Here is a 109,718-nt window from a genome sequence, read left to right on the forward strand (position 1 = left end):
GACTACATGGGCATCAATATCTATTTAGCTTTGTAGTCCATTATTAATGGAAAGACAGAACAGTGCAGTTAAAGACAGCCCCAGATTGCACCTTAGATGTTTATATTAAACATGTCGGCTGGTTGTCAATAAGTAACATGGATATTAACCTTTAGATCTGAGCACAACATGTGTACAGGCAATTGTTTGGTGAATGACTGAAAAGCTACAACCTTGAGATCAAAGATTTAAATAAGACTAATATAAGCATTTTTTGATTCCTTCATCCAGAGCTCTCTTTTGTCAAAGAGAATTAAAACAAAATCCAGAGACATTCCCTGAAGCTCTACAACACTGGGGAAAAAAGCTACATTTAAAAAATATATATTTTGCAAGTTTTAATGAAAATTTTAATTGAACACATGGAATTCAGTAAATCCAATTAAACAAGATAAAGCTACACTATATAACATTTTGTTTGTTTAGTTAAAATTAACAAAATTTTAATAATGAGTCAATATATCATCTACCGACTAGCGAAAGTGAGCACCAAAGGGCACAAGATATTGAACACTATAGGTGCGTAAAAGACAAGGATGGTCGATGACTACAGGACAAGGTGTGAGATCTTGTAACGCTGACAACACTATTTCAAGGAGATATCCAACATCGAATTCCCAAATTCGGCGGTTCCTGAAGGCATCCCAAATGTCAGCTCAATCCCTCGTATTACAACTGAAGAAGTTGCCAAAGCCATTGATAGCATGAAGGACCAGGCTTTAACGATCTGCTAGTGGATTTTTGGAAGTTGAAGGAGCTGCGTGTCACCACGATTGAATGGCTAGCAACTTTCTTCAATGTCAACGTCGACTTTGGCCATGTACCAACCAACTGGACCACAATAATTACAGTCCCTATTTTCAAGAATAAAGGCAACCCAGCGGAATGTTTAAATTACCACCCTATCCGCCTCCTATTACACACAATGAGCACCAGTGATGCGAGGAAAAGCACCGGAAGAAAAAGAAGCCACTGCATATGGCCTTTCTTGATCTTGAAAAGGCTTTTGACCGAGTGCTGCAACTGGGTTCAACTGCTCTATGAAAACACCAGCAGTCATGGAAGATGCGCAGCTGGCATTTCTGCTAGCTTTCCTGTGAAGATTGGTGTACACCAAAGCTCAGCATTGTGGCCGCTACTCTTTATCCTGGCCTTGGTCACCATCATTTGAGACCTGCAACAGGTTGTCCCATGGGCCCTGCTCTATGCAAAGGACATTAACCTGGCTGCCACCCAACCGTGAAGAACTGGAACACCAAGTCCAGGCATGGAATGACCACCTCAGCCAATATGACTTACGCCTCAACATCAAGAAAAGAGAATATTTGGAAACCAATCCTTCTGATGGCAACATCCTGGTTAGTGGCGAAGCCCTGATGAAGACAACCAGCTTTAAGTACCTAGGATTGCGCCTGCAAAGTGACTGTGGTATCAATAATGAAGTGCGTGGGAGGGTGAACTGGATGCGCTGGAAAAAAGTCACTGGAGTTCTATGCGATAAACACATAACAATCCGTCTCAAGTCCAGTACGTACAGTAGTACGTACAATGGTACGTACAGTTGAGCTGTATTGAGCCGAATGCTGGTCAGTTACCAAAAGCACTTGACACTCTCTCCACGTTAAGGAGATGTTACTGGTTACTGGATTACTGGTGTGTCTCTCCTTAACCACTGCTGTAATGATACAATCCGGCGGCAAATGGGTGTTCAGAAAAGCAGAAAAAAATGCAGAAAAGCTTCAATGGTATTAGCACGTTCTACGGGCTGCACCAGGCACTGTCGCTGACACCGCCTACCACTTCATGGTGGACGGGAAATGACCACGTTGACGGACAAAGCAAAGATGGCAGGATACAATCGAAGCACATAAGGATCACCAAATTATACACAAACGGGGCACTTGACCGTGCAAAATAGTATACCAAGATCCGAGAGCAGACTCCACACTTGTGGAAAACACGCTAGAGGAAGAAGAATATATCATCAATCCCATGGTAAGGCTATTATAAGTGTTTATATTTTAAAACTGACAGGATGGTTTTCATGGGAAATTGCGTACATACGTCACTCGCCCGTGAGAGTCTTGTCATATCTGTAAATAGAGAAAAGGTGCTCCATCTACTTTAGCACATGTATGTTGTGGGAGTGGCCTAGGTTACTTGTAACAACGGGTGAGAAAGGTTGACATGGAGCACGCTTAATCTCGAACCTCTGGGGAAGCTGAAAAGAGGAGAGTCTACTGGAGAAAAAGAGAACACCACAGAGCTCGTAATAAAACGAGAATCAACATTGGCTTTGCTTTTAAAAGATGTCAAGAACTGAGAGATTTCAAACGTTGAAAAAGTGCAGAGATGCCTTTTTTTTTCATCAGGTGAGTAAGGTATTTTATTGAACAGATAAATTGCCTCAAACAGAGTTTATTGTAAAGCATTATCATCTTTATTATCATTATCATTATCATCAAGTGTCATCTCATCATGGTTGTTGTGGCGCTGTGCTGGAATTTATTTTCAAGGTAGTACCGTGTCAATTAATGGGTAGAGCTACAGTAACGTCTTCAGCTACTCAGCTTCAGATCCTTTCCATCTAAACTGCTTATATCTCTTAAGCCTAGTAGGCTAGTGAATGTTTTATGAGCAGTATGATAAACAAATTCATCTGCAGTCACGCAGAGCCTAAGCACAACCAAAACAATGTTCTTCCACAAAACACATGCAGTTTATTTTGGCAAAAGGGCCAAAAGTTACATAGTGTACCTTTAGGTAAAATTAACTAAATAAATAGGAACATACTTTTTGTTTTTACTTAAGGTGTTTACACAAAATACATATGTCTTAATTTTTGATATACTTTTTTTTTTACTGCACTGACATTTGCACAGCTACTGTATGCTCATTGAACGATGCAATGAACAAATCCTACAACCTAACCACAAGATACTCTATAGCACATTAGCAACCACAAAAACATCAACAACAAAAACTCTTTTAAAATGCCCATCATATCTGAACAATAAACACTATCAGGTTTGGCTTTTACTGAAAAGAAAAATTACTCTCAAACTTCAGCCCTGTGAAATACGCCGCACAGAGAGAGCACCTTTAGAGACTTAAGAGAGGTCTCTGTGCTTATCTGAGATGAAACTGGGACTGCAGGGAGATGTTTCTGCCAATCCCAGAACCAAACCAATGAAGACATGCTCCAAAGCAGCTTCGCGTTAAACATAAATGAGGAGGAGAGAGGAAAAGGTGCTAAATTAAAAATGATACTCCCCTGATGGGCACAAAGTGGTATTTTTAGAACAGAATGCATATTAAAAAGTTAATGCCGATGGCCTTCAGCAGACCTGTGTGTTTATTCAGTGAGACAGGGAGAGCACCTGCACAAACCACACACACACACACACATATACCTAAACCACATGCTGAACTACATGTTGAAATATACAAGCACATTCACACAGACAATAATTCATGCACACACTAGTATGTCAGTTTAAACACACGCTCTTACCCATGCACGTGATCTTTAATTAAAAATTTCTTAGCACCATCTTGTCTATAAATACTGCCTATCCACCTACAGCTGATTCAGGTAAAACAGTGATTCAGCATTTATATGTAATCAAATGAATCCTAACAACAAATCAACTATTGGATTTTGAATTAGATTACAAAATGATCATTTTAAGAGGTGTAACCAGTCCATCCTGATATACGATATATTATAAGATTAACCAGCCACCCGGTCTGATAAAATCTGATAATAGGATTTATTATTAATATAGCTATTTGCCTAAAGGGCCCTTTGAAAGAACAAAAATAAAATATTCAAGCTCAAATAGAACAAAAATAACTGATGCTTTTTAATCATAATAACCTCAGGGTAATCAACACCTAAAGAATAATATATTCAATTTCACAAAACCTTGAGGAAAGTCATGTAAATATATATTGCCTCAAAAAGAACAATGCAATTTGGCTAGTCAATGAGTCAATGTGATGTTTTTCAGCCTAAATTTACTTTAAAATGCCATCTACATTATTTTCTGTGCATTATGGTGCTCTGTGGGTAGTAAAAAGAGCACAGTATATTAAAGCTATTCTCAGTAGAAAATAATTCGAAAATATAAAGATGAACAGACATTACAGATGAAGGCTAATATTAAGATCATTTACACCTCCTGAGTAGGACGCAGGTGGGTGCACGTGGAAATCAGTGCCTGTGTCACAGTGACATACAGCAGTGTGTTGCAGATGAGGAGTTTGTAGGAAGAGCAGATTGTGGTGATGTAATTAGCAGTAAGTACCTGAATGGTAATGCAGCAGCAAAACCTGGCTGTGATCCCCAGTGGTTTTTGGCAAGAACTCAACGGTAACTTGCATGCTTTGACCAACATGAAGAGTACCTACAGATGGTTCTACAGAAAATGGGCTATAGGAAACATAGACGCAATCATAAAAAGAACGTGTCAGTCATAAATCAAAACATGAAATCATCTACACACCACAATGTCACTCCTCTTTTACCTGCGTGTGCTGAGCTGGAATTTAGCGTCACAATTTCCTATGTTCCGCACAAGCAGTGTTCTCTGGGACAAGCACTTGACTGGACAAACTTGGAAATGCAGACTATCTGGGAAGTCCAAGATGGCACGGGGCCCAATTGCGCGGATGGGTACTTCAAACTTCTCACGTTCAGTCACACAGAGGAGTCTGTGAATGTAATCCTACAATTACAGGCATATGAGAGTCAGTGGTAACATATAGAGGAAGATAAAGCCTTGAAGAAGACAAGGCTTAAAAAAAACCTAAATATAATATGGTACTATACATCTGGTACATATAGTTTCTTTAATCAATCCTAATTTAAATAAACCCCCAGGATTTAGGAATTATTGCATTGAGGAGTTAATCCATAATAATTACATGCAAAAAGACCCTTGGATCTGAACCTGACAGAAAATACAAGCAAGAGAGGAAATAATATTGTCTTTCTCTGACTGGGCCACCATAGCTCAATTTGAACTGACTTTATTTGAATGACAGTATTAAGAAATCTGTGTTAATGTTTTGCCAAACCAAAATAGATTAGCAGGTCACATTAGAGACTGCAAAAGAGCCACTAATGGACCGATGAGTGGCTGTGGTGGAAACACTAAGCCTCCAGTGCCCTGTACTTACCAAAACACTCTCTCAGATTTCTCAAAGATATGTTAAACATTAAAATAAAACTTGACATTGAAGTTTAGTTGTTTACTTTACTTTAAAGTTTACTTTACTCCTGGATGCTGCACATTGGTGGTGGTTGAGGAGATTCCCCCTTTGAGTACCTAGAAAAGCGCTATATAAATGTAACAAATTATTACTTCCCACGTTGTGTTGGAGAGACACAATTAAAGACCTCTGGGATCCTTCAAAATAACTGTGTGGCAGTTTTTGCATGTTTCCTAACATTTCTTTGATCCGTTCATTGATTTACAAGCAAATATGCCCATTAGTACACTACGAATGGCAATATGTGAAAGTCAGTTGCAGATGTTGCGAATAAATTTTACCTTGTTCTCTTGTGGAGTAAATAAAATGGTGAATGTAGATGCCATGCCTGGAGCCACTTTCTTACTAGCATCTAATGGGCTGACCACTTTAAAATAAAGTGAGTCTTCTTCCATCACCTTTACCAGTCGAGGAACCTGCAATAGTCAGCAGCATGTCCATGTCAAGCCAATGCTCATTACACATGAAAATGAACAAGATAATCTCTATTTGTCTTAAAGGAATAGTGCAAGATGTTGAATGGTGTAAATTAGAATGGCACGAACTACAAACTACCAAGTGTTAACAAAATAGCATACTGTGATTTATCATATTATTTATTTATGTTAAGATATATTAATACATTTAGTGTGTGGTTATACAGTGAGGAAAATAAGTATTTGAACACCCTGCTATTTTGCAAGTTCTCCCACTTAGAAATCATGGAGGGGTCTGAAATTGTCATCGTAGGTGCATGTCCACTGTGAGAGACATAATCTAAAAAAAAAATCCAGTAATCACAATGTATGATTTTTTAACTATTTATTTGTATGATACAACTGCAAATAAGTATTTGAACACCTGAGAAAATCAATGTTAATATTTGGTACAGTAGCCTTTGTTTGCAATTACAGAGGTCAAACGTTTCCTGTAGTTTTTCACCAGGTTTGCACACACTGCAGGAGGGATTTTGGCCCACTCCTCCACACAGATCTTCTCTAGATCAGTCAGGTTTCTGGGCTGTCGCTGAGAAACACGGAGTTTGAGCTCCCTCCAAAGATTCTCTATTGGGTTTAGGTCTGGAGACTGGCTAGGCCACGCCAGAACCTTGATATGCTTCTTACAGAGCCACTCCTTGGTTATCCTGGCTGTGTGCTTCGGGTCATTGTCATGTTGGAAGACCCAGCCTCGACCCATCTTCAATGCTCTAACTGAGGGAAGGAGGTTGTTCCCCAAAATCTCGCAATACATGGCCCCGGTCATCCTCTCCTTAATGCAGTGCAGTCGCCCTGTCCCATGTGCAGAAAAACACCCCCAAAGCATGATGCTACCACCCCCATGTTTCACAGTAGGGATGGTGTTCTTGGGATGGTACTCATCATTCTTCTTCCTCCAAACACGTTTAGTGGAATTATGACCAAAAAGTTCTATTTTGGTCTCATCTGACCACATGACTTTCTCCCATGACTCCTCTGGATCATCCAAATGGTCATTGGCAAACTTAAGACGGGCCTTGACATGTGCTGGTTTAAGCAGGGGAACCTTCCGTGCCATGCATGATTTCAAACCATGACGTCTTAGTGTATTACCAACAGTAACCTTGGAAACGGTGGTCCCAGCTCTTTTCAGGTCATTGACCAGCTCCTCCCATGTAGTTCTGGGCTGATTTCTCACCTTTCTTAGGATCATTGAGACCCCACGAGGTGAGATCTTGCATGGAGCCCCAGTCCGAGGGAGATTGACAGTCATGTTTAGCTTCTTCCATTTTCTAATGATTGCTCCAACAGTGGACCTTTTTTCACCAAGCTGCTTGGCAATTTCCCCGTAGCCCTTTCCAGCCTTGTGGAGGTGTACAATTTTGTCTCTAGTGTCTTTGGACAGCTCTTTGGTCTTGGCCATGTTAGTAGTTGGATTCTTACTGATTGTATGGGGTGGACAGGTGTCTTTATGCAGCTAACGACCTTTGCATCTAATTTAGGATAATAAATGGAGTGGAGGTGGACATTTTAAAGGCAGACTAACAGGTCTTTGAGGGTCAGAATTCTAGCTGATAGACAGGTGTTCAAATACTTATTTGCAGCTGTATCATACAAATAAATAGTTAAAAAATCATATATTGTGATTTCTGGATTTTTTTTTTTTAGATTATGTCTCTCACAGTGGACATGCACCTACGATGACAATTTCAGACCCCTCCATGATTTCCAAGTGGGAGAACTTGCAAAATAGCAGGGTGTTCAAATACTTATTTTCCTCACTGTATAAGACACTGTATGATCAATTCAGATGCATGAAAGTCACCTTGTCACTGTTCCGCAGCTCTAAGGGCACCTTGTACGTCTTAAATGGTGAGTAGTTTTGGAACACAATCTCAGAGGGGTACGGCTGAAACATGGCCTGGTCCAAATCTAATGAGGAAAACTATAAAAAGCAAATCAAGTCAAAATCAAACTCTTAGAAGATATCTGATTCAATGTAAAATGTAGGAAATGGCTTCCTTATTTCAACTTTAATGTCAAATAAGCTCATTTAAAACAGGGGTGTGTTAAGGGAGAAAAACAATATTCTTTATATATCTTGTATTCGTTATTGAGAAGATGTTCATGTATAATTACATCTGTCACATCTAGTTTATCTCACATTCTATTGTGTCACAATGCAGCAATTCCCACACACACATATCTTAACTGGTATATATATATGGGTGAAAGTATAAATTATTTTGAATAAATTACCAATATGTATGAATAATAAAACAACAATCAACTAAACATTTACACTTGCAACTATTACATTTGCAGAAACCACATACATTCTGCTCAAAATGAGCCAAAATAATAAGCCTAATAATGAGGGATAGTAAAGATCCATTTCCAAAAGCGCAAAAGTAAAATAATGATGAAAATTAGGAACATGATTAAATACAAAAAAGAATGTTAAAAAATATTTGTTAAATTCATAATCGTACATTATTTTCATAATGTGTTTAACGTGTAAAGTCATAATTCTTTTATGATATAATACTGCTTTTGTTTGATTTTTGCAATAGGCTAGTTACTATATAATAGTGATTTTTGCTGAATTGTATTAAAAACAGTTATTTATTTAATTATTTATTATAATAATATTATATCATATTTATAATAATAATAATAATAATTTTTAGAAACATTCATTGTCCCTGTTTTTAAATTCATCGATAATAACAAGTGAGAATTCAACGGCATTTTTGACCACCGAACTAGGAAACGTCCTTAGGTTTCCATTTCAGAAATCTGGTCACCTTACTTTACCATATAAAGGTACTGTAAACAATTGCCATATACCTTATTCACAGCTGCGCCATCTTTGATTTTTAACAGGAATGAATGTGAGGCTGTGAGGGATAGACATGCATCTCTTCAGTGGGTTGTACTGTTATTGAATATGTTTTTTAATTGTTCTGCTGATGAAACAATGCTAAAATATTTTTCCAAGAAATTTTAGTAGATAAAAAAACTATGAAATAACTAAGAAAATATGAGCTGTGGAAAATTACGAGTGATCTAGGAGCTTTTTACAGCGGATGCCATTGAAAACACGATAAGTCTATCCCTCACAGCCTCGCTTTCATACATGTCATGGCGCTGCTCTGAATAAGGTCTATTGCTATCATATACAAATATACAAATCAATATAAAAGCCTCTAGTATCTCCCCAGAGAGAAACTATTATAATGATGTCCTTAATCAACTTTGAAAATGTTGCTACTTAGATACTTGGAAGCAGTGATGTAGAAGAGCAAACTAATTAATTAAGTGCTGGAGCTGAGCATGCTAAAAAGATGGTATTTTACCTTGTGATGTGTGGCCTCACTCATGTCTAAGAGTTCCAGGATGCGGGGCGGATGCACCTCGTAAGTGTTTGATAATCGCTCCTCTGTAGTCTGGCACATTTCTCGAGCATATACTGATGGAATCAGCTGGAAAGACATTTGCAGACTGTTATGAGTGCATTTACACACAGTATGTATGTGTGTGTGTGTGTGTGTGTGTGTTTTTCCTATAAAAAAAAAATATATATATATATATATATACACACACAGTATATGTGTGTGTGTGTGTGTGTGTGTGTGTGTGTGTGTGTGTGTGTGTGTGTGTGTGTGTGTGTGTGTGTGTGTTTATTTATATAGTAATTTCTTTATATATTTTCCTATATTCTGCAGCAATTGTCCATATAGTATAAATTATTCTTTGTAAAGCTGCTTTGTGAGTAGAGTGTGTGTTTGTTTGTGTTTTATATTGCAATACATTGACAATCAGACATCAGACATTCTTTATTCACACATACACTGATAGGGTCTAAGTGACAAACAAAGATAAAAGAGAGACATTACAGTAAATAAAATTACAATCCCCCACAATCCCATTACAATCCCAAAAAGTGATTACACATACATGGTACAGCAGATATACACTCACTGGGTACTTTATTAGGTACATCTGTTCGACTGCTCGTTAACGCAAATATTTACTTAGCCAATCACGTCAGCAACTCAATGCATTTAGGCATGTAGATAGACATGGTCAAGATAATCTGCTTAAGTTCAAACTGGGCATCAGAATGGGGAAGAAAGGTGATTTAAATGACCTCGAGTCTGGCACAGTTGTTGGTTCCAGACGGGCTGGAATGAATGAGTATTTCAGAAACTGCAGATCTACTAGGATTTTCACGCACAACCATCTCTAGGGTTTACAGAGAATGGGCCGAAAAAGAGAAAATATCCAGTGAGCGGCAGTTCTGTGGGCAAAAATGTCTGATTGATGCCAGAGATCAGAAGAGAATGACTGGTTCGAGCTGATAGAAAGGCAACAGACAACCGAGGTCTGCAGAAGAGCGTCTCTAAACTCAACAACATGTCGAACCTTGAAACAGATGCGCTACAGGCTAGCAGCAGAAGAACACATCGGGTGCCAATCCTGTCAGCTAAGAACAGGAAACTGAGGCTACAATTCGCACGAGCTCACCAAAATTGGACCGTAGAACATTGGAAAAACGTAGCCTGGTCTGATGAGTATTGACTTCTGCTGCGAAATTCAGATGGTAGGGTCAGAATTTGGTGTAAACAACATGAAAGCATAAATCCATCCTGCCTTGTATCAACGGTTCAGGCTGCTTGTGGTGTAATGATGTGGAGGATATTTTCTTGGCACACATTGGGACCCTTAGTTCCAATTGAGCATCGTTTAAACGCCACAGCCTACCTGAGTATTGTTGCTGACCATGTCAATCCCTTTATGAACACAGTGTATCATCTTCTGATGGCTACTTGTCACAAAGCTCAGATCATCTCAAACTATTTTCTTGAACATGACATTGAGTTTACTATACTCAAATGGCCTCAACAGTGGCCAGATCTCAATCCAAAAGAGCAATAGAGCTTTGGGACGTGGTGGAACGGGAGATTCGCATTATGGATGTGCAGCCGACAAATCTGCAGGATTTGTCAATATGAATGTCAATATGGACTAAAATCTCAATACTAGCAAGGTGGACCTAATAAAGTGGCCAGTGACAATGAACAGGTTTTACATATTCTTCCATTTTTGTGTTTGTCAACCATCTGTCAATCAAAAAGGAGCATCAAAATGCACTTACTCATCCTACACTACATCAAAAATGTTGAGTAGGATGTGTTTCACTTTTAATAACTAGTTTTGTTATTAAAACATACAGCCTTTTAGGTGTCCTAGTAAAAGTACCGCAAGTCTAGTATGTTAATCTAAGTTTTGTGAGTAGTTTAAAAGCAGTAATAGGTACTAATAGTGCTCCGTTTGGAGGCAGAGATTTAATGCATGATAAGGGTGACCTGATGCTTTACAATCAACGTGAAAAAACACAAAGTAGTAAGATATATTAAAGTGCTCACCTTTGCGGAATTCGTCTCCCGTTTTACCAGCTTGGGATTTCGGGGAGCCACTACTTTTGTTTTGAATCCCACTGGCATCTTCTCGCGTGAACTGCGGAGGTTTGACTGAGATGCTTGGACATTCGAGCCTGGCATTGTGAAACAAACGTAACTTACTCGCGCTTTATGTAGAAAGTTGAAATCAAATGTTAATGACAGACATATCTGGTTTCTTTCTTGATTGTCGATGACAAGCGAAACATACGAGTTTAACCGAGAAGCAGATGGCTAACAGTTAACGTTAGACGCCATTCGCACGCTAGGTCGATTATTTGGTAAAGTTGTGTTTATCGTTTAAAACACGTCCAGGATGTTTTAAAAAATATATTTGTAAAATAACAACATGGCTACATTACAAAATAAATAATAAAAAAATTATAAAGAAATTATTTAAAATCCCAGGTAATTTCTTGTGAAGGCTCTTCCGCCAGCGTACACTTCTCCACTTTGAGCTTGGTGGTTACCATGGCACCAGGGTACTGAACGTTCTCAGTAAACAGTTCTCTGATTGGTGCGCATGTGTAAAGAAGCCCTGGGATTCGCTGTGAGCTTTGGGCCCGAGCAGTAGCTGAAGATATCTGTACCATAGCAACTTCAAAACCACAAACAAAGTGTACCTTTCCCTTGTGCTCGTAATTACTTTGATTAAAATCTGAAAGAACTGCAAAGTGTAGACTGTATGAGACACCATAATGGAATGTCATGGAACAATGGCAGAGAAAATATAGGCCTACTTGAACAACATTTTATTTTACACTTTACATTCATATTGAGGTGCTCAGCAGTAGATACACCACATCAAGAATGAAAACTGCCTAAAATCATGTAATATTAAACTATTTTTAAACTATAAATGATCCAATAACTATTTTTAAAATAGTCTGTGTCTCACTTGTCTGCCTTATTAGGAATACATTCATCAAAAAGTTTACCATTTTAAAGCCTTTATAGAAGTGAAAAAATTATATATTTTATTTTATGTGATTTTTCTGCATATTGTCTGCCATCTTGAATTTTGGCACTAAAAATGAAGAAAAAAATTGGAAACAGGTTGTTTTGTATTCAGTGGGGTCATAGCAAGTAAAAAAACACCAGTTGCCCAGGCTGGAAAAATAATTTCCCTCTTCCTGCAAAAGCTGAAAAGTTTCATTTTGTTTATCGTTTCCTAGTAACAAGGGCTGGCTATCTTTCCCATCTTTCCCATTGGCTTCATGTAATCCATTCTCCCCAATAATTTTCCATGTCATCTGATTGTTAACAGAATTATTGTGGTGAGCGCAGAACATTATTTTAATTAAAATGATTATTAGGTTATATGAAGGAAACTTTTAATCAGTCAATGCGTTTTTCTGGGTATGCCAATAAATAGCATAATGGTGGTTACACCCATCATTGGTTGATAATCATGATAATTCATGTTACCCATGGTCATATTTATTACCCAAGTCAATCAATTAATTAGAAAATGTATGTATATAATGATATACCTAACATATATCCATTTGAAATGTTTAAAAAGACGATTATTTGCAATATTTGGTGATATATCCGCCATCTTGGATTTTGGGCCTGTGCAGCCCGGGAAAAAATCGGAAACAGGTAGTTTTGCAAACTATAGGGTCTGAAGAAGTCAAAAAACATAATTTGCAAAAATCTATATGAAATGTTCCAAACACTTTATTTTGCTACATATGGCCCTGCACTACAACTTCTCTTCTCTGATGACGTGTTTACTGGTGTAAATCCTCATTCAGAGCAGCGTTATGACAGGTATGAAAGCGAGGCTGTGAGGGATAGACTTATCGTGTTTTCAGTGGCATCCTCTGTAAAAACTGTAAAAGCTCCTAGATCACTCATGATTTTCTACAGTTTCTCTGAAAGATATTTCTGCAGTGTTTCGTCAGCAGAACAATCCAAAAGCACATTAAATAACAGTTCAACCTGCTTGAAGAGATTTTAATTCCCGTTAAAAATAAAAGATGCTGTGAATAAGATCTATCTAGCAAACCACAAGCATCCAATAAATTCACAATAATCAAAAAAAAAAAAAAATCTTGTTCGAATATCACTTGAATTTCAGTCACAATAGACTGCAAGAGTTTTTCAGTGGTGCTGGTTCCAGATTATTTTTATTTTATTTTTTTGCCATAGGGATTTAAGAAAAAGTCTTTGTTAAAGAGTTATAAGCCATGAACCAAGCCAATCAGCTACAAGGTGAATCAACATATGCATATATATGTATATATACAAACATTGCAGAATTTTGAGAGTGTAGGGAGATAGACTTGATTACATCATGTGATTCATGGGAGAGGGCTATTTTAAAGAGCTATTTTAAAGCATTAATCTTTTTTTACTCTGATTGGTGTAATTTTCTGTACAGCATCATGGGTAATGTAGTTTTTCACCAGGAATTCCACTATTAAACAATTCTTTTAAAAATAAGCTGAAATAATGCAGGCTGACAGCTTCAGCAGAAGAATACCATCGATTAACAACCTCGTAACTCACAGGTCAGTCTTTAAATATTTATAAGTTTTCATTCAAAATCAATTCACTCATTTTCATTCCTACCAAATCAAATACAGGACCTAATTTTACTTTCATATCTTCACTAAAAACAAGTAAAAAATGTCATGCATCTAACTAAGACTATTTTTACTCACTCACCCATTATCCATTCATTTTTGCCTTTGTCCACCCATTGCCAGAGTTCAAGTGTTGAACAAGTGTTGATCATATGATCAATAGCATAATGCATGACTGAACAAGCAAATAAATGAATACATTTCTTCTTTTTTTCATGAATGTTATAATTTAAATATTCTTTATTTTATATTTATTTTAATTTTGACTGAAGCTATGCTTTATAATCCACATACACTCTTATTTAAAACAAATCCAAAAAGGGTTTTAAAGCATCACATATTCTGAATTGGATGGGCAACAATTCAAGAATTAACCACTGAAACACCCAAATTGGTCATAGCTAATTTGACCGATCAATGTCCCTAGAAACCAATACGCTTATCTGAAGAACGTATAATAAAACATCAAGAGCTTCTTCTAATCTCCAAAGAACCATAACCAAGTCAAAACCATTACATTTGTTTAACCTATAAGTGGCTTCAAAGAACCAGTGAAGAACTTGGAATGTTCAAGGTTCTTACATCATTGCTAATAAGAACCTTTATTTTTATGTGCTGATGAGGCTGTGGCAAACTCGTTTTTACATGCATAATCTCTGAGCGTGACAAATTGCACTTTAACCGTTTCCCTGCACACTTGAGTTAAACAGAGAAGCACGTTATTTCCCCTGCTGTGATGCACCACTAGGCTACACGGCTGTGCTGGTCCTGGCAGGATGACAGTTCTCAAGGCTCTTTAACTGCGGGTCAGTGAGCGGCCCATTCTGACAGAAAATTGGATTAGTACAACTAAACCCTGTTTAAGAAACGACTTTTAAGAGCGACTCCTCCTTCGTCACGCCACCCTTCCCACGAGAACGTCGGGTGTTTGACCTCTCGCTCAGGTTGTTCTGTATTATTGTTGCTCGTGCCATATCCGCTCAGTAACTCGACCAGCCGTTGCGGACATGTCAACATCCAGCGAATGCAGGTAAGGGGAAAAACGAATGAACGCCAGACCTGCCAAATTAATCTCCTACATCATATCAGAATGCTTAAATGAAATCTTAGTGAGAAGAAAAATATGTTATTACATTCGTGAGAAGTCGCCATGACAACTGTCGCTTTAAATTTCTATACCATCAAACAAGGCTTATATCATAGATCAATCTGAAGTAAATGGTAGATCATTTTAAATAAACCTGTATGATGCTACATTCAGGCAGTCTCTGTCCTGACTGTTTGGATGGCGATAGTTTATTTAGCCTAGATCATATTTCTTCCACTATGCGCCCTCCAATGTAAAAAAATAATAACGTTAACTGTTAATAATTTGTTGTCGATTTGATGCTTGAATGAAATTAAACATTTCTAATAACATAAGCTATCTATAAAATCAGCTACTTGTGATTATGGGTTACGTAACCAGAATCCTCCTATTCAGCTTTGGTGGATGCGTTCAGAATAATACGCAGGCTCTTAAAGAGACAGGCTGCGCTATTAAATCTGAGAAAAAAAACAGCTATGAAAACAGTCCCAAATGAGGACATGGCTGTTCAGTTGGCAGGCCTTTTCAAAAAAAAAAAAAAAAGGAAAAAAAAGACTGAGCTGTGATTGTAAAATAAGAGGTCTATTGTGCATTCTCACAGAGCGTTGAGTCATGTAGCCTGTGTTTGAAACTCAGCTCTCTGAATGGAAAGTGCTGATCCCGCAACGCCCTGCAGTACCACGGACAGCGCATGCTTACAGCCCGGCCATTCAGCTCTTCCTGGTTCCTACTCAAAATGATTCTTGTTACCTCGTGCCCTACAGCTAGGAAAGGCTTTCTGATCATAAATGTGGGCAGTCCAACTATGCAAGCAATTTAGTAAGGATGGGCCTTCTGTTTGTCTTTTTTCAGTTTTAAAAGACTATAAAATAATTCAGATATAGAAAGTATAGTTAAATAATGACAGACACTTCTTGAGAACCAGAAAGCATTCAGCGGTTGCTTCCTTTAGTAACTTGCATTGTCATAATGAGCATAAAGACAGCAAGTGAATATTTAACCGCCTACTGAAAAGCGTAAGTAGTATTCTTGAACATTAACAGATGCTCTTTAATTTGCTACAATTAAAAATACCATGGCCTGCCTGCTTTGGTAGTTAAGTATCCAGCAAAAAAAAAAACATGATGAGCATAGATAGACCATAGAATATATTTGATTTGCATAGTTACAACTCAGAAATGGATTTTCTCTCAACTGACCGTCCATTAGCTTTGTATGGTAAGAAACATGACGATTTACTACAGTGATTGTTCAGCTAAATGACTGTCAAAGAGAAGAGATAATTCAACATACTTCAACACAATAGCATAACAAATGACAAGGATAAATAATACAATATAAAAAAACAAAACTTTTTTTAGTATATTGGTACTTTTCTTTATCTATTCTGAATGCTGCTGTCAGCTGATTTGTCCTCACTCTCAAAGCAACTTGACTGGGTCATTGCACTTCTTACACCTTCATATTTCATAACCAAGTTATGTTGCGTAGGAACGTAGGTAGGTAAGTCAGACGTTATCCAACAGTACTTTGACACGTGTGATTTTAATGCATGCCAGCCCCACCAAAAAATATGAAGCAAAAAAAACAATGTTTTGTTTCTATCTAGCTACAGCTATGAGGAGTACAAAGAAACAGCAGACTGGCTGCTTGCTAAGACAGACATCAGGCCCAAAGTGGCAATTATCTGTGGTTCAGGACTCGGTGGATTGGCTGACCTGCTGGACAACAAGAAAGTGTTTCCTTACGACAAAATCCCGCGCTTTCCCCAAAGCACAGGTAGGAGACAGATTGCTAAATTCACATAAACCTTTGGTGTATCATTCATAACCCATTCAGAGAGTATTGTTTCATATTCTATTAATTGTCTACACAAAATTTTTAAAAATATATAAAAGACAGTGCTGACGTTTATCGCTCACTGTCATTATTTGATTATTATTTGCATTAACAAACATTAAAAATACACACCCTCATGTCTCTTCAGTGCAAGGACATAAAGGTCAGCTGGTGTTCGGAGAGCTGAATGGGAAGCAGTGTGTTTGCATGCAAGGCCGTTTCCATTTCTACGAGGGCTATAACATTGCCACGGTAAGTTTCATTTTTAAAATCTTAAAAGTATGAGCATTAAACAAAACCAGCACATGCAAAAACACATTGTTAGTTGATAATTAAAAGAATCATCTCATAAGTCAAGAATCATCTCAGTTTTTCTTTTCCTTTAGCAATAATATACCACAACACTAACACAGAGGTTATTCTGTACTTAACCATTGACTTCTCAGTGCTGCTATCAGCAATTTAAGTATAACAGAGAATAGTTAACATTTGACAACTGACCCAATCGGCTCCTATAAACTTTTACAACACACAACATTCCAACATCTGTGATCAAGTAAAAAAAAAAAATCAAACAGTGCTTACTCTTTATTGCAGGAGCCAAGTGAAATACTGTACGGCATTATGATTTATGATTCTTCGGTATGTTTTTTATTAAAAAAGTGATTAAATAGTTATAGTTAAATAGTAAAAAAGCAGTCATATGTTTGTTTCTTATTTCTTAATTCAATGCACATGAGGGAATCAATTCAAATGTAGTTTCAAATCACAATTGTCTAGTGAAAATGGACAATTTAGACAAAGCTGGGGGACAGGTAAACTACTATATAGTTTTGATAACTGCATATTAACCACATATATCAATTCAGATTTCAGTCTTTAATTTCCTGTTTCATAAAGATGAGAACAGTTTGTCAAAGCAGCTCTAAATCTCAGGGTTTTCTCCTTCTGTTTTAGGTCACATATCCAGTAAGAGTGTTTTTCCTTCTCGGGATTGAGACTCTGATTGTGACCAATGCTGCTGGAGGGCTCAATTCTAAATTTAAAGTGGGTGACATCATGCTTATCAGAGACCATATCAATATGCCTGGATTTGCTGGCCAAAATCCCCTGTGTGGACGCAATGAGGAAAGGTGAATTGCTATTTAGTAAATTGAGATACGTTTTATTCAAACAAACAAGCAAAGAGATTTGAGATCCTTTTTTATAATTATGTTTAAAGACGGCTAATTCTACCTAACACCAATATCTTTTTTTATTTTTGTCTTTGTTTTTAACAGTTCAGCTTTGGTTTTGCTATTGGCTTTGCAATATAATCTTAACTTGCATTTCTCTAAGGATTTATGCAACCAGTCTAATGATCACTGACATTTGTGTTACGTCCCTGTAGATTTGGAGTGCGCTTTCCCTGCATGTCTGATGCTTATGATAGAGAATTGGCACAGTTGGCCAGGAAAACTGCCCAAGAACTGGACTGTGCCTCTTTCCTTCAGGAGGGTGTTTACTGCATGTTGGCTGGACCGTCCTATGAGACAATTGCAGAATGCAGGGCTTTACAGCTGTTTGGGGCGGATGCTGTGGGTACGTACTGTACTTATCACGGGCAAGACGTATTATCGCTTGAAGATGAAAACCATAACAATATATCATAATTTCAAGCAAGGACACCCTTTGAGGGACAGAGCAGGAACCTATTATTATATTGTTTTTCACAAAAATTGCTTATTTATGAAGCCCCGAACATGACAGGCCGATAAAACATTCCCATGATTTCTTAATTCGTTCTCTCAAATGAGTTTTCTCAATTTAAATAAGTAAATTGTGGCCACGTTGAACTAATTCATTCCCTCGTTTTGATTTAACTAAGGGAACAAATTTGTACAACAGGGCCATGATTTAGTAAATCGAGGGAATGAATTGTTCAATCGTGCACACGATTTACTTAAAACAAGAGAACGAATTAGTAAAGTATTACATCAGCACGTTTTACTAATTCGTTCCCTAGTTTTAAGTCGTCAGTCATTGGAATGAATTGTTAATTTGTGACCACGATAAACATATTTTTCCTCCATCTCATGTACGGGGCTCCATACTTATTAGTTATAAATTGTATAATTAATTATCATAATTTATTAATTATTATAAATTACTTCAAAAAGAATAATACTTGTATATATATATATATTGTAGTTTTTACTTTAAATATATATATTATTTTTCTTTATATTCCTCTTCTGCTGCAAATTATTGTTTGACCTTAAAGTAATTTTAAAATGAAATAAACTAGATGAAAATAGAAAGTTAAGGGTCACTAAGAATTGTTAAGTGTTAAATTGGTCAAAAGTGACAGCAAAGACATTTCTAATGTTATAAAAGATTTCTATTTTAAATAAATGCTGTTCTTTTGAACTTCCTATTCATTCTCTTTTTATTCCAAATATGTATCACGGTTTCCACAAAAATATTAAGCAGCACAACTTTTTTCAACATTGATATTAATAATAATAAATGTTGCTTGAGCACCAAATCAGTGTATTAGAATGATTTTTGAAGCATCATGTGGCACTGAAGACTGGAGTAATGATGCTGAAAATTCACAGTAATAAATTACAATTTAAAAATAGAAAATAATTATTTTAAATTATAATAATATTTCTACTACTTTTGCTGTATTTTCATCAAAAAAATGCAGCCTTGGTGAGTGTTGTGTTTCTCTGTAATTAGGTATGAGTACCGTTCCAGAGGTGTTGATCGCTCGGCACTGTGGGATGCGTGTGTTTGGACTCTCCCTAATTACCAACAAGGTAGTGACTGACTACGACAGCAAGGAAAGGGCTAATCATGAAGAGATCCTGGAAACCACCCGTATGCGAACCCAAGTCCTGCAGAAGATAGTCAGCAATTTAGTGACAAACATGTAGCATAACCAGCATCTACATTTACTGTAGTACAAAAATCTTGCGGCTGCTCTTGAAATACTTCCACCCAGACAGTTTGACAATGTAGAATGACATAGTGTCCTCCTTGATACTTCTCATGTATCTTATTCAGGATTCAGGTAAATTGATGAACTTTGCAGTGCCTCAAGACTCTCTAAATGGAAATTTAGGCTAGGTTAATTTTGTTTACTTTTGATATTGTCCTCAAATAACATCTGTATTAATATGACACGTATTACTGTGTGATGCATTCACATTTTTTCTGAAATGAAAGTTAAGAACAACTGAAATTAGCAGTGTTACATAACTATTAGCATTCCTGTCACTATGTCTTGAAAAAAGAGTTAAAGAACAAACATACATGAAAAGGGACCATTGCACTCTAATAAAGTGATACTGTCACGGTGACACAACCATCTGTCAGCCCATCATCACCAGATCAGCACGCTCCACCCACTCGTTCACTCTCCCCGGATTACTGATTCAACGTACATGGGTGGTTGACGTGAACTCAAATCCAAAGTGGAAAAAAAATTATTTCCGAAATGTATGTCAAATGTCTTATAATTATATTGCTTAATATGTGAATAACTCAAAACTGAATGTGTCCCTTTCTAATTCCTTATTTTGCATTTTATTAACTTTTTTGTGTGGTAGTCCCAAATATTGTCCACCGGTGTGACTGTGACAACATTTTTTATGTTAATATTTAATTCAGAGATTGTGTGACAGATAAGACAAATCCTTATCAATTCGTCCTAATTACATTCCCACATCAAAAGTAACCAATAAAAATTCACAATCATGTTATTATCCCACTATAAGATGTACACATGGACATGCACAATGTACACAGATGAACTTTACCCAAACGTCTGGATTATATTCATTATAATTAGTATAAAACCTAATGAAGCTTCATTCCATCCTTATATGTGCATAGTCATGATATCATTATCATACTATTCAACACCTTTTACATAAATTTGTGCATTTAAATGCCTTTTCCACTTATAATTCAGTTTGTCACACCACAGGACATTTCGTCACATCATTGGACAACAAAAAGTACCGGTATGCCCCTGTTTTGTACAAAGTCACATTTATTATTTCTTGTTCAAATAATTAAAAAAATTCATTAAAATAAAGTTACAACTTCAAGTTCAAATGTGTTTTATACAATACAGTCAGAAGAAAGAAGAAGAAACCAACATTCCCATAAAAAAGACCTGGGAGCCATCGTAACATTTAGCAACATAACATGAACATGTAATCAAAATTGACCTGGCTTATTTTTATTTTTATTTTTATTTTCCTTTCCTTTCTTTCCTTATTTTCTTGTTCAAATTTATTTTCAAATTCACTAAAATAAAAAGGTAAGTTTTAAGTTAAAAGTTATACCGGATAAAAAGTTAAAACTACTGTTCTCTGTATTTAATTCAGTCATATTTTTAGTACAACTCAAGTAAAATAATTTTTTGAATAGCCATAGGGCCACCTTGTCACATTTCATAACCATAAATGGAATTGACCTAAATGAAACAGCAAAACATCTTGTGGTTCTTAAAAATAATTTATAGTAAATTGATTCTTTTCTTTAGGAACTGTGCTGTACAACAGAGTACACCATGAAATACAAACAAATAAAAAAAAAACAGTAGTGTTTTAGAGTTTAAGGACTCATCCTACTTTCACACTTCATTGAACAGCAGCCAGTCATATTTGGTGAGCTGGCCGTGCAAGGGGCTGGTGGGGCTCTGGCTCAGAGATGTAAATGCAGGATTCAAATATATCTGGTTTGTGTGTGTGATTTCTGTCCGATTTTGGTTATTTTATAGGAACAAAGAATGTTTACATCCACTGGTGTGACAGCCATTTCCACCAGTGTGACGCTGATTTCATGTCACACTATAGGACAGTGCTGTCACACCAGTGGACATTTTCAAGATCAAGGCCAGTTTGTGGCCTAGCTATATGAGAGACAGTCTTCAATCCTGACTAACAGTGTTAAGGTTTACATTATTTTCAATAGTCAATCAATATAAATTGATGAAAATTTTCAGATCAATACTTAGATTATGTCACACCAAAGGACTGCATAATGGATCCCATTTCCAACAGTGCACGGAAATAGCAATATTATGAAAATATTTGAAACAGAACTCAACTTGTGGGCAGTCCATGTACTACAGTGAGGTCTACTGTACTTCCTGGATGAAGAAGGACCCCTCTCAGTAATAGGGTGCCCAAATTAATGCCCGTTTTATATCTACAGAATGGCGTCACACCAGGTGGACACCAGTTTTGCGGACAAAATGTAATGTGTCACAATTATTCTAAATGGGGACCTTATGACTTATAACCTTTAGTTTCATTAAGTTAACACCGCTATAACATCTATTCAAGTATTTTAATGTATTTAGACTTATTTTTCATTTAATTACAGTAGTTTTAAGATAAGCAACGCTACCCCGGACAGTCACGCCAGTGGACAAATGTCATGTTTAAAACTAAATATTTACATATTTGAATTATAATACTCATTAATTACAGATATATTAGTTCTGGAAGATTAAACTGTCTATAACAACAGATATTTTAATGAAATATTATACATTTTTATTTATATTTGTCACCATGAACACAAAAATGTAACGTCATGTCAACCACCCACATGCACCTCCTCATCAACCTGCACTATATACCTCACACAACCTGCACACCATTGTCTGGTCTTGTCTAACCATGTACAGACTCATCTCTTGCTGCAACTCCCGTCTGTCTTCTGTCTTCTGTCTTCTGTCTTCTGTCTTCTGTCTTCTGTCTTCTGTCTTCTCTCTTCTGTCTTCTGTGTTCTGATCCCGAGCCGTTGTGTGTGTTCAGTCTGTACCATCCTTCAACCACCAGCACCTGTGATCATCACATTTCCACCCAGCTAAGTCACAGTGCAACTGCTTTTGGACTAAATGAGAAGGGCAGTTACAGTACGATCAATTATTAAAATATCAATTCATATATTAAACGTTTTATCTTTTTAGTTTTATAAACTTGTGTGGATGTAGAAATTCACATGTAAAATAATGTTGAAAAATCTCTTTACAAAGTTTTGTGATACTTTATAGATTTAAAATTTTATAGTAATGTTATTTATTTTACTATGTACTTGATTTTGACTCAAATGTGACAATATTATAATTTATTAGGATTAACCCCTTGCGATGTATCATCTCGTTTTCGAGGGGGTCCTTACAATGTAACACAATTACAACTTAAAAAACATAACAAGATTACAATTAACAGTACATGTGATAACGTGTGCAGTCCACTTTAAAATAAGATAATAAAGATTGTTTGAACAACCGAAATGATGTATGGATCTAATGTCTGCAGGTAAATTATTCCAGTATATTGGTGCTTTAAACAAATGCTCTTTTGCCAATTGTTATTTTTATTTATTTTTTTGCACAAGGAACAAGAACATAAGTCTGGACAGAATGCCTACTTGGTGGTTTGAAGAAAATGGTACAAAGTATTGTTGTAGATAACTAGGATAATCAAAATAAATACATTTAAATATAAATTGAAGCCATTGAATCTGCTTTCTCACACACAAAGATGACCACTGGAGTGCATCATACATTGTACAGTGATGAGTGTAAAAAGAACATCCTAAAACAAATCTGCAAATTCCATTATATGCTGTATTAAGCGAGGCAAGATCAGCTTTTGATGCCGTCTGATAAACCACATCACAGTAATCAAAGGACAGAAATATTAATTGAGAAACAAGTTTCTTACGAACTCTATAAGAAAAGCAATTTCGAGATTGATGCAAAATACTCATTCCAACATTGACTTTGCGTAAAACATGATTAATGCATGGTTTAAAAGAAAGTTTTGAATCAAGCAATACACCAAGATATTTAATAGTATCAAATCTATGCAAAGGAGTACCGTCTTTACATGATACAATAGTTTTTGGAATTAAGTTTATGTCTAGAACTAAAGATCATAGTATATGACTTGGTTTTATGAAGCACTAATTTATTAGCAAAAAAGCCAATCTTGTAAAGTATTAAAATCCGATTGAAGAGATAACTGAATTTGTATAGAATCAGAATTAGATGTATATATGACAGTATCATCCACATAAAGTTGAACCTGACAGTTTTTGAGAAGTAATGGTAGATTATTTACATAAATAGAAAAAAGAAGTGGACCCAAAACTGAACCTTGAGGCACACCTCTTTGATGAATCAGAAGATCAGATTTATTCCCATTTAGGACAACACATTGTTTTCTGTTATGCAGATATGAATTAAACCACAAAACTGTATTTTTAGAAAAACCAATAGCATAAAGTTTATCTAAAAGCAAATAACGATCAACCAAATCAAAAGCTTTGGTAAAATCAAGAAAAATAGCACCTGTGAGCTTGCCATTATCTGAAGCTGAAAACACATCATTAGTAAACTTAAGTAATGCAGTAGTTGTAGAATGATTAGACCTAAAACCAGATTGAGATGATGATAGAATATTATTAATACATAAATAATTTGAAAGTTGTTTATAAATTAATTCTTCAAAAACTTTAGAGATAGAACATAATAGATATTGGTCTATAATTATTGAGATCAAGTACATCACCTCCCTTATGAAGTGGAGTAATGCGTGCACATTTCAAGGTCACAAAGATTAAAGAAATCAGCAAGTGGATACATAAGAATATGAGAAGATAATTACTTATTTTCAATTCCATATAATCCAGCACCACTAGTCACTTTTAATTCATCAATGGCATTCTGAATATCAATGGTGCAATCTTCTCAAATGAAAATGAACTATTACAAGATGCAGTCTCATTAAAAGTATCAGTATTCAAGTAAGAAGCAGATACTAAAGTAGACCAGACTGAAGAAAATGCTGATTAAATTTGTGCGCAATAGATAAGGAGTCATGTTGTATTGTATTATCAACTCTAATTTGATTAATTGAATGTTTATTTGATGTGCTACTAATAATGTTTTTAATTTTATTCCAGAATTGTTTAGGATTTTTATAATGAAATAAAGACATTCTTTATAATAATTAGACTTTGCATTTCGAGGTTTTGTCTTGCTCAAATTTCTCAAATGCCTATAGACTTCCTAATCAGCATTACTTCTTGTCTGACGAAATGTTGTCCATGCTTTGTCCTTTTGCCTAAAGAGACTAATAAGTTCCGAATTAATCCAAGGAAGATGATTGTCCTTAACCCTAACAGTTTTCCAAAGTGCATGCTTGTCCGCAACATTTATAAACTCAGTATAAAAAAAATACTGTCTTGTACTTTAGGAATTAAATGATATCTATTCCAATTAATAGAAATCAGATCATGAATAAATAAATCTAAATTCAATTTTTTATATTGTCTGATTTTAATTAATCTTGGTGGCAATTTAAGTATTTTAATTTTCCATACACAAAATATAATAGAATGATGACTAAAGCAATCAGACATAACCCTTAAAAATCTATTTGGGTGTGAAACAAGTATCCAATCAATAAGAGACTTTGTTCAGAAGTAATTGGCTCAGTAATTAAATGGGTAAGATTTAACTATTAAATAAATTGTTCTCTTTATCATATGACTTATCCAACCAATTCTTACTGAAGTCACCTAATAAGATTAATTCATTTCTACCAAAAACAGAATTAATGGTAGATATCAGGCAATTAAAAGACTCCACTGGTGAAGAGGGTGGTCTGTATATGCTCCCGATGATTATACATTTATTTAAATGGAAAACCACCTTAACAAAAATACATAAAAAATATAAAGGATCAACCGTAGGTATAATCAATTCTGATACAAGACCTATAGAAACATATATAATATAAAATATATAAATATTATATACAGTATATTATGTTTTATATTATATGTTTCTATTTATGTTTTATATTATATAAGTCATAATATAAAATTAATTATTATATAAATGCTGCGTGGTGGTGAATTTATTTCCATCCTTTCCAATTCTGAGTTCCTTTGCCATTACTTAAATAATCATTTTGATAATCAGAGACCAAAACTCCAGTCTTTTGCCACACCATACTAAATACAAATACAGATTTTATCTTGGTGATCAGTATGAATCATCATTTTCCTGCAATGCATCTGCACAGAGAGTGAGATAACAATTTGCATGTATACATCAGATTCTGCAAAACGCATACATTATAACTGAAGGAATAGGCATCCCTTTTAACACCCTCATGTCACTACATTATTGATCAATCTTGCCAACCCAACTCTGAAGTAGTGATGAAATAAAACATTAACAACATCAAGCTTGCAGCAAGTCTGTCACCGAGCAAAAACCTTAAAGCAAAATTGTGCATAATGTAAAGTGAGATATTCACAAGAGAGTATACAGTGTGGCCAGAGGATTCGCTATAGTGACTAGCTCTGTCATAACCATAATGGTTTGAAATCATTCGCGACCACTCAATTGAACGTGAAACGAACTATTTTAGATTGCAGGTGTGATAGCATCAGTTTGTATGTGAACCTCTGCACACATCAGATTTTTCATCTCTTTTCATCTGTCAGACGATGCCTCTGCCCTTGCCGATGATGACAGAACGCCAGATCAGTCTGTTATTCAGATGCTATAGCAGACTTTCACAAAATATTTATGGAAAGCCAGTTGTGCTGACTCTGCCCAGAAACATCACAGTCCCTGTGCGCCATTAGTGAAGGGTTAACTCTTATGCAATTAGTGACGGGCCATTTGCTGAAATATTCAGGGCTTGATGCCCATGATGTGCAGCAGTGACGGTACTTCCACTCACTGGAGGAAAAGAGGAAGTCAGAAAATGTAATGATCCGTTTTGATCTTGCGTGTTTTTTTGTTCTGCTCTCCCTGACATATTATCTCATTTGAAATTCCTGTTTTTCTCTGTAGATATTTTCCTCTGAAATGCAGCTTTGAGCTCAGCATTCTTCATTTCAATGTCTTCACAAATTTCAGATAGCACTACACTGTAAAACAGACTGTCGTAATTTTAAACAAAAAAAAACGTAGTAGGTTAAATGTGAGTTACCTTAATCTACGCTTTTAAAAGTTTTGCGGTCAGTAAGACTTTCTCTTAAGGACACGTAACTTCTAGTTGCATGGACTGTCAATGGAGGGACAAAAATCTCTCAGATTTTATTTAAAATATCTTCATTTGTGTTTCGAAGATGAACAAAAGTCTTACGGGTTTGGAACGAATTGTTTATGAATGAATATTGTCATTTTTGGGTAAATGTAAGGCCCGCTATATTGGTCCAATCTCGGTTCGCCAATACACGGGGAAGGTTATCACGTGTTCTGTCCTCACTCATGCAAAGTATTGGTTGGTTAAATTTGTAATACATTAATCATATGTATTTACTCGTTAATTCATCTGACTCCATAAATGAAAGGTTTTAATAACATCTGTGCCTCACTAAAAGACTATTCCTTTTAACCATTAAATGAACAATGTCAAAATCAGTTAGAATAATCACATGTAACAATTTCATATTTCAGATATCAGAGATCAATTCCACAATCAATTCAAATATCTAGAACATGGTTATACATTGGTTACACCAGTGGTTCTCAATTCCAGTCCTCGGGACCCGCTGCTCTGCACATTTTGTATGTCTCCCTTATTTAACCCACCTGAATCAGATCATCAGCTCATTAGGAGAGACTCCATGAACTGAACTGAGTGTGTCAGATAAGAGAGACATACAAAATGTGCAGAGCAAGGGGTCCTGAGGACTGGAATTGAGAACCACTGGGTAACACGGTACACCAAATAATCTTACCCAGCTTGTAGCCTACCTGAGATAGAGAGAGAGAGAGAGAGAGAGAAAGGGAAAGAGAGAGAGAGAGAGAGAGAGAGAGAGAGAGAGAGAGAGAGAGAGAGAGAGAGAGAGAGAGAGAGAGAGAGAGAGAGAAGACCACCTATTCCATTCACGTTCAGCAAAGAAGAGCCCAGAGAGAGCGCGAAAACCTTCTTTTATCCTGTTTGACCAGGTGACATGGGGGATGGGGGAGACCACCCTCAAATGGCTCTGAACCAGTTTTCTCTAAACTTCTCTAAACCTTATTACCTTTTATTTTATCTATCTGGATATGAGATATATCTGTACCACTCACTTTGAGATATTTCAAATGACACCAAAAACATAACAGTCAATGATAAACATTCACATTAAACCATGTTCTTGTATGAGTTCTTAGTAGTTCGTGAGAGGAAGTCAGGCCGTGTGGGGGAGGTCGAATGTTAATTAGCCATCAGGGCCCTTTTGCCTCATGCAGGCCTCAACCAGTATTTTCAGTCTTATAGAATTAACTCTCAAAATTTAGGCTATGTTCATTTTGTTTACTTTTCATATTGTCTGCACCTCATTGAATACTGTAGTACTAACATAATACTTTTATTTAAAGCGGCACTATGCGGTTTTGGCAATTTCTTCGCTGTTTTTGCTCGCGGGTTTCTCTATAGAGCTCCCCCTACAGCTTCGGAATAGATATTTGACAACACTGTCATAAAAACTTGTTGGCGACTTTCCTACCTCCCTTCTTATCCCTCTGGTCATGTGCATTTGTTTTCAAAGAAGCCGGCGAACACACGGAGCCATGTCCACTGAGGTGAGTATGATACACAGAAGGCTAGCACATTAACTATGTGTGCAGTGTCGTAAAGCAATTCGTTACATCGCGAGACCTGATATCACGCGAAACTTCCTGACGCCCGACGGTTTTTTTCCGCTCACAAGCGCTAGGGGGAAGCGAGACGGCCACCATTCAACTCGAAAAAAGTCATATAACCATTCCAATGACTCTGAAGCTGTTCAGTTAGGGTAAATTAAGCTAAAAAAACCTGCATAGTTCCTCTTTAAGAAGGACATTGCGTGGACTGTCAATGTGTCACGTTGTGGCTATAATGATGGAGTAAAAAACAAAAACAGTTTTTATTTAATCCACAAACTAAAACTAAGGCGGTCGCAGGAGAATAATGAACACAACAACGTTTAACTAAGATGAGAAGAGCATTCGACACGGTAAACCATAACATCCTGTTATCTAAATTGTCCGCTCACAATATTTCTGACGAGACATTACAATGGTTTAAATCATATTTAGAGAATAGGAAGCACTGCACAAGAATTAAGAGTACTATGTCTTCTTATTTGGATTGCTCAGTTGGGGTGCCACAAGGCTCCATTTTGGGCCCTCTCTTGTTCAGTGTTTATATAAATGATCTTCCAGCTATTTGTCCTGAAGTTCACGTACAAATGTACGCCGATGACGCTGTGATATACGTCTATGCAAAATCAAGTCACGAAGCAGCAACTGTGCTCCAGGGAGCGATGGAAAAAATTTCAGATTGGATGGTGCAATCATGCTTGACACTAAATTATTGCAAAACTCTCTGCACATTTTTTTCAAAAAGGAATACTTCTCACTCTGCGCCGGAAATTATTGTAAAAGGAACAAGGATTCACGAAGCAGAGTCTGTGAAGTATTTAGGCGTAGTGTTGGACAGGACACTGTCATTCAAAAAGCATGTTTCAAAATTGATAAAAACTGTCAAATTTAATTTATCGCAGTTTAGATATATTCGCCCGCAAATGAGCACAGATGCAGCCAAGCTTTACATGCATGCGATGATATTGTCACATTTTACATATTGCATTACAAGTTGGTCTCTATCAACCAACTCTTCGTTACAGCCGCTCCAAAGCTTGTACAAACAGGCACTCAAAATTTTAGATAAAAAACCTGTTTCATACCACTACTGTAATATTGTGAAGAAATATAAATTGTTAACTTTTGAAAACTTCATTTTGTTTTCGAATGTCAGTTTAGTGTATAAAATTTTTCATGATTTGGCACCACAGTCACTGAGAATGTTTGTGAAATCGTTTGAAGAGGTAGGACTTAGAACAACGCGAGCCTCCTCCAGAGGAGACTGTTATGTCAACTTTAGGTCCTCTACCTTTGGACAGAATTGCTTCTCTGTGAAAGCTGCAGGGATGTGGAACTCGTTGCCTTTAACTATGCGAGAGATTAGCACCTTGCATCAGTTTAAACTTAACCTGAAGAAGTGGTTGAAAGACGGTCAGATTTGTGATCATTAGCACAAAATTGGTTATTTATGGTATTGTTAAAAATGTAAGAAGGTAAATTTAAAAGGGAACTGTAAATAGTTGTAAATACTGCATGTATTGCAATTGCATGGTTGTTGAGATGATCCTTTTGTATGTGTTTTATCTGTATTTTGTATTGTGAATGGACTCATTCGTGGGAATGCGCACTGTCCACTGTATTAACCTGCTGTCACTTTGCCTCTGTCCAGGGACTACAGATGAAAATTAGCTTGTAGCTATTTCTGGTCTGTGCAACACATTTGTTGTGCAATGTCCCTGTCAAATAAACAAATAAATAAATAAATAAAATAAATAAATACCGGACACAGAATAGGGAAAATTTCATGGGGAGACAATGATCCTTACAAACAAATCTCTTATATCTTGGACATAACAAACCTTTAAACCAAAAGCCTGATATTTTACTCTCTGCCATCCAAACACATCCCTCCAACGCTACATTCGCTCCCAAGATTTTTCTTTTTCATTTCACTTTAATCAGCCTGCTGCGATCCCGTGCTTGATGGAGAGCTACACTTTACAGTATATCTCGCCATCTCTCTCAAATCATGTTTGCAGCAGGGGACACAGGAAGAGTGAGAGAACACTCAGGGGACACGTCACCATTAACCATCTATACACATCCTTGGAACAGTGAAATTCACTGAGGAAGAGGGACCATATTGGAAAGAGAGATCTCATTTATCCTTAAACAGGCTTCAGTTCAGCGAGAGACACAGCAGGGAAGTCATTCTGAACACTGTTCAAAGGTCAGTGCCTTTCTCACATCCACATTCATGACATCTCTCTTGGTAAAATGATAATCCCCTGTCTCATTAATATACAGCGGGGTTCAAAATTGTAATAGCACATTCAATTTCTGGGATTTAAGGTCACAATTAAATCTCAAAATATATAGAAATTGAAAAAGTAAAAAAAAAAAAAGAAAGAAAAGACTAAATTGATCATGTGATGGAAGTTGATTATCAACTAGCATTCATTTTACTTTTCTATTTAAATTTTCTTTAAATTTTTTATGCTGACAATATCACATTTACATTTAGTCATTTAGCAGACGCTTTTATCCAAAGCTACTTACAAATTAGGACTAAATTAAGCGAGTCATCATGAAGAGGCAAAAACAACAACAACGCAAGAAGTGCTCAGAATACGAAGTTCAGGCATTATTCAGAGTAGCATAAGCATGATAAGTGAGGTTTTAAAGGGAAAGGGTTTTTTTTTTATGAAGTTAAGTGCTCACGGAAGAGATGGGTTTTCAGCTGTTTTAATGGGTTTTCATCATTTATAATGAAAGTATGTTGGTATTTAAATGTAAAGCATGAAATCAAAATGGACAATTCTTATTTTTATGGAATATTGCAGTACTTATTATAAATGATTTATCCGTGCAAATCTTTTTTTTTTTTTTTTTCATGAGCCCTCATTATCTTCAATCAAAATTACTTCCCCTCCCTCTTGAAGCAACATCTCTTCTCTTCTCTGATGACATATTTACTGGTGTGAGGGCGGGACAACCTGTCACTCACATGACATCACTGCAATAGCAAACCACAACCATCCAATCAATTCCTGATCATTTTTTCTTGTTTGAAAAGCCGTATATATGTCACAGGGAAGAAAATACTGCCATTTCATGCCAACTTTAATGTATTAAATTAAAATTTTAATTTATTAAAAATGCAAAATAGAAGCCGTTTCCTTAGTGGTCTCAGACTTTTGAACCTTACTGTAGATGAAGGAAGTTGATCAATTACACTCTAAAGGTGCATCTGGGGGTATACAGGGGAAATAGACTTAGACATCTCTGCTGAATAAAGACTTTCCACACTCCTAAACTCAGCCGTCAGCAGCCAGATCACTGGAGAACAGCCAAGAACTGTGTGACAAGGCAAGCAGATGGTATTGACTGACTATCCCTCAATGATCATATTAATTCACTGTCACTTTCAGAGAATATTGATTGACATTTTTGCCTTGTAGATCATATTAGATCCCTAGCCCTTCCATAACCTCTATGAAAGGTTGTCTCATAAGAGGACAAAAGCCTCTGACTATAAAGGATTATATAAAAAAATATTGTGTACTCAAATTGTGTTACAATGAATATGTTATTCACAATGTTCTGCTGTCATACTAACCAACGTATTCAAATATGCATTCAAATTTCTGTTTAATTTCTCAGTAGTAAAAGAACAAAGTATTTTAATCTAAAAAATATTAAATTCACCCCTTTTTTAATGCATTTGTTAGACCCTTAAGCTTGGAGCTTGTCATACCCCCATATAACACCCATACAGCAAACAATATATTTTCTGAAAATTTGGTATTAATAATGGTATTTCTAAATGTACAGAAAATGGTCAAAGTATATTGATAAAGATGCATATTACTTATATTATGCCTATTCATTCAGTTATATGTGTTTTGCAAACATTTTCTCTCTCTCTCTCTCTCTCTCTCTCTCTCTCTCTCTATATATATATATATATATATATATATATATATATATATATATATTATGAGTTTCAGATATACATTTGAAATGTCTGCATACTCGTAGTAAAGACAGCCTTTACAAAAAGCTTTGTTACAAACATTCAGCAGGAATGTTAATGTTGCAGGATCAGGCTTCTTTAAAAGAAGCTTGCGATTTACGTGCTTCCTCTTGTCAATGACAAATGGAAACTGTTTATTCCTCAGGATCAGACTAAAACACTCTGCCTCATGGCAGGACTGTCTAGACGGAGCAAAGGTATAGATTGATAGCATCTTCAATCACTGCAAACCCCACAAACCCCCAAGATGTAAACAAGTTTGCAAGCAGTAATGAAATGGGTCTGCTTTTTCTGTTCTATATACATGTTTGTCTATAAAGGTTTCTTTCTTGTTTCTAAAACATTTGCACATTCAGTGAACTACAGTTAAAATGAATCTCCCCTCCACCTATAGCTACAGCTTAAGACATAAAGTCAGTACACAACAAGTCACATTTGTCTCTCCTCAAATGAAGATGAATGACAATCCAGTTTGAGACACTGCCCTTACTGGAGGTATAGAGTCTCATATTTCACTTCACATCAACAGCTAAGCATTCACAGGGGAGAAACGAAGCACAGCAACCTTGAAAGTGAGTGAAAGCTCTTCTGCTCTTGATAAGGCCAGTAGCTACAAAACACTGTATGAAACTCTGCTTAGAGTTATATTTTGGCAATTTGTCCATATGTCATGTAATAATTTATAAGATCAAAAGCATGCAGTTTTGATGGTTTATCTTTATATCTAAAGCCATGTTTAAAAAAAAAAAAATGCTTTATGACTTACTCTGGAAATCTAACATTAAGGGGGTAGTAGTTCACCAAAAATTGACATTTTTGTCATTACTTACTCTCAAGTTGTTCCAAACCTGTATGAGTTTCTTTCTTCTGTTGAACACAAAAGAAGATATTTGGAAGAATGTTGGTAACCAGAAATTTGTTGGCACCCATTGACTTCCATGATAAGAAAAAAAATATATATGGAAGTCAATGGGTGCTGTAAAATGTCTGGTGGTTACCAGCATGACAAAAATTTTGGGTGAACCCTCCATCCATTCATTCATCCATCCATCCATTCATTCATCCATCCATTCATTCATTCATTCATTCATTCATTCATTCATCCATCCATCCATCCACTTTAAAACTAAAGCTTTTTATTTGTTTTCCAAAACCTTTTAAACAAAGCTTTGATAAGCCAACATTTAAAGTTTGTCCTGACAAATTTAGCTTTTCTAGTCATTTTAAGTTTAATTCAACTTACATTCAAATTTGAATTACAATTCTGTATTCTGTTTGCTATTGCAATTCAAATTAAATTAAAATCCATGAATTCAATTGGAATTTAAAATACATTCTCCAATCAGTTCTAAATGCTGTCGAAACCAGTTTTTTTCCCTGAATTAACTTGAAATTCTGTTTATGCAAATAATCAAGATTAGTGTTCAGACGCTCTGACCGCTGAGAGGGTCCTCATAAGCCACCGGCTCTCTATGGGATGTGCAAAATGTAATTAAGTGTGTGGATTTAATTAATCTGGCCCAATGGAACCATTTCTATCAAACGATTGTAACTGGCATTAAAGATTCTGGAGTGTCGCATGGGCTGGCTGCTTACACATATTTGGCAATGAGGGGTGCAGTAATTACTGCTGAGTTCCCGGGATCCCATGTGGTAAGTGAGCATTACTTTCCCCAATGCTCCGATCCGTGTTCCTATGGTGCAGGCAGCAGTACGCATGCATGACTGCGGTGGGATAATTAGCCTTTGATGCTGCGGGCTCCGCAGGGACGTATGTCTTTTATCGCTCTGTGTGATTGTAAGCACCTCTAAGAGGACACACTTTCATAAACACTTCTGACTTACCCCCGGTTTCACAGACCCAGACTAAAATGCATGTTTGAGCTATTTTAACTGAAAGCAAATTAAAATCTTAAAATATGTCAGTGCCATTGTTTTGTCTCAAGATGCACATCACCAGTAATGTTTTTTTTTTCTAAGGCACGGTTATAAAAGCTTCTGAAATGTCCTAATTAATTGAACTAATCCTGGTTTATTCTAAACCCTGTCTGTGAAACCGGGCCTATGTGTTTAGTGTGCATTTTAATGACTACATAGCCTGCTGTACACGCTCCATACTGTATCAAATTATACTGTAAAGAAGCATATATTTAGAATAATTTAGTAAAACAGCATTGGAATGTTTTTAGTCACTCCACTCACTGACTAGAGTATGGGAGTTGGTGTTTTCTCTGACTTCAGGTTTGCTTGTTGAGGGGTTTCTCTCATAAGTGAGCAGGCAGCTGGAGGATTACAGAATGTTTGAGAGGGGATGGGGAAGTCTCTCTCATTCTGCTCCACTCCTATACGCAGCTGCAAACGGCTTTCAATGTGTGCGTTGCTTTTATGACGCACAAAGCTTGATTTCTGCTAGTGGAGAATAACTGTGTGGAAAAATAAATGACTCAAAATTGTATTATTTATGCTAAGAGAGACGCTATAAGGGGAGGAGACACTACAGACATGGTCACAATTTAGCCTGCATTAGTATAGAACAAAATGGGAAACTACATTGAAGCTCCAACAAAACTCAATTGAACAAAAAAAACAGTAATTGACATAAATATGTGATTAACTACAAACACACACACACACACACACACACATCCCATTACACATATGAAATATATATATATATATATATATATATATATATATATATATATATATATAGGTTATATATAATATAAAAAAAATATATATATAGATAAAAATATAGGCTATATATATATATATATATATATATATATATATCCTATATATATCCTATATATATCGTATAAGATATAGTCAGGCTTAATGAGTCATTCCCTAATTTATACAAATATCAGCCACATAGCCTATATAATCAATAAAAAAAGATTTTTCAAAAAAAATAAAAATTCAGCTGGGGAAGTTTACATAAATATCAGGCATAGGCTATACATTACGTAAGCAGAGCAGAACGTTTAATAGCCTACATTCAGTGATTCTGGTCCAAGAACGCATCTGTATAGCTGAGCATCTCCAGCACGTGCGTGAGTGCTGAGCCATGGAACAGTGATGCTGGATCCACTGCGCCACCCACATGAGCGCCAAAGAACTGCAAGCACTCAGCGCATTTAAAACCCCCTGCAAAGCACTGGGGGAGTTACAGTGCGAATTGGACTCTGAGTGAGTAAAAGTTCGCTCGGGATATTCTTGCGGACAGTAGGACAGATATACGAAAACATGGCAAACAAAGGACAGCAGCCTCCCTACCTTCACTTGGCAGAGCTGACCGCATCACAGTTCCTGGATATCTGGAAACATTTTGATGCAGACGGTGAGTACAGATGCGCCGTTTATTCCACGGATTATGATTCTAAAAAAAGAACTAATTATGTCATAAGTGAAATTTTATCATTAAAAAAGCAGAAAAAAAGTTTGACGCTAACGTGAAACCCTTGTAGACACTTTATAGGGTTCAATATCTCTGTGTGAATATTAAAGAATTTGGCAGTTTTTACGTGAAAAAAACAATTGATCAGAGAAAGAAACTTAATCAACAACATTCGAACATTTATGACCCAATGTAATTGTAATCAGTTGGCTAATGCATTGATTGTAGACTATGGCGTGAAACAAACTTAGAAAATAATAAAATGCCCAAAAAAGTAATTTCCGAAATTGTATAGAAACACGATATTGTTTCTATACACGATATATATATATACACACACACCCACACAATCCAGCATATTAGCCTATTTTATGAACTCCATCCTGTCACAGATACGTCATTTTTGTTGATGTTGCTTGATAATCATAAAACATTTTTAGTGCACTTCTTGGTAGGCTACAAATCGAGAGTAGACTTCTACCACTGCTATGATCTAATAAGCCGTGGACAAAATCAATGAAAACCTATAGGCCTACAACTTTAAAAAAAATAAAAATTGTTTATTAATTTATTAGTGCTACTAACCTATCGCGTTTCCAGTAGGCTATAAGGGGCTCCAAATAGTATTGTGTCCCATTAGTGAAATTATTTTTTTCTGTTTCACCGGAGCTGTATTTCAAAATGTAGTGATCTGCCCACCTCGACATCATTTTTGTGCATCATGCCTGCGCTGATTGGGTTTGAGAAAGTTCACTTTCTCCAACGCGGTGTATTCTCAAGTTTATTTGAACGCATCCTGGGCATCTGTCATTGCACATTGTTGGGATGATGATGGGCGTGTGTGTTCAAGGTCCTCATCACCCAGGACATCTTGTGAAGATCACTTACAGGAACCGCATTATTCTGGGAGAGTTTTCTTACATCCTGCAATATCGAAAGCTGAAAATATCTCATTGACTAATTATTTATGTATTAGGATCATAATCGTATTCGTGGAGCAGATGTTATCGTTATTGGCAACTTGGTTAGTGTTTCTTTCCTGTTCGTTTTGTATAGCCTAAATGAAATACAGAAAAGAAAAGAAAAAATAGATAGGGTAAATAACGTAGCCTACTATTAGCTATGTGAAGAACCTACTTATCTCTTATATGAAACATTACATGAAAGATTCCTCATATAAAGTAAAAACAACAACGTTTCAAGTGTTTAAGTGCTTCAAGAGAGTTGGTGTTCGTGCTTAGCATGATTCCATTAAAAAGAAGGTAGGTACACAATCTGTAAAGTTTATGAGGGATGGCTTATGATATGTTTATTTAAAATGTAAGCAATTATAAATGTAACTGCTACAAAATTGTTTTTAAGGAAGACATTTTTCATGAAGATTCTCAGTCATTCACATTATCATAGAATAACATCTAGATATTGAGGAGCATCTGGAATTATTTTCCATTAAAGATGCTTTACCACTCATTCAAGTTGGCTTGATGGAAATTCCTTCCATTTTAGAATCAGTAAAGTTCATAGCTGCAACACAATTGAACTGGTTCAGCAAGTGATATGTTTTGTTATGTCATAATCCAAAATGGCTACTCCAACACATCAGTTCTATATCCAAGATGGCTGGAAAATTATGGTAATAGCATAGGCAGAGCCAACAGGTATAGAATTCAAATATGGTAGGAATGAATAGCCAATATGTATGCTTGGGCCATATTGCATATAAGCATGATGGAATCAACAATCTGTACACATTGACATTCTCAAAGACCATTAGTTCAAGGTGTAAACAAAAATTCAATTCATTGTAAAGAGAATGAATGGTTGTCATATCTCTGAAAATGTCAGAGCAATCATATCAGCACCAGATGGCAACATAGCGGTCAATTCCAACATACTCAGCAGGATTAATGCATGTATAAACTATTAATTATTATGTATTGCACCCAACAATTTAGTAGATGAATTATTCTGCATAGATCTTTGTCTACAATCAATGTATGTAGTGTTCAGTCAGTGTTCATTCTCTCAACACAATAGACAGATCAATTGCTGACACACTAGTAAGATTGCCTGTCTTCAGCTCATAGTATTTTCACAGCCATGCAGTGATGGTACTTCACATTTATTATAAATAACAGAAAGAGATATTTCCCATGAGTCATGTGTCCAGCTGTCTAGAAATGCCACTATAATCCACAGGCAAATTCATCAAAATAGCAGTTCACACTAAGACATTTCAAACATGATAATAGGACAATACTTATGTACCCAATGCAGTTCTCACTTCACACAAGTTACAGTCACTTTGGTGATGTATTAGGCCATAGACACAAAATCCCATTTCAAACGCGTACACATACACATATTTCCTTTGCATGAAGGGCCAATTTCCTGGCATGGGAAATTACCCCCAGATGGTAATATTGCATTTATTTGTGGGGGTAATTTAAAATTTCAGCATATTCTCTGAAGCATCAAGAAGAATCTCCTTTTCGTCTTTTCAAATAAATGGCTTTAAAAGGCTCATACCGTAAGGCCCCCAATTAGAGGAAAAATGGGAAAGAGAGAGCCTTCAAAGCTTTAACTGGGAGACTAGCCATCAAAAGTTTTTAATTAAGAACTGTGTTACTTGGATTGGGTGCCAGCCAACAAACCAATCTAGAGTTAACCAGCTTCAAAGCAGCCATCTAGGCAATCTCATTACTTAGCATTTCCACTGAGAGACAGTAGTTATCTAGTCATATAATGACAAACATCATTATAGATGAAGGCATCTCAATAAGTACTGAACCAGACTTCCTTATATTGCAGGAAATGGCTACATTGAGGATAAGGAGCTTGAAAACTTCTTTAGTCAGCTGGAGAGTGCACGGAGAGGGGCTGGTGTGGTAAGTTACGGACAAGTGAAGAAGCATTAACATCTCATAAAGTCTTTCAAACTAAACTGCGGAATTCTCAAAGTAATGAGGGAACTTAGGGAAACCCAAACTAGCCCTTAACTGATATGTTTGGTCTTGGTGGAAAATATCTGCTGCTGTTATTGCTGCTGCTGCAGAGCAAGTATGGGACTTGCTATTGCCAAATCATACACTACACGCTGCTTTGAGCAAGGAGGACATGCTGCTGCTGTATAATATAGCATACGTGAGTTACCTGTAGCAGATCTATACAGGTGGAGCTGGGGAAGATGAGAGGGTTTCTGAAAGCGTGCTGCGACTGCTACAGCAAATGCTGACCAAGTGTTTGAAGGTTGAGCAGCGAGCTCATTGGCTACTGATACAGCAGGAACCAATCAGCTGTGCCCTACAGAGAATGATGTGATTGCAAGATTGAGAACTATCAGCCTACGCCATCTAGAATTTCATGACAGAACTTTTTTACATAAATGTCTCCATGTTTTTTGGGGGGCTGGTTTTCCCATACAAAATAAAGTAAATGGGGACCGATGTTGTTTTGGACCTAATTGACTTTCATTGTATGGACAAAAACATTCTTCAAAATGTGTTCCACAAAAGAAATTAAAGTCATACAGGTTTGGAACAACAGGGTGAACTATCACTTTAAGATATCAAAGCTACAGTGTGTCAGCGTCGCCTCCACTGGCTCAACCAATGGCATGATTAGAGGGCGGGGCTAAATGTTTCGAAGATTGGGCTGGTTTGAAACTTCAAAACATTAATGTTTTAACAGATAATGTTCATTATTTTTGCAATTCTATCTCTTTAGATGAGATAAACTAAAAACACTAAGACACTAGATGAGACACTAAGACCCATTTCCTTTAACCCTAAAACACGTCATTCAAAATATGGGGAAAACACCTTTCAATGCTGTTTGTACAGAAAAATCAATATGGAAAATTCCTTCATATTAACAGAGTACATAGGGCCCTATTTATACAGACTTTGCTTAGTGTGAACTGTGTGCAAATCAAATATATAAAGACCCCAGATGACTAGGCAGATGGCATCCAGGAAAGAGAGGACAGGAGATTTTATCTTTATCCCTGTATGCTCAACAATAAAACAGGGGGAGCCTCATAAAAGTTAGTAATTCTATTATCTGCCTTACAGGTGGCAAGGAAGATGGCAGAGAACAATGTACACCATTTCTAAAGTGCTAGCTTTGTCCTAACCTGAGAAGCACAAACTGATTAAAGCTTTTCCAATAAGCAAAGAATGAGAAGAAGATTCATCTTGTTGTGCTGTCTTCATACAGGACCCCTCAAATGCAGCCTTTAAAGAGAAGATGACAGAGTTCATGCAGAAATTCGACAAGAACAAAGACGGAAGAATTGAGATGTCAGAGGTAGAAGAACACATCACTTACATCACTGTGACTTTGCCATTGACAAGCTTGTAAATATCCGGTACCCTAAGAGACCGCGATTATCCCATCATCCTTTCTGAGAAGAGGAAACTCTAATTCCACTCATGACTTTAATCAAACCTGTAACTTATTGATAGAGCTGTCCAAAAAGAGCCGGTCTCAAATAGGAAAAAAATGTAGGTTCTCATTTATTTACAGTCCCTTGTTGTACGGGTGTCTAATCCAATCTATACTTTCCATTAGCTGGCTCAGATCTTGCCCACAGAAGAGAACTTCCTTCTCTGCTTTAGACAGTTTGTGGGATCCAGCGCTGAATTCATGGCAGTAAGTGATGATGCTACTTTTTCATTTTATAGATCCATGGTCATTTACATACATATACATATATATAGACAGTATAAAACACAAATTTCCTCCTGGGAACCATACAAATATTTTCCCTATACTTATTCATTACAATGCATTGCCAAATACTACATTTCGGATGGTTTGATCATCAGAAAGTGACTGCCTCAATGATGTATTATGTCAAGTTGAAGAGAGAATGAACTAAGGAGAAAGGGAAGCTTTTTAATCATCCAGTGTGGTAGGCAAGCCTTTTAAAGGGATAGAATGAGTAAGTACAAACTTCTATTTTCAGATGCATGTATTATTGATGCGCTGCTGTAATTCTCCGTAGACCTGTAGAGGGAGGCATCTATCTTTGATAAGAGTCTGTGATGGAAACAAGGCCAGCTGCTAGATTAAAAAATTCATTAAATGGCATTTCTTGCTCCTTGCTCTAACAATGCACAGCTGCTTCGAATAGAAATTACAGAGGGTATAATGAAAAAACTATTTTAATTAATGTACTGTAAGAATAATTTGCCTATTATTTCTCCACTTCTGCATTTACATGCACTCCTATCCCTCTGATTTGTCACATCTAAGATATATTGCACATATAATTATAAGCTGTACTGATGATGGTACAGTTACAGTATCTTTTTTGTATGTTTGTCTGTATACAGGCCTGGCGGAAATATGACACAGACCGCAGCGGTTTCATTGAGGCTAATGAACTTAAGGTAAGATTTCTATTACTTTTACTGCTGTGGCCTTCACAACAATCCTGAAAAGAGTTTCCACAGCCACTAATGTGACGAGGCAGATGGAAACTATGCAAATTGGATTTGGTGGCTGGCATCCGAAGAGAGTATACAAATCACTACATTTGTAAACAAAGCAAATGAAGCAATGATCACTGAGGACACGATGACCTCAAAAAAAAAAGTATAGCAGATGTCATGCTTAAGGGTGTTCACAAACCAGAACAGGAGGGGGTTTGTAAGATAATAAACTCTAAGAAGAAAAGGTTGTATATAGAACCGAATATAAAGGTAGACAGTATATATATATATAGAAGGGATCTGTCATTTGTTTCATATATAGAATCTTTTAGGGGTTCCCATCATAGGATCACGTCATGGATTTAGTTTTAATTAATTCATTTAGTTTTAAATCACTTTTAATTAATTAATTTTATGCTTGCAAACATAGATTATCAGTAGAAAATAATTAAATAACCCGCTGAACATTAAAGTATAATGCGATCATTTAAGACATTTCTCCTTATATAGAACATTTTTGGCATAAATTGTCAAGAACACAAGGTGTCTATATTGAACCTCATTGAACATTTTTGTAGTAGATGGGATAGCATATATATGTATATAATTATCTAAAATATAATTTCGTAAATCAGCTGACAAAAGAGGTTTTGAAATCCTAGCATTTTCTTTTAACAGGTTTTTAAACTCATAACAATTATTTAAATTTAAATTTAAATTTAATCTTTTTTCCAACAGGGCTTCCTCTCTGACCTGCTTAAAAAGGCAAACAGACACTATGACGACCAGAAATTGCAGGAATACACACAAACAATAGTAAGTTGTTGTCTTTGTGGTGCATTAGTCATTATCTTATCCTCCTAGTGTCTCCTAGTTACCCAATAACAAACATTAGACATAAAAGCGTTAAAGTTTTATTTTACCTTTAAATCCTGGAGCCATTTGCCACCATGCTTGAGTGACTAGTACATGCACTGACCCCACGGGTTGTGTCTGCACTCCAGCTGTGCTAACATATGCCCACATCTTAAGGCCAGAGACACACACCTGAATTAATCCAAGGCATGCCAGCTGGATAATTGAGAGCCTTAGTTGTCCTCTACCCACTTTGAAAAATAAAATAAGTTTAGAAATGTTGTGCAGCAATAGGACATACTGATTTTATAAAGAAATTTGACGCAAGTTCAGTTGCATAAACATAATCATTATGTTAAGACTGTGTCTTAAGAACAAGTACGAACAAGTTACGTTTAACTGACTAACTGAAACGTTTATGAACAATTTGATGACTAACTTATAAGACTAGTATTAGCAGTTTATGCAACCAGGATACTGTGTAAACATTTAAACTGCACCATTCTCTCCTTTTTAGCTCAAGATGTTCGATCTAAATGGCGATGGGAAACTGGGTCTGTCTGAAATGGCGAGGTGAGAGAAAAAAGAAAAGAAAATCACATTCATATTGTAATCACATCAACCTAATAATAATTTTTCTGTTTATGTCAAGGCTTCTGCCGGTTCAGGAGAATTTCTTGTTGAAGTTTCAGGTGAGAGCACATTCATACATGAAGTTTTTAGCTTGGTTTTAGTTTGAAATGTAATATGTTTAGCTACTGAACAATGTTTTTATTGCTGAACAGGGCGTCAAGCTGACTGCTGAGCAGTTCAACGCCATCTTTACATTCTATGATAAGGTGATGTATATGATATTGTGTAGATTTATATGCACTGCTGTAGTGTTGCTGGAAATCTGATCTCACCCTCCTTTGTGAGCTCCTTCTGAATGCAAAACAGTGTCCCCATTCACCTGTGCAGGAAAATGAGCAGAAGCACCTGCGCCTGTTTTTTTTTGTTTTTCTTCCAGCTTGGTGGTATCATCATTTGGAAAGGGATTTAAAATGCAAAATCAGAAGCACATTTACAACAGTTTAAGTGCCAACCACAAGTAATTACAGAAATCCCAATGAAAATTGCTGCAAGATGAAAATTGCTATTTAATGCTGTGCTACCACAAGTTCATCATTAGTCTTTCTCCAGTTAACTTACACAGACCAGACTTATGCCTTAGGAAGGCAAGATTATCTCATCATTGTTCTATGTAATCAATATCTTTGAGCAAATAGAGACCATTAGACAACAGCACCCGCTCACAGGCTTGCTATGAGGACCAACCTTCAGTTATACATGAAATGTAATCCACATGAACACAATGTGTATCAAATGTTAGCATTTAAGTGTAGAATTAGTCTCCTTCCCGCAGTCAAAATGCCTTTCTGTTGTTATGAAAAATATCGAGAGCGAGACATCACATGCCAGGCCATCTAAGCACTATTATGGCTTGCGGTCATAAAATAAGAATTGAAACAGACAGGCGTTTGGAAAAAATAGCATTTCTAACAGGGATTAAGTGACTCAAAAGCCATCATTAAGCCAATATGGCTCTGTTCAAATGAACAGACTCTTGGATTATTTCACCAAAAAATAAAAATTCTGTCATCATTTACTTACCCTGATGTCCCTCCAAATCCATATTACTTTCTTCTATTGGACACCAAAGCTGGCTCTTTTCCATGCTAAAACGATAAATGGTGACGGAAGCTTTCAAGCATCAAAAAGGACATATCATTAGTGGTCTATACATCTGTATTCCACTGCCATTCGATCTAAATCTAAGCCTTATTCACTAAGTTCATGAGAGTAGTGCTTGATTCATGAATGAATAGTTCTTTTGAGTCAGATCTTTTCAGTGAATGAGTTCATCTATTTCACACAACTGGTCTGAATGATTCGTCCACAAATTTGAACGATCCGACTCACACAGTGATTCGGTCGCCACAGTTCAATTTCAAAGCTATTTAATGTCTCCTGGAATTTTAAAGTCTAGAAAAGAAAAATCAGTACAAGAACATTCAAAAGGTTTTGTAAATTGTGAATTTCATGGGTGTTGCTTTCTTGCTTTCAAGGATGGAAATGGCTATATTGACGAGCAGGAGCTGGAGGCTCTCCTGAAGGACCTCTACGAGAAGAACCATAAGGTGAGATAAATAGTATAGCACTTCACAGTGACAAATAACAAAAGCAATCTTACAGTACTGTGCTTGTGTTTTAACCTCAGGAGGTGGACACCAAGAGCCTGACTGGTTATAAGCAAAGCATCATGGCACTGTCAGACGGGGGGAAACTTTACCGCACGGAGCTGGAGATCGTCCTTTGCCGGGAGCCCATGCTGTAAATCGAGGCTTCCTGACCTTCATCTCAGCTCTGTTCCAGCTGCCTGAATACTGTAACCGTGTGCATGTGCCGGGCACCCCCGTCCCCCTCCCATCCCCCTCTCGAAATGAGTTCTGAATGAGTGTGCACAGAAAAGCACAAAGTCTGTCCTCTCCCCATCTTTCCTTTCCCTTCCCACAACCCCGATCGCCACTGCTTTCCTTCGCCTACAAACTGCAGCTACTATGATGCCCTCTGCTCAATTTTTAAACTATATATTTAAAGAAGAATCTTTCTGAAAGAGTAGCAGATTGATGGTATAATATGATAAGATATTTATTTGGAGTGCTTGGCTTTCAATTCTTCTTCTGGTTTCTTCCCTTCCGTTTGGTTTCCTCTTCGGTTTGTTTTTGTCCTCATTTCATCTTGTTCCTGCCCAATTATGTTTGGGTTTGTGGTGTGTTTTTTTTTTTGGCTGATACTGTTTAAGGATGTAACTGAGAGCATTAATAAAAGTAATGTGATATAAATTTGATGTTTTGTCATTTATTTGTTTTTGCTAATCCGGATGCTTGAGAATTTCTTTCTTTTACAGAACAGAACATATTTAACTCTTTGAAATTGTCCTTTGTTACACGTAACATCTCATCCATACAGTCAGTTCTGTGACATGCTGGATGGAGACATCACATTTCTAGAAAACATCTTTCCCAATTGTGTCCAGATGCATTTAAACCACTTTAAATAATTTATCTGCTAGACTTTCCTCTTACATGGAGAGTTTGTAGAAATTCCTATCAATTAATCATCAGAACATGAATAATTCATCCAAATGCAGTTTGGGTTTTATAAATGGGGATTCTCTACACTGCTTGCATTGACTGATAACATTGCTCCAACGTACACTGATGATTTATTTAACTAAATCTTATCTTACAAAATCTAACCTATATTTTATTTAACATTCTATATATTCTAATAATTTAGAATATTTACTGTTTAAAGTAAAAAATAAATACTGATAATTAATTGAATATGTTAACTATTTTTCTTAAACATTTCTGCAGACTTTAAAAAAAAAGAAGCAATTAGTCTCTATTTAACAGTTTCACAATGCTGATTTTTTTTCTTAGCAAGTGTTCAAGTGATACCAGTGAGAATTTTGTTCAAAGCAAATGAACTGTAAAGGAAAATATTATGAGATGGTTCCTCAGCTCCAAAAATTTTGCTTTTAAATATATAAAAAGCTTTGCCCTTCCCATTTTTCCTAAGCATCCTAAGAAAGCATTCATACTCTGGTATTATGTCTATATTGTAATTGCTAGACTAATGAATTAATAAATGAAGATAATCCTGTTCTTTTATTGATGATGTTTAAATATAGCTACTGTGAATTTAATGGGGAATTGAGAGTGGATGGCTAAATTCACCTCTTCTCTATAGCCTTTCTACACTACAAAATGGGAAAGAGGCTATGTTCTTAAAAAAAAAAAAAAAAGTTGTTACCTAAAGGTAATCAATGCAATGCTAATTGAAATGTGGAGGCCTTAGATGCCTTTTAATTAGGCATCTAAATACTTTTTAAGACTTGATGAAGCTGATCTAGGTATAAGAAACATTCAAAACAGTGTTAAATGTGCAATAGTTCATACAATTTTAGATACTGCTGCAATCAACAACAGATCTCATTCTTCTGACATTAATGTGTTTAGCAGATGCTTTTCCTACCAATGTTATTTTCATTAAAGTGAACAAATCCCATTAACAGCAGTAACCAAGACATGCATCTGAGAAAACACCATACACAGGCTTGGAATCAACTTTCTAGGCTATGCTTCAAACATTAATAGCTCACAGCAACTACAAATACACTAAACTTCTAAGACGAAGATGTACCAGCCTCAGCTTATCTTGCCCGGATCTCTTGCAAGGCAGACAAGGATGTTACCACTAAAGCACCAATGCTTTCTCTCTCTGCCACTCAGCATATGCTAATATAATTATAAAGGCCTTTAATGTCCTTCAGGCTCATTGTGAGCCTCATAAGTCTCATAGAAAATTGAAAGCATAAAAGGGAAAAGGGGGATGGTTGCTAAGATCAAGAAAGGACAAGCAAAAATGAGCTTAAATGTATGATAAATGGTCATGATGCTAGGATGGAGGCTCACGGATTCATTCTTTACTCATGCACTTAATGCTGAAAATATGCCAAGCATGTTTGGCAGTCATTGTAACGTTAATTTGTGATGTCATACATGACAGTATTCACAGCATTTGAAAGTAAACTGCAGAACTCAACGTCTGTAAGCAGAGAGATGCAGTATAGAGACATCAGCCTTTATGTATACAGCCAATAGAGAGAGAGGTGAGCCTTTCACTGGTATTAGCACTTTAAATAGTGAGGGGTTCAACAGTTCTGCAACGTGTGGAGCAACAATGACTCCAAGTGGCCACTCATTATAATTGCACTAGTATGTCAATATGCATTGGCTACTGCTTCACTCTGATGCAAGTGTTGGACCTATGGTAAAAGAGTAGCAAAACTCGAGAGCACGTTGATGTGAATTTGAGAACTTCTACAATAAATATTCGTAATTGCAGTGACAGATTTGAGAAGTTGCAAGTGCCTAATTGAGGTTGTAGGCTACTGCGAATGTGAATGTAAGATTAAATGCAAATATAGGCTACATTTCAAGTTTGTGTCTGTCATAATATTTATGTGAATGGCATTTTACACATTTGTGACTACTTGTCTGCAGCTTCAAATTCAGAATACAGGTTTGTGACTATTGTCTGCGAGTGCAAATTTCAACATTCAACTTCAGATTTTTATTTTACATGTTTTCACATTGGAGCTGTGAGTGTAAATGTTCACTTACAAATACGAATATTTATTATATAAGTTTTCAAGTTCACATCTACGTGCTCTCGCGTTTTGCTAATCTTTTACCTTCATATGGACCTCTTAAGTCGCTTGTAATTTGTCTGGAAAGACTGAACCATTGTTTGGACATGGACATGGAATTTGATACAGTAGCCTAGCCTACGCAGGCACTATACACTGTAAAATGGTTTTTTTTTTTTTTTTTTTTTTTTAAATTGGAGTATGTTTATACAAGGAAATACTATTTCAGACATTTAACTTAAAAATGTATTCAATGCGACGTTACTTGTCATTTCTCTGTAATTATTTGTGAAATTTACTAGCAGTTTCTGAGGGAAAAGTGTTCCAAACTAAACCCTACAACATTTTTTTTTTTTTTTTCAGTGTACAGAAAAACAAGTAATAAAAACTCAGTGAGTGTTTTAGCGCACGTCATGGGATCACAACACTAAGAGATAAATGAAAGAGAAAATAAGTTGCTCGAGAATATAACTTTCTCTTGAAATTCAAATGAACTTTCTGAAATCAAATCAGCAATGGATAATAAAAAAGGCACAATCACTTGACTAGTTGAACATCATTTTTTTTATTAGCTCATTATTTTTTACATCTTGTGTTCACTCAATATCCTCGATTTTCTCTGTATCAGCTTCCTTTTCTGCTTTGTCCTCTTCAGATTCTTCCTTCTTTTCTGCTTGACTATTGGCTTGTGACTTTGTAAACTCTTCTTCTGCTTTCGAGATATTTGCCAAAACATTCTCTGAAAGCCACGAGTCATCGTAGAAATCAGATAGGCCTGATGAGGAAGCCGTTGGTGTGGATGTCGCCATCTTTTGTCGCTTTGCTGAACGTTCTTCCATTTATTTTGCAACAACCTCTTGTCGTTTTCTCATATATTCTTGCTCCTTCTCCAAATCTTGATCGATACCTTCATTGATTTCTTGCCGTAATTCAGTGGAATTAATTGTGCTCATGACTCTCATACCTTCCTTACGTATTTCTGTGGAACAATAGTTTTATAGGTGAAAAGGCAATATTTTTCTTATTTCCCTTCATATAAAGTTTTAATTAATTTTTGAAGCATAAAGGAAAGATTTTTGATCAATTATTGTTTTTCTAATATTATTGTAAATTTTAGAAGCTATCGATTGCAATTTCAATTTGTTTCAACTCGATAGCTATTATGGTTGCCGAGAAATTTGCAAAAAACTGTTTGTTTTTTCTGGAATTTCCAGGAAATCCAAAATCTTCTCCTGGATTTTTTTTTTGTGCCTTCCTTAACATAATGCCGAAAACCCGAAGTCTCTAGGTGGTCTGGTTGAGGAGTAGATAGAAGTGCAAGATTGGTGCGCACAGACAGAACAGAAATCATGAGCTAACAATCGCAATTTTGTCCGGTGGAAAATTGCGCTAAAAACCCAGTTAAACCAGTTACTCTTAGCTGGCTAGTCTTCGAGTCCCATTTACTGTACTACCGCTTGTCTCCAGCAGCAATGCAATGCAATGTCCTTGGAGGCGCTATAATCAACACATGCAGAGCACACAAGTTCAAGTAACGTTAACCCAGCCAGTGTGCGTTAGTCTTCCTCCAAGTCAACTGTGCTTCCAGCAATGGCCCTGTTGCAGTCCAGCAAGATTTTGACTAATGTCGGGGCTCAGGCCCCTGTTTTAGCAGTCTTACAGCTCCGTGCAAGGTAATTTGAGGCTTTATTTTTCTTGTGCAAACACTCTGTTGACAAGTTAGCTTGTGCTAGCGAGTTAGCGCCGCGGACTGACTAGAGCAGCACAACTGAAAGTTACTCTACTGTAACAAATGAGACTTTAACCTTGAATGCCTCATTCATTCATTCATTGTGCTTATAATTCAACATAGTTATTAATGCTTTTGATGTTTACCGAGTGTTGTTGTTTTTTTATCTTTCAACATGAAATTTTAATTTCATATATGACGACTGTCAATGTCAGAAGTTATATAGGCTAATATCACTAATAGGGCTTTGATAAGCGATCAGAGTTAATGAGATCAACACAGGCGAGATTTTAAGTTAAGTGTTCATAATGACATTACATTAGTGATATATCAGGTTCAGCCAGGCCTAGCTTGCTACTGTCTGACACAAGATTATATTTTCTGTCTATTTAATGGCATTATCATGATTGAGATGAAAAAACAGCCTCCCTATAAAAACTTATTTTCTGTTACTGCTGTTTCTGTTAAAGTATTAAGTTGCATTGCAATTTTAAATTTGTATTTTATTTTATACTAAATATTATTTATTTGATCTAACTTACTTGTGTTTTATATTCGCTCTAACTTTATTATTTATTTATTAATGTATCTGCTAGGAGGGCACTTAAAAATTGTAGGAACATAATTCATAAATTCATTAATTTACTTTTAATTAATTTTTTATCTGCATACATATTTATTTTTATATATCTTATTTTTGTTTACTTGCCTATTCATTTTTCTTTATAACTTTTTGTTATTTGTCTGTCAGCTTTGGGTTTACTTAATTATATGCTATAGAAATGATCTGTGACTTGAGTAGGAATAGAATAGAATAGAATAAAACCCCATATGTCCTGTAAAATTACATTATTGTCATTAATTATTGTTCTACCCTTAGAGTTCTGCTTGTTACTGAGGATAAAAAAGTAGCAGTATGTCTTAAATTCAAAAGCTGAGAGTACAGCAGCAGTGCACATAGTGTGGTTGGTTTTTATTGTAGTTCTAGTTGCTGATTGGTACAAATGACTGACATTCAAGAGCTGGGTTGAAAAGGGCAGTATGTGAGTGTGACACATGATTGGTTCTGATTCAGAGGGTGGGGTGTTGTTCACATCTCTTCATTGGATTACCACACTTTATGTGGGTGGGGTTTAGATTGGAATTATACTCCCATTTTACACTGGTAATTACAGAGATGGCCTACTGTTTGTCTTGGCAAGCTAGCAGAATCTTTATTTAGATTGACATGGCCATTCTGAACCTGTTTGCCAAGCATCCATCAGAACAAATACAGCCATGCAATGTGCTTAAACTTGGAGTTTAAATCTCTCTACTGTTAACGTTCAGACATGAAGTCTCAATAGTGGAGTTTAGCAGTCTAGCTCAAGCTGTTATTGAATTCCTTCCAGTTTAGCAAGAACTAAAACTCTGTAATGATAATCAGCTTATGATAAACTTATCCATCTTGGAGAATTTTTAATGAGACGTTTCGAAGAATGAGTAGATTTTGTATATGCAAAGAAGTTTTCGGGCCGGTGAAAAGAGAAGGTGGTCTGTATTTAATTATCAGGAATGTTTGAATTTCAGTCTTCTGCACTGCTCTAAATTCTTTGGGGTTCACAGCTATAACAGTGCTTGGCCTTACTTCCAAAAGTATTTAAAAATTAAACAATTTAACTATTAACATCAATTTTCCTATGACAACACACAGTCATAACAATTTGACTGGAACAGCGTACTTGCACTCAATAGTTAACCTAAAAGTATTCTTTTTTTTTTTTCACAGCTCATGGTGGACTGAGGTACAGATGGGACCCCCTGATCCCATCCTGGGTGTCACAGAGGCGTTCAAACGTGACACCAACCCCAAAAAGATGAACCTCGGAGTAGGAGCTTATAGAGACGATCAGGGCAAGCCGTTTGTCCTTAACTGTGTCCGAAAGGTTTGTCATAACGTAGCAATTGGCATACGATATGATTATGCAAGGATCTTGTTAGATTTCCCTGAATCACCCTGGCCTGTTTTATCTTCTAAAATGCTTTTTGTTATATAGCTGACATACTTTTAAAACAGCAATTGTCCATAATTCTGTCCACTTCCAATCAGCCAAATAAAGTTTTAATATTCTAATCCCTGCTCAAAACAAATGACAGAATTTGGTATTGTCAGGCTGAGGCCCAGATTGCTGCTAAGAAGTTGGATAAAGAGTACCTTGCTATTGGAGGGTTGGCAGACTTTTCAAAGGCCTGCGCTCAGCTGGCTCTTGGACCCGATAATGAGGTCTTAAAGAGCGGAAGAGTAAGTACTTTAAAGCAGTGCATTTTAAAAGGAAGTATTTTGCTTATTAAAGTATTAGATGTGATTATTAATTCCCAGTTCTTTTTGCACGCAGAGCATCACTGTCCAGACGATCTCAGGAACCGGATCTCTACGTATTGGTGCTAACTTTTTGGTATGTAGTTAAACATAGTGGTTTGTAAGGATTTCATAATATATTTGTTTCGTTTTATATGTGGCTGTCATAGAGCACAACAGAAGTGACCCATCCTAGTCCTTCGTATGTATATAAACTAGTGCTGTCAATCGATTAAAAACTTTAACTAGATTAATCACACATTTTTTCTGTGATTAATCGCAATTAATCGCAATAAAAAAAGAAATGTTTTTGTACGTTTTTAATATATTTTATAATGTAATAATTTCACAGTTAATCAAATTAACGTAGAAACAACATAAAGACAGTATATTTTAAATAATTTTTTAATGGCATCTTTTTATGAATGAAGGCCAGTATTACTGATATTAATACAGCTACTGATTTTTTTTTCTTTTTCACATTTATTAGGCTTCAAAAATATAACACTTTTTAATTTAAGTGAACTTAAAACAATGCTAACATAAACCCATAATAAATGTCATATTTATTCGTGCCCTTCCTGTCTTAACAGTTAGGAAATATACTGTAATAAAGTTATCAAAGTTATATGCAGTCTGCACTGCATAAACTATAAATTAAATAGTTAATCCTTATTAAAGCTACAAAAGTTATTTAGTCAACAGCAGTGAGTCATTTTCTCTGTTCCCTGACAGGAAGCTTTATTGGCTGCTGTCCCTTTAAGAGCAGACAGACACGCGGATCTCACCGTTTATATACCGTACTGTCTATGGATCTCACACGCGCGCCTCATTCTCTCGCAACTCTTCGTTCATTTTAGACTTTATATAAATCATTTAAGACTGCTCTTTTGAGGATAATCGACAAAACTGACATTTTGGGATTGTTATTGTTAGTTCAAGCGCGAAAGAGAACTGGATTCTGGCGCCCTGTCTATGCATTGTGTGTGTGTGTGTGTGTGTGTGTGTGTGTGTCACATAAAGACATTCACAGACAGCACTTTCTCTTTTGTCTTGCCGCGCTTGAAATGTTTAAAAGCATTTAAATGAATAAGAGCGTGATCATATAATGTAAAGCTAGCCAACGGATGACAGAAAAGACGGATGCTGCGTTAATTGCGTTAAATATTTTAACACGTTAAACCAGACAAAAATTAATCGCATGCGTTAACGCGTTAACGTTGACAGCACTAATATAAACCTTTAGAAACAAATACTAAGTATGTTTTAAAAATAATATTTTATTTACTTGCCTAATTTTACACTACCATTCAAAAGTCTGGGGTTGGTAAGAATTTTTTTTTTCATGTTTTTGAAAGAAGTCTCTTCTGCTCACCAAGGCTGTATTTATTTATTTGATCAAAAATATAGTAAAAACAGTAATAGTGTGAAATATTTTTACAATATAAAATAAATGTTTTCTATTCTATACATTTTAAAATGTGATGGAAAGCTGAATTTTCAGCTGAACGATGCTTCAGAAATCATTCTATATGCTGATTTGGTGCCCAAGAAACATTTTTATTAGCCTGGGAAAACCCAGACATACTTCTGGCAAATTTAGATTTGCTCTGCAAGTAGTCTGGCAAAGAGCCCATTCAAGCCAATTTCTAATCCGTCCAAATCGCGGGCGTGAGGCGGGCTTTACACGATGACGATCGCTCTGATTGGTTTTAGGTCTATCCAATTGCGCCCAGAGGCATTTGAGCGACGTCTGTTGGTGAAGCGCACCAACTTTTAAATGCATTATTATATTCAAAATGCAAACACATGAGGACAGTCTCCATGAAAGACCCACTGGCAGATGAACGTGCTACTACATTTCTCTCCGAAACGGTAGGAAATTAAATTAGATTTAATAGAGGATTTTATCTGTGACAAGATGATTGACAGGGCAGTTTACGTGACAGGATGCACGCGACAGATCCGTCCGATAAAGATGACGAAGTAGTATGTCCCAAAGCTTGCCTACTTTTTTGCTACACATTCAAAAGTAAATACCTTTTCTTCACAAAAAGAGTACATACTTTTATGGCGTAGTGTAACTTAGGCGAATTGGGATGCAGCATATGGCTTTACACGATGACGATCCCTCTGATTGGTTTTAGGTCTATCCAATTGCGCCCAGAGGCATTTGAGCGACGTCCGTTGGTGACGCCTCTTTGGAAATGAGTTATTAATGAAGCTTTGCCAGACCATAACTCAGTTACTACTGAGAATGGTCTGGTTTTAACCAGGCTAATTTGTTATTATCACAGTTGAAAACAGTTGTGCTGCTTAATATTTTTGTGAAAACTTATACAGTTTGTTCAGGATTTTTTTATTTTTTTATATATATATACAATTTACTGTTTGATCAATAATTATGCATTACTTTCTAAAAAAAAATTACAAACCCCAAACTCTTGAACGGTAGTGTATATTGTATTTGTTTTTGACTTATTTATCTCATTCCCAATGCTTCATGGGACGAGTTGTCCACCGCTTCATCAATGAATTGAAGGGCACAGTCTTGTAGCTAATAGTTTTTCATTCTTTCATATATTTTTGTGCTTTTAATTTGAGTTTGTAATGCGATGGTAGGCCTGATTGTTTTTGTTAACCAAGGAAGGCTACTAAAAAAGTGGGTTGTCACTGTTGACTATTTTGATTTCTGGTTATTGGTTGTAAAGGTAGTTCAAATAACAAGTACTCACATCACTTCTTCTTGGCTAGTCACGATTCCATAACGTGTCCCGGGGCGTGTACCTGCCTAAACCCTCCTGGGGAAACCACACCCCTATCTTCAGAGATGCGGGCATGCAGCTAAATGCTTACGCCTACTATGACCCTAAAACCATTGGCTTTGACCTTAAAGGAGCCTTGGACGATATTTCAGTAAGAAAAATGTTTTATATCTTGTACTTTATTGGGAATAAGCATTGTACATTTGTTGCATTTTAGCTCTGTTCTTTTCTTCTGATCCACCTTTTAAGTATGAAGTATTGAAATTCTGGATAACGTAATATGTGGAGTATTTGTATAAATGAAGTGGGGGGGAAATGTTTTTCCCACAAATGAAATCAGATTTATGTATGTATTTATTTATTTCTCTTTCAGAAAATCCCTGAGAAGAGTGTTATTGTTCTGCATGCGTGCGCTCATAATCCCACAGGAGTGGACCCAAAGCCTGAGCAGTGGAAAGAGTTGGCTGCTCTGATCAAGGTAACTGGTTTTGGCGTTAAATTAAAGTCCGAAATCAAGCGGACTGCAGGTCTCAGAAAAGCTACTTATTGAAGTGACAGAAACACATAGTTGGAATGAAATCCTTATCTTTGTTTGACCATTTGGATTGATAAAAGAATGACTGTCCTCAGTCTCAAATGAATGACTATTTCAGTGATAATAAGATTCTTCACTCTCATTTCAACAGAAAAGAAATCTCCTGGTGTTCTTTGACATGGCTTACCAGGGATTTGCCAGTGGCGATATCAACCGTGACGCTTGGGCTGTGCGTTATTTCATTGAGCAGGGGCACAACATTCTTCTGTCCCAGTCTTTTGCAAAGAACATGGGCCTGTATGGTGAGCATCAAATATATTGTTAAAACAAATCCTTGCTAATTACACTTATATAAAAGTTAATAATTCCCTAATTCAAAAGTCTCTTCTCACCAAGGCTGCATTTGTTTGATCAAAAATACAATAAAAACAGTAATAATGTGTAATAGTATCACAATTTAAAAGAACTTTTTTCTGTTTTAATATATATTATAATGTAATTTATTCCTGTGATGGCAAAGCTGAATTTCCAGCATCATTACTCCAGTCTTCAGTGTCACATGATCCTTCAGAAATCATTCTAATATGCTGCTCAAGAAATATTATTATTATTATCAACGATAAAAACAGCTGTGCTGCTTAATATTTTTGTGGAAACTGTTTAAACGAATGAGAGAATGTTAGAAAAAACAGCATGTATTTGAAATAGAAATCTTTTGTACCATTATAAATGCCTTTCCTGTCACTTTTGATCAATTTAATGCATCCTTGCTGAAAAAAAGGATTAATTTCTTATAAATGGTAGTGTAAGTGTAATCTCACTTGTTTTTAACTTGTTTATCCTTAAACAAGTGAAACTTCTCCCACTATAGCAAGAGAAAATACACTGTACAGATATATTATTGAGTCAATTTATCATTCAAGGATTCAAGGATTTGTGTGATACTTGGAAAATTAGACAAAATACTTGTGGAGAATTATTTCGATTTTAAAGTTAATACTCTTGCGTCTTCAGGTGAGCGTGTAGGGGGCTTCACGGTGGTGTGTAAGGATGCTGAAGAGGCGAAGCGTGTGGAATCCCAGCTGAAAATTCTCATCCGACCCATCTACTCCAACCCACCCATGAACGGAGCTCGCATCGCCTCCACTATCCTCAACACACCCGAACTCTACAAAGAATGGTGAGTCCAGAGATTAATCGCCGTCATGAACACAGCCAATGAGATCTGAGCTCTACAGACTGTGGCTCGACTGTTTTTCTGGTAGGCTCGAGGAGGTGAAAGGCATGGCCAACCGTATCATTAGGATGAGAGAGTTGCTTGTTTCAAACCTTAAGAAGGAGGGCTCCACTCACAACTGGCAGCATGTCACTGACCAGATCGGAATGTTCTGCTTCACGGGACTCAAAGCGGAGCAGGTAAGTCAAGAGAAAGTGCGTTCTGGGTATCTCTGATAAGGCCTCAGCCTTTTCTCATTGGCTTTTCCCTGCTTGTCTTCTTTGTGGCTCTTTGTCAGGTGGAGCGTCTGATTAACGAATTCTCTATATACATGACAAAAGATGGCCGGATCTCCGTGGCTGGCGTGACCTCTGCAAACGTGGAATATCTAGCACACTCCATCCACGCTGTCACCAAGTGAAGCTGGCAGCAGACAGAGAGCAAGCAAAAAGTAATTTAGATGATATAAAGTCCTCTGCTGCCTGTCTTTTAGAACAAGATATGAAATAGAACTAATGTAGACTTCTAGTTCACTTAATTTGGAATTATAAATGTAAAAGGTAGTTCACCCAAAAATGAAAATTCTGTCATCAATCACTCACCCTCATGTTGTTCCAAACCCATTTGTTCATCTTTGGAACACAAATGAATCTGTTTTGTCATATAAAGTGAATGCGTCTCATATGGAGATTACCATATGGATTATGATTATGATCGTAGCTGTCAATGGAGGGACAGAAATCTCTCAGATTTAATTAAAATTGTCTTCATTTGTGTTCCGAAGATGAACGAAAGTCTTACGGGTTTAGAATGACATGAGGGTGAGTTATTAATGACAGAATTTTCATTTTTGGGTGAACTATCCCTATAATTCATGACAATGAATGTGAGCCCCTGAATAAATTAAGGCAGAATAATAAAAACAAGCTTTAAAGGATATCACTTATCAGTGCTGATACAGGAAATCATGATAAGAATGTTTTTATGGTCCAAAATATGCTGATATATCAATTAACAACATGTTTATTAAAGTTAGAGAAATCTTTTGGATTTCATGTTTGGACATTAATTGTAAAAGTCTTTATCGTGGCAATTACTCTTATCAAACTGATGATCCGGCATTAAAAGTCTTCTTGAGCTGTAACTTGTCCTGCTTAGACATGTTTGTGACGATAATGCACTTATTCTATACCGAGGTATCGTAACCTGCAATGTCAGCGTCTACTAGTAAAGAAAGATTGCCCATAGTGTTTGCACTACACGTGTTCTTGCGTAATTTATTATAAATGTATCTTGCTATTCTGTGTAATTGTCACAGATATCACACATAAAAAAATAATTTCATAAATCATTAGGAATTCACACATCCTAGCTGGCCATTAAACTGGATCTGATTTGTCAAAAAATGTGTTTGTGCATCTGTGGGCAAAATCGGATTAATCGATCCATTTTATGATAAAAAGCAACTTTAAAACATATATTGTAACTGATATTTCAGTGGTTAATCGATGCTTTAAGAAAAGCTTTGCTTGTTTAATCCTGTGTATGGCTGATGATTATGTAAACATGCAGTTTGTGAGGATAATTCAGTTTTGAAAAATGGTTAAAATACATATATTTGTATAACAGATTATTGAGTTGCTAAAGTAAATTAAGCGGTTTATGAAATGTCCAAAGTTATTTATCGAAAATGAAATGTCACGAGTGATACTGTATGAACAATCAAATTAATAAAAGTGAGCTCAACGAAAACTCACGTTTGAATTTTTTTTTTGTGATGCTTGTGTTCAAAACATTGTGTGGGTCATATGATTGTATTTTATAATAAAGCTACTTTAAATAAGTCAATAGCTGTGTCCCAATGTGAAGGCTGCATCCTCCGAAGGCCGATTGCGTCACAGCGGCGCGACGAAGGATGTCCCAATTCAAAGGCTGCACACTTAGGCTGTTCCAGTCCATTTTTAGACACGCACTTGCGAACTTCCCACTTCCCCTCGGGGGAATCCTTCTTATACTGTCTATGTCCCCCATAGACAGTATAAGAAGGATTCCCCCGAGGGGAAGTGGGAAGTTCGCAAGTGCGTGTCTAAAAATGGACTGGAACAGCCTAAGTGTGCAGCCTTTGAATTGAAATCCCTGCCGCCATTTTGAAGTGCGTTCCACTGCGTGAAGTTTATATGGACAGACCCTCGCTCCCTCGATTTTGACCGAGGGAGCGAGTCTACTTCATATGTACACTTCAGGCACCTATATGTCCCACAATGCAGTACGATTGTGATGTCCCCACAGATCTCATCTAATCACCACCACAACAAACAACTCTGATATATTCTTTTTTTTTTTTTTTTTTTAACAACCCAAACACACCTATAAACATTTGGATGCTGCATTAAACAAATTCTTATTCTAAAATAATGAAAAATAAATCAACTCCATAGCTGATTCCAAGTGATCAAGGGCTGCTTAGGACGCAGCCCATTAAAGTTTCCGCCAGTAGTGGGCACTCGTGCAACGTTAGCAATGACGTACATCCGAGTGAACGAGACGGAGGGAAGTTAGTGAAGGGCATGACAATTTTGGACTGGAACCAGACTGGAACGCAGCATTGGAAGGTCGCATTTGAAGGCCGATTGCGTCACCGCGGCGCGATGAAAGCTGTCCCAAATCAACAGGCTAGTTTGAGATGCGCCTAGCCTCGCCTGAAATGTATGCGAGAGTAGGCGGCTGCAGTGAGGGGAGGAGTGAAAAAAGCGCAGGCAAGACGGACAGTTCTCTCTCTTATCGCAGTGGATCTGACACCTGTGAGATCAAAGATGGATATCGCGGGATTCACGCTCGTGCACAGACAGCGTTGCTAATAAACTGGATGTAATTTAAATTCTGTTGCTTTTTTTTTTTAAATAATTATAATGAACGAGACACCCATTTAATTACATACCAAAGACGTGTTTTATCAATCATTTTTACTTTAATTACAGATCGACATGTTTTATATTTATATTTTTATAAATATGACAACAATCAAATAACCCATAGATCACACTGTCAGAGAGTTTGGGAATACTAACACATAATTTATACACATAAAAACATGAGATCAGAGTTTTAAAATCAAACTGTTTAAAAGAGAACAATTACATCACGGTTGTTTAAACCAATGAACATTAAGCTGTGTCGTCAGCAAGTTGTTTCCACTGATCTTTTTTCTGTAGGTGGGAATAGTTAGTTAAATTTTATTTCTGTGTCATGCCAAACATTTGGCCCATCCCACATGGGATTACAAGACACCACAAACTTATTTAGCAAACATCTTCCTGTTGCATATACAAATCATTCTGGAAAATACATGAATACAAATATATACATACACACACACCATATACAAACAAAGCCTCAACTACAGATCATCTCGATAAAGAGCTTTTTTCCTCTTCCCCCATGCTTTCTCAAGATAAATTGGCTAATTTATGTTTCACATGTAAACAGACATCTCAGTCTTTGAGCATCATCCATATTTACCAAATCAATCTCTGATTTGATCTTACAAAACAAAAAATCACAAAAAATGGACAGTAGAAAACAAAATGGAAATCATTCAGAAATCATTCAAAACAACACATGGGACAGATCCGTTTTTCCACTACTAAATTAACATATCGTCCTGTTTCAACAGTCAAAGGTAAACCACCAGATCTCAATTGAGCACACAGAGATCTTTGCGTTTTTGACAAATTATATACAACATAATTCTCTGTGCCATATTCCGGTTTTATCATCGGGAACTAGACGGTGGTGACGCGGGGAGACAAGTGATTACCTGATCACGTGACTATAGACTATTCTGGCATCAAGCTGTCATCTATTCTAATTTATCTCGTGCGGCTTGGACAGAAAATTAATTTCGTGTTCTCGAATAAAGTGACAGTATGAGTCGTGCATTCAAAAACTGTTCAAACTTAATGGTCACCGGAGCCAGTCGAGGCCTCGGACTGCAGATAGTTGAGAGTCTAGTAACGGGAGGATTCTCTCCCGGGAAGATTATCGCTACTGCTCGGGATCCAGATGGAGCCAAGGTAATTTCGTGAGCAGAGAGTGTAGTATTTGCAATAGGCCTACTATACAAACATTAAACCAGGCACCAGCCCCAGATAGTTTACAGTCATCTCTTTAGCTACATGGGAATGTGCACATGCGCAGTTGACAAGTACGAACGGACATGCATTTCAACAATAATATTTCAGGTTAAAAGTCGTATCAATGTATAAGGAGACGGAAGTGTATATTTTATTAGATTTTTAGTCTGATAATCATTTAAAAGTATTAAAGTATTAAAAAATGAGGGCATAAAAGCAGCAAGTGTAAAAAAATTAATAAAATAAAAAACAGTTTTAAATATTTTAAAAGACCTATTTGTTTTATAGGAATTGCAAAGGTTGGCAGAAGAGCATCAAAACATACACATTATTAAACTGGGTAAGTACATTAAAACTAAAAGGAGTGTCTAGTCTAGAACAGTTGTTCTCAGTTTGGTTTGCTTCATGACCCAGATTTTATATTGAACATTAGGTGGCGACCTAACACAACACAATTCTTTTTAATTTTTTTATTATATAGTATGAAAGCATTAATATCACCATTAACTACCATGCAATTGACAGTTTTATAAATGCTTAAACAACAGTGGAAGTGTTTGCCTTGAACTATTTAATGTAGTTGGGGGAGGGTCAGGTTTTCTTTTACCTTACATTATTTTCTTAATGGTTTGATGGATAAGGGCCTGTTGCAGTTTGATTATCTGTACTTTGCATAGTTTTTCTCCCTGCTGTGGACATTTTGACTGTTGACACCAGTTATGAACCACTAATCTAGAAGAAGCTGTATTTAAAAATAAGAGTTTGTTTACCTGACTCTGTTGCATTAATGGATGTCTCTGTTACTAGATGTCATCAGTCAAGAGAGTATAGAAAGAGCGGCATCTGAGGTGGAACAGCTAGTTCAATTGGAGGGTCTCAACTGTCTCATCAACAATGCTGGAATTAATGTTGTAGCAAACCTAGAGACAGTCACTGCAGACAAAATGTTGGAAAATTTCCATACCAACTCTGTTGCACCGTTGATGATCACCAAGGTTTCATTTCTCAGATTAAATCTTGACACAATATATGCACATATCTACTCTCATCACTAACATCTGACCTTCCGATCGCACTTGTCATGCAGGCCATGCTCCCACTGCTGAAGCGAGCAGCTGCGAAGGGAACCGGGATGGGCATCCACAGAGCAGCAGTCATCAATATGACATCACTGCTGGGTTCAGTTGAGCTCTACTGGGGTGATCGTGCCAACACTTTCAAATGGTATCCCTACAGAACATCAAAGGTTTGTGAGATTGTGTTTTTGGAGTTCAACGCCAAGGTAAAAGTTTTAAAGTCAGCATGAAGCAAAAGTTGGGTTGCACTTTTTGCATTTACGTTTACATGCAGTGTACTTACCTAAGAAGGTACTGGTAATATATAAGGTAACGACATGGGTTAAGGTTAGGTTTTAGGGGTAGGTTCAGGGTTAGTGCCTAGTTATTGTAATTGCTATAATAAGTACATAGTATGTACATGAGGAACAGGACTGTAAAATAAAGTTCTACCAAAAGTTGCAATACTCTTTACTTCCCTGTATTGTGACTTCTCGAACAAGAAAAAAATGTGGGGCAAGACCTGATTTGAGAGACAGGATGTCCCGCCCTCGCGCCGGTAAGAGAAGTCGATGCAGGAGGAAGGGGAAATTATTTTGATTAAAGATTAAAGGAGAACTCCGGTCAATTTTAACATTGAGCTCATTTTTTTGTACATTTGGAGTGCTGTCAGTACAGAGAACAACGACAAAAATCGGTGTTGCCTACAACGTGTTATCCTCTTTTTAAAATTTGCACCCTGTTGACTTCAATGGGGCAAGTTTTAAACCTGCTTTTAGCCTCTTAACATCCTTGATGTGTCATTACAAGTGCACAGGTCATGTGAGTGATTCCTTCGGAGTGAACGCGGGTGAATCTGACTGCAGTAGATGTGAAAGATAAGAATAAAAATGATGTTTATTCAGCCAGCGCACATACCTGTATTTACATCCTGTTTTCGGTTGAAGTCCACAGTAATCGATTGTCGAGTTCACGCACCTAGGTTTAGTACCTATGATCACGCGCGTGAACTCGACAATCGACTACTGTGGACTTCGACCGAAAACAGGATGTAAATACAGGTATGTGCGCTGGCTGAATAAACATCATTTTTTATGTATTTCTTTCACATCTACTGCAGTCAGATTCACCCGCGTTCACTCAGTAGGAATCACTCACATGACCTGTGCACTATATGATGGGCATTGATAAATCATTTATAATAAATACTGCTATATTCCATTAAAAAAACAACTTTAATTTGCAGGGAACGGACAAAGTATTTGTCGATTTGAAGAAAAAAAAAGTCTTCCAAATGCATGAACGTTTGATTCCTTTGTTGAAGCACAGTTTTACATATTGAAATATATGATAATATGTCTGTGAACATATCGGCTGAGTTGTATTTATTACTTAGGCGTGCTGAAAGAACACCATAGACACAGTTCAATCAACATGGGAAAATCTCACAGTAAAACAAACAGCTGTGAGAAATATGATACACCGGTGTTTTGCCCGATGAGAAGTTTATCCATGTATTGGCTCTTTTAATTCCTTTTTATAGCTGCATCATCTTTATAACTTTAAAACTTCCTTGCTTTTTATTTTGTGATTATTTTAATTCATTTCTATGTAAAGCACTTTGAATGACCATAGTGAATGAAATGTGCTATATAAATAAACTGGCCCTGCCTTGCCTATTTGCCTTGTATCAGAGTGCACTGAACATGGTCACCAGATGCTTGGCAGTGGACCTCGAGGCAGACGGGATCCTGTGTATGGCTCTGCATCCAGGCTGGGTACGCACTGATATGGGTGGACCTGAAGTGAGTCTCGATCTGCTTTTCATCACTGCTGTCTGATATTGTGCTAACCGAATTTAAAACAAGTGATAAACTCTTGTGGTGTGTTCATTGTTTTCTATACAGGCACCATTGAGCCCCGAAGAAAGCATTTCCTCTGTATTGTCTGTGATTGGTGGTTTGGCTGAAAAGGATCATGGGTCATTTCTTCACTATACTGGTGAACAACTTCCCTGGTGATTCTGCAGATGTTTTTAGACGCGTGCAATAGAAGCTGTTTTCGTTTTGCTGCATATGTGTATTTATTTACATATTAGATATTAGTTTCATATTAGAGATTGTATTGACATTAAGTATTTTTGTTAACATTTATATTATGTCATAAAACTGCACATGTATGAATAAAGCTGTATTCAGAAACACATTGTATCAGAAAAGTTTCTGTAACTGACGTAACTGTTTTCTTATGCACACATGTAGCCTTTCAAGTAAATAAACAGTTCAGCTCAGTGCTTATCTTATGTTTAGCTATATTTCATTGCATAGTGCATGATTTATTTTAGTAATAAATCATCTAAAATTCTTCATGTAATTATGATATTTCTATGCGTTTTTTTTTTTTTCTAAAAAGCAAATGGAGGTCCTCCCATCTACTGTACAACACTGACACTCTTTTTCATGAGCAATTATCTCATCTCACAAGCCTTGGCTATTTGGATACAAGGCAGTGATAAACTGGCCATTGAATTTACATAGTGGAGTAGTAAAGAAATGGGAAATTGCCAATGAAACACATGGCCTCCATCTTATATTTCAGCGATAGATTGATAGGTGAAGGGAGTGCAGATGAAGCCTGTTTAATAAGTGCTCCAACAGGTTTGCCCCTGTGTTTGCTGATCACCTGTCAGGTGATCACTGTCAACTGCGTTTGAATATGGATACACTCCGGCAGTAGTTTCTTTGTAAAATGGAACTAATGGAGGACAATTAAAGCTTAAAAAGGTAGGCCTTTTTACACAGAAACCTTCTATGATCCACCTCTGTCCTTCCCTGGAAAGCATCTCAAAAAAGACATATCTAAATACTTTATGTAGTATATACTTTATGTAGTATAAGATAGTGTGTGAACGGTATATGTTATATAACATAAATACATGTATGTATAACAACTGTTATCAATAAACTCAGCATTAGTAACTTTGTGTCCTTCATTTCCAGAGATGTACATGGCAGAAAGACATGGTTTTCTTTACCACTTTGATTCTGTCCTTTGGAGAAATCCAACTTCTATTCTCAGAGGAAGTGGAGTATAGTATTTTGGGCATATCTGCTGTCTTTTTCCTTGTAGCCCTCTGTCTTTTGATATGGCAGATTTACCGCTACTGTACACGGTTTCCTGTGCAAAGAGCCGGTAAGTTTTCATGCTAATTAATTGATTGACTTTTATATTTGACCTAATATTGCACAAGATTAGTACTTTATTACTATTAACAGTTGTAGTTTTAGATAAACATTCAACTTATGTAGCCTAGATGCACAGTATTGTTTATAATTCATTATATCTACACTACAGTAAAACACAAAATTTTGGGGTCAGCAAAATTTCTATTTTGTTTCTGAGAGAAATTAATACGATTATCCCTTACGAAAAATAAGTTTATTCAAGTGTGCTATTAGTATACTTCTTTTAAACAAAACAAAAATAAGAAAGTATACTTTCAGTCTAATTTTATGTACTTCTCACTTCAAATTCCACTTAAGTATACTTGACTTATACTGACAGAAAAGTCTAAGTATATTTGGCCTCTACTTGTTGATCGAGATATACTTAAAGGTATACAGACCCTTTCCAAAAAATGAGAATATCATGGAAAAGTTTATTTATTTCCATAATTCCATTCAAAACGTTAAACTTCCATAGATTATAGATTCGGGGCCCACAACTTAAACGATTTCAAGTATTTAGTTGTTTATTTGTACATAATTTGGGCTTCCAGCTCATAAAACCCACGAAAACAGGATTTCAAAAAATGTGAATATTACATGAAATCACACAGTAATTACACAGTGATACCATGGTCATTGAACCAGGTTTTGGTTATTTTGGCAGTGTGGGCAGGTGCAAATCCTGCTGGAAAATGAAGGAAGCATGAAGTGCTCTGAAAATGTCCTGGTAGACGGCTGCGTTGACTCTGGATTTAATAAAGCACAGTGGACCAAAGTCCTCTTTTCTGATGAGAGCAAATTTTGCATCTCATTTGGAAACCAAGATCCCAGAGTCTGGAGGAAGAATGGAGAGGCACACAATCCAAGATGCTTGAAGTCCAGTGTGAAGTTTCCACAGTCTGTGTTGGTCATCGGCTGGTGTTGGTCCACTGTGCTGTCCACTCAACGCAGCCGTCTACCAGGACATTTTCAGAGCGCTTCATGCTTCCTCCAGCAGACAAGCTTTATGGAGATGCTGACTTCATTTTCCAGCAGGATACTTCATAAAATGAACTTTAAGTATAGGCTACTTCTTTTTTGTAAGGGCATGCAGAATAGATGTCTTTACTGTCACTTTTGATCAATTTAATATCACACACATTTCAAACAAGTGATGTTCTTTTTTAACTTATATTCAAAGAATCATGAAAAAAGTGATCACGGACACGGTTTTCACAAAAATAGTGATAATAAGAAATGTTTCTTGAGCACCAAATCAGCATATTAGAATGATTTAAATGAATAAAATGCATTACATTTTCATTTTTAAAATAGTTATTTTAAATTGTATAATGTTACTGTTTTTACTGCATTTTATATAGGCCTATATATATACACACACAGTATATGCAAAGCTAACAGGGTTTATGCAGAATATCTGTCAACATCTATTTGATTCCAGTGAATATTTTGTCAGCAGATGTCCCGTCGGCTAAAAGCTGTGGTTTTCAGTATGCTACACAAACACGAGACTCTAAGGTAAGATTAATTTACATAAACCATCGTTATCTTCATACCCTGGAATGCAACCACTTATATTGTGTTTGCTTCCATAGTTTCTGCTTGCTCTGACTTAGATCAAACAAAATATATGAAAAACACGTTTTGCAGATGCTTTGCTTTGGTTGCCAAAAAGTATGTCTGTATTTCTAAACATCCAATAAGAGACTATGCTAGAAAATTAGACCAGATACGCACTCTGTCCATCAGATGGAGGTTCATTATGAGGAACTGAGCCACCGACTGTCCCCTGGCACATCTTGCACCAACCTGGGCAGTAGTTTAGACCTGGACAGCATGGCTGATCTTGAAGAGGAGCGCATCCAGGGATCTCTGCGCTTTTCACTGTTCTATGATCAGCTGCAGTCCAGACTGGTGGTGACGGTACTGGACGCCCAGGATCTGGCCGTGCGAGACTTCAGTCACAGTGTGGACCCTTTTGTTTGGGTGAGGTTAATGTGGGCAGAGAGAGAAGATGAGGTGCAGTGTCCACTGCACAGTGTGCTGGACGAGTGGCAGACGCGTCTAGTGAAGAAGGACTGCTGTCCTGTGTTTGGAGATCAGTTCTCTTGTTCTCTGGCTGAGGAGGAAGTATCAAGAGTCACTGTTAGATTTGAGGTACGTTAACAAGCTTAATTAGCAAGGTCGTGCCCATGACGCAATAATTCATTTTTAGATCATTTCTTTTAGGTTAGGGACTTTGATAAATACTCAAGACATGGAATCCTGGGAGAGGCTCGTGTTCCCCTGAACAGTCTTAAGATATCATATCCACTGGAGTTAAGACAGGATCTGCAAGTCCCCAAGAAAGTAAGTGTAACCCCAACACAACACATTCGGAATTATGAGATGAGGAACGGCCGGTCTATTTTCTGTGCAGGACATGGTTGGTGAGGCGCTGCTCTCTCTGAAATACTTGCCTACTTCTCAGAGGCTGGAGGTGGGAGTGTTGAAGATCCGCACAGTCTGTCATTCAAATAAAACTGAGAGAGGTGAGGTATAATCAATTAAGCGTTAAATTATACAATAATGTAGATGACGTTGAAAAGCATTTGGAATTGAATGCACTTAAAAGGGTTAGTTCACCCAAAAATGAAAATGATCCCATGATTTACTCACGCTCAAGTCAGCCTAGGTGTATATGTGTTTCTTTTTTCAGCCAAACACATTTGGAGTTATATAAAAAAATATCCTGGGTCTTCCAAGCTTTATAATGGGAGTGAATGTACCATAGATTTTGAAGCCAAAATAACGCATCCATCCATCATGAAAGTAATCCATACGGCTCCAGGGGGTTAAAGAAGGGGGCCTTCTGAAGCAAAGCGATGTGTTTTTGTTAGAAAAATATCCATATTTATGACTTTATAACTATAATCACTGGTTTCAGGTAATGGTTGTACGCGAGTCGAGTTCCGGTCGAAGAGTGACCTCTTAAGTTAAAATACTTCAACTTCAACTTATTTCAATCAGTTGCCAAGGCAGGAAAATTTTCTAATTCTGTTTATTTTTTATTTTATATAAGCTTTATTTCAATTACCGAGAACATTTTTTTAAAGTTTTAGTTAACAGTAATAACAGTGAAATAGCAACGATGGCATGGAACGTTTCTAAGAGAAGCAGCGCGATCGTGTGATATTGATTTGATTGATTTCACAAACAATACTTAAATATTGAGTAACTTATGTTTTAGACACAGTATTGCCAGTTTATGTTTTTGCTCCGACAACGAAAATCCACAGCAGAACAGGTGCAAAACACAGTAGCGGTGTTTCATTCCTGACTGATTCAGTGTTTTTGAGCAAAACGTTTACATGAACCATTCAATGACTTATGAATCATCGTTTTTGAATGAATCGGTTCAAACAAATATGGCTTGACTCCAATGTTAACTTCACTTCCTGTCTCCTTAGATAACTTAATCTGATCGATTTTTGAAAGCAACATAGATGCATCCTTTCTGCCTACGATATCACAAAATCCTGTGCGTTCCATTCCGTGACAGTTGAGCTAAAAAGTAAACATGGCATCTAAGAGTTATGGTTGGTGGTCAGTTTGTGTGTAAATGCAAGTTTTTGACCAACACTTTTAATGTTATTTACTCCGGAAATTACTATTTTAGTAATTAAATATTTGCTTAGTTATCACCAAAGCTCACTCTGTTTTGTTGTAGAACCGTTACGCTGCCTTAGAGGCTGTCCGAAATCAGTTTCATGAGGTGCCTTGCGCAAATGTTGCCTGCAAAGTCATTGCCTTATTAGGCAGCGAGGCAACAAGTCAGCTGCCATAGGCAACATCCGAAATTGCATACTCTCTTGAGTAGGTACACTCTAAAAAATGCTGGGTTAAAAACAACCCAATTTGGGTTATTTGGCAACCCAGCGCTGGGTAAATATTGGACAGAACACATGCTGGGTTATTTTGACCCAGCATGCTGGGTTTTCATACATTAACCCATCTGCTGGGTTGTTTTTAATCAGTGCTGGGTCAAACAACCCCCATGCTACAGGTTATTAATTTTAGATAATAATAATAAAAAAAAACGAATAAAAAAATATTAATAACAATAATAACACTACTGTTTATTGATTCAATTAAAGTGTTTATTCCAGGAAATTAATATAATCAAAAATACATTCATGTTAAAAAAACAGACATCTGTAACATAAACGGAGGCCCACAAAAATAAAAAATAGCACAAAAATTTTGTGCTAAAATGTTGATATGTTAAAATATTATAAAATGGTAAGATTCTCAAAATTCAAAACTCTTCACTTATAAACTGTAAAATAGCCTACAGCTTAAGATTCTATTCACAAAGAATACAATAAAAAACACGCAAGTACATACATTGTAATTCACTTAAATAAGCAATCATTTAGTCCTGTGCAGCAAAAATGAGAGGCACATCTCTGCGTATAAACAGTAAGTACATACATTGCAATTCGTTTTAAATAAGCAATCATTTAGTCCTGTGTAGCAAAATAAAAACATGAAACTCTATACCTATAAACTGTAAAATAGCCTAGCTAAAAATTATCTTCACAAAATGATTAAAAACTGTTCCAGAGTTTCCCCATTCACCAAAAAACTGTCCAGCCATTCCAAGCTCCAAGACAAAGGGGAAGGGTTTTGCTTCTCTCTGCCTTTCCAGGTAAAGCACCATGTTGGTTCCAGACTAAATGAGGGAAAGACAATATCAGACACAGATAATTATTTAAAAGTGTGTCTTAGGTTTTCATAAAAGCAGTCTTAAATTAGTTAAATACCATCTTAAATTAACTTAAAGAATTAGTTCACCCCAAAATATAAATTTCCTAATCATTTACTCACCCCAGTGCCATCCAAGATATCCATGTCTTTCTTTCTTCAGTCGAAAATAAATTAAGTTTTTTTGAGGAAAACATTTCAGTATGTTTCTACACAGAATAGACTTAAATGGCAACCAACTATCCCAATGTTCAAAGAAGGTTCAAATGTCAGTCTCAATGCAGCTTCAGAGTCTCTACACAATCCCAGTTGAGAAATAAGGGTATTATCTAGCGAAACCATTGGTCATTTAAAAACAAAAAACAAAAAAAACATTTATATACTATTAAACCACAAATGGCTGATGGTTTCGCTAGATAATACCCTTATTTCTCGACTGGGATTGTGTAGAGTCTCTGAAGCTGCATTGAGACGGACATTTGAACCTTCTTTGAACGTTGGGATAGTTGGTTGTCATTAAAGTCCATTCTGTGTAGAATAATCCTGAAATGTTTACCTCAAAAAACTTAATTTCTCTTCCACTGAAGAAAGAAAGACATGGATATCTTGGAAGACATTGGGGTGAGTAAATTATTAGGAAATTTTCATTTTGGGGTGAACTAATCCTTTAAAGAGTTGTGAGAAAATGAAATGCATGTTAGATTCAAGCAGCAATAAAACGATTTATCGTGCAGCCCTACAAACAGGTGTAAAGAAATGAGCCTGCTCTTTTTGTCCCCTGTTGTTTTACTTACCGGTTGTACATCAATGAATGAGGTTCTTGTCTCTTGAATAGTTGGCCGAAAGGTTTTGTGGCCAATCTTGTACACAGGCGGGGGAAGAATGACAGGCAGGATTGTAAGTGCTAGTATGCCTTTGGAATCTAAGAATAGAAAAATGGCAAATTAGAACATGTTCGTTCATCAGCTTTTAAATTAAGCAAAGTGCATTTCTAACTAAGGTCAAATTAAAATGAGTGAAATTAGCTTAAATATATAACAGTTAAATATGTACTCTGGTAATCTGAAAACATTTAGTGTTATTAAAGGTATAGTTCACCTTAAAATGCAAATTTACTCACCCTCATGTCAAATTTACTCGCCTCATTTACTCACCCTCACGTTGTTCCAAACCTTTTTTTGGAACTTTTTTTGAAGTTTCTTTCTTCTGCTGAACACAAAAAGATTTTTTAAAGAATGTCAGTAACAAGATAGTTGACGGTAACCAATGACTTCCATAATAGGAAAAAAGTACTATAAAAGTCAATGGCTATTGTTAACTGTTTTGTTACCAACATTTTTTCTTTTGTGTTCAGGAGAAGAAAGTCATTCAGGTTTGTAATAACATGAGGGTGAGTAAATGACGACAGAATTTTTCTTTTCAGGTGAACTATCCCTTAAAGCAGTGCTTCTCAAACCCGTCCTGGGGACCCCATACCACTGCACATTTTGTATCTCTCCCTCATTTAACACACCTGATTCAGCTCATTAGTACAGACTGCAAAATTTAAATTGGGTGAGACATCCTAAATTATGGGGGTCCGAGGACATTTGAGAACCACTGCCTTAAACCAAGAAAGGGGCAAACAAGCACGGCTATCTATGAAATTACACTGACAACGACTAGGCACAGAAGTGGTACCCTATGCCAGCCCTACAATATAACTGATTTAAATTGTCTTGTCATGTGCTTGTACTTGGACAAGTAAATTGGCCATTCATGTTTTTGAGCTTATTGTGAATGGTGTAGCAAACTTTGTTAAAGGGATAGTTCGCCCAAAAATTATATTTAACCCATGATTTACTCACCCTCAAGCCGTTCGAGATGCATATGTCAATCTTTTTTCAGACGAACACATTTTCAGTTATTTTAGAAAATGTCTTAGATCTTTCAGTGGTTATAATGTGAAGCAATGGGGTCCACCTCCTTCAAGTCCCAAAATGTGCATGCATCCTTCACAAAAGTAATCCGTAGGACGTAGCGTAGAAAGCGTCGTGACGTAGAACGAACGTGACAGCGCAGCCAGAGAGCAGAGCAAAACAAAACTCTACGTTCGTTCTACGTCACGACGCTTTCTACGCTACGTCATACGCCAGCATCCATCTCCATGAACGCGCGTCGAACGCTACCGGAAGCCAGTTATTTTCGTTTCTAAAGTTTTAAATATGTATATTTTTACGACAAAACCGCACGGATTACCCTCAGAAGGCCTTCGTTTATCCCCCTGGAGCCGGATGGATTACTTTTGTGAAGGATGCATGCACATTTTGGGACTTGAAGGAGGTGGACCCCATTGCTTGACATTATAACCACTGAAAGATCGAAGACATTTTCTAAAATAACTGAAAATGTGTTCGTCTGAAAAAAGATTGACATATGCATCTCAAACGGCTTGAGGGTGAGTAAATCATGGGTTAAATATCATTTTTGGGCGAACTATTTAAGGGTTAGGGTTGGCACTGGATGCAACTGTGAAAAAAAGATTACATACTAAGAAAGAGAATTTGAAATGCAAAATTGTTCATCACATATTTACCAGCAATTTTTCAATGATGCACTCAAGACTCCAGTTGAGGAGATTTGTTGAACAAAAATGTCCATTGCTGTAAAAGAAAAGAAGGAAACATCGGATTAGTAATATCTTTACAAATTTAGCATGTCTTATACAATGTTTTTAAAATTAATTTTTATGCTGGCTCCAGTTAATTTAAAAAATATATATTTAAATAATTTTAATGAATCATTACTTAATTAAAAAAAAAAAAAAAAAAAAATGGACTAAATAATTTTTAACAGCTTAATTAACTATTGTTAATTCACAAGACTGTAAACAGAAGAAATTTTAATTTTGTGGATATTTTGTGGACTCTTTTTTTCAGAGCCGGTTTAAGACCAAATTGTACTTCAGTAACTACTTTGATTATCTTTACATGGTTTCTGAACGTAACTGAAGCAACACTGAACTGACTTCAAATGAACAATGACAGTTTTTGATAAGAATTGTACTGAGCTGGACGATGACACTGTTTTCTGCAGAAATGCTTAGCCAAATTGAACTAAGGCGCACACACCCAAACACAGCGAACATACTGCAGCATAATTCAATATTTTATGTAAAGCTACCTTTCGAAAATTACTAACAAACACAGTTAAATAATAGGTAACGTTAGACTTACAGCTTCTTTAGCATATCCAGCCACTAGCCAGTGACGTTACACTGCATCCATCCGTCGAATCAAGTAACCCGCAACATTTCTGGAGATAAAACAGACACAAACAACTGTACTTAGACATTGTGACCGTGTTTTAAGTGGAATAATTGATTACAGACCGTGTAAAAATAATGAATGTTATGTGTAACGTAACGTTAACGTTAGCATACGTTAACGGTCGCTAGTTCGACAGACGTCGACGTCGTCAATAATTCATAGTTCATTTCAACATAACTTCTTGTTGACTTTCTGACTTATTTGACTAACGTTACTTAACAAAAGGAAAGTTGTAATAAAACAGGGTTGCTCACCTTTACGCTCGCTCCTGCTTGAACCTCTCGTCCTCCTGTTGACGTAGTGATTTGAACAGTGTGGACAAAAGCGCGCGACTCGCGAGGAGGCGCTGGGTCAAAATTTCAAAAACAAACCCAAATGCTGGGTCATTGTCAGCTGATTACGGAAAAAATAACCCAGCAACATAGTCAAAATGCTCAACCCAGCATTTGGGTTTAAAAAATAACCCAGCATTTTTTAGAGTGTACTTATTTTGAATAAGTAATTACTTTGTGACTGCTAAAAAAGTACGTTACATAGTATATTATGAATGTGTGTAGTATGAATGTAATCTGGACGTACTACATTCGCCATGTTGCCCTTATCATGTGACCTACCAGTGTTAGTTACGTCGCTTCACTGCCATTCAAAAATCCTCTCCCGTGGCCTCATGATAGTAAAGTGGCCTTATCAGATGCACACTTCAGAATCCCGCCGGAAGAAGTAGGTCATCCGAGCACTTTTTGCCCACTTTTTTATGAGTATTGTGAATTCGGACATACTTCTTTTGTCGCATACTGTTTTTCGCCTAATAAATAGTAGGGAAGTATGTGATTTCGGATGCAGCACTAGTCATTTGTCTCCACCTACTGCCTTGAGGATGCAATCCTTACTGATTACCTAAAATTAGGAGTTTAATATATTCCTTTATGCATTGTGAACTAACAACACACTTATTAAAGCTTAATAAATGCTGTAAAATTACTTTAAATTATTGTAAAGTGTTTGTTCATTGTATTCACAGCTCTTTATGCCAGAATCAGCATCATCTGCAACCAGTGCAAACTTCGACATCAGAGGACAACACAGAAGATGTGCTGGGAGATGACTGTGTTTAATGAGGTCCTGACTTTTGTGTTGCCAGATCAACATATAAGAGAGTGCTCCATTATAGTGTCTGTTTTCGAAGTTCAGCCTTCAAAGAAGTCCTCCAAGCGCTTGATTGGTAACATCCACCTCAAAAAGGACAAGACCTCAGAGAATCCGCACTGGAAGCTGATGATGCAATCACTACGACAGCCAGTCGCTAAGTGGCATTTAATCGCCATCTGAATATTGACGCACACACATGCTCACATTTCTCGAGGTGGGAGGTCGAACTTCCGACTTCAGTGTGTGTTTTCAGGTTGGAATGTGGAAACAATTTGCACTGTCAGGCATAGGCGCCGATTTATGTTTTCCTCCGTGGGTGCTCGCGCACGCCCTTTAAAAAAAAAAAAAAAAGTAGTCAAAAAATGTTTGCATTTCAGAACCTTAGGAAATGGACAGCGGCCGACACGAACACGCACACCTATTTACTTGATAATAAAGCCGTAAAGTAGGCTATCTTTCAACTCAGGACAGCGCCACTTCTCACAAATACAGACAGGATTGGAGATGAAAAGTTTAACTGACACGTAACCGCGATCAGCTTCGTGGGAAATTAAGAATCAATGTCACACAACAGAGTCCTGCACGGGTCCGATTTTGTAAACCCGCAGTTCTTAAAACTGCATCCGACCCGTTTACCGACAGCAGCACTAATTTAAATCCGCACCCGACCCGACCCGAAATAAAATCAGTTTATACTATCACATTATATAGACACACTTACAAAAATGTTATTGTTTATTGCCAGATCATACAGAAGTTATCACACAACCATTAACACAATGACAACTTCATCTGGTAGCTACATGAAGAAATGGCTAACATTACCACAAAACTGAGTAGCCTTATAACATTTTACCAGTCGAACAGACGCGGCTACAATACTATATCGCAATTTCCACGCAATTTCGTCTAGCCTACATCTGACAATGTTGGGTTCAAACACGCCCTGCACACCACACATACTGAACAGTGTTAAATTTGACAAATACTGTTCGATAGAACGGCTTGGTTTGTTACCACAGTAACAGTTATCTGCGTGCTTCCTCAGCGATGAAGTTCCACATTTGCGGCTATCCGAAAATGCATGCAGCAAGCCTTTCACAACATTGTTTTCTTCAGTTTTGTCGACAACTTTACCATCTCCACTAGCTATTCTTTTCTTCACCTCCTCAGCATCCATCTCGACGACTGCAAGCAGATCGCGCGCGCGGTTATGATGACTTTTTAAAAGTGAAAGTAGGTATAGAGACTCCTGGGAGGGCGTGTCGCGTGGGCACAAATAAACTGATGTGGATTTTAAATTATTTTATTAACTTGAAATACAGGCATATTTTTGTAGATGTGTTCCTAAAAATGTGCATATATATGTTTTACGTTTGCACGTGATTGTTTTAAGCCCGTGTTTAGACCCGTGTTTCCCCCGTGTCCGACCCAACCCGCACCCGTTTGAGCAAAATTTGTGGGTCACCTGAACCCGTGCAGGACTCGGTCACACAAGTCCACACAGTAAAAAATATATTTGTTGACTCACCATTGCGATTAATTCTTCAGGAGGAACGTGCGACATAACCAATCACAGTGTGACAGACGCTTCACATAGCACCAACTGCAATGTTTAATTTTAAATGAATGTAACTGGCAGTTTGGCACACGTGGGTGCTCGGTATTTTCCGTGGGTGCTCGAGCCCCGGAGCACCCACGGTATCGGCGCCTATGCTGTCAGGGATAAAAAACGCTGATGGATTGTTTTATGTGGGTTTTTTTTATATCTCTGGATACTTTTGCAACTCTTTCACACTCTCACCACTCGTATTTATCTTTCAACTAACCATATGTAACAGAAGAGCTATATGCATCATTTTTATAATTTGATAAAAATAATAAAGTCACAAACATATTCACCACATCTCAAATTATGAATTGTGTTTAGTGGCGTTCTGCGATGGACATTTTAAACATGTTTGGAAAACAAGGACTGACACCATTGTCTTGCTAAAGCTAATTTCAAAGCTGACATTTAAATGCAGCCAGAGGTGGACAGTAACAAAGTTCATTTACTTGAGTACTGTAGGCCTACTCAAGTACACTTATTGAATATGTACTTTAGTTTAATTAAGTTTAATTTGAACAAATTTCTGGTAACGGTTTACTTTAACTTCACTACATTTGTAAGACAAATATCATACTTTTTACTTCACTACATTTCTGTCAAGGTCCTTGAGTAGAAAGTAATGTCAGTCAGGGGATGATTTTGGTTGCAGGGGTTGCATTTTGGTTGGAAAACCCGACGTCGGATTGATGTCAGGACCCGACGTCGGTTGCGTCAACATCCTACGTTGGAAAGACATTGGATTTCGGTTGGAAATGAAAGTCGGGTTGACATCAACCCGATTTTAATTTTCAACCACAATACAGCGTCTGTCCAACGTTGGAGATTAACGTCAATCTGATGTTGGATTCTGACATCAACCTGATTTTCACATCAGGTTGATGTCATTGGGTTGATGTCAGGATCAGGTTGATGTCATTCACATCAGGTTGAGGTCATCAACCTGATTTTAACATTGGGTTTGGTCTTCTAAATACAAATGTTGTCATTGTTTTGGAGCACACTATCTTATAGGCTAACATATTCATATACTAAAAGACAAAAAACTTTAAATAGGGCACTATTTGAGGGAATAGCCGTTTGGGTATCCAAAGCAATGTTTTAAGTGTGAAAATAATGCAAAATTAACATAGAAATTCAAATTATGTGACAAAAGATGTCCTTGAAACAATGAGGCCTTCACTTTAGGCTTTCATTTCACAATGAATTATATATTGTTGGGGATTTTTTTCCAGGTACAACAGTCAATGCACAGTTACACACACACACACACACAGTCTGGTTCATTTTCTTTGTGGGGACTCTCCATAGACGTAATGGTTTTTACACTGTACAAACTGTATGTTATGTCCCCTTACACTAACCTTACCCCTAAACGTTTGGTCCCCACAATGTAATATAAACCTGTACACACACACACACACTCATATATACTGCATATTCTACAGCTTCAGACATAAAGTCTTAACAATAACGAGAGTAGATTGAAATATATATTCGTGTATTCATTATTGTCACTATCATGTTTTACCAGGCTAATTTAAATCAGCTGTAAACTGTATCCACAAGATGGCTCTCTAACACCATTGGAATAATTAAGCTTATCTGTTGTTTTGACCCAATCATAATAATATCTTCATACTAATGCCCCACCCACAATTCTAATACATAATCACTTAAAAACGATTATAGTTATTTGAAAAATTATAATACAGACAAATCAGCACATCAGGATAAATGTGAGTCAGCTACAGTGCGAAGTGCACACGTCACCCATCATTCCCAGCCCACTGAAGCACTGGCTCACTGCTAAAACTCATCTTTGGGAGACTTGATCATTAGTGTGATGCTAGGATGAGAACATAAGGAAGGAGAACAGACCCACATACCATTTAAACAGATGGGCGTCTCAAAGGCACTTTATTTAGTTTTGGCCTGCCTCCATTTTGTTTGTTTGAAGTTACTGCCGAGCCACTGGAGCAGTCTTCTTGTAGACAGATATTGAATTAAGGCAAATATCACGACTTTGACTCATAATGAGCGGTGCTGAACAGATGTTACGGTACCTCCGCTGCTCAAGGCCATTCCCAGACATTTCATCTCTCTCTTCAAGACTGTTTGGTAAACTATTTCTCCCAGAGTCTGTTAATGAAAGTCACAATGGGGGGGAGAAGGGTGAACATGGGAAATCTGGGGCCTTGGAAGGGAGGAATGCATTCCTATTTTCTTGTTTTTATGTAAAACCACCATATTACTTCTACATTATTACAATTACAGAAATACTTGACATTTCACCTTACCTAAACTTTTAAGTTACTGGAGTAATGGCTGCTGAAAATGTAGCTTTGCCATCACAAGAATAAATTACATTTTAAAATATATAAAATGTAATTTCAGATTTTTTTATTTAAAATATTAATAGTACTTCACAGTATTACTATTTTTATTGTATGTTTGATCAAATAAGTGCAGCCTTTGTGAGCATAAGATACTTCTTTCAAACTATTGAACGGTATTGTACATTAAACAAATAAAAACAAATTGTCACCATTTTAAACACTCGAAAAGAGAAAATAAATCCACCACGCGCAAGCCCCTGTTCTTCCACCATAAATGGGGTAACAGTGTTGGGGAAAGTTACCTTTAAAAGTAATGCTTTACAATGCTAACAATGCTAACTTTTTCTCACCTGGGCTGGGCTGGGCTTGTACACACCAGAAGTGAAATGAACAAGCCTCAGGCTGAAGGAAATGCAAATTCACGGCTATACAGTACATTTTAAGTGCATGACTGTTAATGCATTTCTGGCCTTTAAAAAAAAAAAGGAGTTGATGCTGCGCTGCGTGTTTAATGTGTATTTAACTTCAAGTTGTATTTTCAGTCATCATTTTTTTTTTACTTTAAAAGTTGAACTGAAATTACGAGTAATAAAAAAGTAGTATTTTTACATCAAAATGAAAGTACTAAGTTTCAATAGTAGCCTAAAGCCTCATCATTTACTCACCGGTATGTCGTTCCAAACATGTATGCATGCGTAACACACAAAAAAAGTTATTTTGTAGAATGTTGGCAACCGAAATGTTTGACTTTTGACTTTTTTGTCCACACAAAGGAAGTCATTGGGAACTAAAATTGTTTCGTTACCAACATTCTTCAAAATATATATTTTTTGGTGGCCGTGTTACACAGAAGAAAGAAATGCATACAGGTTCGAAGCGACATAAGGGTGAGTATGTTTTATAAATCTTAGGAGCTGTTAACTGCGGACTGGTGGGCTTTTGAAGCAAGTTAAAAGATTTATTTCTTGACATAATATGACTGAACCCCTTTAGAAAAAAATCAGTCAAAGGGCAGTCTATGAAAAACACTTCCCACTGATTATTGAGGTCAACCAACTTGAAAAATTGGTTCTGTGATAGTTGAATGTATTAATTTATTCAATTATTTAATCATTATATGTACGGCTCCTTATGTGCTCAGAGTAGGGGGCATGCCCAGATATGTATTTGTGTGAATTATATTTTTTAGGCTGTACATATATGAGGCTCTCATGGCAAGAGCGATGGTCCTATAGCTGTCCCAGGCCACTGCTGTCACTGCAGTAACACATGATATGTAGAGTTGGCTCAAACACCAGTTACGCAACATTAATGAATTGGCCCAGGGCATAACAGAGACTGCTGCAGGACTGTTATAATCATCGTTGTTTCAACAGAACTTGATATGGTAACACTTTATTTTACAGTGTCCTTGTTATATTATGTTACATGTACTTACCATAGTAATAACAGTAAATTATGCATAATTACATGCAACTAACCCTCAACCAAACCCTAATCCTACCATAATCCTATAATAAGTACATGTAGTTGCTTAATATTACTCAGTACTTAAATATATAATTACACTGTAACAATGACACCTTAAAATAAAGTGTAACCCTTGATTCTGTTGATGTGTGTGGGTTGTGTAGTGTCTTTTTTACTGTAAATATATGTTCATTATACATCATAAACTGATGTCATTTTGTGTATTGGGTTTACCGTTCATTCTTGAATGACATTTGTATTGTGTACATGACATCTACCAATACACTGAATGTTGAAAACTGAGACGCTTATTTTGACATAAAAGTCTTTATTTAAATTTCACTTGGCAATCAGTGTCACGCGGTGGCTGTATACAAAGCACACGACGACTGAGAATCCAAAGAAACACTTTATTATAAAAGAAAACGAGCACGTGGGAGAGCACAGAGAAACACAACCACTCTTTCATAAAAATACAGGACAAAGAACTAAGGGGAACTCAGGGCTTATATGCAAACAGGGTAATCATGGTAGAAACAGAACAGGTGTGGGGAACTAATTAACAAACTAGTGGCGGGAAATGAGAACAACTGAAACAGGAACTAGAATTAAATGAAAACAAAGCATACATGTTACAATCAGAGTCATTAAAAAGTTTAATTGTTCAGAGTCATTGTTTTGTTTTTTGTTGTTTAAAATAAGCCAAGGCCCTTCCAGCATGCAGCAATCCAAAATCTATTTATTCACAGATACAAACACACCTTTGAACTGGAAAAGTGAGTCAAAGTTAACAAGATAATTCTGTCATCATTTACTCATCCTCAAGTTGTTCCAAACCTGCGTGAACTTATTTCTTCTGCTGAAGATTAAAGATGATATTTTGAAGATTATGGATAACCAAACAGTTGATGGATCCCATTATAGTGTTTTCCCCCTCTATTCTATTGAAGTCAATGAGGCCCATCAACTGTTTTGTTACCCATATTCTTCAAAATATCTTATATAGCTTAAGGGGGAGTAAATGATGAAAAAAATAAAAAAATTTGGGTGAACTATCCCTTTAAATATGTAATTTAGGCTATGTTCAGACTGCAGGCAAATCGTTTTTTTTTCTCTCAAATCAGATCATTTCAGGCAGACTCTAAACACTATTAATTGCGTGATCAAATAAAATTTGTGTGTCGATACATAACCAACTTCTCTGCATGGGTTGCTTTGGTAACGACGTAGGCGTATACACACGTGACGACATGTAGGAAAAACGTCTCGGTTACTGACGTAACCTCGGTTCCCTGAGATGAGGGAACGAGTGTTGCGTAAGCCTTAGCTTACGCTACGGGAAAGCCCCTTTTCTCGAGAAGATTGAAGCCAAAATTATCCTATAATTTTCATAATTTAAAACGCACTTGCTGCAGCAAGCAGACCTAAGCGAGACGGCTTAGCGCGCTTATTGGCTGCTCTGCGGCAACTGCTGCAACCTATGGAGAGGCAGCTGTGACGCATGAACCAATGAGGGCACTTCGCGCCCATCAAGGCCTGCCAAAATGAGCGTGGCTATAGCTATATAACCCGCGCCGACCATAGTTGCCTTGGTTTCATCGACTGAAGCGATACCGTATCGGAGCACAAGCACGGCAAGGTTACGCAACACTCGTTCCCTCATCTCAGGGAACCGAGGTTACGTTAGTAACCGAGACGTTCCCTTTCGAGAGTACTCTCGTGTTGCGTGTACGGGAACCCCGTGTAAAACGCTGTTTGTGCTCAATAAAACTTCCTCAGTCAGCGTCCCAGGGCAAGTGCCCGGGGCTCATAAGACGAGTAAGCTAACGTGAATGAATAATGCTTGATACATTATAGTACAGTCATGCCAGATCTAAGTCAGGCAAGTAACTGCAGCAGGTTGGAAACCTCTTCTAGGAACTTCTAGGTTGTAAAACCTGATAAATGTAGACGGAGAGGCCCAGCCTGCCGCCATACAGATAACCTGAAGTGAAATCCCACTGGACCAAGCCCAGGACGAGGCCATGCCTCTAGTAGAGTGAGCTCTGACGCCCAGGGGGCAACAGAGGCATAGGCCAATGAATTAGCGTCAACTATCCAAAGTGAAAGGCTCTGTTTGGTGGCAGCCAAACCTTTAGTGCGGCCACCAAAGGATACAAAGAGCTGTTCTGATTGTCTGAAACCAGCAGAACGCTCCACGTAAATCCTAAGAGCCCTAACAGGGCAGAGAACATTTGCGTCCCTCTCGTCATCAGATATAGGAAGAGCAGACAGGGAAATAACTTGCACTCTGAATGGAGTGGCAAGTATCTTAGGAACATAACCGTGTCTTGGTTTGAGGATGACCTTACAATCATTGGGCCCAAACTCAAGACAGGTAGCGCTCACGGAGAGCGCGTGCAGGTCACCTACATGCTTGACTGAGGCGAGAGCCATCAGGAAGACGGTTTTGAGTGAGAGATATTTCAGATCTACGGTCTGCATTGGTTCAAATGGGTCACCTTTCATGGCCTCTAGGACCGTGGAAAGGTCCCAGATGGGAACCGAGGGGGGTCGAGGGGGGTTTAACCTCCTAGCTCCCCTGAGGAAGCGGACGACTAGGTCGTTTCACCCCAGTGATTGACCAGACGCTGGCATTAGAAAAGCCGCTATGGCCGACACATATACTTTGAGCGTGGAGGGGGATCTACCCGCGTCCAAGAGCTCTTGGAGGAAGGAGAGTACCTCCGATACTCCACAGCATTGTGGTTCTATGTTCCGTGCTGAGCACCAGCTAGAGAACACTGACCATTTCAAGGCGTAAAGCCGCCTGGTAGAGGGCGCTCTAGTCTCTGTAATAGTGTTTAACACTCCTTCTGGGAGGTTAACAGTTACCTGTTGAGGGTCCATACATACAGGGCCCACAGCTCGGGGTGGGGATGCCAGAGCGCCCCCTTGGCCTGAGAGAGGAGGTCTTTCCTCACTGGGATCGGCCAAGGGGCTGTTCCCGGTAGCTGCATCAGCTCCGGGAACCATACTTGGTTCCTCCAAAGTGGAGCTACTAGGAGCACAGCACAGTTGCTCTCCCTGATTCGTTTGATAACCTGTGGTAACAACGAGATCGGTGGGAACGCATAGAACGGACGGCTGGGCCAGTCGTGGTCCAGCGCGTCCCTGCTCTTTGTGAAGTAAATTGGGCAATGAGCGTTGTCTTCTGAGGCGAAGAGGTCGACCTCTGCCCTGCTAAAAATGCTCCATACCAACTGAACCAACTGGGGGTGAAGGGACCATTCCTCTGGGGGAACGTTGCCCCATGATAACATGTCTGGACCCAGGTTCAGAGTGCCTGGTACGTGCGCCGCTCTCAGCGAGCGCAGATTGTGTTGAGCCCACACGAGAAGGCGTTTGGCCCTGGTGTACAGGCTCCGGGATCTGATGCCGCCTTGGCGGTTTATGTAGGACACCACCGCCATGTTGTCTGATCGGACTAAGACGTGGTGACCCCTCAAGTATGGGAGAAAAACTCCAGAGCTAACTCGACCGCTCTCATCTCTAGACAGTTTATGTGTAGGCATTTCTCCGGGCCTGACCAGAGGCCGGAAGCTGGCCTGCCCTCGTACAGGGCACCCCAACCGAGGTTGGAAGCATCTGTCGAGACTGCTTTTAGCTTTGAGACCGTCCCCATGTCGACGCCTGACTGGTACCAGTCGGCTGACTTCCAAGGTTCCAGGGCTTCGATACAGCCCTGGGTTACCCTGAGACGAAAGTGACCTGATGTCCGCGCACGAGACGGGACTCTGGGCTTTAGCCAGTTCTGGAGGGGGCGCATTTGTAGCAGACCCAGCTGAAGTACTGCTGAAGCCGATGCCATGCGGCCCAGAATCCTCTGAAACATTTTGAGAGGAGTGACGTCGCCAACTTTGAATGACGCCGCTAGGCGCTGGATGGAGAGCGCGCGCTGTGACGTAAGCCTTTTTTGGAACGAGAGGAACGGTTAGAGGAACAGTTTCGATTGCACCTTTTCTCAGCAGTTTCGCTATCTCAGGCCGAAGCTGGCTTCTTCAGTCCTGCAGTGCAGTGGCTTGTCCCGCTGAAGTGCTGTTTTCAACTGCGCGAGGCTTCTTCCAGAGTAAGCGAAGAGGATCATTCGCTGAAAGGAGATGAAATCAAGGCAACTATGGTCGGCGCGGGTTATATAGCTGTAGCCACGCTCATTTTGGCAGGCCGTGACGCATGAAGGGCGCGAAGTGCCCTCATTGGTTCCCTCACTCGTTCCCTCATCTCAGGGAACCGAGGTTACGTAAGTAACCGAGACGTTTTTCCTGCATGTCGTCACGTGTGTGTACGCCTACGTCGTTACAAAAGCAACCCATGCAGAGAAGTTGGTTATGTATCGACACACAAATCTTATTTGATCACGCAATTAATAGTGTTTAGAGTCTGCCTGAAATGATCTGATTTGAGAGAAAAAAAAAAACGATTTGCCTGCAGTCTGAACATAGCCTAAATTACATATTTAAAGGGATAGTTCACCCAAAAATTTAAATTTTGTCATCATTTACTCCCCCTTAAGCTATATAAGATATTTTGAAGAATATGGGTAACAAAACAGTTGATGGGCCTCATTGACTTCAATAGAATGGAGGGGGAAAACACTATAATGGGATCCATCAACTGTTTGGTTATCCATAATCTTCACAATATCATCTTTAATCTTCAGCAGAAGAAATAAGTTCACGCAGGTTTGGAACAACTTGAGGATGAGGAAATGATGACAGAATTATCTCGTTAACTTTGACTCACTTTTCCAAGCTAAGGCTTACGCAACACGAGAGTACTCTCGAAAGGGAACAGAGGTGCATCATCTCATTCTCCAAATAAGCAAGTGCAGAAATCCTCCGTCACACAGGAAAATACCGGGGGAACAGATTTGGGAGGGAAAATGATTTCATGTGTTCCTTTTTTTTTTGGTCCAGACTTTCAAAAACCTATCTGGATTAAATCTGGACATGCAAAAAATGTTTGCTATCAGTCTGAACATAGCCTTAGAGATAATTAAACAGAGACTAAATATGCTAAGCATTTTATTTTATTTTATTTATTCTCAAAGATTTCTGTCTTTAGATATTAACTAAGAGCGAAAAGAACCAACTGAATTTTACTGAGCATATTAAAGAGATCTCAGTTGATCTGAGGCATGCAGACACCAAGAAACAAGACCAACAGGCTTCACACTGCAGGAAATCCAAACAAAGCATGAACAGGAATTTTGCTTTTCAGCCTGTCAGATTCCATTCACTGTCCCACAAGATTCTACACGATATCAAAACCTGTGAAATGGAAACGTAATTGTGTAACCCCAATATAATTAGACTTGTGAAACACTCAACTGAATATCTTGCAGTGAACTACTAGCTTGGCCTCAGATAACACAATCACCGGCCACCCCCAGTCCGTTCACTGACGTCGATGTGTATTGCACACAAACGAAGTAGGCTTTCTCGATTTGAAAACTTATGGAGAGAATATAGGTGTTTTTTATCAGGCAACCTGGAAATGAAGTGTAGGCCTACATAATATAGGCCTACATGATATAGGCCTAGGCCAAACAAACTTACAAGCTCTACTGATGATAATTAACATGCTTTTAAAGAAATATTTTTTGACATAAAACATAAAATAAACAGCTATGCAATGTTAAGGAAGCACAAAAAAGCAAAAAATATTTTTTTTGACTTTGACATCATGTAGATGTAGATTCCACTCTTCACCACAGTGGTAACTACCATAAGTCCCCTACAGATGCCCCAACACCCGTGAGGAGACGACTCGAAGCCCGTGAAGAGACGACTCGAAGCCCGTGAAGAGACGACTCGACGCCCGTGAAGAGACGACTCGACGCTGGCGATATGTTTATGCCCTAAATCAATACATGATTAACTAACTGTATTTCTCTATGTACATTTCTGAAATGCACTTTCTGTAAAGCTGCTTTGAAACAATATGTATTGTGAAAAGCGCTATACAAATAAATTTGAATTGAATTGAATTGAATAAGTCAAAACAACATAACTCCACTCTCTTTTAACATCAAAAAGCTGAACTTTTAACATGACACCGAATCTTATTTTAAACACGCCAATTATTCGCGAGACGCTGAAAAACGCAGTGCAAAAAGTAAAAAAGAAAATAATAACATAAAATATCATCTGTACTTGGAACTAATGCATTATTAGTACTGGAAATGATGTTGTTCCAATGTAAATTAAATAGATGTATCCAAACATTGACAAATTGTACTGGATTAACTCATGTTAATTTAAAAGTAGGGGAAAAAATCTGCAAGTGTGTTTGCCTGTCTATCCAGAGCTCTCCTTTATCTTTACCCTGCTGAACTGCAGCCAGGCCTTTCACTTTGGCATCTGTTAGAGAGACACAGATAAGGGCCAAAAACCTCCCCCTTTCCCACACATCAAATTAGAAAAAAAATCTATGTAGTTCAAGGCCACCTCACTGGCACGACTCAAACTAATCCACTCTCATTGCTTTATAACTGCAGCCACAGCTTCCGGTCATGATCAAGACTACGTGCTGACTGTTGTCCAGTATATCCCCATTAATTAACCTTACAAACACAGTTTTGGAGTGACAATATTGTAAGCAAGAACCGTTCATTTATGTATTTTATGAAAATGATGCCTATAGCTGTGTAAAAATACCCTTGTAAAAGACAAGTACACTTTAGCATACTTTTAAAAAGAGTACTTAATAAGGAAATAATATACTTGAAAAGAATATACTGCAAAATGACTTCATGTTTTCGGACATGTTATTTGAAATTATATGTATTAGTTTAGAATTATATTAGGCTAAGTGCAATTAGCTGAACTTTAGAGTGCTTTTTTTTATAAGTATTGTATCTATTATGTAATTTTATAATTACTTATATTTGTCTTGAAATATGATAAAAGTGCTAAATAATGACAAGCATTTATGGTAAAGTAAAAAATACTTTAAAGGCCTCTTTAAAACTTGTATGTCAAGTAGGCTATCTCAGTATTTTTGTATAAACATTTGTAATGCAATGTTAGACGTCGCTCTAGATTTGGCAGCACAGTACTACTGTAAAAACCTACAATAAATAGACTACCACATTTCTACATTACAGTAAAATACAATTTAAAATATATTAACTTTAAATATAATATCAAATAACAGTACAGTTAAAATTATAATCAAGTACTTGTGCTCTAGTATGTTAGTCAATGCATCAAAATAAGTGCACTTCATTAAAGCACAAAAAAAGAATAGCAAAACAAAATTATTTTACTTTTGAACTTTTAATTAGACATTATTAAACACACTTTTTAAAAGTGCACTTAAGTGTGTTAACTTATTTCAGTATATATACACTTTTAAGATTTGAAGTGCACTATACGTGTACATTTAATACAATTAAGCGCACTTCTTTTTCACAAGGATTGCACTGCTTTGGAAACAAAACATTTCCAGCCCTTCACACAGAATGCCTATATTATTGTGTACATGTATCAATCAAATCAAGTCATGCCTTAAATTCCAGTCCTTCTATTCATTCAGAACTTTGATACTTGAATCAAATAATGAACTTTGACGTTTAAAAGGGTTGGCATTACATAGGGCAAACCACGTAGCTGCATTACTCATAATTAAGTTATTTATGGGTTTGGACGGTTTCAGGCACTCCTCTAAAATCTAACTGAATTCTGTTCCTGTGTGTCATCTTTTTTTTGTGTGTGGTTCTACACAGCAACACCTAGATGTTCACCGTTATCAAAGGACTGGCAATCTGAAACTTTGCAGATAATCATCTAGAAAATGAAAACCTCTGAAAACAGGCTAAACCTGCTTTCTGATCAAAAACTGAGATACATACCTGTGTAAATTTATCGGTGTATGAATCTGAAAAACATTGTTTGACTTTCCATATTTTTGCCATCCATTATTAAAGACCCCCTATGGTGAAAATCAAGTTTTAAATGTTGTTTATGTCTATGTGGTGTTTTTAGTATGCTTTAAGGCAAACCGTGGGCAAATTCATCAGCCATTGCTGAGTATTTTCTCCCTAAAACTGCAGTGTACCAAAGACTCATTAACACGGTTTGAACCCGCTCCTGTTTCCTACCATCACAAACATTAAACCAATCCCGTCAACTTGTGGAAAGCGGCTTTCCTCCAAAGCATGTCATGATAAGTCTACCATTTGTAAATCCACTTCACCAGCTAATTACTCTTCGACAGCGATGCCATAGAAATATACAGAGCAATTACAAAAACGGAAGTTCAAAGACAAAATTCTAAAGATCTTTAGAATATTGTCTTTGAACTTCTGTTTTTGCGGTCGCTCTGTATATTTCTATGGCATTGCTGTCCAGGAGTAATTATCTGGTGGTGAAGTGGATTTACTTAATGTAAAGTTAACGAAAGTTATCATGAGGATTGTAATGTTTAAAGCAGATGTCTTAACAAATGTCAGTAGACCGGGAAGATTTTAAATGCACAAGATCGCTATGAAAAGACACACCAGAAGACAAAAGACAACGAGTGCAGCGCTGAAAAGGGGCGGGGCTACATAAGGTAGATAGAGTGGTACATAGAGTGGTGCAGGTATGACATCACTTTGTAGGCCAAAATGCAGAAGCGATTTAGCATTTTAGCACTTCCGATTCCATCGTCCCGAAGTCAATTGGTTTTTTGAATGGGTTAAATGGCTGAAATAAGGTCTGTGGTTAACACAAGACACTTTCACTTTTTATTCTACAACATAAAATACATCAGTATTACCCCACTCGTGATTTTTTAAAAGCTTTTACATGTCTTGAAAAAGGAGGTTGCTAACAAGTGGTAAATGAGACTATAGGCTGTCGAGGAGATTAAACGCCATCACGCCGAACAGGTAAACTCAGTCTGCTTTTAAAGCCTCATTATACTCATAACTGTGCTCTTATAAACTAGTCTAACTCAAACATTCACGGAAAATGTTTTTACTAGATAAAAAGTAAACTGAAAGAGTTGTCGGAAGCTTAGCGATGGTGACGTTGAAGTCGAGTGACCATGGTGTAGTTCGTTTATAGTCTACCTTTAGCTTTTTACTTCTTTATGACTGCATTTTTAGGCTTCAAAATTCATAAAAGTTGTGTTCATCTGTGAAAATGATCTTGATGGACAAAATGTGTAAGTATCACAATCTTTTGTTGATAAGTTTGTTTTTAGTGATAATCCAAAAGCCTATGGGAAAATCCTATTGGGTTTTTGTCGAGGGAACCAGTGTGATGCTAATTGCTGGTTGGCCTACAAAGTCAGGTCATACCTGCACCACTCTACATAGATGATTCATTAGCCGTCCGCCATATTGGAACGGTTAATGCCGGTCCCTGAATGCTCCAGAGCAAGTTGACTGAGCGTCTGCAATCGTAGTTAGACGAATATCTGTATATCTGCAATAGACTTCAGCAGATGATTTTGCTAAACTAACACAATATGAGACGAAAGTGTCAGCTAACAAGTCATTAAAAAGAAATCATAGTAAAAGTAGGCTAAACAAAATTAAAAAGTAGCCTACCATAGTAAAAACCTGTAGAATATTGAGTTAATACATAAAAAAACACAAACCAAAACATTCTCACCTATGAAAGGTTGTCCAATTTCTTCGAGAATTTAAATCTAGGCGGTTTCACAGCCGTTGATTCTTACTGTGAGTGACGACACACTGACCGTTCCAAGATGGCGTGCGTGCCGATTTGTCTGTACCATGGGTCTGTACCATAGACTGTAAAAAATAGGTCTGTACCATAGACTGTAAAGCCAAGGTCTGTACCATAGACTGTAAAAAATAGGTCTGTACCATAGACTGTAAAGGTCTGTACCATAGACTGTAAAAAATAGGTCTGTACCCATAAATGCGCTGTGAATTCCCGCGTTCTGCCAGAAGATGGCGCCCGCAGCAGAATCATCATCCATACATATCCATAGAGTTCAAGATAAAATGTGTTCATTACTACTGGAGCTGCCATTTTGTTACGTTTCAAATTATTGTTATACAGCAAGCACAAACTGTCCAAAACGGCCCCAGCCATATTATTACTCCCTAGTATAGTAAGGTTTAGGCGTGGGTGTGTGGTTCCTGACTTCAACGAGGGGGTTAATCATTTGGCAGGGAGTCGAAATTCGGCACAACACCTGTGCACTCAGTGTCCGAATTCACTCACTCGTTTTCATTCACTCCTTCAAGTGGAACAGGCCTATTATATATTGTAGGGAATAGTGAAGGAGGGTATAGAGGTCGATTTCGAACACAGCTCATGTTTGTCTAACATTAGATACATAACATTATTAGCTGTTTGATAACGAATTCAAGCCAAAGGCTAATCAAAATTCGCTCGTCCCTCTTCTTCCTCTGAATCAGTTTCTGGTTCAAACATATATTATTTAAAACAACATCATTTGGTATTGTGTAACGTTTACTACAGTTGACTGAGTCGGATCAGGCAGTCTGAACTGGTGGTGTGATTGAATGGAGGCGGAGACAAATTTGCATATTCATGATGGATCCTAACTGAAGCCTAGGTGTAGTAGTTACATTCAAGCTATTTTAAGGCATAAAGAAATTACATTTAATATGTCATTTTGATTATCAAAGGTTAATCAAATAGACTTTTAAGGGAGTTTTAAGGGATAAATTATTGATTGCATAATTTTTCCATATTTATAATTCTCATCAGTAAATCAAGATTTGGAACATGATCAGAAAAAACGGGCATCACCTAATTTCATTCCAGTTTAATTCAACTTTTGTGAGATTAGGGGCAGGGATGAGAAAAAGAAAAGAACATGACAATAAAATACATTTTCAACTCTTTATTCACAGTAATATGCGAAGCATGAATAAGTACATTACATTCTGTTGAATGGTTTCACATCTTACATCTTTTGGAAGCAGAAGTGTAAATAATTTTTCTTTTTCTATTCCTAATTTTTCATATATAATTAGAGAGAACAAGCATCGCAGGCTTGATATTGATGTTAACAGATGGATAAGTTAGTAAAGCTGGTCTAAACACCTGATTTTAAAATACAAAGATTCATATTCCTCTTGGAATTACTAATTTATTAATTTTTTTTTTTTACATTCAACACTATACTTCCACTTTTTCCTTTATGGTTAATGATGTTCCAAAAATCGGTATAGATTAATAGAGACCAGATATATAGGAACATGTAAATAAATATTAACATATTTTTATTTTATATGGTTTAAGATATGTGGAAACAAATCAACTGATCGCCAGTATAGTACAGTAAAAAATGGTCAAGAGGTCCACTGACATTATTTCAGTCAGGACAGAGAACACTTTCTTATTAAGAAAAATACATCTTCCATTGCAGAAAAATAATAGAAAAATTACATTTGCAAGTACTAAAACTTTTTCACAAAACTGCTCGAGAAAGTGCCTTGAACACGACCGTTAGTAAAAAGCCAGACTGCCTTAATAATGTATAACTATACTCACATTTTAAACATATAAAAAACGTAATTTAGGGTTATACAGAGTAAAATGAAAAACATTAAGTGCATTATGTAAATATTGTTTAGTTGTAAAGCTATTTTATAGCATAAAATAATTTTACAAGAATAAACTTTCACAAACTTTCACTTCTGTTTTCAATGGAAAACTATATTTGAACCAAATGTTATAAAACATGTTTTTTTTCTTTCTAGGAATAGATTGGATAGATTACGTTTTATATTCATATCTAAGTTATCAATTTAATTTCAAATCAGATACAAGCGGGAGAATTCTCATATTGGACACTTTTTCTTATAAAATACACAAGCACCTCTAATAAGAGGTGAATGAGATCACTGTGATCAAAACCATAAAGTTTTACACCATTAAGACAGATTTTCATTCATACCATCTCCTCCTAAGGAGAAACACAGACGGTACGGTCCCACAGGTATTTCACTTCACATCATGCGGATCTACTAGAAACAGAAATGAAAATGATCTGCTAGAAGTTCAAGTAGAAAAGAGGTAAATCATACAGTAAAAATGGTTACATAATATGGAAACCGAGAACTTGGAAACACAATACTGAATCGTCAGAACAACTGTGTCAACATAGTTTGGTCTGTTGTACAATTTTCTGGTAACAGGTCCAGTTTTTGAACCTTACTCTTTCACAGCACACATTCTACCACCGGTTGTATAGATAACATTACAGCAAATGACTAGGTGATAAGAAATACCGCAAGGTTTAAGTTAGTATGAAGAACTTTCCACGCACCATTCTTTGACTTATGAATCAAATCACAGCTGCGTAAAATATTTTGCACTCTGACCTACAATCTTTTTTTTTTTCTGGCACGTGACCTTGTTATTGTCTTCTATTTTTCTCTCGAACGGTCTAGAAGCTCAATCTGATGTGTTAAATGTCAGAAGCTTAAAGTTGTAAACACCGAGAAGCAGCATATGGAATACTCAATGCACAGAGCCTTTTCGTTTGTTTGATTGTTTGTTTTAAATATGTATGTTGCACTGATTTTGGTCTATGCAGCACAGCTGAATCACTCAGAGCATCCTCTTTCAAACACATTTGAAATGTGCTCCGCTCTTTTCCTGACACCATATGAGCGGTTGTTCCCTCTTCCTTCGCTCCGTTGGGAAATGATGAATTTTTCCTTTAAACCCTGAGCTTCCTTTTCAGCTCAAAGTATGCATCAAACCTGGTCATGGCGTATTCCTGTAGAAGAAAATAAGTCTGTTACTATTAAACTATTAGCAGTTTTTAACATTTAAATGATACATAGTAATAACAAATCAGTTCTACAAGGTCTCAGTGTCCTTTTGTTTATAAAAAGTAACTTGAACTTGACCCCATTTATTATTTATTGTTATTTAAGACTCATTGTAAATCATTAATTTTATGCTTTCATTGTTTTACATTTGTTCAATAAAGTTGTTTTAAAAAATTACACAAATTATATAACATTGTATACAAAAAACATGGCTGTGGCACACACCCAATAGGTTTACAGTCATGTTAGCCTGACCTCACAAATATTTGTGTACTGTCCTAAGGTTATCAGGCAGCGCAAATATCGCAATTACTGTATCTTTTCATATCTCCAGTGATAAAACTCCTGGCTTACCTAAGAGCTACACCGTGTATAATGGAATATACTCTCTGGTTCATGATTAGCAATAACTCAACACATGCACACACAAAGACTTGACAGCTTTCCTACAATAACTCACCATGTACCCAAACTCAATAGTTGATATTTTGGCCTGGATCATGGACCACAATCCCCAGAAGAAGTGGGAGGCCAGAGCAAACCTAAATGAGAGAGCATTGAGTTCAGAGAGTACAGATTGAAAGAACATTTGGTGAATCACTGCTGGACTTGGTCCAAACCTCTTTTTACAATACTCATAGTAGTACAGTAAGAGGCCTCTGAGGGATAGCCTTGTTACTTTTTTTCTTTTGATTCATTGGGCCTCATTTCAAAATCAACAAGTACAAGAATGTTGCATAATCATCTATACAATTACAATTTGATGGCAAAATGTGTGTAAAACTGCCTAAGTAAGACACATCTGAGGTAGGTATTTCACCTGTTAACCTCCACTAGCATATCTTCTATGTGTTTCAGCTGGTCCTCTTCACTCAAGTTTTCAAATCCAGTATTAGATTCCAACAGATAACTCCGAAAGAAAAGCATCTGAGAAAAACGAAATGAAATGTAGTCATTTTCATGGTAAATAGAGTCATAGATTTAAGAACAGAAGAAAAAAAAAGACATTTTACAAACCTGCTGTGCTTTGGTTGGGTAATTTTTGGTGTTGGCTGTGAAAAATGGAAACTTGTCATAGGTGTAGTCATAAGTCCACTCACAGAAGAAATTTCCAATGTCAAATCCTCTGTGGGAGAAAGAGAGGAGATCATTACCCCCATCAACAACATTTGTTACTGTGATAATGCATAATACACAAGTCCTGATCATTAAGAGTTCATTGGTAACTGTGGAGGAGGTTTTGTTTGGTAGTTTCTCACATTCATGAGAATATCATGGTATTTGGAAACTGTTCTGATCGGCTTCAATAAATAATGAATAAATCAGTTTTGAAGGGCATCGAGCAAAGTGTAAGGCTGATCCCAGTACAATATTAAATGTATTCCTGACTACAAATGCCAAATACTGGCATGCTGATCCAACAACCTCCTCAAAAATAGTGTTAAACATATTTAATTGATAAGTCAACACTTTACATTTAAAAGCCCAAAAAATGCAATGTGTAAAATCTTTTTTCCAATTTTCCACAAAACTTTTAGCACATACTTGTGGTCCCCTGGTGGTCCCCAGACCTTAGTTGTAAAACTCCTGGTCTAAAATATTGTGCAACTGAAGTGCAACATTTAACGTTAATGTTTTCCTATTGCTGTTTGGCAAGATGATAATAACTATCTAGATTAGTCATGAAACTCTAGATGCTGCGGACTGATAGGTCCTTCACATGCAATCTACAAGCAATGCAGTCATGCACTACATGACACAAGCTGATTGGCCCCTGCTGATTTTGCAGCCAGTGAGATTGCCTGCTCAACATTTAAATAGTCTGAATCCGTGTTCGCTGTAAGCTGGTCATGCAGCGTGTAATCAAAGTTCCTCTGAAACCCTCCACCTCCCCCAGCTCCACCTGCCTAGATTTGCGACGGGATTTATGTATGTCTGTTCATGCAGCGGCAGCAGCATCTGTGTATCTATTTGCAGTAGCAAGTCCATACTTGCTCTGCAGCAGCAGCAAGCGTAGAAGATATAGTTTACCAAAATACATTAACATTGTCAAATCCATTAACATGCTAACACCGTTCTGAAAGTTGTCGTGATTGAAATCGTATTATGATCCAGGTAACTAGTACTCTTCCAGATTTGAGCAAAGCCACAAAAAAAGGGAAAGAGGGAAAACATGACTCCTAATTTGACTACACAAACTGAAGGAGATTCATTTGTAAGAAAGACTGTGCAGCTCTTTGTGAAGAGGCTCACAGCTGCTGTGGAAACTAAACAAAGCACACATTTCTGTGGCTGTGAAGCCAGGCTTAATTTCCTACTGCTTTGCTGAACAAACACTGTCAATGGGCCTAACCATGAGTCACTTATGCTGTAGGGGACCACATTTGATGGCAAGATGGGAAAACAAACAAAACATGTCTTGACCCATGCCATCCACCACTAGAACAGTGATCTTGCCAATATAGGACCCTTTTCGAATAAGACTATGGTACTAAAAGAACGTGTTACAGTTTAGAGCAGTTTAGAGGATTGCCTCAGTGAGGCCCGTGTTTGAGCACGTGCAAGAATGCAAGTACCCTAGCAACTGTGTTTTGCCAGAGCCTTCAACGTCTGGAGGTCCCTTCTCAGAAATGGGGCACCCTAAGCATTCCAAGCTTATCAGAAACAACTGAGTGGTCTTGAATAACAAAGAAAAACAGCCAGTTCTTTAAATCAGCTCCAAAGATGTCAGAGGTCAGGTAAAATATCAAAACTTAATTCCAATCAAACATACGGTTGTTACAAAAACAAATTGGAATTTAGCTGCATGTGCTACTTCTGATGAAGCACGTGAGGAATCATGTGTGGGGTGAATGCAACTACGAGCATTACAGACCTGTAGTTGTAGCTGCTGTATTCAAAGTCGATCAGCATGAGCCTATGTCTGTCTGCTTTCTCACGGCCACTTAGGAGCAAGATGTTTCCTGTTGAAAACATGCCAGTACTCTTAAAACTATTTTTATCAAACATTGAAAAGTAACTACAGTACATTTTTAGAAACAATAGCGAATAATCACAGTAAACCTGTCTAACCTTCTTGCAAGTCATTGTGGCAGAAAACAACAGGAGAGGGAGTAGATTCTAGTAGACACCTGTGTTCACAAACAGCCGATTAAGTAAGCATGCAAAAACGTCAATAATGCACACCTTTTACTTGTCAATACATTATCTTGCTATCAGTCACTCTCAAATCTCTTAAAGTGTGAACAGTTTCCAGTGCAAGTGTATGACGAGAAGATAATTCCTCTAAAATAGAAGTGAAATCACAGCTGTACTGAATAATCTAGATAATAAAGATCTTACTTGAGACTGTCCATCTCTTGAGGCAAGTTGAAGCTCAAAAGGCGGGTGAAATTCCGCAGATGGTGTTCCCTGGTGAAGGTGAGCTGGAGCACTTGATCCATGTACCTGTGCAGATAACGCAAGTACAAAAAGATTGCAGTGGTGACCATCAACAAAAATATTCAATGTTTGCAAGCAAAAACACATATTACATATAGTAATAGGATGACTGGGGATTAAAAGACAATTAATATTCAGTAATATTACTGATTTAACGGCACTGACACTATCGGATGAGAAAATTTAGCTTAATCAAGCTTAATAATGGCACTATTGCCTTCTGTAGAGCTTATTTGCTTATAGCTAAACTGAACTCAATTGATTAACTTTGACATTTGACACTGAACTAAATTGAGCTGAATAATAATCTTCTGTAGAGCTGCTTTAATTGATACATTTTACAAAATTAACACTGTTATTTTCCAGTTTATTAATGTGAAGCTGCTTTGAAACAATTTGTATTGTATGAAGCGCTATATACATAAATGTAACTGTATATGATTAGGTGATAAATGCTGTTTAGGTCCCAGTGGATATACTAAAGATTATTGGGTTTTCCAGAAAACATGAAACAGAAAGCAAAAGTTTTTGTTTCACCTTTTTCTTGGTTTCATTATTTTTTTTTTACAATTTACTTCCAGGACTTGGTTAACATAAATCATATTTTTATATTTTATGAATAATTTTGTCTGTTGAGATTTAGTCTGAATTTCGCTAGAATAAAGCTAAATCCGGTCAACATCCTGACAGTAAGGAGGATGTAGTTCCTTACCCACCATGAACAATGGTAAGAATTTAAAACAAACTGTACGAATTGCAACGTTTTTATTATCACGCACTTGTCCATTGTGCCAAACAGCCACTTTGGCTCCTTGTTGAAGGGCATTCTCATTCCATGAAACCTGGCGATCTTTTCAGCAATCTCAGCGCATATACCAGGGACACTCAGCTCATCTGTGGACAGTTTTCGACTCTGCAGACAAACATACTGCAATGTCAGTTTGCGTTTTGCTGACTAAAACAAAAACAAGTACAAAGTAAAAAGGTAAAACACAAGAAGTCCCACACAAGTTACTGTGTATTTAAAAGCCTGGAACGTCTTTCAGAGCAATGGAAAATGTGACACAGGCGCATTTGCCAAGAATGTCATGTGGTTTATCTTACAATTCAATTAGCAAGAAAAGGATTCATAACTATTAGTGTCAAATCAAGTTGTGTACTGTGTTTCACATCCAGATTGTCTGATTACTTATCATAAGAGCAAACTTTAAGACTCACTGGGACAAACTGTTCCAGTCTTCCCTGTGGAAAGATGCCATAGAGCTTGGGCCCAAGCTCCCTCTCGGCCAGGATAGCAAACATCACACTCTCCAGTACCATGGCATCAGCTCCCTGCAAACACAAAAACATACGGATACAGTTCGGACACTAGCTGAATCAATCTCAAAGATGTAAAAAAAACACTTCAAAACTTGCTTAGTTTAGCTTGATTGGATCTTCAATCCCTGAAAGAGGAGTTCAGCTTAAAGCTGCAGTCCGTAGTTTTTCCTCTTTGTCGCCATCTCTGTTCGAAATCTGCAATTGCAGTTATTCGCGGAATTGTCAACTTTATGTGGGTTGTGCCTCGGCAAGGCACAGCGAGGATGAATCCAATGTTTTGAGGAGAATGTGCGGCTGTCAGTCACCGTGCCGGTGTGGGTACTGTCAATCACAGATTCTACTTTTTGGAAGTATGACCAACATAAGAATTTTCATCTGAACGAGTAACATCCACTTTTGTTCTGACCAACTAAGGGGAAAAAAGCATTGCAGTAAATCGCGCTGATTAAATCTAACGATTGCTTATCATATCACGTCAAACCATGCAAATTATACTTTGTTCTCAAATTGTTAATGTTACATTTAATGCCCTTCCGATATTTATCCTTGTTTTCGCATGGGCCCGGTTGCAGTCTATTTTTTTCTGTAGCCGCATCGAAGTCCGAAGTCTTTTGCGTTTTACAACGGGTGAATCTCCAGTTGTCACTGGTGATTGTCGTTTGAACCTTTCTGGATCCGCCATCGAATTGATGAGTTTAATTATATCAAGTGCTGTGAGAAAAGGCTATAAATCTCCACATCCAACATCCTCACACGCAACATAGCCAACTAGCCTAGACTCCTTCTTTATGTGTACAGATGTGACGTAATGACGCAAAGACATGCTCGAATTTCCCGCGGAAATCCACCAGTACCACTGGAATTAAAAACATTATTACAAGCTTACCGTTTTGAATCGAGCGAAGGCAAGCAGATAGTTTTGAACACTGGCTGGTTATGTACTTGATCAAACATTTATTTGGGATAATTTTTAACCCAAAAAAGTTACGGACTGCAGCTTCAAGTTAAAGATCTTAATTCAAAACTGTGATTCTAGTAAGGACAAGGAATTCTGCACTGAAATAAATGTTGTCTACAAGCCAGTCATTTTCTAACTGCGGTGATTGTCAGAAGCAAATTCAATGGCAGTGCTGGAGCAAAGTGAGTTAAATGAGGAAAAAAACAAGAGAGGCAATTGTGCTGAGCAAGGCAGAACTTGCCAAACATCCCAGTCATTAATTGTGGCTGCTTAACTAGCAATGACATTAAGCTTGTTTTTTTGGACAAGGCTTTGCCAAGTGTTAATACACAGAACCGAAAGAGCTGCCTTCCTATGTGGGGAAAGTACTTACGTAAGGTATTTCGATTTTTAAACGTTTTATACTTCTGATTTTATTCTTTCTTTTCTATTAAAGATCATCTAAAATTAGATGAAGAGATGAATATATTTACTAGTTATAAGCAATTGAGTGCTGTACTTTGAACTAATCCCATAGGAAGTCACCTAAACATCTGGTAGGGCAAACATTTGAAATTGCAAACATGAATGATTTAAATGTTTGGGAATTTCTTGAGTATTCACTGTAACCACAGATGTATTTGTCTCATGACAATGTAATGCAAAAGTTTTGACCTCAGATAGTCACACCTATATGATAAAAGTAAAAGCAAATAGAAAAAAAAAATTGAATATAAACAAAGTGAATCAGAACTGGGCTGTCAATCTCCAAAATGGAGGAACAGACCAAAATTTAAGCTGTTATTCAGTGAAAGTCTTTCCCTACAGTGAGCAGTTAACCACAGTGAGAACTGGATCAGTGCGATTCATGAACTGGATCAGTTGATTAATTCATTGAAAAGATCAATACAGATTTGATATTTTTGTGTTCCCTGTACGAAAGGAAGTCAGGTTTGGCGCAACAAGAGGGTAAACAAATGATGACTTCTAATTTGGATGTCGTGAAGCAATATGGGTTGGAGATGTGTGTTGGGTTGCTCAAACGCTCAAGTTTTATTCCGTTTTCAGAATGAAATGGCTAGAATTTATTCACACTTCTAACGTTACTATTGAATCCAATGTATCAGCGCTCGGATTAGTTTCCATGGTGCTGTCAAGTACGACTCGCAGTCTGTGAGGTAAACTAAATGCTATTGGCTATTTGAAAAGGTGGAGGAGCCATTCAATATGTCCAACCTTAGCTTCCAGTTTCAGTGGAAATTACGTCAACGCATCATACAAAGCTGCGCGTTTCAAGGCACTTCAGTGGGCCTTTAAGATCACAGTCAATACTTTGGCTAACCATCGTAAATATTGTTATTATGAATTTTGAGCATGTCAATGTCATTTTTACAAGTGGGAAACTCGCAATTCCAAATGATGTACGAGTTGTGAAGTTGGAAAAGCCATATCCATTTGAAACATGCTGGAAACACTGATCTATAATAGACAATATAATATCTGTATGTTAATCTATATAGAGAGTGGAAAGCAAGTCTGTAGCGAATGGTGTTAATCATTCAAATTTCATGGTTTGCTTCACATTTAGTTGGGATACCATGAATAAATAAGTTGTTCAAATTCAGATGTAGTTATTTTGGTTTATTGTTATGTTTCCAACTTGAATGTGAAATGTTCCAACAAATGCCTACTTGGAGGAACGAGTTTCACAGGTGCATTTGAAGGCAGCATTAAGCACAGATGGCAATGGTTTTCCTGTATTCAGTGTCCTATAAAACACGTTGCTAAATCTTCTGCTAAGTATAATCAAAACAACCAAACATTTCAATGTGAATAATAATGAAATCACTACAGCTTCTTGCTTAGAAAATAACCCTGACAAAAATATCTTCAAATGCTAAACTCAATTAAGATAATCATCATGCCATAGTTTCTATACCGCATGCAAGGACAGCACACATGAAAACTCAGTTACTAAGTCAAATAATGCATTAGTCTTGAGTATTTATCTAGCACAATTTAATGAGGTCAGGTAAAAGCACTGCACACACTTGCGCAACAAACCTGCTGAGGGAATATCAACTGATCTGCAGGGGTTTTTTTTTTAAACATCCGGTTCTCTCAGAAATTAAACAGGATACTATTGGAGGACAATTCTAACGGGAAAAACGTGGAAGGAAACTAAACTTCCTCAAAGGATACTTTGGAAGCACCATCTCTGGCTTGGAAGCATGAATGATTGAGAGAATCAAAGAGTTTTCTAATTCTTCTAATCATATTTCACATACAACGCAACAATGCAACACTATGACTCATGCTCTATGTCCAAATTTGTTCTAGGTTTGGTCTGCTACCAAGTCAGTCAAAGTTAACAGACAGCACATTTACATGAAAATGCCACCTGCGAAACAGGTTTTGCAGAGGTTTCCTAGAACTACAAGGTGATATGATTCATGGCTGGTGAAATTTTGCCCTGAAGGGCCAGATCTGCAGAATATAGGTCCAACCTTAATCATAATAATTTGTTAACAAACAAGTATTCATTACTTCAATGAGCTCATTGAATGTTTCTGTCTTAAACTAAGCGCTATACAAATAATGTGAATTGAATTGAATTAATCAAACACACCTGATCAAGCTAATGAAGGGCTGTTTCCGAAACCGAAATAAATAGGGCACTATTTGAGGGGACAGCCATTTGTAGTGGTGTCCAAAACAATAGTGGACGTTATGAAGTGCACTCATTCAATCCCATATGTACAACTGATGTACACTCAACGGTTAGAGAATACCCATAATGCCCTATAAGGCACATGTCAAATGAATTCCCGCCAGATGGCGCCCGCAGCTGAATCATCCATCCATCGATTTTCCAAACCACTGGTCCAATATGGGTGCAGCGTAATAGGTATCAAATTGTTTAATTAAGGTTTATATATTTGCTAGTTTCCATGACAGAGTTCAAGTTAAATCTTTATATTACTACTGAAGCTGCCAGTTTGCTAAGTTTCAAATGATTATTAAACAGCAAGCACAAACTATGCAAAAGCGGCAGCCCTTCCGACACTCTCAAGTGTGCAAATTCACTCACTTGTTTTCATTCACAAAGAGCGTTTTGAACCGCAAAAATATATCCCGATTAATGCAGACGTAGCCAAAATGGGATACATCTATGCTGCTGCCTTCAAAAATTGGTTACTTGCCTTGCCTTCCTACCTTATTACACTGCCAGCAAAGCTTGCATTTTTCAGGTTTCGAACATAGTCTCTCTCTCCCTCCCTACCCTTTTATCTGACTAAGAAATGGCCATGTGACTGCTGAGCAGCTGCTTGGGTTTTTCCAGTGCCTGTTAATACACAAGGCATAATCACTGGATAACTGAAGCAGATCAGTTCACACCAGCACAAGGACAGTATCTGCATGCAGGTGTTATGAACGGCCAGTGAGGGAAAGTCCATCTCTGTATTAACGATAACGCCAAGAAAAATAGACACAAAATTACACTTGCATAATAGATAGAAGCAAAGTTTTCAGAGGCCAGACAGGACAGCCAGCTGATACTGAAGCAGTGAGGTTAATGCTGGGATAAGCTTCTAATAGGATTCATTGCAACTCGGAAAACTTTTAATTGAGTCAGAGGATGCGTTTCAGCCTTGTAGGTTATCAGTTCTGGGTCTTCTCTCTTTATTAGCTATGAATATGAACCTATTCTCCGTCATTAACCATTCCAGTCATATCTGATTCTTAGTGATTGTATGATCATCTCTTGCATACGCAAGATGGGAAAGAAGTCAATGGTGCCCATCAAATGTTTGGTTACCCACCCGTATTCTTCAAAATATCTTCTTTTGTGTTCAGCTGCAGAAAACAATTCATACAGGTTTGGAACAACTTGAGGGTGAGTAAATGACAGAATTTTCATTTTTGGGTGAACTATCCCTTTAAGAGTTTATCCCAATTTTTCACTGAAGAGTGAACACTAAAATACGAGAATGCAACTATAAGAAACTCATTGAAGAATTAGACCTAAAAGTTTGAAATCACAAGAGACAGGTCCAAGCAAAACATATCTGATGACCCAAATAGCTTGTCCCTTGGCCTTTGAAGAGGATGGGATGGGAGGTAAACATAACAGCAGTTTCACTAAAATGCTTTTATGAATTTGGGCTCTTATTGGTCATATAATCTCAATAAGAACATGTCAGATGAGATGTAATAAAGACAATGTGTGTCTACAAAAGGCACATTTTTAGACACCCAAGTCAATAAGTCACATTCTGCTCACATAAAAACAGTAGAAAAAGACCTTTGCCAATGTTACTTACTTGAAAGTGATTTTCTGTGTTTGATTGTCTGCAGTCCCCTTTATTACAGGACATCTAGCAATAAGAGAAAAAGCAAAAGACTATCCATAAGCACAAAGTGTTTTTATGTGACATCTTCATAGAGTAGCAACATTAAATGACAGAGCTATTTTCCTTAAGCAACAGTCACCCACCATAAACTATTAAATCCATGTCTTTGGCAGCACAGTTAGAAAGTGCATTAAACAAATGCATTAACTTTGTGATAAAAAGAACAGTGTTAGAGAGGGTTGATAGCTAGAAATGTATGACCTGTTGAACAAAAGGCCTGTTGAACTAGTATGTGCTGACCAAATGCTTTTTTCATGACAACCACAGGTGAAAAAAAAGAACAAAAATAATTCAAACTCTGTTATAACTGCAATGATCAAAGCCATGTTCCATTGAGACCAAGCACAAATATTTAGTACACAATGCTATTCTCCATTCCAATAAAAAAAGCCTCAATCTGGAGGGTTTGGTGTCCATAGTAATGAACACTATGTAAATCTCACAAGAGCAACATGAATGCTAGTGACAGCAATAAAGTGTGTCTGGTTAAATAAAGATCAACAGAGGTTATTATCAGTGCACAGTTTGAAAATTAACTCGTATAAAAGGCCTTAATGAACTGAACTCATGACAAATGAGAGATTTATTTATGAATCACTATGTAGCAAAGTCCACACACTCTGGAATTTGTAATATGGCTCCAACTAATGCTTCGTCTGAGGTTTCCATTTTTAAACACCTGACTTCAAAGGATTGGACTGTGGCCCTACAGACACCTCATCAGTTATGACATCATTAGCTTTACTGAAAAACATCCAGAGATTCAAAGCAACTCATCACTAATTTAAAAAGCGGGAACATTCTGTCACTTCCTAAAAATGGTTCTATTCAAGTGCATTCATATCATTTATATTTAGGAATATATTGATCTATCTGTCATATAATATAGCTAATAAATGTCATTATATATTCAATATTACTTTGAATAATACACAAGTGTTTCTAAAGATTAAAAAATTACTAAAACAAAAACAGAAAATTGACTAAGCTATTTCTTAATATTAATCATAAAACACACCCTTTACAAGTAATGTTGTTATTGTTATAATGGTATTGCAATGACATGAACTATAAGAAATTTGAAACGCCACCGTAATTCGTTAAAACACACTGCTGCAACTCCTTTGCTAATGTAACCAGCACCTTTATAGCACCTCAAAGGAGTAATAAAGAGTTGAAAATAAGCAGATAGAGGCAGAAAAATACTTCAGACAGAGCAATGCACGCCGTGAGCGTAGATCTCAAAGGTTTTAAAGATTGAGATGCGCATAAACTTGAAGACAATGCTGTGGCTTCAGGGATCGCATACTGTACCGTGTTTGGTATGTTGGGATCACCTGGAAACAAGAGTGCTCAAGGCACGCTCCTTTGGCAAGCCTACGGCAAAGAAGACACGCAAGTACAGCCATGGAGGTACATCACCCAATAAAAACTGCCTCTTTAAATTTAGAGGGTACACACACAAATACAAAATCTGTTTAGGGGGGACCGATTCTTAATTGAGATTTCTGATCCAGGGGGGGGGGGGTTGCCATCTGCCTAATGAATATTAGGTTTTTAAATCTCACAACAATCACTACTTCTATAAAATAACAAGCACACATTATTTTTTGTTCATTTTAACACACAAATAAATAAACTGCTTCATTGTTTTAACTGTTTAAATTGAAATTACTGCCACCCATGCAATCCCAGATAAACAATACTTAGTTTCAGACTTGAACAGCAAAGTTTATGTATCCTTCCCACCTTGCTACAGTAAAACAACATTTTGAAAAAACTTGACCTATACATTCATAGAAGATTTAACAGTGAACATATATTGTGTAAAATTTGGGTTTGAAATATTTAAGGCACAGCTTTTGCTAAGGTGGATATTATTATTTTAAATGCTGATACATACATAAATACAGTATGTATGTATATATATATATATATACATACTGTATTTATGTATGTATCAGCATTTAAAATAATACATATATATATCAAGTATTCAACAACATACTACTTGGCATTTTATTAGATGATTATGCAATATGGCACTTAATTCACACTTTAACATTTCACCAAGTAAAAAAACTATCAAAACACCTGCAGAATTTGTCCATATAGGCGAAGGAGCACGTTTCGTGGTTCATCTCCCAGGCATGGTTGCGTCTCTGGCAAAGCGCAGAGGAACAGTTTGTTGCTGAGACCTCCCCTAGAGGCAAAAATGTACATGTTGGAAGAGAAAATAACTGCATTCTCACAATCGATCAGGATAAATAACTATTTACAACTAGGCAATACCACAAGACTAATGATGCAAAACTTTTGAGATACAATTTCTGTATTTTCATTTACACTGACTGTATATTTTACTTGTGTAACACTTGGTTTTGAGTCACAGCCATGGTCATGGAAACTGAGACATATTACTGTAGTATTGGGCATTTATTATCTAATGACCAAAAAGAGCTAAACTTACAGTACAAAATCATCTTAAGAAAGTAAACATCATTATCTCACATTTTCAGTGCACATGTCTAATCTGGTGCTCTTCAGTTATTGAAAAAAAAGAGATTTACGACTTTTAATTCTGACTTTTTTCTATTTTTATATCTCACAATTAAGTCAGAATTGTGAGATATAAACTCGAGATTGCAAGAAAAAAATCATTTTCTTGCAATTGCGAGTTTATATTTTGCAACTGATTTTACTGCGAGTTTATATCTCAAAATTCTGCCTTTATTTCTCGCAATTGTGAGTTTATGTGAGAAAAAAAAGTCAGAATCATGAGATTAAAAGTCGCAATTTCCTTTTTAATGTTTTATTTTATGGCGAAAACAAGCTTCCATAGAAACGAATTTCATCTAGTGGAAACTTTGGTATTGCGACCAAACAAATCTTACTGAAGGGCAAGCTCGTTTTTTGAGATATCAAGCTCAAAAATGTAAATTTGGAACTTGTTTAGATCTATGGCTTTAATTATTATTAAATAAGAGATGAAAATAGTAGCCTATTTTTGTGCATTTTTCAAAACATTAAACGCATTTTTTTTTTTTTTTTTTTTTCAGGTCTATGCTCAAAAAATGAATAAATGTATTATGACTACTGCAAAAAAAAAAATAATAATAATAATAATTTAGGAGCATAAAAAAAAAAACTAAAAAAAAAAACAGTATCGAACTAAAATATTGTACATCCATTGGGGAAAAACGTTCATTTTGATCTGTTTCACATCTAGACACGCAAAGCAGAATACCTGATGATGGAGATTTGGAAATCACCCTCATCTATGGATTTCCAGGCTCCGTGAAGGAATTCTTTACACCACAGATACGCCTTCAGCTTCGTCTGGTGGTCGGGCTCATCCGGTCGAATAATGTCTTTGCATTCGTCCCCACTCTCTGGCTGGACTTCGAGGACATTCTCATTTACCAATAAAACCAGAGACATAGAAGGCGATGAAGACACGCCATTGATGAATTTAGTCTTCATATTTGCTGTCTGTTGGTTACTGGTTTAAACGTAAATAATCAAAACCTGCAGGCAATAAATTAAATCGAAGGCTGTCTGAGGAGTTTTATAGCTATCAGATGTTTTAAACGCAGATTTGATGGGACCAACTGACACTGTATAACTGTACCCACGATGCTGAAGAACACACTGCGTCAGACGCGTTGATTCGTGCGCAGTATGTTGAAGTCGAGGGGGTTGACCTCACGTCACCCGACCACACCCATTCTGTTCTCTGATTGGACAACAGAGTCACGTCCCCTTCATTCCAAGCTCGAGCTACGACAATAGTAAACAATGCCTGAGAAATGCAGATGACTATCATAGCTTTCATGTGTTTCATTTCAGTGTCCAGATTTTTGGCATATTTAAAACATTTCATTTGAAAAACGATGTTTAATTGTACCGGAATTACATTTAGCCATATCAAACTAAAAGTATACATTTTGAAACAGATTGAAATATGATTATGGCTTCAAAACAAATTAACAAGGTTGTCAATTTTACAGATTATTTTGACGCTACATGCTAGTTAAAAAGAAATGTAATGCTGATAAACATAATATTAAGTGATTTTCTTGTTTAAGTTAAGGATGATTGATGATATTTTACTTGAAATGTTGTCATTAAGACAACATGTTTATGTTTTGTTTATGTAATAACAGAGCCACAACCTCAAGAACTTCAGAACTTATAAATAATACTTTCTGCTAGGTAAAAAATAATTATAATATGCCTATAGCTTTTAATTTCATATAGCCTATTAAAAATTCTCTTGATGAAAGAAAGATCATCATTAAATGATCATTAAATGAAGTCATTAAATGAGGGACAGTTGTTCCCGTTTTGTAGGATAACTCATGTAGCTCTACATAATATAATCTATCTTCTTAAAATTGGTCTTCTCACATTACTATTTTATTTTATATATTTTTTTTACAAACTAATCCTTTTATAATTTGGTTTAATCAAAGAGATTCATTTACCTAGAGTGGTTAATGTCTAGTTTTGTTGCGGTTCTATTAGTGCAGTAGATTATGAAGCCTAATTTATAGCTGTCTTATTTCTCCTCAAGGTTTGTGACCAAAAAGAGGGTTGCAATGTGGTTTAGACGTGTCTTTCCGCACGTCTCAGTGCGATCCTAGTATAGAGTTGGGAGAGTGGTCGTCTGTAGTCACATGACCTTGACGGGAAGGTATGAATCATGAACACAACATCTGATTGGCAACAAGACGACAGCTTAAACGGTAACTTTGAGCATTCAAATTAAAGGGATAATTCACCCAAAAATGAAAATGCTGTCGTCATTTACTCACCCTCAAGTTGTTCCAAACCTGTGTAAATTTCTTTCTTATGCTGTTCACAAAGGAAGATATTTTGAAGATTGTAACCAAACCGTTGTGGTGGGGCACCATTGACTTCCATAGTATGGAAAAAAATAGCCTGACTATGGAAGTCAATGGTGCCCCACAATTATTTGGTTAGAAACATTCTTCAGTATCTTCCTTTGTGTTCAGCAAAACAAAGAAACTTATACATGTTTAGAACAACATGAGGTGAGCTATGTTGCATAAACATAGCAATTAAGATAAGACGGGGTCTTAAAAGGGTAGTTCAACCATCAGCTGTCATCAATTACTCACCCTCATGTCGTGAGTAAATATCTTTTAAAATATATTTCATGAAATCTGAGAGATTTCTGTTCCTCCATTAACAGCTACAACTTGATGCTTCTAAAAGTTCATAAAGAGCTCGTAAATCTAATTCACTTATACGAACAGATTGAATTTACAGAATGACATGAGGGTAATTATTGAAAGAATTTTCATTTTTGGGTGAACTACTCCTTTAAGAAATAGTCTGACCAACTAGCAGTTAGTTAGGGGTAAACAGTCTTACTGTTTGGTATCAAATGAGGCCAATCAGTGTTTTAATGTAACTGACTTTAAAAACAAAAAAGGCAAAACTTTTTTTTTTTTTTTTGATGAATAACTTGTAAGACATCTTAGCAGTTTATGCAACCGCCCCCTGAATGTGAATCAGCAAGATGGAAATAAAAAGAAAATATAGCTTCAAGAAGCAATATAATATAAGCAGTATGATTTTCTGACAAACTGTTCAAAAGTTATTAGCAAAAATAGCAATTTTTCCCAAACTTGGCATGGCCCCTCAGATCATGGTCCTGATGAAGCGTACCAATTTTCATTTCGATTGATCAAAGTTTGGCCGAGAGACAGCCTCTGAAACAATTTTAGTTCGACCTTGTTAAGTTTGCGACATAACGTTTGAACAAAGAGGAATAAAACAAATATGTTCTGTAATTTCTGTGCAGCTTGGTCCAGAGATCATCTGAGCCAATTTTCGTAAGAATTGAAAAAAATTTGAAGGAGTAGCGATCAGCGAATAAACTGAATACTGTACTTTTCAAAATGGCCGCTACTGTAATGGTGTCTTAATGTAAGATGTTGAATGTGACCAGTATGAGGAGAAGTTGTTTCAATTTTCTAGTTAAAAGGGTTCAGAAGTTATAACCATATGAAACGTGATTTAATTGAATAATTTACCTATGTGCCATTGATAGGGCTGCCTTTGATTCCCATTCTGGAAGAAGAAGAAGAAAACTAACGGCCCTTTGGGGCTGGCCGGCTAGGCCCCCTAAATATGATCATATAGTACATCTAGTCAATCTAATAATGACATAAGACAATAAAATATCTTGAAAATGAGTTTTATAGTTTTCAAGTACTTAAAACAGTTAAATAAAAACAAGTCCCAGAATATACAGAGTGAACAGTATGCCCCCAGATTATGTATACATCCTACATTGTTACTGTCATGATGCTTTTTAAGAGTCAGTTTGTAAGCTTGAGACCATAGGAGTTTTGTGATCATTAGGATAAGAAGCTCCTTTAAGCCCACAGATGGCAGACTTTTGACACTACAGAATGTAAAGTATATAATGAAGGAAAAGATAGGGAAAAAAAAAAAGGTACAAATAAAAATAGCCTAATATGGCAGCTGCCTACTTAGGGTCAACAATGGAAACACAAACAACAGCGTTGAATACCTTAGCATATTTTTTTTGTCCATTTTTATCATTTTTCGGCAGAGCACAAAATGCACACAAAGTCAATTAGATGTACTGAATACCACAATGAGCATGACTCAGAAAAACAGATTCTTGATTAATGACGTTTCAGTACAACTCATCTCTTGCGTGCTTTTATCCGTAGGCACGCTTCTCTATGGACTTCCAAGGTCACACAAAAAGGGTCTGACATTCACAGAATAATTATTCAATAGTCCAATATCTTAATGGACCAGCACCAGGCCACCACAATGAGCACCACGGCCTTCCATGGCCAAAAAATCTGACACATGATAAAAAGGATTTTGATACAAAAAAAGCGGAGAGATCTGTATAAATTTGAGCTCCTCTGCACATTGTTTGCTCAACGATTCCCTTTAGCCAGATCAAGCTGAGGAGAGAGACAGACAGACACACACGTGATTCTTGTGCATGGGAACACTGTTGTTGAAACATCAAGTGTCAACCTTTTGAGGTGAAACCATGCATACGTTTCCCAAGTGGATTAACGTCTTGCAAACAAAGCCGAGAGGTTTATGGAATCAAACAGTTAAGCTGGACAAAATGCTAACAAACATATGCACGTTATCAGACTTGGATAGAATTCATACATAACCTGTACACTTTCTACAATATTTATAATCATCGTGAGGAAAAAAAGAAGTGCCATCACTAAAATGTAAAGAAAGATATTTTGCCATGATTTAATTGTACATTTTGCATTTTCTATTTAAATTACATATGTTCAAAATGAACATGATTGAGACAATGGATATTTACACAGCTTATGCATTGAGTCTGAGGGACTGATCTTCTCGTCGTCTGGAGGAAATGTCAATGTCTATGGAATCTTTGCCCACGATGAGACGCAGACGTTTTGCTGGTGGGAGCGGGATGAAATCATCCTCGTTATCAAAGTAGTCCTCTTCCTCGTCCTCAGAGGACAGCGATTCCACTTCCATGTTCTGACCTACCTGAGTGGCCGCCTTGTGATCCAAAACATCCCCCCCTTCTCGCTTCACGATGCCCAAGGTGACGTCCTCCGGGTAAGCGCGATGCAAACCGGTGCCGTCTTCCTCCCGCTTCAGTTGGATCTTGAGCTTGGTGGAGCTGCTGTGGGAGCCGTGGCTGTAGCCGTTGTTCAGTTTGGCCACGTACGAGCTGCTCCTGTCCTTCTCGTGC

General features: G+C 37.0%; 8 protein-coding genes and 1 long non-coding RNA gene across 12 annotated transcripts in view; 5 read left to right on the top strand and 4 right to left on the bottom strand.

Moving 5' to 3' along the window:
- Positions 1-11,338, bottom strand: part of LOC311291126 (hydrocephalus-inducing protein homolog) — a gene marked incomplete at its 5' end in the record, with an annotated part of 141,571 nt that extends 130,233 nt beyond the window's left edge. Inside the window, 6 exons of the mRNA XM_084409999.1 lie at positions 4,350-4,474; positions 4,570-4,769; positions 5,598-5,732; positions 7,597-7,716; positions 9,131-9,256; positions 11,204-11,338. Coding sequence (XP_084266125.1) covers positions 4,350-4,474; positions 4,570-4,769; positions 5,598-5,732; positions 7,597-7,716; positions 9,131-9,256; positions 11,204-11,338 — 841 coding nt within the window. The remainder of the gene's footprint in view (positions 1-4,349; positions 4,475-4,569; positions 4,770-5,597; positions 5,733-7,596; positions 7,717-9,130; positions 9,257-11,203) is intronic.
- Positions 11,339-14,576: 3,238 nt separating this feature from the next.
- Positions 14,577-20,814, top strand: pnp6 (purine nucleoside phosphorylase 6). The gene is made up of 6 exons (XM_084408549.1): positions 14,577-14,860; positions 16,527-16,696; positions 16,905-17,008; positions 17,714-17,889; positions 18,147-18,337; positions 19,481-20,814. The coding sequence occupies exons 1-6, from the start codon at positions 14,838-14,840 to the stop codon at positions 19,675-19,677; spliced, it is 861 nt and encodes a 286-aa protein (XP_084264675.1). The 5' UTR covers positions 14,577-14,837; the 3' UTR covers positions 19,678-20,814.
- Positions 20,815-35,613: 14,799 nt separating this feature from the next.
- On the top strand, positions 35,614-45,020 carry calb2a (calbindin 2a). Its single transcript, XM_084409798.1, has 11 exons — positions 35,614-35,788; positions 38,657-38,733; positions 40,064-40,153; positions 40,418-40,498; positions 41,185-41,241; positions 42,022-42,099; positions 42,656-42,711; positions 42,791-42,830; positions 42,924-42,977; positions 44,247-44,318; positions 44,399-45,020. The coding sequence occupies exons 1-11, from the start codon at positions 35,695-35,697 to the stop codon at positions 44,513-44,515; spliced, it is 816 nt and encodes a 271-aa protein (XP_084265924.1). The 5' UTR covers positions 35,614-35,694; the 3' UTR covers positions 44,516-45,020.
- Positions 45,021-48,687: 3,667 nt separating this feature from the next.
- Positions 48,688-57,733, top strand: got2a (glutamic-oxaloacetic transaminase 2a, mitochondrial). The gene is made up of 10 exons (XM_084409816.1): positions 48,688-49,071; positions 50,896-51,052; positions 51,280-51,408; positions 51,503-51,562; positions 54,220-54,381; positions 54,604-54,708; positions 54,917-55,067; positions 55,780-55,945; positions 56,031-56,181; positions 56,280-57,733. The coding sequence occupies exons 1-10, from the start codon at positions 48,989-48,991 to the stop codon at positions 56,400-56,402; spliced, it is 1,287 nt and encodes a 428-aa protein (XP_084265942.1). The 5' UTR covers positions 48,688-48,988; the 3' UTR covers positions 56,403-57,733.
- A 1,362-nt stretch (positions 57,734-59,095) lies between these two features.
- On the top strand, positions 59,096-63,465 carry LOC311290961 (C-signal). The gene is made up of 6 exons (XM_084409780.1): positions 59,096-60,054; positions 60,403-60,454; positions 60,922-61,109; positions 61,202-61,360; positions 62,864-62,974; positions 63,077-63,465. Exons 1-6 carry the CDS (start codon positions 59,908-59,910, stop codon positions 63,188-63,190), a joined length of 771 nt encoding a protein of 256 aa, XP_084265906.1. The 5' UTR covers positions 59,096-59,907; the 3' UTR covers positions 63,191-63,465.
- A 384-nt stretch (positions 63,466-63,849) lies between these two features.
- Positions 63,850-75,347, top strand: syt19 (synaptotagmin XIX). 3 transcript variants are annotated; one of them, XR_014627481.1, is made up of 8 exons: positions 63,850-63,952; positions 64,169-64,361; positions 65,856-65,914; positions 66,146-66,553; positions 66,626-66,745; positions 66,816-66,927; positions 73,472-73,883; positions 75,323-75,347. XR_014627481.1 is itself a non-coding variant. In XM_084409779.1 (7 exons), exons 2-7 carry the CDS (start codon positions 64,190-64,192, stop codon positions 73,777-73,779), a joined length of 1,179 nt encoding a protein of 392 aa, XP_084265905.1. In that variant the 5' UTR covers positions 63,850-63,952; positions 64,169-64,189; the 3' UTR covers positions 73,780-73,934. The 3 variants fall into 3 exon arrangements, 2 of the variants coding, with proteins under 2 accessions (XP_084265905.1, XP_084265904.1); XM_084409779.1 differs by lacking the exon at positions 75,323-75,347 and having other exon boundaries at positions 73,472-73,934; XM_084409778.1 differs by lacking the exon at positions 75,323-75,347 and having other exon boundaries at positions 63,865-63,952; positions 65,853-65,914; positions 73,472-73,934.
- On the bottom strand, positions 69,937-72,779 carry LOC311290962. The gene is made up of 4 exons (XR_014627482.1): positions 72,705-72,779; positions 72,358-72,436; positions 71,718-71,784; positions 69,937-70,064 (listed from the first exon to the last, which is right to left on the bottom strand). It is a non-coding gene; the product is annotated as an uncharacterized lncRNA (long non-coding RNA).
- Positions 75,348-89,877: 14,530 nt separating the features above from the next.
- chka (choline kinase alpha) lies at positions 89,878-105,639 on the bottom strand. Of its 2 annotated transcripts, XM_084409737.1 has the most exons (12): positions 105,195-105,639; positions 104,042-104,150; positions 101,858-101,911; positions 96,494-96,607; positions 96,055-96,188; positions 95,177-95,281; positions 94,907-94,965; positions 94,710-94,797; positions 92,852-92,960; positions 92,655-92,761; positions 92,295-92,376; positions 89,878-91,779 (listed from the first exon to the last, which is right to left on the bottom strand). In XM_084409737.1, the coding sequence occupies exons 1-12, from the start codon at positions 105,428-105,430 to the stop codon at positions 91,720-91,722; spliced, it is 1,257 nt and encodes a 418-aa protein (XP_084265863.1). In that variant the 5' UTR covers positions 105,431-105,639; the 3' UTR covers positions 89,878-91,719. The 2 variants fall into 2 exon arrangements, with proteins under 2 accessions (XP_084265863.1, XP_084265864.1); XM_084409738.1 differs by lacking the exon at positions 101,858-101,911 and having other exon boundaries at positions 105,195-105,625.
- Positions 105,640-108,162: 2,523 nt separating this feature from the next.
- The window catches only part of kmt5b (lysine methyltransferase 5B), an 8,683-nt gene continuing 7,127 nt past the window's right edge, over positions 108,163-109,718 (bottom strand). Inside the window, exon 10 of the mRNA XM_084409815.1 lies at positions 108,163-109,718. This exon is cut by the window's right edge and continues 934 nt beyond it. Coding sequence (XP_084265941.1) covers positions 109,322-109,718 — 397 coding nt within the window. The 3' untranslated portion in view covers positions 108,163-109,321.

This window comes from Rutilus rutilus, assembly GCF_951802725.1.
Source record: "Rutilus rutilus genome assembly, chromosome: 5".
Classification (NCBI taxonomy): domain Eukaryota; kingdom Metazoa; phylum Chordata; class Actinopteri; order Cypriniformes; family Leuciscidae; genus Rutilus; species Rutilus rutilus.

Coding starts and splice junctions, on each gene's coding strand:
- pnp6 (XM_084408549.1), top strand. CDS start 14,838: ATGTCAACATCCAGCGAATGCAG. Junction 14,861..16,526: donor TCAACATCCAGCGAATGCAG/GTAAGGGGAAAA, acceptor GTTTCTATCTAG/CTACAGCTATGAGGAGTACA. Junction 16,697..16,904: donor GCGCTTTCCCCAAAGCACAG/GTAGGAGACAGA, acceptor ATGTCTCTTCAG/TGCAAGGACATAAAGGTCAG.
- syt19 (XM_084409778.1), top strand. CDS start 64,190: ATGGTTTTCTTTACCACTTTGATTCTGTCCTTTGGAGAAATCCAACTT. Junction 65,915..66,145: donor CACAAACACGAGACTCTAAG/GTAAGATTAATT, acceptor TCTGTCCATCAG/ATGGAGGTTCATTATGAGGA. Junction 66,554..66,625: donor GAGTCACTGTTAGATTTGAG/GTACGTTAACAA, acceptor CATTTCTTTTAG/GTTAGGGACTTTGATAAATA.
- got2a (XM_084409816.1), top strand. CDS start 48,989: ATGGCCCTGTTGCAGTCCAGCAAGATTTTGACTAATGTCGGGGCTCAG. Junction 49,072..50,895: donor GTCTTACAGCTCCGTGCAAG/GTAATTTGAGGC, acceptor TTTTTTTCACAG/CTCATGGTGGACTGAGGTAC. Junction 51,053..51,279: donor TCCTTAACTGTGTCCGAAAG/GTTTGTCATAAC, acceptor TGGTATTGTCAG/GCTGAGGCCCAGATTGCTGC.
- calb2a (XM_084409798.1), top strand. CDS start 35,695: ATGGCAAACAAAGGACAGCAGCCTCCCTACCTTCACTTGGCAGAGCTG. Junction 42,978..44,246: donor TCTTTACATTCTATGATAAG/GTGATGTATATG, acceptor CTTGCTTTCAAG/GATGGAAATGGCTATATTGA. Junction 44,319..44,398: donor TCTACGAGAAGAACCATAAG/GTGAGATAAATA, acceptor TTTTAACCTCAG/GAGGTGGACACCAAGAGCCT.
- LOC311290961 (XM_084409780.1), top strand. CDS start 59,908: ATGAGTCGTGCATTCAAAAACTGTTCAAACTTAATGGTCACCGGAGCC. Junction 60,055..60,402: donor GGGATCCAGATGGAGCCAAG/GTAATTTCGTGA, acceptor TTTGTTTTATAG/GAATTGCAAAGGTTGGCAGA. Junction 61,110..61,201: donor CACCGTTGATGATCACCAAG/GTTTCATTTCTC, acceptor CTTGTCATGCAG/GCCATGCTCCCACTGCTGAA.
- chka (XM_084409737.1), bottom strand. CDS start 105,430: ATGAAGACTAAATTCATCAATGGCGTGTCTTCATCGCCTTCTATGTCT. Junction 104,151..105,194: donor TTCCAAATCTCCATCATCAG/GTATTCTGCTTT, acceptor TTTTGCCTCTAG/GGGAGGTCTCAGCAACAAAC. Junction 96,608..101,857: donor ACACAGAAAATCACTTTCAA/GTAAGTAACATT, acceptor TTGTGTTTGCAG/GGAGCTGATGCCATGGTACT.